This window comes from Melospiza georgiana, chromosome 5, assembly GCF_028018845.1.
Source record: "Melospiza georgiana isolate bMelGeo1 chromosome 5, bMelGeo1.pri, whole genome shotgun sequence".
In the NCBI taxonomy this organism is placed as follows: domain Eukaryota; kingdom Metazoa; phylum Chordata; class Aves; order Passeriformes; family Passerellidae; genus Melospiza; species Melospiza georgiana.
This window is the reverse complement of record NC_080434.1, coordinates 50,306,532-50,450,710: the sequence shown is the minus strand read 5'-3', so window position 1 is coordinate 50,450,710 and position 144,179 is coordinate 50,306,532. Positions and strand designations below refer to the sequence as shown.

The 144,179-nt window shown below is 37.4% G+C and overlaps 2 protein-coding genes across 4 annotated transcripts; one reads left to right on the top strand and one right to left on the bottom strand.

Moving 5' to 3' along the window:
- The first annotated feature begins 31,770 nt into the window (after window positions 1–31,770).
- SHISA3 (shisa family member 3) lies at window positions 31,771–37,032 on the top strand. The gene is made up of 2 exons (XM_058024445.1): window positions 31,771–32,065; window positions 32,895–37,032. The coding sequence occupies exons 1-2, from the start codon at window positions 31,771–31,773 to the stop codon at window positions 33,344–33,346; spliced, it is 747 nt and encodes a 248-aa protein (XP_057880428.1). The 3' UTR covers window positions 33,347–37,032.
- Window positions 37,033–38,137: 1,105 nt separating this feature from the next.
- On the bottom strand, window positions 38,138–138,869 carry ATP8A1 (ATPase phospholipid transporting 8A1). 3 transcript variants are annotated; one of them, XM_058024035.1, is made up of 37 exons: window positions 138,759–138,869; window positions 130,904–131,018; window positions 129,631–129,730; window positions 128,839–128,937; window positions 125,782–125,827; window positions 121,912–121,952; window positions 120,939–121,012; window positions 116,788–116,857; window positions 116,058–116,185; window positions 112,775–112,886; window positions 111,775–111,940; window positions 109,393–109,520; window positions 106,742–106,819; window positions 104,280–104,368; window positions 103,698–103,742; window positions 101,034–101,106; window positions 100,332–100,437; window positions 99,043–99,125; window positions 98,815–98,864; window positions 94,125–94,194; window positions 93,060–93,144; window positions 89,373–89,512; window positions 87,325–87,463; window positions 86,097–86,161; window positions 82,532–82,704; window positions 79,797–79,980; window positions 79,570–79,680; window positions 72,910–72,984; window positions 72,670–72,792; window positions 70,128–70,206; window positions 66,257–66,318; window positions 63,667–63,723; window positions 63,115–63,222; window positions 51,209–51,297; window positions 50,722–50,814; window positions 42,957–43,048; window positions 38,138–42,619 (listed from the first exon to the last, which is right to left on the bottom strand). In XM_058024035.1, exons 1-37 carry the CDS (start codon window positions 138,805–138,807, stop codon window positions 42,522–42,524), a joined length of 3,495 nt encoding a protein of 1,164 aa, XP_057880018.1. In that variant the 5' UTR covers window positions 138,808–138,869; the 3' UTR covers window positions 38,138–42,521. The 3 variants fall into 3 exon arrangements, with proteins under 3 accessions (XP_057880018.1, XP_057880017.1, XP_057880019.1); XM_058024034.1 differs by lacking the exon at window positions 120,939–121,012 and adding an exon at window positions 118,300–118,373; XM_058024036.1 differs by lacking the exon at window positions 103,698–103,742.
- Window positions 138,870–144,179: the final 5,310 nt, after the last annotated feature.

Here is a 144,179-nt window from a genome sequence, read left to right as displayed (position 1 = left end):
CTGCAGATCTCTGTATGTGCATCTTGGTTGGATTTTCCTCCATTGATCTGTGTTTTGCAATTCCTGCTCTGCCACACACTCTTCCTCCCCTGAGTAGAGAACCAAAGCAGTGAAATGTGTTGAGTACGAGTTCTGTGCAGCCTCATGGGCTTTGGGAGTGAGCACTGCTAAGGCAACTCTATTCCACATTTGAACCGTGTCTCCCTTCAGCTCAAGGAGTAGGAGCCCTTCTTGCCTGGTGGCTCATGAACAAATGGGTCCATCCTGCTCTGGGAATGACTGATATCAGAGACACCAGGCTGGGAAGAGAGCACCTGCATTTGGTCCACTGTTTGCTCTCTGAAAGTACCAGCAATGGAAGCCCAAGGAACACAAATAACAGTGCGCATGTACCACGAGCTTTCCTCTTGGATCCTGAAGGATTTTCTAAGCCAGAGATTGCCTCTGAACCCATGTTTAGTAGGCAGCAGTAGCACCACTGTCCATGAAAGTGTCTGATCTCTTCTGAGCTCATTTTTACTTGGCCTTTGTAACATCCTCTGGCATTATATAGCACAATTTAATTAGACTTTCTTTTGTAGATCTGGGCCTCTTGGTTGTAAATGAGCTTAGATGGCAATTAAGAAGGCTTTTAACATGGAGAAGGGAAGTCATGAAGCTGCTCAGACAGATTGGATGTGTGAGGGTGAGCACTGAAATGTGCAATGCCAAAGGCCTGAGCAACTGAAGGTTATGACTGCCAAAATGGAATAGCAGTAATTTCCCAGTTCTTTCAGGATTTGCACTTACAAGAAATAAAGAGATTAATTATGTGACAATATGAGAATGTCAGAACAATGATTTATTGCATGACGTACATTATCAATGAAGTTTTGGGTCATCATGCAGGTAACTGTTATTATGATTGCCTGTAAATGAAGATGGTTTTACCATATTACCTTTCCATTTATCTCCTTACTAAGGCTTGAACTGAATAGTCTTCCAAATTTGTGTGTATCATGGGTTTGTACCACTGTACTGTGGTTTCTGGTTATTCTCAGCCCTTTGTTTATTTCTATATACTACATTCCTAAGACAACTACAGAGCCTTTTTTTTTTGAAGAGTGACAATCTAAACCTATGGCAGCTTTTAATTAATGTATTGATAGAGAAATGCACAGATTTAACCACAATGACTTAGAGTGGTTTTCAGGCATAGGTTTAGGTTTTTCAGCTGTGGAGCCGTAGGCACACCAAGACAGCTCATCAAGGGGATCACAGTGGACAGAACTGGTGATCCTTATTGTAACCTGGTGAGCAAGGTATGCTGGCACATCCCTGCAGGAGAGCAGCAATGCTGCTAACCTTCCCTGAGCAAGTGCCAAGGGGGGGCCTGCTTGGGTCTGGCACTTCTCTTGTCAGCTTGCTTGATTCTTAACACTGTTTTGTTAAAGCAAAATGTTAGTGTCTAAAAACTCTTCATTTCCTTGACTCCCTTTCTCCAGGCTTAGTGTCTTGTGGGGGTGACATCAGTCTCACAGAGGGAGGGTCTGCACTGGGTGACAGAGGCTGGGGAGGACCCAGGGGCTGGGGTCCCTCACTCTGCCTCTGGCTGTGCCATGGTTCCCAGCTCTCTGAGCACTTGTACTTGGAGCACTTTAGAAAGGCAGATTCCACCTCCCAGCACTCATGTGGAGAGAAACTGGAGAGAGGTGAATGGGCCCACAGCAGCTAATCTGAATTATGTGCAAAAGCCTTATTTTCAGTGTTCTGTTTTGGGAAAGAGCTCATGGATCTCAATCCAAAGGAGAGGCAGGGCACCCTTCTGACAGGCTTCTGGCCTGGTCTAAATGCTCCCTGCTCTCCATCCTCACTGGCTCAGCTGGAATGGACTCCAGAGCCCTCCTCCATTTGCTCAGGGGCTCTGCCTGGCTGAGCTGATGGGCTCAGCTGGGCTGGCATCCCAAAATATCTTCTTTCAGGTGTCTCTATGTGGAGGGCTGGAGCCAACCCTGTCCTGAAACTCTGAAACCTGGAAACTTAATGATAAACTGCTGCCCTAAATTCAAATTCATCTTGGAGACATCACATCTTCATTAATGCTGCTACTGAAGGGAGCAGAGAGGTGATGCTAAGGAACTTGGGACAGCAAATTCCCACAGAGTTGACAGTAGGACTGCTGTTTTAATGAGAACTGTGCACAGAGTTCTGCTTCTGTGGGAAATTCTAGGGGCAGTTCCACTAGAATTCCACATTTCTTCTGTGGAAGACACAGAAAAAAATCCCGTGGAGAAAGATAGCTGAATATTCTGATTGGCAAGAATTATATTTTTAATTTTATTTTTGATTTAAAATTTCTGAACTAAATAACTTGAGGATGAAATCAAGTTACTCTGGATCTAATGTGTTAGAACAGATGTTATAATTTTTGAAAATGTTTTACTAACTGAAGCAAAATGTTATAGAAAATCTTCCTGCAAGACATTTCAGTATTGAGTAGGGGAATCTTTCTAGTTGAAACATATTCTGACAGAATGCTTTAAGCACACTTTGTGTTTGTTTTGAATGCTCTCTTTAAGGGGTTTTAATGCACTTTTATAATTTCAAAGGAAATTAAAAAAGAATAATAAAGATAAAACAAAATCTTTCTGGGATTGGGAATATTTGGCAATAATGAGCAACACAAACCCAGAAAGCATTTTTAAAATGGCCTGTATGCTCTTACTGTTTCACTCTGAAAAGTAATTGCTTCTGAAAACTACCACCCTTCTTTTATATAATGCTCAGATGTTACAGTGCTTTCATTAATTTATACTGGCAACATTTTAAGACACCCCTCCAGAAGCACACAGAAGGGGGAAATTTCCTGGGAATGTTCCACATCTCATGGACCACTGGTACCATTTGCTTGCAGCCATAGAAGAGTTTCCTGTTTTCATATATTTCTCTTTAGGAGTAGAGTGGGTTGGTGACAAAAAAAGGCTCTCAAAATACATCAGTGTTGCCAAGGCAGAAATATAAAGCAGCAATTTGAGGATCTTGAGGGCACTATGCAGACTGTTAAACTAATGGAACAGCTGTTGCTGACAGAGGGGCAAGGTTTTCAGGGCTTTGAGAAACTCTTGTTAAGCTTGGTAGATTTGTTGCAGATGTTGGAAATTCAGACACTAACTGTTCAGCAACTAAAGAGAATATTTTTTTAAAAAAACCTGAATATTCAGGGGAGATGTATTGACCAACAGATTATTCCAAATGCCATTTAATGGTCACTCAAAAAGTGATGCTCCCTCCTGCCAGATCGCCAGCTCATCCATTCAGGGCTGTTGGTTATTACTTCTATATCAGAGTCTTTCCTTCTGCTAAGAATTTGTACCAGTTCCCTGAAAAGGTAGAGCAGAGACCATTGTTTCTCATTGTGAATTTCATGTCCCCCAGAGCATGAAATGCTACTGTGTTTGTAGGGAATGCCCCAATGAAGGCAGGAATGATGCATCTGACTCCATGTTCTCAGAATAATTTATTACTTAATGATACTATATTGTATTAAAGAATACTATATTGTACTAAAGAATACAGAAAAGATATTTACTGATTGCTAAAAAGATAATAATAAAAACTCTTGACTCTTTCCAGAGTCCCAACACAGCTTGGCCCCAATTGGCCAATGAGTTAAAACAACTTCCACCAGAATCCAATCAGGCAATCACCTTTGGGTAAACAGTCTCCAAGAACATTCTACACATGAGCACAGCACAGGAGAAGAAAATGAGATAAGAATTGTTTTCCTTTTTCTCTGAGGCCTCTCAGCTTCCCAGGAGAAAAATCCTGGGCAAAGGAATTTTTTCAGAGAATGTGAATGCCACAAAATGCAGTCAGAGGCTTGCTGCTGAGAAATCCTCTGAGGCTAGGGAGGGCAGCATGAGAGGTGGGTCAAGAGCCCCATTCAGCTTAAACCAGCCCAGCAAGAGTGAGGCCACAGGGTATGAGCTGCTCTGCCTCTGGCCATGGTACACAACAGCCTCAATGGGCTGAACTGAGCTGCTGCTTCTCGTGGTGTGGTTTAGGCAGGCTCAGAGGCTCAGGGCAGGAGACCTTTGGGTTGTAGAGAGGAGAGAGAACACTTTTTGGTTGTTCATTGTTCTTGCAGAGAGGCCAATGTGTGCCAAGCTGGAGGCTCATCAGAGCTCCCCCAAGAAAGAGGTTGCACCAGGCTAGCTGGATGCTGGGTGGGTGTCTTTGGATTTTAGGAGACTCATGGTATTTAAGAACATATATTGTAAAAATGACAGATTTGGATCAGTTTGGGAAAACTAAGACCAAGACCTCAAACCAAGACCTCTTTTAGATCATCAGTGTTCCAAGGCAAGTGCAAAATTGAATAAAGTAATGTGAAGAAGTTGGTGACTTGAGTTCATAGTATCTTCCATAATCTTCCTCTGAGAGTGGTCCATCTTTTCTTGTCCTGAGGACTTTCCTGTGCTTTGACCTGACAGTGGTAACACAGTGCCCGGTGCTGGGAGTTATTTTAAAGTTTTCTAATTTCGACAGAGACGACCATGACAACAGAACCCACATAAAATTTTCAATTATTTCTACATAGGTTTCTAATGAAAGATCCTTCTGCTATGAGATAATTGTTTTTTAAGTACTTCCTGGATGACTGCTGGGTTAGAATCCCATCAGTTTGGATCTATTTTCACAAATCCATAGAATAAGCAGCAGTCTGTTATTTGCAGAGCTTCCTGGGAAGGAAGCTCCTGAAACACAAGCCTGATTTTCACTGTAAATGCCTAGTACCCCCCCTACTGAACTTAAAAGAAATTTCTGGAATAATAGAATTGGACTTTTTTTCCTTTTTTTCTTTTAATGATAATAGAGCATTTTAAAAAATTGCATACAAATCCAAGTGAAATGAGTGGAGATAACTCAGAAAATTAAGAACTGAAAGGCTGTATTTATATTGATTCTGTTTTTTTCCTAATAATTACATGGTAACAAAATGCTAAACTAATGGTACCAAATACAAAAGGAAGAGGAAAAAAAAATCAATACTTATTATATTCAGACTCAGAATGGTCAAACAGCTATGACCACTTTTTGACACATTTGCCAATATTTCTTTCTGGCCTCCTGTTAGCAGCTGTCTGGTGAAACCTGATGAAAGGACACAAAAGGATAAATCCATCCAGGGTATAACTTGAGAGGAATGACTCTGGGGACATGTTCAGTCCATTATGGAGCAGGGAATGCCAGCTGATTGGCATGACTCCAACAATAAAATATTGTATCCAAAGATGGAGAAAATACATTAAGCACATATTGTTTTTTCCTCCAAGTATATGCAGAGCAATGAATATTATATTTTCAAGAATATTATTATCTTTAAAAGATAATTGTCTTGGATATGTTTTTTTATTCTTCTTGGTTTTGGATTTGTAGTTGAGGGAGACTCCCCTTGGTGGAGGAATTTTTATTTTGTTTGTCTGTTCTAGGAAACCTTTCTTGTTTATGATGAGAAGGATGGAGTCTTTAGGTGTTCAATTAGCATAAAGTAAAATGTAAAATCTGGTCACTACAAAGAATCAAGACAATTTCCTCAGGCTTCAACTTGGCTAGAGAAACAATTTAGAAATTCCAGTAGAAATGTTTGTGACAGGGCTAAGATCAAACCTAGAAGATATCCTCTTACTCAAATACACTTGTTTACAAGTGAACCCCCCAAGGCTTCTGAACTTTAATTATTTTGAAATTCTCTCTCTGGAAGGTCAATGAGCCAGAGTAGGAGCCACCCTATTGCTCTGTGGCTTGTTCAGAGGGGTCCAGGTTATGACCAAGCCACTGAAACCACTGAAGTGCTAAAGAGATGCGAAGAAATGCCATGTTCCTTGCTCAAACTTGTGCTTTGTTCTACAAAAAAAAAAAACAAAAAACCAAAAACAAACAAACAAAAACCCAACCCAAAAACACAAACAAAAAAACTCCAACAACAACAAAAAATTAGTCCTTCCAAATTACAGCTATGGGCTTAGAGGGACTGACATACCAAAACTTGCCAAAAGTGAGATGGAATTGCCATGAAGGGAAAGTTTGCTATGTGTGGGATGATGTGACTTCACACCTTTGGAAGAAACTCTGAGGAATACGAAGTCAGGATGTGTAGACAGACACTTGTTCTGATTTTTGGGCATGTTTTGAGACCCTGCTTTGCACAGAATGATGTCCTGTATCCTACACTTGAGAATGACAGAGAAATAGGAATGTTACAAATGGACACAATGCCACCACCTTCGTTTTCACACAGTTTTCCTCAAGAGGTATCTGGTACATAGTATTACTGATAATGTAGCCAGCTGTCCAAGATTCAGCTGTACCAAGGTACTGTGTTGTTTTATTTCTCTGAGAGCTGGGAATGTCACAGGAAAATGTCTTTGGCAAGCAGAATCCAGGTTTATTTTAAATCCTGCTTCTACAACTTCCATAATCATTACCCCTTGTCCTATTGGAACAGACCCTGCTGAGAAGTTTGTCCCCATCATTTGTGTAAGTCCCCTGAAAGGCTGCAGTGAGGCCTCTCTGAAGCCGCCTTTTCTCCATGCTTAACAGCACATTGCCAGGTCACGTCCAGCCTCTCATCCACCGGCATTCCCAGGTAGTTCTCGCAGGGCTCTCTCCATCCATCCCTCCATCCCTCCGCCTGTGTCCATACTGGGGGATGTCCCCACCCAGGCCAGGGGCCCGGCATTTGGCTTTGTTGAACCTCCTGAGGTTCCCATATGCCCCTTGTTGAGCTCGTCCAGGTCCCTCTGGATGGCATCCTGTGTCTCGGGCGTAACCTGTGAATTGCTGGGGGTGCCCGGACACAGCGCACCCGACTGCCCAGGCAGCGAGCGAACGGGTGAGCATCCGCCAGGGGATGTCGACGCGGGGGACACGATGGGACAAACCGGAGTGTGCGGACGAGCGGGGCTGGGTTCAGGACGAGCAGGGCTGGGTTCAGGACGGGCAGGGCTGGGCTCAGGACGAGCAGGGTTGGGTTTAGGACGGGCAGGGCTGGGCTCAGGACGAGCAGGGCTGGGCTCAGGACGAGCAGGGCTGGGTTCGGGACGGGCAGGGCTGGGTTCAGGACGAGCAGGGCTGGGCTCAGGACGGGCAGGGTTGGGTTCAGGACGGGCAGGGCTGGGCTCAGGACGCGACACTGGCCGCGGTGCCGCCGGGCCAGGCCGGGCCTCCCGGGCCGGGGGCACCCGCCCGCTCCGGCAGCGCCTGCAGAGGGCGCTCCCGGCCCCCGTTTGGAGGCGCTCCCGCGGGAATAACGAGCGAGAGGCACCGCAGCTCCAGCGGGCTGGCCCGGGAAAAACATTAACACCGGCAACAGGCCTTCCAGGGAAAACAGCCCCGTGTGTACAAAAGGTGGTTTGATTTTTTTATTTTTCCTTTCCCCCCACTTTTTAAAAAATTTATTTTTTCTTTTTTTTTTCTTTTTTTCCCCATTTTTTCCCTTTTCTTTCATTTTTCTTTTTTCTTTTCTTTTTCTTTTTCTTTTTCTTTTTCTTTTTCTTTTTCTTTTTCTTTTTCTTTTTCTTTTTCTTTTTCTTTTTCTTTTTCTTTATTTTTCTTTTTTTCTTTCCTTTTTATTTTTCTTTTTTTTTTCCTCCTCCCCCTTCCTTCTTCTTCTTTTTTTTTTTTTTTTTTTTTTTTTTTTTTTTTTTTTTTTCCTTCATTGCATTCCATTGTTTTTGAGAAATTGTGCTGGTTTTGACTGGGGTAGAGTGAATTTTCTTCATAGTGGTTAGTAGGGGGATTTTACCCTTCCAATTTCCTTTATCCCACCAAAGAGAGTGAGTGAGAGGCTGCGTGGGGCTGAGCTGACGGCCGGGGTTAAACCATGACATGAACACTCAAACCGTTTGAAATAGTTGCAGGGTCACTACGGCAAATACGGTGCCCAGGGAAAAGAGGCTTGTGCATTTTTCCATGAACTCTTCATTTTAAGAAGTAACTAACAACAAGGGAAGAAGAGGTGGTCTGAGTCTCTTGTGGGATGCCTGTGGGTGGGAGTCAGGATGGATTTCCTCCTGTTCTCCTCTCTCCCCTGGTGCTTTAACCATAACTAACTGAAAGGAATTTCCTATACTTGGAAGACTTTTTATGGTGGCTGAAAATGCAGATGCGAAATGTGCTCACCTTTACTCCAAATAAAAGAAGCTCTGGATGAAATAAAGCCTCAAAGAAGATTCAGCACTTCATGAAATCTTGAAAACTACAATGTTTTGAATTCGTACATGGAATAAGAACATATACTTCAGATAGGATTTTTATTTCATGATTCTCATTATCATGCCAGATAATTTGGGGTCTTGGATATATAGGTAGGGTATGCTGTACTTTCCAAGTCCAATACTTTTTAATCGCATCAATACCTTTGGGTTGGTCTTACTGAAAAGTTGCCTGTCTTTTAGCTAGTAGAATATAAAGTTTGTTTCAAATAAATACGGATGCTCCTGTCCTAATGGTGAAGTCAAACCTGCCAAAGTACTAATCTGGCTGTCTGAAACGAAAATAATACCAAGAAAAACTCAGTGGTTTTAATTTTTTCAGACTAAAAACAATGTGATAAACTCCTGTAAACATTTGGGATGCATTAATGTTTTCCTGATTCTTCTAGTTGTGGTTTTTCAGGGCACAATTCATATTTGTTTGCAGACACTGGCAGGGTGGACGGTGTGCTCTGAAAAGCTGCAGGCACACGCTGCTTCAGCAGATTCCAGGGATTTGTTCTCACTGTTTATTCCAAAAATAAGAACATCTCCTCCTAATAAATGTTGTATGCAAATGTGGTTCAGTCATTTCTACATGAGATTCTAATTCATTCATTTAGAGATGTTCATTTTGTAGTGTATGCAAATTTGCATATGTAATTCAGCAAAGGCAGAAGCAATCTTTTATTCTTATCACTTCTGACATTTTAATCAATGATTTATGTCTTATTCTTACATTTTTTAGCCCTACCTCGGAATGCTAAGGCAGATTATTATGCATTGATATTTCTATACATATATAAAGCTCATTAAGGCTCTTTGACAGAAAAATGGACAAAGTGCAGGAACAGGGAGCAGGCATTTGGGGGCTTATGCTTTACCTTCTCTACAGGATGGTTTGGCTCATTTGATAAACAGCTTCCCCATGTTAATGTTGCTCCATCTGTGCAATAGAGATAGTACTGCCCAAACTCAGAGGTGAGACTAATTGTAGTTTTTAAAGATTCTTGAGCTCCCTGGCTGAAACTGCCATATAAATATTCTTCTGGTCACAAAGAAAATGAATGAGCTACAGTCCTAGGTAATGGAGATATCATCCATTATTTCTAGGTTTTGTCTGTGTCAAAGGTGTCTGCAGAATGGTAACTTCTTTTTCTAGAGACTACCCCTTGTAGGTATTCACAGTCACACACTCACTAACTTTTTGACAAAACACAGCTTTTATTGCTATTTCCTTCTTCTGACTTCATTGGCTTTCCAGATCTGAGGGACTCAAGTGAATTTTATTACCTCCTAGGCACCATCAACAGAATAATTTATCCAGTCTCAATGCCAGTCAGTAATTCCTGTGTGAATCCTTGGAGGGCAGTTGAGTTACAAAGATGATTGGGAAAGGCCGAATTGTAAGACACGGCATTACAGAGGAGTAATTTTAAAGGCCTGATTTAACCAACAGACCTTTACAGCTGGGATGAATAAGTGAATAGAAAAAAATCAGCTGGGATCCCAGATTGCCTTTTGAGGCTGTACCTGGGTCTCCATATTTAGAAGAGTGAGGAAAGAAAACAACAAGGAATTTTTCAAAAGTGTAACATCAACTTAAAGGGTGAAACTATAGTCTGCAATTCTTTCAGAGTTAGAGCTTTGATTATGTGATTTTTGGAAATACATTTGTATTCTTATATGCAATAAAATCAGACTTGCACCCTGAAGGAATCCAGTTGCAATTTTCACAAGTGTAAATCCATCAATAGTACTTGTCAAAAGCAAAATCTCAATCATGTTTACACTTCGAAATGGGAACTATAAACTTATACTTTGTGCTTAGAGCTGTGTGTTTGGTAAATGCCACACTATATTTCTGGAGAACACAGGTATATATCATAATTCTATTCTTTATTCTGTAAGACTGCTGCAGCTGAAGTTCACAGTGTCCCTCTAAAAGGAGAATTTCAGGAGGATACCCAAAGTCACAGTCCAAACACTTTTCATCAGAGTAATTTCTGAATTACTCCTGCTGTACACTCTGGTCTGCATCCCTTATTTGAGTAAATCCCTGTGACTGCAGTTGCTCAATAGTTGGCCCAAAGCAAGGATGGCAGTCACAAGAGTCCCAGAAGATAAAACTGGGTATTTTCATTATAAGAAAATGCAGCCTGACATCTAATTCTACACAGGTATTGGTAAGAGTCCTCTGAGGCACAAATACACCCAGATAATCTTGATGTCATGCTGTCAAGCCCAGGGTAATGAGAATAAACAAGATAAACAACTAGCACTATGAGTTTCTTTCTAGTAAGTGTAGTAACAAAAGTAAACATTTTTGACATTTGTGTAAAGCTAAACAACCTTAAGAGAGATGAGTGCACACCTCTCTGATCTTGGACATGTAGCTTAAAATATGTAGGTTTGTCACTGTTGCTACTAGTGAAGAAAAGTATAAATTCTCAGGAGGTGCTCAGGAGTCAAAGAAAGATGGGTAAAATAAGCACTGGAGTATCTTATCTGTGTCACTTCTTCTAAAATAATTACTCAGACTGTTTTTTTTTTCCCTAAGCAAACTATTTTAAGAGTTGCCTAGTTCCACAGGATAGGCAACTATCTTGAAAATAAAATAAAATATGTTATTTTCAAAATGCTATGATTCCAGGGGCTGGAGCTCTAAAAAAGTCATTGTCCATACTCTTTCTCCTTGTCCTTCTCCTGACAGGTGGGAAAAAAAGCTCAAGTGTTCATATTGTCAGGAAATGCATTTTATTCTTATATTGCCTAAACATTTCCTATGTTATACAGACATTCCAAACATTTTTTATTTTATTTCTCTTTATTTTAGTCTAGTTTATATAAAATGTGAAAAATAACAGCAGGGATTGATGTTCTTGTGTTTTCTGTTGTTACTGAGACCAGACCTCAGAACCACAGAGTTGGTAATGTGGAGTAAAGGAAATAAACTCAATTGTAACTGCAACGGTTTATTATTTCTTAACCTTTATCCTACAACATCCTCCAACCTTCCACTTTCTGAGGGGCAGAAGAATACCAACTCCTGTAAATGAGAAAACAGGAAAAGGAAGGAGATTTGGACTGTGTAAAGTGCAAAGTGATTTCTGCTTCTGTATCAGAGACAAACAAAACAGACACATTTTCAGTTACGTACATATATTTTGTGTTTTTAATCCCAGGATATGTGGTGTAACAGGAAAGTCAGCCCAGAGCAGCACATTCTGTTCTGCTGCTCCCTCCACTGCTCCTAGGGAGCAGATCTGCTCAGCCAGTACCCCAACCTCTCAAGTCATTTGAACATTTCATAAAAAGCTGCACTTCTGGAAGGTTTGATATTTTTTCCAGTATCCACACAGGCCCTAGCAATTTATTTTTTGGTAGTACATACCCATTAATTGAATTTCAGGGTTTTCCTGTGTGGTTTTAAAGGTAATTTGGCTGGAGGTAAGACTACAGACCCCAAGGGCTGGAGCCAGCATTTGTTTCACATAAGTCACAGCTTGCTTTAGGTTACATTTTCTTTGGAATGAAAAGCTAATTTGTTTAGTTATGTTGGTCTGAGGGCATCAAATTGGACCATACTGTCACTGGTAACAAAAACAAGCTCACAGACTGCTCAGGACATCAGTAAAAGTAATTGGTCAAATTACCTCAGCCAGCCATAACTCTAAAGGTAGACATCTGATAAGTAAGTCTTCACCTTTCAGGAGCTATTAGTCCATAGATCACTCTTGACATGAAATGGGCTTCATTTCCACAGCTTTAGCACCAGAAGGGTTTTTTCTCCTTAAAAATAACAGCTGTGCACAAGATAGCCCTGAAAATTTTATACCAGTAACTATTATCTTACTGAATCATACCTTAAGAACACTTCTCATTGGATATTTGAGTGTATTTTGTAATTGTACTACTCATCCACTGAAGCAACACCTTTCAAACCAGACCTTAATACCAACTCCAAGCAAAAGAAGCTATCATGCTTCCATCTGCTAACAGTAAGATGAAATAAGTTTAATTATTTAGTAAAATTGTTTGTGCACAAGTGGCTTCTCTTTCATCATCATGACTCAGACTAACAGAACAATTTTCTTAAACTAAAAGAGTATTTTTAAAGTTATGAGTTATATGGCCTCTCTTCTTAAAATTTTTATGCTGCACTTCACAGCAATGTGAAATTATTATAAGGAAAGATGGCAGAGTTTTTTGAATAACAAGAGGATGCTCTCTCTGTTGCTGGAGCAGGCACCACCCAAACCCCTCTGGTGAACAGTGCAGGTGGGCTCCCAGGTCTGGAGTCCCTGGGGCTTTCCTCCTTTGCTTTAAGATGGAAGGAGCCCTCTCACAAAGGGCTATCTCTAACAGATAAAATCTGAATATAGATCCACATACTGTGCTTCTCTTCTCATATTGACTTTGGTGAAGAATTAAAATTTAGGAAGAGTAAAGACATCTCTGCCTTTGAAGTTTAGTTCTCTTCACAACTGAAAGAGTTGCACCACCATGTTACAACGCATTTACCTCCTGGTTTGGTAATTTTTTTGTCAAGATTTAATAGGTCTGGCTGCATTGGTTTTGACAGAATGAATTACTCTAGAGGATCAAAGGTGTTAGTATGACCCTGGCTTTTTACAGCATTAAAGGATAACCAACATACAAGGTTTCAGATGCAAGAACTTCAGCCTCCTTACTCTGATGATCTTTTAGTGTTGTCGGGAAGGAAACATTATATAAGGCATCTGAAATGTGACTCATTAAAACTTTTTGTTCTAACATCATTTCCTATAAATGGTTTTTACAACTGAGGAGACATAAGTAAATTCTGTTTCACATTATCTTGTCATCTCTTCTTTGATAGGAAGGAGGAGGAAAAAAGGAAGATCATCCTGGGTCATGCATACCAACTAAAATTCCTGCTTTGGCAAACTGTGTAAAGAAGCAACTGCTCATAGGCATATCACTGGTGAAACAAAGAGCAGCTCAAGTTATGGGACAGACAGAATCTGTGACCACCAAAGCCTGAATAAGCCTCTATGGATACCTGGAGCTTGGACTGTAAGCTGAGGCACCACAGAGGGAACCTGAGGAAAAATAAAGGCAGTACTCTTGTCCTGGTGTTGCCTCAGACCAAAGGGCAGGTAAACAAAGCTGGGGAGAAGAATGTATCACTGATAATGGACAAGGAAAGCCAACACAGCAACTGTAATGAAATCAGCTAATTTTCTAGCTATTTATATGTCTGCACCACATAGTTTACAATCAAACTAATTTTGTTTGTATCAATTAGCAGAAGTTCTGCCTCCTTACACATAGTCTAGTATTAAAAGAATGATACTTCTGCAGTATCTAGCTAATACATAAATGTCCTGATGATAGTCAGAAATGGACAAACCAGCAACCACATCCCAAATGGATGTCAGCATGCAAATCTTGATCACGCAGAGTTTGATATATATATAGGTACATGAGAAATCAGGGTGCTGCTTCTTGAAAATCTATGATGTAATGCTGAATTCCAGCCACTACACAAAGAACATGTGCAGACAGGGGACATAAGCTTTGTTACTCTCTTGGTTCAAACTTTGGTACAAGCTATTGAAAAAACCAAACAAAATACTATGCTTTTAGTTCTTCCCATTAATGGCTTGTTTCACTTTGTACCTGTTTTCACATTTCAACAAGTCATTCTTATATGTGACAGAAAAAGAAAAGGGAGGCATTACAATACCAAAAAACTGCTCATCTGAGTTTAATTTTTATTTTTATAATTATGAAAATAATTATAATTATTTTAATTTTATAATTATTGATTGAAAATTACTGTCTCTGTAAGCTGTTGAAAGATGTTTTCATGATATATTTTTCATCAAAAATGCCAATCTTCCTTCTCAATAGTTCTGCCTTTAGTTTGCCTAGTCCTTCATCTGCTAAAAGGAGTCTCCTTTGAGTGACACTCCTTTGTGTGACACTCCCTCGTGCAGCACATAAACACACCTCGTTCAGCCATTATTTGTAGTAGGACTGTCTCAGAGGGTCACTGGGATGAGGCAGGTTAGAAGAAATGTTCACTTAAAGTCAGCAACAAGTGATCCAAGGGGGTGCATGAGTACCAGCCACTTGATAATCACTGCAGGATAAGTCAGGCTTGACTGCATGTCAGAGCTGTATGGTGCTGCCTGGTGCATCCTGAAAGGCACCAAGAATTATCTGATGTGGAGATCTGTGGGTTGAATCAATGCATAGTTTGTCTTTAGGATTATCCAAGTACCAAACGCAACAGTAATCCTTTGCCCGAGCCTGATAACCTGGGAATTGACAATTCCTCATCGTCTTGGAAGCCAAGGTTCTGCCTTGCTTTAGTGCAAGAAAGAGGGGCTGAGGGACCCTTTGCTATCCAGGGCCTTGAACTGCTCACTATTGCCTTCCTCAGTGTCAGCAGCCTCCAACCTGGGGAGTGGAACTATAAACATTCCAGTGAAATATTAAGTGTGAGAGCAGATCTGACAGAGACAGGCACTGTCAGCACTGATGCAGGTGCTGGTGAGACAGCAAGAGAGCAAACGCAGGGAATTATGAGGAAGCACCATTCCCAGGGTCACACTGCAGTCTGGCTGACAAAGAAGTGTCAGTTTCTGGCAGAGATGTGGCTTTGTGCTGCCTCCCAAGAAGGGAGCAGAGAGAGCACTACCCTCCAGCTGCTAGTGGGCTAAAATTTTTCCACTGAGATGTTTTGTCCTGGGATTGCTGTTTCTTCTTTTATATTTGCAGGCATCTTTCCCATTACTATTATGTGTATCAGGTTGTCCTGAGGGCTGTCAGGGTTTCAGAGCTAAATCCATGTAGCCACAAACCCAGTGAGTCTTAAAAGGTATCTTGCAGTTTATGATTGTCAGGCATTTGTAAATTATGTGGTCACCAGGAGTTTCAGTACACAGCAGAAATCTTTTTTTGTATGCAACCTGAAAAGTGTTGCTCCCAAAGGATGTTGATTAAAAATTTTAATAGGGGTTTTAACAGCCAAGCTACATGAAAATGCTCAGCCTTTAAGTACTGTCTCCAGCATTAATAAAATTACTGGGAATACACTCTGCATTTGTGTTACAATTATCCCTCAGTTTCTATTTTGTTCCTCTAGATCATCTTGCTTCTTTCAAGTATCCTGTCTCCATGATTTATTGCTAGATCTGCTTTGTCACCATCTGCTCTGCTATTGCTCAAGAAAGAACAAATCCCCAGAAAATATTACTGTCCAGACTAAGCACCATATATGCATCCTTTGCACATTCAGCCAAACATTGACGAATGGCAAACTAGACTATAATCACAAATTCCCTCCTTTCCTGTTCACTACAGTTCAAATTCATATAAAAAACTTGGTGGAATTCAGCTATCCTCCTTGGGGATATAGGTTACCATCTGTCTGGTTTCCAGTGGTACATTTAAAAAACATTTGTCCCCTTTTCATAAAACATCCTGCTGTACAGAAACCATTTTAATATCTAATTACACAACATTATGTATCACATATGTCACAACCAGTATAATTTGGTCTAAGTTTCTCTTATCTAGTTTAGTCTGTTTTGCTTTTTTAAATTGAGTTATGCAAACACCTATAAATCCAATAGCATGCCTCTAGCTAGAGTAATTAAAAAATAAAATAAGTAAATACTGAACTGCCTGAGGAATATTTTGGATTTAATTTGGTAATTTATATAAGATCTTCATTTCAAAAAGAAGAAACATTTTAAACTAAAGGTTAGTGTACTTATCATTGCATTTAAAAACCCCAAATTGGTAAAAGCAGACAAGAGAATGGTAAAAGTTATCAATTATTATGGTGCCCAAACATATGCCAAAAATATAGCAAAATAAATTATTCTTTCCCACTTCTCAAATCTTTCTGGTGGTCACCAGAGGACAGTCACTCTGTAGTCAGTCAGGGGACAGTCTCTTCCCAAGCCACATCTACTCTGGGTATGTGATGTGAAGCCTGCTCAAGCCTGTGGGAGGCTTCCCAAGCCATGGTGCTGTCAGGGACCTTGGGAGAGGGTCTGGGAGAGGCAGCCAGGCTGGATCTCAGCTGGGCTGTGGTCACACCCCTGGCCAGCCCATGGGCCATCAGTGACTGCCCCTGAGCACCTGTACAAGGCAGTTTAAATGCTCTGGTGCAAAGATGCTCTGGGAGCATTGTGATTTCAAGTGATGATGAAACTTCTTCATACCAAAATCCCAGGAAGTGGCAGCATTCCTTGTCCTAGGCCTTGCACCTTCCCTGGCTGGGCTGTATTTCTGCCCTGCTCATGCAGGGATGATGCTCCAGCAGTGGAGGCATGATGCCCAGAGCACCCTGGTTCCCCATGCCCTGGCCAGGATCTTTCTTCTTCTCCCCCAGAAATGAGGGCATTCCTCTTGGAGAGCCCCAGCCTGAGTGGGATGAGACTCTCAAGAGCTGGACCTGAATGAGAAGAGACACAAATTTAAGTAAGAAAAAAAATCTTCCCTTCTTCTACTTAGAAATTCAAGTAGACTCCTTGGCCAAAAGTGATGGTATCCAGCACCAAGTTGTGTCATGATACTTTTTTGTGTTATCAGGTTCTGGAAGACTCAAATAGCATTTCCCACAGCTACCCCAAGGAGAACACTTGCAGCAGACCACTCTTGAGATGAGATACAGATGATGGATAGCAGCAATTATTTTTTTGAGAACAAATTTTTTCCTGTCTGTATCTAGTCAGAAAGCAGCTATCTAGTTCACAGCTATTTGTCTAAGAGGAGCTATAAATTTAACTAAAGTTTGCAGGGAACATACACTCTGAAGGGTGGTGGAATACTTCCCTGTAATCACATTGGTTCTGTCATGCTGAAACTGAGCCAAATTACTCAGAAGTCTCCCTCAATTTCTCTGAGTGTTCCAGATAGATATGACAGAGTTGGTCCAAAGAACATTGTTAATGATGGAGTGTGTAGTATATGATTTCCCCCCAAAACTCAGAATCACCTTAGAAGAACATGCAGAACCAAGAAGCTCATCTCAAAAGCAGCCAGGCTTGGTTAACCAGCCTGTCCCCACTGAGATGCCTTGTGCTCTTCCATGTGGGAAGGACTCTGGTGGCTGTTTGCAAAGAAAAGGTCTGTTCTGACGAAGTGTCTTGGTGGAGCAAGGGAGAGAGGGGGTGGTTAAATACACAGAGATATTTTGAGAGACTTAACTCATTCCTAGAGGGTGAATGGACTTCACCCAAGGTGTGTGACTGGGAAAAGGAGAATGACATCCCCCAGGTCTGGTCATTGTTTGGTTGCACATTAGCAAACATCAGTTGCGTGATGTCCTGAGCACACTGTGGGCACCTGACCAGGCTGCTCATGACACAGAGGGAGAGGCAGGACTGTCAGCAGTGCAGCACCAGAGGCACACATGTGTCAAAGCTAGCCATCTTTTGCAAACGATGATTATTTTCATGTTGTTATTGGTGGTAAATTGAATTCGTAGTGGTAAATATCAGACAGAGAGTGATGTAATTAAAAAATGGACATGGAATCCTCAGGAAGAATGGCAGAAAAGAAGGGAAAGTTTGCAAACCACACAGATTTTAGAGAACTTGTTCTGTTCTAAAGACATCCCAGTAGGACAGAAAAAGCTCTTTGTAGGAAAAACTTCATAGGCATCAGATATTTCATTATACTGCTGAGCTAGTCAATGGGATTTAGAAAGTATTCAGCTATCAATACCAAAGCCTATTTGATAACTAACCCCAGTGGTATTATTATAGTCTCAGGTGCAGCTAGCCAGGAGAAAAACAATCTGATAGCCATGAAAATTTATCAACTCTTTCAGGACAGATTATCTGACCAAGAACAGTATGACTCTGAAGTTATCTTAGAGGAGACCTCCTGAGTTCTATAATATTCAAACTGACATATGAATGAGTAAAAAAGAACACAGATAAGTATAATAACTTACATTTCATTACAAGTCTATTACTTATGTCTCTTACCTCTTCAACTATCCAATAAAAATATAAATAAATACAGAAGGAAAATTATTTCCAAATTCACCTTGCTGTAACTTTGCACTTTTTTGCTGAGTGACAAAATTTTTAGCTTCTTGCCCAGAAGAAGCTACACATCTGCTCCTGAGCACATTCACTCACACAAAAACTGTGATTGCCAGAGCAATCATGCTTACAGCCTGTGTACAAAATAATCCTCCATTTATGACTTGCCTATGCACAGAGGTCTAAGCACTCCAATAAAGGCAGGATTTAACAGGCATCGCACTTCTCATCATGGAATTAATCAGGACAAATGATGGTAAGGCAGGCATTTAATGGGCAGATAACAGTCATGATTTTTGCACACATAAAGATGTAGTATCTGATGTCCCTGACCTGTACAGTGGGACAGAAGCCAAAGGTTTGTATAAACTGATTAGAGATGAGAATGGAATAAAACAAGTAAATTATCTGTGTGATTAAGGTGCCTTGTGAAGGAGAGTGGTCACATTGCTTTAAGGAAATCTTGGCTCAATCACAGTGAGGAAGCTGCTACTCTGGTCACCTATATGTTTTCCATAGAGTTTCTGGTGTCACCAGTTCCCTGCTGCTCATGTGCTATTAATTGACCAGAGGGATGCACAGCTTTGATCTCATGGATGTTTCCATTTTATTTAACTCTATTATAACTCTAATAACTGTATAACTCTAAATAAATCTCAGCATATTTACAATTCCTTTTTTTGTGCTGAGTGTCCACATGGCTATGCAAGGAACTAATGTATCTAATCTTTCATCTCTAAGTGATGGGAATACTTGGCAGGATTCTTTGCATAAATCTGGAGGATGCACTAGGACAATATGTTAATTCCATTTTATGATTGCTGGCAAATGCAAGACAGGGATACACACATATTGATACTAGAACATACATTAATAAACTTAATGAGAATTTTAAGAATCTCAGATTACTCAAAACAAAACAATATAAAGTGCTTTCTAATGATTTTCAAGAATGATAATTGTTTTAGTGTCTCTGTCTCAGTTCAGCTTCTCTAACTAAATAAAAAGCCCTAGCTGGTATAATAAACTTCAGAATATAAAAGGTATATTCAATTTCAAACATATCCCCTGTTTACCAAAAGTTGACTTAATTATCTTCCAGGAAAAAATTGTTTAAATCTGCTTGGTTAGTTTATAAGAAGGTACTAAAGTAAGTCTACAAAATACAGATGCAACTTTGATTACAAACCAGTATGACAAGATGAGTTTCATATTAGTAACAGTGAACCTGAGCATTTTTGTTCTTACTGTGCTGAAGACTGTGATTTCCTGTAGAGTGTTTTTAATTCCTAAGGGCTATTTGATGTAGGGTGTGGGAATAAGCTGTTACAAAATCTGTGACTGGTCTAGCATCCACAGCTGAGAATGCCGGAGGACTGGGTATTCACAGCAGAACTACCTGTGTTTAATGTGAACACATGAGTTTTTATCCTGTGTTAAGTTTTGGTGGTAAAGATCTGTAATCTGCTAGCAGAGACTTTTGCAGAATAATTTGCTGATAGTTAAGTTCAACTCTGAAGTGCTTGTGTAATAGAGTGAAGTTTAACCATACAGCATGTGATCTGCAGAACAAAAGTTTTGGCTAAGAAAAAGATAAATAGGTGACTGCAGAGAAGTGCAATTATTCATAATTGCAGAATTATGAAAATTTTACAGGAGAGTGCATTAGCTTATGAACACTTAAAAAAAACTTCTCATGGAAGTGTGAGATTAGGCCTTAACTAGGTTAATCTACATGGCATTTGTTTGTTTCACTCCTTGGTACTCTAAATCATAGGGTTTGTAACAGGTCTATTAATCAAAGTGATGGAAGAATAAAATATTCCCACTTAGCCAGGAAGGCATCAAGTCAGTATCAAAATCACAACATTTTAATTTAAAGCTGTCTATCTGGACTTTGGAAATGTTTAGACTATGCAACCAAAAGTTAGAAACCAAACATTTGAACTAAGCTGATAAAAAGTGATCATTAATTGAGGCTGAAGTCAACAATCTGGCACTGAAGAAATTTCTAGGCTCCTGAGCCAAAAGTCTGAAGTAAGATTAAGTTTGTAATAATTCATCATCAATTCAGGATGAGATAAGGTCTTTGAAGGAAGCCAAACATGGGTAATACAGGGGACTACAGGCAGTCTGAATAATAAACATTAACTTTTCTTCTGAGAGGGAGGCTAATGGTTCACTAATTTAAGGCTGGTTCTTAGAACATTATTAACAGTGATTTAGGGCTGAGGCTACTGACTATTATTGTTGTCAAAGATTTATACAGGCATGCCAGCTATCAAACCCAGCTGTTGGCCCAGTTGTGATAGGCAGTGTACTTGCACATATTAGTGCCAGCACTTGCTCCACTGACCTCAGTCTAAACCCCAGTGGTTTATTACTACAGGAGATACAAACAGCCTCAGTTACACAGTGATAAACACAAGCAGGATGCTCTAGTTCACAGCCACCCAGAAGCAAAGGGCTCAAACCCAGGCTATGAGCAAAGCATGCTCTGTTGAGCACTGTGGATTTTCAAGGGACAACCTGTGGCTGCTGGAGGTCTGCAAGGCCCACAGAAGTGGGTGGTAAAAGCAAAGTGGTTCTTTCTCTATGGCTGCTTTTGCCTTATGCAATGGTTCCCACTTTCTTTTATCCCCCTAGTGTCCTTCAAAAGCTCCTTGAAAAGGACAGTTGTGCATAGGATAGAAGATGTAGGAGGGAGGCTGAAGGAGGACTCTTCAGTGAGGTATTTTCCCTTGGGTTTTTTCACTTGCAAAAAGGAGCCCTTGAGAGAGAGCAAAACGTTGCAGGTGTGTTACTGATATAATCTCTGTGTGTGGTACACTGGTACACACCCTCCTTCTTCTCTCTTCCAGACTGTGGGGAGAACTCCTGGGCCTGAGCAGGTGCTTCTTGCAGCCTTGCTGGGGGATGAATAGAACTGGAGAATGGGATCAAGATTGTCCTGTGCTCCTTACCGATCCTTGCAGCTCTTGTAATACCAAGGCTGCATTCAGAACAGTCAGGTGAGACCATGCAAGCACTGGGCAGTAACAGCAGCTGGCACGGAGCAGAGGTGAGAGGCAGCTGGAGAGAGACAGGTACAGCTCAGGAGTGGTGAGGGAGAGACTGCTGGATGAAACGTCCACTTTTGCCAGGGATCTGACACGGTGCTCTTGCAACACACTGCCCAAACTGGGCTGCAGTGATGTCTGCAGCCTGGCATCCCCACTGGAGCTCTCCCATCGGGAATGGGAAGTGCATTCCTCCTGCCCTCTTTCACCTGACTGTTCTGAATGCAGCTTTCAGAGAAATAACATCATTCAGAGAAATAATTACTCACCACACTCTTGCATGGTTTCACCTGACTGTTCTGAATGCAGCTTTGGTGTTACAAAAAACATCATTCAGGAAATAATTCCTCACCACACTCTGTGCCATTTCTCATTCCTCACACAAGTCGTGCACAGTCTGTATCACGATGCCTCTTTTGCAACACATGCTCTGCGCTAACAGAAACTGCTGCCAGAAGAGGAAAAGCCGTGACATTTTGGGTATGAATACCCTCTCTCATGTCTCCTGGCGATCAACTGCTCCTGCCATGTCCCTGGCCTGCTCTGTAGATGGCAGTGTGCCGTTACTTTCTATGGTATATTTACATACTAGCTGCTTTCTTGACATTTGCTGGAAAACTACTTCACTCAGTAAACACTGAAAATGATAACATCGAAGACTATATTTAAACACTGTAAATTTCATATCTGAAATAGGAGTATTTGTTAAGTGTTTGCTGTAAACTTTAGAGTATCATAAATCCAGTTGTTTTTATACGTCAGATCCCAGAAGAAATCTAAGCAAAGAGACTGCAAAGTAGATAAGCAAAACAAAATTTCCTCAGGCTGTTGTAAATAAGAATAATAAGTAATACTTAGAAATAAAGTTATTAATTCACCAAACACATGACTACATTCAGTCTACATGAATACTTGAAGTCAAATTCAAAAGCTAAATATTTTAAGTCAATGTTACTAGTCTCCAAACTAACTAATGTGTTCACCAAAACATTTTATGAATCTCCTCATAGTCCTTTAAAGTTTTGATCTTTTTTTAGTGTCCTACATGACAGAGTATAGCCTGTACATGTTTTCTTACATAATTTTTCCTTGAGTAACAATCAAGGAAAATTGCATTGATTCCTATGTGGTGGTAATGCTCTAAACTGCAAAGGGTGAAATGGGTTTGTGCAGACCCTGCTGTTTATGTCAGAGAATAATATAATCATAAAATGGGTTGGGTTGGAAAGGACTTAAAAGGTCATTTCATTCCAAACCCCCTGCCATAGGCAGGGACATTTTTCATTAGGCCAGGTTGCTTAAAACCCTGTCCAACCTGGCCTTGAACTCTTCCAGGAATGGGGCATCCCCAGCTTCTCTTGGCAACCTGTTCCAATGCCTCATCATCCTTACAGTGAAGAATTTCTTCCAAATTGCTAATCTACACCTCTCCTTGTTTATGTTAAAACTTTTGCCCCTTGTCCTGTCATTATTTGCTTGCGAAAAAGTGCCTCTCCAGCTTTCTGAAGGCCCCCTTTAGGTACTGGAAGATGCTGTAAGTAAGAAGATACTCTTCTCCAGGCTGAACAATCCCAGCTCTCTCAGCCTGCCCTCATGGAGCTCCATGCCTCCGATCATCTTTGTGGTTCTCCTCTTGACTTGTGCCAACAGGTCCATGTTTTTCTTATGCTGGGGGCCCAGAGCTGGACACAGCACTGCAGGTGGGGTCTCACAAGAGCAGATCAGAGGGGCAGAATCACCTCCCTGTCCCTGCTGGCCATGCTGCTTTTGAGGCAGCCCAGGATGGTTTTGGCCTTTTGGGCTACAAGAACACATTACCATCACATATCCACTTTTTTCCAAATGTCACTGAAGTACAATTGATGCCAGCCAGGAGGGTTTGAGCTGAATTTTGTTCATAAAAGCTGGGCTTCAGGATTGGCACCTGATAACTAAAACTAAGCATATAGGTGAGCATGAGATACAGCTTTGTTCCTTCCGAAACGTTTTATCTCCCAAGGTGGAAAATTGGTGTGGAGAGCAAGATAGGAAATTATAAAATGTGCATGAAGCTATCTGACTTGAGCAGAAGTCACTCCCAGGCTCATCCAGGAGCCCCTAACAAGGCACTAGGTCCAGTGTTGCTGTGCAAGTGCTTTGCTCTTCATTGCAGCAGAGATAAGAAGAGTGGATATCAGATGGAATGGATGTACATCCCAATAGTGGCTGCCTGCTAATAATTCTCCAGTTAAAATCTTCTCTGGTTGGTTAACCACTGCAAACCAACTTAATCCTTCTCAAGCTGAGTCCTGAGCAGCAGCAGGTTTGTGTTAGTGACCCTGAGTTACCATCCACTCATAGTTACTGCATTTGCTTACAAAGATGGAGGTGCAAGAGGTCCAGAGCCCACAGGGAGCAGACAGGGCTTGAAAGCCACTACTCACTAAACAGTAGTGACAGGAGAATTGCTCACAGACATTGTGCCAGGGGACACTGGGAGGCAGCCCATCTTTGCAGGCACCTTCAGCAGGGCAAGGGCTCATGCCTGGCACATGTTTGTGTGAAGGAAGGTACCATGGGAAGCACACACAGGAGCCTGTTGTGTCATCTCTCCAGCTAAGGCAAGGGGAGTGAAGAGGTGGCTGACTGAAGAGGTTGGTCCGTGTAGAACTGGGGTGAGACACAAATGCAGACTCTGCCTGGCACCACTGTGTCATGGCTGTGGTGGTGGCAGCAGCCAGTTCATAAGTCACCAGCTTGTGTGTCTGTCTCATGGGATCCTTCATCTTCAAACAGAGAGGCCGTGTTTGGAGACTCGTGACGAGACCTGAGTGAATCAGGTGAGTGGGTAACCATGCTGTTTTGGCTGGGGTACAGTTAATTTCTGCAGAGTATCCAGTAAAGGGCAGTGTTTTGGATTTGGGCTGAGAACAGTGTGAGGGACTGGCTGCAAGGGGCTGAACTGCAGCTGGGGTTGAACCATCACAGCAACACAAAGGCAAGTGAAATGCTGTGCCTGCAAATGCAGGGTAATACCATTTAGAGAGGCACATTCAGACTTCTATTTAGACGCTCAACAGGAATTTCAGTCCACAGTATTATTCCAGAGAAAAGGACAGCCCAATGAAGACATCTGCTTAATGTTCAGCTGCCATCAAAAAATTACCAGCAAAATGTTTTCAAAAGTGTATCAGTGTGCCTGCTCTAGGCTTTGAGTTAAAACCAATCTCCAGTTATTACTGATCCAAAGTTTAAAATGACTTTGCTAGATAAGACCTCTTTCTGGCACACAAATCTTGGTTGGATAAAATTTAGGACAGTGCACTTCAGCACAGGATCCCCAAATATTTCCTCCGAGCACATCCTGCTCAGCCAGACAGCCTGTGCCTAAGAGCCTGCTCACTGCATGGAGAGATGGAGGTGGCACTGCTGCAGGGCTCCTGGATGGCCCCAGAGACGAGACTGGATGAGGTGAGTGGTGGGACCCATCTTGCTCCATCTTGCATGTGGAAATGCAGCATATCAGGAGCAGCAAGCACTTGAGCACAGCAACTCCGCAGCCACTAAAAACAGTGCCAAGGTGACGCAGTCCCTGACCTGCCCTAGGTGTGGGAGATGAGGTAGAGCTCTTCCTTAAATCCTGCCCATCTGCATTCAGAAAAACGGTCTCAGTCTTTAATCTCACCTAACCTGTCATTCACTGATTAGATTATCATAAATATAGAACTAATTTATATCACCAAATGCTGATTTCTTCAGACCTGAAATGTCTGAAATTCTTGGGAAGTCTGCTGTTTGTAGGAAGTGTTAAGAGGCCATTCTGCAGACAGGATAAATTCAATGGATGGAAAGCCCCACAATAATCTGGTATAAACATGCAATGATATCAACACAAACATGGATGGGTGGTCTTCAGCTGGGTGAAATGTAGCTTGAGCAAGATGCTGTTGAGGACCTGGTGCAGAGGAACTGAGGGATATGCTCCCATGGCCAAAGATGCAGAATTTCGCTGTGTTTTCAGCATTGGAGAGCTGATTTTCAAGATCCAATATAAATTTTTAGCAGCAGTAATATAAGAATTTTTAAAAATTCCTGTTTGCATTATTAAAATATTTAATAAAATTATCTCTTTGGTTGCTGATTCAAGTTAAAGGGACCAGCTTAGTTTACCAGGTTTAGTGATTCAAAGGAATTACTCTTTTAAATCCAGAGGCTCCATTGCCTGTGAGTTACTTGTATGCAACTTTCATATGTAATAAGCAAACAACTAGTGCTAGATATTAATATTTCCTACAAAACAAGCTCTTCCTTAGTTCTTTAAAGGATGTATCCCACTTAAGGCTAAAGGTGCTCCTAATATGTTCATTTGGAGATTTCTTTGTGCATTTTTTGTCAGTTATTCTCATGCTTTAATTTCATAATAACAAAAAAAAGGAAAACGCCTATTTTTAAACTTAGGCATATATTTATTAGGCACTCAGTTAAGGATTGAAACAGTGCCCTCATATGCAGCACTATTTATTTTGGAGAAAAAGAAAAAAACATTGGTGTGTATTAATTTATTCTTTTTGAATGTTTCTTGTTTTTTCCTGGTGTGAGTGAAAAAAAATGAAAAATACAACCCAGTTGTCTTCATTCCCTGGTAAACACATTTTCTTTCTACACTTTTCTACACTCAAATGTCATGTTCTCTCACATCCCTTCAACTTTTTTTGGTCATTAATTCTGTTTCAAGGAAAAAGAAATGCACACTCTGCTAGAGAGCAAAGCAGGTCCGATGCTATCTTTCTCCTCTGACCTTTCTGTTGCAATATTCATTAATATGACTGTTCGGGGGATTAGGGAATTGCCTGGCAATGGGATACTGAGCCTTCCACCTCTAGCTGGGAAGCTTGGTACTGCTTAAAAATGGCTGCAGCAGTTAAGATTATTGGGAAGTATGGTTATTTACTTGCAATAATTCCTTTCTTCTCAGCGAGTTACAGAGAAGGAGCTCTGCCAAGTCATGATTGAGTAACAGTTTTCAGGTGAAACAGTGATGAAAATGTGGCCATTTTTCAATCTTTTTTTGGCTGTCAAAACATTTCCCCACGTCCAGGGCTTTGAAAACAGCTGTTAGAAATACAAAAAGCCAGTAATTTTTATACTTTCTTTTTTACTTTTTATTTTGGCTTTATTATCTTGCTCTACTAGTGGTTGGTGTAACTACATACTGAACTTTTTTTTTAGAATCAAGAATTGTTGCTTGGAGAATTTTTTTTTGAATTCCAAAGCACAGGAACTTCTGGTTTAAAAGTAAAATTAAACATTTCTTCAGAAAACCTTGCTTGGTTGCCATAAGACAGGAGTGAAGAAAGGATAATTGCACATCATGTAAGATCAGAAATTCCTATCTATTCTAGACATCTGTCCCCGCTTTTCTACTTCTTGCAGCTCTGTGCCCTCCTGGATGAGGAGATGGAGAGCATGCTGTGGTTGTAGAGAGGAGATACATTCAGCACACGTGAGTTACTGAATGCAACCACAACCAAATCATCTTTCAGGATGTGGTGTCTGTGGAGCTCAAAAGAATGGCAAGAGTGATCTTCTAAAGGGTAGCTGGGGACGGCTAGGATAAAATGTTCCTTAAATAGGGATGGCTGCATTGCTGGCTTAAAAATATCTTCCCCTCTTGCTGCCTTAGGAGGAGAATGATGACTCCTGAGGTTTGATCCTAACTCCTCTACCCAGCAGGGCTACAGACTCCAGATAAGGAGCCATTATGGTGACATGTGTGCACATGGATCAAGATACCAGTAATCAAACCTTCTGCTTCTTGAGTGAGCCCAAGGCACTTATGATTAATCTCACTTACTTTGACAGTCATGAGGCTGAGATAACCTGACTTCTAAGTTTTTCTCCACAGACTAACCAGCTTTCTCAATGGTTACCTGTGGGAAAGAGTAAGTGGTGCTGCCTTTAACAGCTGGCTTATGTAACCTTACCCCTCAAATGTTTCTGAGAGACTTCAGAAAACATGGTGATATTCCTGACTGGGGTGGAAAACCATGCAGTGCTGGTCAAATCCCAGGAATAAATCATAAAAAGTTGACTGTCAGAGCTGCAGCCTCCAACTCAGACCAGAAAAGTACAAAAGAATACTGAAAAACAAGCAAGGGAAAAGAAAGAAGAAAAGCAGCACATTTCCCCTTGATTCAGTCAACCAAAGTGCACTTTATGGGCTTCATGGGCCTGTTTTAATTTGCTGATGTAGGCAATGGGATGAGGCTCTGCAGCCAGAGGAGGAGCAGAGATGCAGCTGGAGCCTCCCTGGGCCATGGGGCAGATTCTGGGGCGTCTTGCAGCTCTCCTGCCAGCCCTTCCTGGCTGGGACACGTGTGTGGCCTGGCAGGTGACAGGGATGCTCATGGCCTGGCAGGTGGCTCCCCCAGCAAGAGAGCTGCAGGAGGGGCATTCTCACAAGCAGCCAATGCTAAGGATATGACTTGGGAAATCAGCATACAGGATTTTATTCAACACAATCTTTATATGCACAATGAAGCAAATCACGTAGCTCAAGGGCTTGCAATTTAGGTGGCAAAATCTTTTGGTTTTATTTCTAAGGGGAACTGTGCTTGCACCAGGCTGGTTTTAGAAGCTGGTACCTCAATTTGGCCTTTTTTACTCTTTGAAATCCAAGACAAAATTTAATGAAGAGCTGGGGTGAAGTGACCGATCCTGCAAGATTTGACTATCAGAAAAGATATGAGCTGAGCCTATCTGTAATTGCCCTAGTCAGGACAGAGCTCTGACATTATTTAGGAATTTCTGGGATATTTTGTCTCTGCTTGGACTCTAGTAGCTAATACAAAGTTCTGTGACTTTACCTTGCATTGGTAGTAACTGCCTGAAGTGATAGTAGGATTTGCACTCATGCTAGAACTTCATGGGTCACTGGCTTGCTTTATAGTCTGAAAGGATGCAAAAATATAGTAGTGAAATCAGGGGAAAAAAAGAAAAAAAGCCCAAATCCAGAAAATGGAATATAGCAAAATAATTATTAGGAAATATGAATATGTTTAAGAAGATTTTATTATCTGTTTTTAAAATTGATCTATTTGGCAGTAGTGAGGTAATTACTGTGTGCAGGGAGTGAATGATTTCAGAAGTCATTTAAGAACAATTGTTCGATCTTGCACAGAAGCAGATGAGGAGTGCTATAATGTGTTCTTCCTGTAGGTTTGCTGGAGAGACAGTAAAAAAAGCCTGGTAGATAACAACACCTTAAATACAATTAAGTATCTTTTCTCCCTACTGTATGACTGATCTCACCTTCATTAATTTTCATACTAAGCTTTATAAAAACAACAATCAGAACTATATGAGTTTTTGTTTTTAAAAACAATGTTTCTCATTCAAAATGAACGTGATGTAATTAAGTTTGTGACACATCACCTGGAAGCTGGAAGGTTTTGGATGGGGATAAATAATAAGCAAAGTCAGCATTGGTACTTTGCAGGAACATCACCCAACAAAAACCAGTCCAAAAGTGAGCTACTCTGAGCCATCCAATGTCCTCAAACTGCAGATGTAGGACGCTCAGCAACAGTCAACATTATAGTTTTTGCCTGTATTCTTAATTATTTGTGGATTTAGTTTAAAGCAAATGGCAAAAATCAATTCAAATGAGTCTTCCAGCATGCCAGACTGTACCTTTACAGACAAGGGAGCAGAACAAAGGTTTTTACTGTCTAGGTCAGAACAATCCAGTTCACCTCCACTACAGTCGCATCACATTCTGCAGGCTATATCAATATTTCAGAGAAAGGAAAAAGACCAAAGAAGTAGTTTATAGGAAAAGTCACGTATCTTCAAGGCTTTCCAGGTTGGCAGTGTTTGCAGGATCAGTCCTGAAATCTGCTGCTGACTTATTTGGCAAAAGGGAGATAAATCCACTTGTGTGATTGAAATGCCATTTAGCCACACCAAATCAACCACACACACTCGCAAACCTGTACTTATGAAACTCTTAAAAGAATTTTCTTGCAGGACAGAGAAATTTGGGATTCAAATAAAGAGAAGGTTAATTTTGCCCATTTGCAGGAGACCCTGTTCAGGTGCCATCACCAGAGGGGAGCATTGAATAGTCTCTGCTTAGAGGAACACAAACACTTTTATTAACAATCCAAGCACCAGAGATGGCACAAACAAGGTCCCGGTCAAAGTGTTCCCAATGTCTGTGAGCTGGGAGCCTCCTCAGCGCCCCACCCAGAACTCTCACTGCAGTTCCTATGGTAGTTTAGGATCTGAAATATCTCTGTATCTCAGAAGGCTTTTTTCAGACCACGGTTTTTTTTAATTTTTTTGGAAGCCGATGAATTAATTAACAAAATCATCATATGAGCTGTGAGATATTTACTCACTGACTCCTACTAAATGAGGCTTTCCTGCAAACTTGAGAGGACGGCTCTGTTGTCCCTCTTTCCTCTGCACCTGAGACAGCTAAATGCACCATGAAGACCTCACTGAGTTCCTGCTCCAAGCCTCATCCTGGTCAACACAGAGATTCCTTTTGACCTTCCTGGAAGTTGGATTAGGCCTTTAAAAGTCATACATTTTAAAACATTCCATGAAGGTTATGTTTGCTTTAAAACCACGGTGAAGTAAATGCAAAACTGTATTAATATTTAACATTGGCTTATAAAAACTAGGAACTTGTAGTCAGGACACCTGGTAAAAGTTTAATCCACATCATCATTTCAAAATGAAAATGCAGAGGAGGACAAAATAGCACATTTTCACTTTCAGAATCTATATGTTTTTCTTTTGTATCCAGTTTTGTTATTGCTATAGCCATATCTGTTAAACAGCCATGAAAAATATTTTTCATTTATGCAATTTTTTAAATTTGCTTTTCTGATTTGGTAGTACTGATTATACATACAGAAATCAAAACAGGAAAAAAGAGTCAGAGAGGAAAAAAAATAGAATAGATTAGTTAAAAGGAAAAAACCCCACAAATATAGTGTTTGTGGAATGTATTTAGGAGTTGGCCAGAAGTCCTATGTCTTGATAGATGGTTCTGAGTGCACAGTATTATTGCTGGTACACAGCACACTTTGTTCCTTTTGTTTGACTAAACTTGCCAACTTTGGAAATTAGTGACATGGGCATTCAAAATGTTGGACAAGTGGTCAGACTCTGATATACATATTTATACCCCAGCAGTAAATGATGTCAGGAAGTTTTAGATGCAGGAAAAATGCATTCTTTCGTTCAGCACAGCTTTAATATAAGTTTCATAAGTACTTTCACCATTCGAGCTAGAGTGCCTCTTTGATAGCACACACGGGAGACATCATTTACAGAAATGTTTCTTTGCTTGAACCAGAAGTCCAAATCTGCTCAGTTCATTTAAAATGTTTTTTTCCTCTAGAATAAATGAATAAGCAGTTTCTTTTGTGGTTTTTGCTTGGTGATTTGCTATTATTCTTCTAGCAGAAAAAGGATTGGATTCTCATATGAACAGATGTGTTCCTCCTCCCTAGCCCCACACCCATTCTTGGAAAACAGAGGTGACGGGCCTGGTGTTTGACTAAGAGGGGCTATAAATCTTCTGGGGATATGCTGTTATATCTTTGCACATAAAAAGTATTGAGGAGGGGAAACAGGTTAAAAAGCAAAAAGTCTTTGTAATAAATCATACGCTGTACTTGCTTTTTAACCCTTAGAAGCACAGGGCTGCTTTAATAAATTGCCAGCGCAGAGACCCTTCTGCTTGTGGCGGCCGGGCGTGAGGGCCGCGATGGGGTGTGTGGGACGGGAGCTGCCCGCGCTCCGCTCCGCGCGTTTGTGGCTGAGGCCGGGCACAGCCAGCCCAGAACAACCGGCCCTCGGAGACCAAACGCTGATCTGGCCGCAGCCTCCCTCCCTGCCTCCCTCCGCGCCGGGCCCGTCCGACCGACAGGTACCGAGCGGGACCGGCCGAGCCGCAGGGGCCGGCCCAGAGAGCGGCGGGGCGATGCTGGGGGGCGCGGGAGGCGGCGGGGCCGGGGCGGCAGGGGAGCGGCGGGGGCGAGCCGTGTGTGTGAGTGTGTGAGTGTGTGTGTGAGAGTGTGAGAGTGTGTGTGTGTGAGTGAGAGTGTGAGAGTGTGTGTGTGAGAGTGTGAGTGTGAGAGTGTGTATGTGTGTGTGAGTGAGAGTGTGAGTGTGTGTGTGTGAAGGGGTGTGTGTGTGTGTGTGTGTGGGTTGTGTGGGGGTATGTGGGGGTGTGAAAGCGGGGGTGTGTGGGGGTGTCTGAGGGTGGGTGTGTGAGTGCGAGGGTTGTGTGAGAGTGTGTAAGGATTGTGTGAGGGTGTGTGTGTTGTGGGAGCTGCCTCCCAGCCCCCGGACGCGGCGCAGGAGGCCCCGCACGGCACCCGGGGCCGCCCCCTGCGCGCCCCGTCGGGCGGTGGCGGGGAGATGGCGGGGCGGCGGCGGGCGCTGCCGCGGCTGCTGCTGCGCTGCCTCCTGCTGGGGCTGCTGGGCGGCGGCGGCGGGGGCCAGCCCGGCGGCGGCGAGTACTGCCACGGCTGGGTGGACGGGCAGGGGGGCTACCACGAGGGCTTCCAGTGCCCCGAGGGCTTCGACACGGCGGCCGCCACCATCTGCTGCGGCTCCTGCGCCCTGCGCTACTGCTGCGCCGCCGCCGAGGCTCGCCTGGAGCAGGGCGGCTGCACCAACGACCGGGAGCCCTCGGAGCCGGGAGTCACCGCCCGTGAGTGCCCGGCCGCGGGTCCCGGGGCGGGCGGGAGACGGTCCCGCGGAGCATCCCCCGGGCCGCTGCGGGGTGGGCTGGCGGCGGGGCGGCTCCAGGTGCGCTCAGAGCGGCTGCGGGGCGGCCCCGCGCCGGGACGGACCGCGAGTCCGGGAGCCCGGGGGGCGCAGCTCCGCGCTCCCGAGGGCACCGGCAGCAGGACCCCTACTGACCGCATGGTGCACTTGTATTTCAAGTTCACATCGGCAAATTCTGCTCTGGCTGTCTAACTTTATTGCTGCCGGAGGTGTGAGTGCGCCCCGGTGCTCTGCACGCACAGCCCACCGTGCTAGTGGCCGTCAGTTTCCCAAACAAAAGAAATCCGGCTGCGCATACGGAGACTGGTTTCCCAAGTCACACGCTCTGCACTTATCTTCCACCTTAGGAAAGGAAGCGATTTAACAGCATCTGCAGCATTTGCGCTTCACCTGCAGATTCAAGCTGTTACACTGCACAGTCCCGGCGATTTGGGGGATGAGGGAGGGGGAGAGGAGTGAGATTCTTGAGCTATACCTACCAAGAACCAATGAAGGGGACACGATGTAGACGGCTTCTACCTTTGGTAACTATTAAAACTGTAATAGAAATAAATTTTTACTGGAACCTGCAGGGTTTAAACTATGATTTTGTTTCAATGCTAATGGTGCTCTGTTTTCTAAGCAGATTGGTATGTTATTGGGACTGAAATATTGTGGGGTTTCATAAATACTGTGGAGTTTATTTCTACACAGAAAACCTGTTACTTAAGTGGGCTAATTTGCATGGCTTTTCTTCTTCTCTCTTCTGCCAGAACCAATCTACGTTCCATTCCTCATTGTTGGATCAATATTTATTGCCTTCATTATCCTGGGCTCGCTGGTAGCAGTTTATTGTTGCACATGTTTAAGACCTAAACAGCCGTCACAGCCAATCCGATTTTCCCTGCGGAGCTATCAGACCGAGACCCTTCCCATGATCTTGGCCTCCACGAGCTTCAGGACCCCATCCCGGCAGTCCAGCACCGCCACCAGTTCCAGTTCCACCAGCAGCTCTGTCCGCAGGTTCTCCTTCCCCCGGGCAGAGCCAGGCTGCCTTGTGCCGTCCTCACCTCCACCCTACACGTCTGGCTGCTTCCAGACAGCCCACACAGTCCACCTGACCCAGCCATCAGGATTTCTGGTGTCTCCGCCATACTTTGGGTATCCTCTCCAGCCAGAGCCTGCCCTGGCTGGGAAGAGCTGCTCTGATTTTACTCAGAGCTGAAGGAACTCGTGAAGAAGTAATGCAACCTTTGCAACCACAGGGGCGGCTGCTGTTGGGTGTCACACTGATGTGCTCTGTGGCTACAGAAGTCAGAACTGTTCCTGTGGGTGAGTTGCCCTTGAAAAGTGAGGGGTCTCACTTGAGATTGCATTTCCCAAACTTGGATCACACTTACAAAGGAATTGTAAAACACTCCAAACAGTTGCTCTAAAACAGGACTGCTCTGCCTAATTTGTGCAGAATGTGTTCAGAGACAAGTAAAAGAACCATGTTGGGATGAAGGTACTCAGTGTTACAAATGACATTATACCCTAATGCAGTTAACTTAGTTAACAAACAGTGGCTGCTTCCCACTGATAATAATCAGACTAGTTCTATAAAGCAGCAATAAGCCTGAGAAGTAAGAACTTACTAATGAGGATCCTTGGAAACATCTGCTTACCACTTCCATGAGCAATGAAAGTAAGGGGAAGAATTTTTATTAGATATTAAAATGCAGAGTTTTTTTAAAAATACACGTAATCTACCTGAACTTACACTGCATATTTGTATTAGTAAATTTTAACGATGGTAGATAAAACTAGCAGTAATTAGGCTAGTGGAAGATCAGGACAGTCTCACACAGCCAAATTATCTATGAGGAAAGCAGAATGTATTCAGCAATATAACCAATAACTTCTCCGCATAAAACTCTAAAAATAGCGGTCTACTAAAGCATTCTTCAGAAGGAAGTATTTATTGTCAGCTTTTTGCTCAGCAAGTGTAAGTTGGACAAACTGATCATGAAGTTCTGTTTGTAAAATTAGCCATGTATAAAATGTAAAGACGAGTTTGTAATTTAAAATGTATTTACACCATTGACATCACTAATTATTTAGTAGTAACACGCAAAAAAAAAAAAAAAACCAACCCAATAAACTGTGTGGTTGAAATGCTCTGTCATCAGTATGACTCTGTACAGGTAGTGTTTGTTGAATTTGGTTGGTGTAACTCTTTTTGTACTTTTTTCCTGTTAAAATAGTTTATTCTGCTTTTTAAAATGATTTACAACTTTACCTGCACCTGTTGTGCAGATTTAATATAATACAAAATTCTGACCATATAGCAAACTACTAGATTCATTTATGTGTTTTACATGCAGCTGGAGTGAAAAAGTGTTGAAAACGACACTGATTAGTTGGGTATTTTGGATTAAACATCCTGCACTAGGAATAAATTCTGTTTGCCCTTCTACATTCCTTCACCTAAGTAAACCAACAAACCAAATGGAAGAAGAAAAAAAAGCATCTAAACCAAATACATGCAGTAAGCAAATGGAAAATACACAAGTAAAAAATGCAGTCATTAAAGGGCTTCTCTGTATACTTGTTTTTTGTGAAAAACTGAAGTCATTCTGTGGGTCAGAATCTACAATATCAGAGGCTGAGCTTTCCTGTTTTATCAGCCTCAAACTCCCTGTGTGCAGGATCTGTTGAAGTACATTATAGCTGACCTATTTAACAAGTAGTTTAGAAAAGCTTCATTGGTTCTTTCTCAAGAGTTGAATACTTTTTTCATAGCAAATATCTAGTGATCAGTAGTTATGACAAAAATTTTTCAAAATAACTATTTTAATAAGTTTTTAACTGCACAATTAACATTATAATCCAGCAAACATTACTGCTAGAAATGCAAAAAGACAAGTTGTATACAATGATGTTTTAAGTAATAGGTTCTAGCTTGAATGCTGTAATCATTAATTACAACCCAAATGATACACAGATGTGTATATGTTTTGCAAGACACTAAAAATTAGATTTCAAGTATTCAGGAAATGAATCGAAAGTTAAATTCTGGCCTGTAATTTTATTGTAGAAACAATCTTCAAGAAAGAAAAAATTTGCTTGCCTTTGCTAAGATTGCACAGGACTCTCCACTGCATGTTTTGAATGGCTATGGATGGGACTGTTTGTCAAGTAACTTTTTTGAAAAATCATTGAATATTTTAAGATGTAGCAGCTGTCTTGTTCAGAAGCATACTGTGAGATGTATTGATCACTCCTGTATACAGCAGAAACAGCAAACCAACTCAACTGTATTTTTTTACAAATTATAGTTAATCTCCAATTAGAAGAAATCTTTATCTAGTAAACCAAGGCAACACAGACCCATTCTGGAAGCAGAAACTTGATCACTTTTAACTAAGAAGGGGCAATTTATGTACCTTTAAAGAGCAATTAGTCATCAGAGCCACTGACACAGGTGGTGAGTGGCTGAAATTGAGTGTTTTCCTGAAAGAAAGACTGTACACAGCAAAGCTGAGAGTTTGGCTCAGTCACTGCCCATTACCATTTGGTGCTGTACAGGCCAGGCTGCTTCAGTGTGATGGTCTCAGAGGGCTCTGCAGTCAGTTATTAATGTTTTAACACAGGGACAGATTTTTGCTACACTTGCATGTAGCTTTAAATGTTAATGACTATTCAGCCTAAAGAGAGCTGTGCTGTTTGCTATGTAGAAAAAACTCAGCCTAGCAGGGAAGACGCCTCTGAGCCTCTTCCTTTCTTCCTCTGATACTGCATAATGGGTTTGTCCTCATAGAATGGTTGAAGAACTTGACATACAGGAATAATTTCATTGAACTAGACTTAGATAAGTCTGTAAGTTTACAGAGTGCTAAGTATTTCACAGATCAGTAGCCAGACTGCAACAAATCCTGCAAATGTGACTCTTAGGATGGGAAAGATCAGTTGTAGTGAAAATAGCTGTGCTGTGCTACCTACAAAATAGTTGAGGTGGGGATTATGCACCATCTGCAGATAGACACACAAAGAAGAAACTATAAATTAAAAAAATATATATTATTGTTCATGTAGTTAGAGTAGCAGTGACCCACATAGCTGAAGGGAGAGGAAAGGAGGTGGCCAGAATAAAGCCCATGGACAGAAACAATGCTGCCTGTGCCAGTAGTTTCCGACCCAGATGGATTTGGTGTGCCAGTAAGAATGCTGAATTTCCTTCCTAATGGAAAGAGCCTTTTGGCATTAGATACTCCTATGATTTATAGGAACAGGAAATTTTCCTGAAACTTGCAGACAGAACAGAAATGACATTGTGATAGCACTTTAATGACTAATGAAATGGTTTGAAGGGCTGGATGTATGCTTGAACTGAAGGCAATTGCTTACTATCAGAAGTAACATTTACAGGCAGTACTTGCTTTACTGCCATGTTAACAAAGTAGATTTAACTATTTCTTTTGGAATTCTGAATTTAGTTCGTACTCCTTTTTACTAGCACTACAACAATCTAAAATCAAAATGAAAGAATATTCACACTCATTAAATTGATTACTGTCATTCACACACAATGCCACAAATGCTTTGATTGCCATTAACTGGTAATGACTTAGATGAAACCCAAGCCTTCTGTGGATAATGAGCAACAGTGGCATGCCATTTGTTTTGTGTTTCCACAATTTGGGATTCTGAAGTGTGTACCTCCAAAATGCATCAAGACTTTCCAGTGCTAGGAAAAACATTACAAGTACTTGCAAGAATGTCTGAAGGATTCTGTTTGAAACTAGGTAAGCAGTACAGTATGTGGCTATAAACTCACGGATTATTTGTAATACTAATCCCACTGGAATAAAAAACCCTGACAATTTCATAAGTATTTTGTCATTACTGCTCAGTTGCATCTTGACATAAGGATATTAAGGAACATTAAGGAGTTGAAGTTGGTTTTCAGTGCTGTTTTGCTGCCTATTGCAATGTACTGTCTGAACTTGAACTCCTCTGAACAGTGAGTCTGCTTTTGAGGGAGCCACTCATAGCACCTAAAGTTTTTGACTCACAGTGACACCAAGGCTATAATTCCATGCTATCCTCTTTTCATTAGCAAAGGCAGAAAAGGAAATGCCTTTCTGTTCTTCTATTCTTTCCATCTATGGCTTGTGCAAAAATTCAGGAGGCTGTAGTGTGAATCAGGTTAGTGAAATTATTTTAGTTTAAAAATAATGTTTGCTGTAAGAAAGAAGGGAAAGGATTTGAGAGGAAGCCTGGATCATTATAAACTGGATTAGAAAATGAATAATTTCAATGGCCTCATGACTGCCAGTATAAGAGAGATGTAAAATATTATCAGGTGGAATATCCTTAAACCAGCTCTGCTACTAGAGACTGGATCTTGTGAAACTAGCACTATCTAAGATGCATGTATTATCAAACCTGCTTGGACAGAATGCAAAATAAATTCATTGTCTAGTGTACATATAAAAATCAGTCACCCAGCTACTACCAAAACTCAGTTAAGGTAGTAAAATATTGATTTTTTTCAGTGGTGGGCTCTGTTAGAGGGAAGAAACACCAGCTACTATCAAAGCCAAAGGATACAGTATTTACCACTGTTGTCTGAAAAGGGAGGTGACGTTTCCTTATTCCTGCTCTTACCATTCTTGTACTACATACTTCTCTTTCAAAATAGGGTATCACCACCAGAGTATGTTAAGGCTTGGCTGGCAGTCACTAAATTGCAGACTCCTGTGCTCCTTAAATTTTTTGAACTTTTCTAGACTTCACATGAGAACTGAAAAAGACATCTCCAAAAAGGTGTTCAAAAAAAAACCCCAACCCCAACAAACCTTAAACCAATTTACTACTTTTCCAGTATACCTTAAAAAATGCAAGAACTTGATAATATTTGTGAAATAATATTTCTAGTATGTCTCATTTTAAAGTATTCAAACCCAAGAATGAGATATGTTTTCCTCTGAAAGTAATCCCTAACATTTCCAATCAATAAAGTCAACAAAGCTTCTTAATTTAATGGCAAAGTTTATTCATTTTTTAACAATTAAATGACAAAACATTTAAAATTTGCAGTTCAAAACATGCACATTCACCAAATGCCAAATGACATTTAACACTGCATAGAACTGAATGTGTTACTAAAAGAACTATTTAAAAAACACAGTGCATTTAACATCCAGTTAAAACTAAACCTGAGAAACTACCATAAACACCGAGTCAAAAAATCTTCATTCATGCAGCTTCATAATTTCCACAACAGTTTCAGCAGTAATGGCTTAGTGGAGCTGTAAAACCTTACTTCATCTTGAATGCAAATTTTGCTGTTTCAGACTGACCGCTTTCTGCAGCGGTTAATACATATCAAACACTGAAAATCGTTATGAAAAATTATGTTGAAGTAGAAAAACAATATTAACGCATTTATGGCTTCTATGCTACATTAAAAAAACACCATAAAATATGACTTAAAAAAACCCCAACAAAACAAACTTGTTCTGGTCACAGCTTTGCAATTACAAATCATACTCTACATGGAAATACTTTTATTTCAGTATCGACCCTCAAAAGTGCCCAACTTTGCACATCATTGCTCAGATGAGCAGTCCTTATACTCACAAGCAGTCTGGTTGAACCCTATAAGAGTAGTGGTTTGCATAAGCAGGAACCAGGTTTGGAATGCTAAAATATTCCTTTGTTTAATAAAGATCTATTGGTTAACAGCGAGGAAACTGGGGAGCGAGGGCAGAGAGGGGGAAGGAGAAACTCATTTGTGGAGTTTTGTAACCAGTGAAAACATCCAGTACCAAGGAAGCTGAACTGACAAACTCATTTGCTTACAGCACTAGCTTCTCAATATATTATGAGCAGACTTTTAACGAAGGCATTAAAAAACAGGGATCAACAACCACCATGCATCGCCTCAGAACACTGAGAAATAGTGCCTCATGCAGACAGAATGATAAATTTATCAGAACTACACCTGCTTTTACACAATACACAAGAAAAAAAGGGAAAAACTTTTCTCCTTAAATTTAATACATATTCCAAATTACTCATCCTTCAAGATGGGTTCAAATGTCATGATACACATCTTAAGACACTTAATGCTCATCTTTGTAACAAGGTGAATTTTATGGATGCATGTGGACATATAAGAATCTTCAGCTATCTCTTAGCGTTTCAAAATATTTTATTTATCATTTTATACAAATAGAATGATGACTAAGTATAAATCTGTTGAAACTGCTTTGCAAAAATATGTGTAAAATTAGGAAATGGCAAGAAAAAATTCCAGATACAAATTGTCAATAGGTTTGTTAAAATTTTTTTTCCAGTTACTCTTTTGAATAATTTCTATATATATGTATGTATATATTTAAAAATAATCAAGCAAAAGTATTTATATAAGATACCCGATTTTTTAGTGGCACAGGTTCATCTTTTAGATGGAAATTTTTAATATTAACTTGCAGTGCCCATGAAAGAGATGGGAAAGTCCATGTGAACTCTCTATTTAATACACTTTTGAATTTTGGAACAGTAAGAACAGAGGCATTATTATGAGCATTTCCGCCTCAACTCTTTTTTTTTCCTTTAAACAAACATCAGCAGAATCCCCTTATTTTAACAAAGGTATGACATACTAACAGGATGGAACTAGATTATATTACTGTGTACCTAAAGTGAAAATAAAGTGCATATTGTATACTTGGCCTGATTTAAAAATGGGCACACATATATAAGATAATCTTGTATTTTAAAATGGAATTGTATGAGCAATCAAAACCCACTGTTTTTGCCTCATTTGTCTTTTTTGCTATTTTTAAGAAGTGGTATCTTTCAACCACTAATTATCAGAAAAAGTACAAGATGGGAAAAATACATCAGAAGTAGTAAAAAAATGCACTTTGTGAAATACTCCTTCAAATTCTGAAAAAAATGTAAGCATGAAATGCTGTGATAAGATTATCTTACAAACCTTTAAATTAGTCTGAATTGAGGACCTTAGAGTTGTTTCAGTCATTTTCTTGCTTTTTAAGGTAGTTAATTTGGGATCTACTGTGTGTTTTTTTCTTCAAACTGTATGACAATGGTAAAACAGAATTTTATTTCATAGGAAGAATAAGAGATCATGTAAATATCTCACTGCATGTATTTCACAGTCTATTCTAATCCGTATCGGCATAATTAGCAATTCAACCAATTAGAACAGAAAAAAATTTGCCCATTACGAGACTATGTATAGATTAATTTTATGTGAATTAAGTACACAGAAAGATTAAAAAGGAGCAACAGTGTCATGGTTAACTTCAGAAATGTTTTGAAGGTGGTCATTGTCCCTTGGATGACAGCAAATAGGGATCCCTGTTTTAGGAAAGGGGCATGCCCCCGAATTTTTTCTTGCCTTAGGTCAAGTGATTTGGCCCTCCCATATTGATCCATCTATTTATCCATGCCTGCAATGGCTTTTCTGAAGGCAGTTCTTGTCTGCATGACTGACTGGCAGTACTGTTTCTAGCTCCCTTTCTCCTTGTGCCTGCTGTTTAGAGATCACTCCGGGCTAGTGAGAGGAAGACACTGCATAGCAGGCACATGAAAGGCAGACTGCCTTGCCACTGATACACCTTCCTAAATAGGTACTTTCATATAGTGCCTTCTGTTGGGCTTTCTCTGTGTATTTTTAAGTTTCTCTCAGAATGGAAGATAAGAAACTTGTATAGTGAGATTAATTACATGTTAAGCATTTAGCTAGATGAAAGGCAAGGAGGTAAAGTCACCTTTCGTAAAGACAAATGAAGGAGGGCAGAGAAAAGATGGGATTGGATGACTTGTTATGATTTGGAGAGCAAAGAGTAAAATACTTAATTTAACAGATCACTGGGGATATTGTTGTTCTGCTTTTCCATCTGGTTGATCTCCATTGAAAGGAAAAAGAGATAATTCCTATGCAATTCACAAAAATTTACTTAACAGCATAATCAACTGCTACTATAGAAAATTGTATTTTTAATGTAATTGTGGTGGCCTTTAAACCCAGAATTAAACATGGACTAAAGAGAGGCAAGAATTAGCTAAATTTTAAAGTTCAAGTAGCCTTTCTTAGTTTGAAACCTGACGGTTGTTGGATGGTAAGTTGAGAAATACCAAGTATAACTAGTTAAAGCATGTATCACAATGTTCTCATTTAATACTGCCCTCTTTTTTTTCCCCTCATACCAGGTGTGTATCTTTTCCTGCAGTCACTTCCTCTCCATTTTAATTAAAGGTGAGAGTATATAAGTATTCTGCATGACCAAAAAGTTGTAAAGAGACTGCTGCAATGTACTTCACACCTTTACAGGAAGTGACTTTAGTGCAAATAAACCAGTACATACCACAGACTAGCGAAGGGCATGCTTTGCTCTGTATTTCAATGTATGCATTTCAAATAATTCTAGTATAAAAATGTTGAAAATTTGATTAATTTTAAAAAATAAGTTTAAACAAACTTTCTTTTGAACCTACAGTATAAGCAGATACAACTAAGCATCACAAAAATAATTAAGTTTGCTAAAGGGAAGTAAGGCAGAGCAATTCTTAAAAATTGGATAAAGTATTACGTGTACTCCATTATACAAGTTGGCAGCCATATTCAACATACACAATACTAAATGAAAATAAGGGGAAAGCTTGTATAAGGCCAAAGGTGCAAAGACTTGCAGATTTGAAAGCAAATGCCAAAAAGGCCACTCAAATTAGACTCACTATACCTTCTCCTCAAGTGTGGAGACTCAAGCATGCAGTTCTGAGATCAGGACTGGAGATAGTTTCCTTTCAAATTGTTTCTAACAGAAAACATTTATGGAACTTCTTTGGCAAATGTTTTTAGATTAGTTTGACACAAACATCTATGAGCATCTTGACTCAAAATCTTTCTTAAAGAAGGTGAATTAACACCATTAAGATACTGGGTTTTTTTCAGCACTTGTTGAAATCAAAGGCTTGTTATCAAATATATTTAAATATATTAACACTTAAAATCTTTCACAGATGCTAGTTGATCTGTCAATGTAAAGTACATTTAGCAATCTGACCACTGCCTTTCTAGTGTATGACCAGTATTGATCCAAATTCATTGTAAAATAAGCAAGCTGGCAAGATACAAGGTAAATTCCAATCTGTTTACAAAGGCTAAGCAAATACTCGTTAAAAATTTAGAGATGGTGTGTTACAGTATAGTTGCACAGTGCTTATGTCTACTGAATACACAAATCCAAACTTTATGGAACAAGGCCATCATAGATCTTTCAGTGTCTGATAACTGGACCATGGTCACAGCTCCCAGCAAAGATCTAGTAGCCTGTCTCACAAAAGTAACAACTAAGGCCTAGATGTCCAGCTGTGTTCCTTCACCACTCCTCAGGCCTTTGCTTTGTGGTATCGTAAGCTCTTATGACTTCAGACTGGGAAACAATCCCATTTTCATCTTGAGAGAAGGCGTAGCCATCTGCAGATACAAAGTGAAATAGAAACAAATTAACTTTGATAATTTTAATTTTTTAAAAACTTTAATAAAAGCAACTTAACAAAGATGAACAGAAGGGAATAAACCACTTTTCAACAGTAAGTAGAATACTGTGCCATTTCTTACAGAATTTTGCAGTTATAAAACAGCAGAAAGAGCTCTGCACAGTACCTTAGGTATGAAGGGCAACTTAAACACAGACAAAGAATATGGTCTTATGGGTTTAGGATACTGCACTTTTGCTATAAATAAATGCAGTGAAAGGCAGAATTTAACTGCTGTTATTAATGTACATTAATTTCTGTCAGTGAACACTTACGAAGCAAGTTTTGTTGCAAAGAGTCAGAGCGATACAAGTTCACGTGGTTCTTCTTAAAAACATTCTTCAGTAGCTGGGCTCTTTCAGTTAAGCTAGAGAGAAAGTAGACACATGAAGAATATTTACTTACTAATTATCCTATCCCTTTATTTTTGAGTCTGCTCAATGGGAATTAATTGTTAAATGAGAAATGTCCACCCTCCTTTTTCTTTCTATATTGTGCCTAATGAATTATTAAGATGATGATTAAAAGCTTGCATGAGGACAGATTATTAAGTTCTGACCCCTGGTAATGATTTTACTTGTTACAGTGCAGGCAAAATATCTTTTTGAAACACTGCTGTGTGCTGACAACACAAATAAATGAAGAATACTGTGAACCTTTGAGTGTGACTCCTTTAGAAACACACAATGTAAACGGAAGGCACTGTCTTCCTTAATGTAGCACAGCTTGAATAGTGCAAGGCTGAATTAGTCCCTTTTATCTTACATAGAAAGCGCTCCCAGCCTCTATTGACACAGTACCCCAAAGGGGTGGGAAATGAGTGGAGGGAAAGTCACATTCATGGTTATCAGCTGTGTGTACAGAAACATTATTTCCATGAAAAGTGTTCTAGAAAGGAGCTTTCCCCAGGAATCTCTAGAAGGTGTTTTTCTGGAGATCATACCCAAAAAACAGACTACTATCGCTGCTAAGGTTGGCCACCTCAGCCCACCTCCTTCCTTCCCAGCACTACTGAGTTTGTTGTGTTGTATGATTACTGTGCTTTAGTGTGACTCAAGGTACTCCCCATTTCAGCCCAAGTGGAAAACAGGAGCATTAAACATTTTTTAAATTGAGACTCAGGAGTCAGCCAAATGCTGCTAACTGTAGTGAAACAAGTAGCAAAGGCATTGGGTTTCCTTTCTGTCTTGCACTAAAGTTCTCTCTAATAGGAACATACATTACTAAATAAATACCAGGTACATGAGCCATAGCTAAGAAAAATTTCAAAATCTGACAGTTTTAATAACATATTAAATATGTGCAAGGGACTATATTTTAAAAAAACCCAAAAAGACCTCTTCAGTGTCCTCTTGATTTGATATGCACTGTGAATTACAGCCTGTGTTTCAAGAAATACCAACCTATCACTTAAACACTTCAAATGCTGAAAAATCCAGCCTACTCTCAATGTAAACTGGTCTAAAATTAGTTCAATTAAAAAAGAGATGCATCTTATGTATAATGTGAGTACACAGTGATTTGATATTGCTACAGTTTTGCTAGATTAGCAAAGTTGTCTCTCGTGCAATGATGTAGTAAGAAAAACAGATTTCACACACCTTATGTTACCAAGTTTTGATTACCCAAATTACTTTTTAATATTATTGTCAATTAGTTCAACAGACTTAACTTCTCAGGCTATCAACCAGACTAAGTGGTGCAAGGAAGGGAACTAGACTGCTTTCCTTACTAGATCACCATTCAAGCCACTAAATTAGAAACGTTCATTCTTCCTTAAGTGACTCTACATTTATATATGAAGAAAAACCACTGTTTAGAGATGGAGAGACTAATGGTTTATCTCATCTTTCTGTTACCCTCTAGTCTGGTAGTTTAAGCATATGGTGAAAGCTTGGCTTTTCTAAGTTGGAAAAGGAAAATAAACCTACTATTTCCACACCCATAGAGGAATGCTAACTGGAAAATCTGCAGGGTAAGGTGATAGGCAGGGGATACTGCTTCTGTGGCCATGTTTTGAATGAAAAGATGGAATGAGACTCCCTTGTAAGAAAAAAAAATTAGGTACCAATTCCAGAAAGGTAGTTGGCATCTGCTGACTGAATCAAGAATGGAGAGGCTGAAGTACTGAAACACATCTTACTCTCAGTGCTTTCCTAAGCTAACTCTCTGGGGATTTTTTTCATCCTGTTTGCTCCTCTATGCTGTGTAGGAGCTTTCTTTTTTAGTTCAGAGCTGTAAACTGTTTAAGTGACAACATTAATAAAAAATTAGGGACTGAAATCTAAACTGTAAGAATACTGAGACTGGATAAATAAATCAGTATTTTCATGTAAAACTGGAAGCCAAGGAGGTGGAAGACTATGGATACACTTAGTTACAGTTATCAGCTGCATCTCCTTTGAAATACATCTGTGAAATCCTTATTAATTTGAGTTGAAATAAGAAAATTTCCATGAAATGTCTGACATGAATAAAAATAATAATAAAATACTTAAATAAAAATATTTTATTTGAAACATTAGCATGTCTATTGTACCATTCCTAGTACCATCATTCCTTGCTTGTATTCCTGAATGGAATGTTCAGATTGAATCACAGAATCACTAGGCTGGAAGAGACCTTCAAGATCATTGAGTCCAACCCATGCCCAAACACCTCAACTAAACCATGGCACCACATGGAGTGCCACATACAGTCTTTGTTCAAACACATCCAGGGATCCACCACCTCCCTGGGCAAACCATTCCAGTACTTGATCACTCTTTCTGTAAAAATCTTTTTCCTATCATCCAACCTATATTTCCCCTTGGTGCAGTTTGAGACTGTGTCCTCTGGTTCTGTCAGTTGTTGCCTGGAGAAAGAGACCAACCCCACCTGACTACAGCCACCTTTCAGGGAGTTGTAGAGAGTGATAAGGTCACTCCTGAGTCTCCTTTTCTCCAGGCTAAACATCCCCAGCTCCCTCAGTCGTTCCTCACAGGGTTTGTGTTCCAAGCCCCTCACCAGCCTCATTGCCTCCTCTGGACACCCTCAAGTGTCTCAAGGTCCTTCCCAAACTGAGGGCCCAGAGCTGGACACAGCACTCAAGGTGCTGCCTCACCAGTGCCGAGTACAGGGGAAGGGTGACCTCCCTGCTCCAGCTGGCCACATTGCTCCTGATCCAGGCCAGGATGCCATTGGCCTTCTTGGCCACCAGGGCTCCCTGCTGGCTCATGTTCTGGCTGTCAACAAGTTCCTCCAGGTCTCCTTCTGCCTGGGCATTGTCCAGCCACACCACCCCAGCCTGTAGTGCTGCAGGGGGTTATTGTGGCCAAAATGCAGGACTGGGCACTTGGACTTATTAAAATTCATCTTATTGGACTCTGTCCACCCATCCGACCATTCCAGGTCTCTCTGCAGAGCCCTCCTACCTTCCAACAGGTCAACACACACTCCCAGCTTAGTGTCGCCTGCAAATTTACAATGAAAGACTCAACACCCTTATCCATGCTGTCAATATAGACATTGAACAGAGTGGCCCCAGCACAGACCCCTGAGGGACACCACTGGTGACTGGCCCCCAGCTGGATGCAGCACCATTCACCACCACTCTCTGGGCCTGGCCATGCAGCCAGTTCCTAACCCAGCACAGAGTGCTCCTGTCCAAGCCACGGCCTGCCAGCTTGTCTAGGAGAATGCTGTGGGAGACAGTGTCAAAGGCCTTGCTGAAGTCCAAATAAACAACATTCACAGCTTTTCCTACATCTACCACCTGGGTCACCTGGTCATAAAAGGAGACCAGGTTGGTCAAACATGACCTATTCCTCCTAAACCCATGCTGGCTGGGTCTGATACCCTGGCGACCCTGTAATTTCTGTGTGATGACACTCAATATAAACTGTTCCATAACCATACCAGGTACTAAGGTCAGGCTAACTGGCCTATAATTACCAGGATCCTCCTTCCCACCCTTTTTGTGAATGGGTGTCACATTGGCCAGCTTCCAGTCCCTTGGAACCTCACCAGTGAGCCAGGACAGCTGCTAAATCTGGAGAGTGGCTTCACAAGCTCATCTGCCAGCTTCCTCATCACCCTGGGATGGATTCCATTCGGTCCCATGGATTTATGAACATCCAAGTTGTTCAGCAGCTCTCTGACTGCCTCCTCCTGGATAACATGAGAACCATTCTGCTCCCTGATACCAACTACCAGCCCAGGACAGTTGTCCTGAGAACAACTTCTTCCCACTAAAGACTGAGGAAAAGAAGGCCTCCTCATCTGCGGAGTTCCCTCCCTCATCCAATAGAGAAAGGCCTCCTCATCTGCGGAGTTCCCTCCCTCATCTAATAGAGAAAAAAGGTTGGTCTTACCCTTCCTTTTGCCATTAATATTTATGAAAACATTTTTTATTCTCCTTTACAAAAGTTACCAAATTAAGTTAGAACTGAACTTTGGCCTGCCTAATTTTTTTCCTACATGCTCTAGCAATCCCCTGAAATACTTCCTGAGGGACCTGACTGACCCTCCTTCCAAAGATGATGATACATCCTCTTTTTATTCTTAACTTCTTTCACAACCTTGTTGCCCATCCAGGCTGGATGTTTGCCTTGTCAACTAATTTTTTGGCAAACAGGGACAGTCTGTTCCTGTGCCCTCAAGGTCTCTGTTTTGAAGCACACTCACCTTTCCTGGACTCCTTTGTTTCTAAGGGCTGCTTCCCAAGGAACTCTCTGAATAAGTCTCCTAAATAGGCCAAAGTCTGCCCTCTGGAAGTCCAGTGCAAAAGTCTTACTGATGTTCCTCCTCATTTCACCAAATTTCATTGCTTAAATGCTAAGCAGTGAAAAGATTACCTTAAACTTTTACAATAACATGAAGTAGGCACATATCTTAGTTAATGCATAATAAAGTTTCCACTGCACAGATCTGATTGCTGGTAAAGAAAATACAAAATACATAGGAAATACACTTGAGAAAAGTGCTTTCAGCTATTCAAGTACTAAATTCTGTTCTTTTTCTATACTTGAAATATTGTGGGCTCTCTATTATAAATCACCCTGTTGCCATTCAAAAGCATATTTAAATATCTACATGTGAAGCCAAAAAAAACATGGTTTCATAATTAACCAATGTTAGATCACAGTAACTAAAATGCTTGTGCTCATTATGTGTAACTATATGGACAAGCAGAATATTAACTATTTTTGAACATGAAATGTATACCTTTACAGGCAATTAGACACAGTTATAGAAAAAAAAACATTATTATTTTATGAATTCCTGCAACCCTCACAGGAAAGAATTTCTTCCGAGTATCTAAACTAAACCTACCCTCTTTCACTCCTATCACTACATGCCCTTATAAAAACTCCTGGCTTTCTTGTAGGTCCCATTCTCAGTAAATATTTAGATACACACTGATTACAACAGCTGTCCAATACAAGAATCCTGACCTGTTATCTCTGGAAGCTGAGACCTCTATTTAGTGTTGTAGTATTTCAAAAATGGGGGTGGACAGAGAGGAAAGGTTTCTGAATTATCTTTCTCACTATTTCTTAGTTATCTTTTAATCATCCATTGATTTATATATTCTTAGGGTTTTTTTGGCATTTAATGAGAACAAACCCTTTTTCTGCTGTAACAGAAAATGGTACTCTCACAGATATGCACACACTAGAATAAGAAAGTATCATGTATATATCTTAAACAGATGTAGAGGATATTCCTCACCCATTTAACTACTTACTCTGTACTGGTAACTAATTAATCTGAGTTTTTGCAATTTAGGAGACTCAAGAGTGTTTAAAAAAGTTGAATCAAATTTTTGTAGATGCAAGTAAGTCAGTTCATCAGACCATTTCCTTAACAATGAATACTTTCTCCATAAAAGTATTCTTTTATGAATACTCCATCACCTGAATTTTAATACATTAAAAAAATAATGGAGGGGATAAAATATTGAGAAATATTGAATTGTGTAACATCCAGTGATTTGCACACAAGGTTGCTTGTATCCTTCAGAAATACTGATTTAAAAGTAACTTTGTGGAGAAGAATTAGATCTAAGAAAGATATTCTGGCAGGTAACTAAACAGCGGTCAGGGAGCCCCCATAACTATTTAACTGTGGGATAAATAGATAATTACAGAAGCAGTGGTGAAAACACCAAGTTCATTTTACCTATATAAAAAGGGCTTTGGAACACGTGTGTAGAATGAGGGAAAAGCATCCTGCCTAGACAACTGCAGTTAAAGCAGCTGAATTGGGAATACAAGGGAAGTTTTGGGAATGCAAGTACGAAATACTAAAAGGTAGATTACCTTACTTTTTTCTACACCCACAAGATGTTCCACTTTTAGCACCATCCTAACACTAATACTTGCTTTCTTTCCTGAAACTCATACTTCTACAGTTTTTGGTCTTTGCAAAAGAGGACAGAGCACACATTGCTTCAAAGCTCAGCACACTGATAGTTGAGTGGGTTAATTTGGAGGAAGATATTTCCCTCAGTCTGCTTGAATGACCACTGCCACTGGAGAAAAGCATCTGAAGCAATCAATTTACATCACCTTTAAAAGCAAGAGAACTTACTCTTGCAAGCAATGGTTAGGTCTTGCAGTGATGAAGGAAAAGTAAGCTTGAAGGAGGAATTGCCACCAGCTAGGGGATTCTACAGTACTTCCACTGTGAAGCTGCTGCTACAAAGAGAAATATAGAGCCCGAGAGGAGACTGCATGCAGGTGTGTCCTCTTCTGTAACCCACCACACCAAACTAGGTGTTCCATGGCTGGCAGGATGAGCTTCCATAACCCCACTTCCTTGTTACCAGGAAAGATGAACCCAGCTAGAGACAAAACATTCTTGTGAAAGTGCTCGTACAAGCTGGATACTGTCCCATTAAAAATGATGGTTATCACCTTGGTACATGATGTAACTTGATCTCAACCTGGTAAATCCTAGTAAACTGATTCCCGCTGAACTGGAACAGGGATACAGTAAGATTGCTAAAGTATCTTTATGAACAAAAGGTACCTTCTGAAAATTGAACCTATAGTAAAAGAAGTGGCTGTGTTTTTTTCTGGTCTCTTTCTGTGCATAGCTTGGTAGGAAAAAAGTCTTCTTGGCTATGCTTTTTGCCATGAAGATACTAAAAGAACAGCAGTCCAAATAAAAGAAAGAACAGGAAAATCAAGTATCAGCAGTTTTGGCTTTTTTTTAGACTTCACAAATCTCATGAAAATGAAAACAAGAAAAGAAGGGTCTAGCTCAGCCAGATGGCACTAATGAATTGGAAGGGGGGGAGAGGGGGATTTTGTCATCTCATACATTCAGCGAGTCCTTGCCACAAGTTCAGCTTGGGGTTAAAAAGTCTGAAATATTTTGGTGAGTGCACACCTTTATGCTGAGTTTACATGTAGAAAATGTTCAATTGTTCAGTTTTACCTTCTCCCTTTTCAAATTATCTGCCTGGTCCATGAAAGAGGACGTTACAAGGGAATTCTTGTAAGTAAAAAATTTTACTTACTTCATATAGGTTAATCAAATTAGTTTGCTCTGGATTGGAATTAAATACAAAACCAGCTTATTATATTCAATTTCAGAAAATACTAGATACATTTTTTGGTTTTTTTCTATGCTACTGAGCAGCTTTTATAGAATTTAATTTTTGTTTTTGTGCTTAGGCCCTGTTTACGGCTATACTAGAAAATGATGCAGATTTAAACTCATTTTGTTCTAACCCATTTTCTTCTTCTTTTGTTTGTGAATTAATTGTTAACACAGGCAAAAGTCACAGAATTAAAACTGCACCTCGAGCTTGTTCTATACATAAGAACCAGAAACCAGTCAGCTACAAAGAAACATATCAGTTAAAGCTTTTGGTAAAACCTCTGTGTAAACCTATGAAAAAACACAGGCTCAGTAGACCTGAAGGTCCTTCACAGATGCTTTTCATTTGTACAGCTTTTGAAAAATAACCTTTTGTCTTTGATACATGTATACAGCTAAAAATATTTAGCTTTGTTTTTTAAGACAATGTTCTACATATTTTTACTGTACCTCTTGCCATGCACAACTGCCCCAGGATCCTCAGACTTCGCTTCCAACTCCTGAACTTCATCTACCAGTGTCTTGTAAGTAGCTCTCTTTACTCTGTAAGTACACACAAAATACTGCCAGACTTACTCTTCTTGAAAGTATAACAACAGATACTTTAAATGCTTTTATAAATATTCAATTTATAAATCCATTTTCCCTGACTTGAAACTAAGGAGAAATATCAAAAAACAAATCTAAAGAACTTATTTTATCATCTGTTATTGCAAATTAGAAACAAAAAATAGTTATTAATAAAACACTACAATTATTTGAACATTTAAAATAGTAATAACTCTTGTATAAAGTTTGTAACAAACAAAGACAGTAAAAAAGAATTTTACAAAATCACCAGAATTGCTCTTAATTTGTTTTTTATTATATTAGTAATTAGAACACACATTTAAAAGTCAGTACTCTCTTCTGTAAACACTGGTATTTCCGTACTCACACTTTGTATACTATATCAAGAAGTAAAGCTGTCATAGGAATACACAGAAGTCCCATCCAGAACACTCCAGAGCTGAACATCATAGCTGCCTGAAGAAAAAATGCACAAAACAGGATGTCATGACAAGAACTAGCAAAAAAAAAATCTTAGAAATATCAAGTAGTTTGTGGAGGCTATCAAAAGCAAATTTAAATGAATCATTCTTGTCTGACTAATGTGAAATAGAACTTGAACTCCTTTCTAAAATCCCCTGAGTTGCAACATAAATCCAGTAAATAGTAAGCACTATTTCAGGTCAAGAAGCTGGTAGAAAGATACAGTGCTTAGCTCTTTGCATGGCAGAATCAACCCTCCACAATGCTGCTCTATACAACTGTGATGATTACAGGCTTTTCCATTAAAATCAGATTTATCAAAAATCCACCCTTTCCCAACTTTCTCAATACATTACGAGCATAGTTTTTCAACTTGCAATCTACTCTAACAGGCTATAAGAGTTTCTGACTCTCATTTGGATACTGGACACTGTTACAATTACCCTGCAATATAACTTGGATCAAAGTTTTCTCCCACAGAACTCGCTGTACCACAGTTCCCACACTGACACAGACTCCTGTTAAACAGATTGATTAAAAATGAGAAATAAGGAAACAACTATTTATGTAATTACGAAAATATGCAACATATTGTTAAATGAAGATTTCACCATTAATACATGGTGAAATATTTGAAAACCACGTAATTGTTTTTATCTGTGTATCTGTTTTTTCTGTACACCACTATATGTAATACATAGGAATTTCTTCTGTTCACAACTTGGTCTGTAGAAATACTAAAAACTAAAATCATAATGAATGGCCAAAACAAACATCACAATATATGGACATCAAAGAAAAAATGTCTTTACCCTTCTAATTCACACTGAAATGTCTACATTGATAATATTATGGATGCAAAGAGTATGATAAATACTTACTGAAGCATGTTACTGCAGGTTTGAATCGCAGTCAGTATTAGAAATACTTTTATAATGTAATTCAATTGTAGAGAGGCTGAAAGTAACACCACTACATATCAGTAGTGTAGTGTAGTTTCAAATCCTTTATTTAATTACTTGGAGACTAATTACTTTCACAGGTTAAGCCTTGGTAAGTAAAATAAATAAGCCGAAATTTTACTAGTTTTAATTAACAGACAAATAGTAGGTAGTTTGCAGTAGCTGAATTCTAATTTCTCAACATGCATACATGAACATTTAGGAATTATACTCAAACATGTTAATATACAAAAATAGAAGCTAATTATTTTCAGGAAAAACCTAATTCTCATATAAGGAAAAAATTCAATTTACCTTGTTTTGTATCCAAATTCCTAATGACATTGATTCTTTGGAAAGCATTAGAATGTACTTAAAAAATGTGGTAACCTTCTCATGACTATGTTAAAAGGACATAGATATTGCCCTGAGATTCTACTAAGTACTTCTGTCAACAGCTGCCAGCAAAGGTGTAAACACTGAGCAATAACAGGTTCAGAATAAAACAACTCATATTTTCAAAAGGGAAAAAAAAGGAGAAAATTTTTTATCAGGAGGAAATGTATTAGAGTAAAAAATCTATTAGCAGTCACTTTATAGGCAAAACCCGACTTTTGACATATTTGATGAAATACTCATTTTCTAGAACAGGAGCTAATAGGAAATGTCTGTCATAAATGCATTTTGCAAGACATTTTATAATTACCTAGTAATTAGATAGACAGTTCCCTTAAAAACAAGAAAAAAAGCATAATAATGCAATTTGAACTAATTATGATGGTTACTTCCTATTATTAACAACATTTTTTAATTTATAAGAACATAGCAAAGAGCTGTCCTTGTGTTAGCCACCCGGTATTAAATGTTTGCTGGTGAAACAGCAAAAGTGATAATGTAGGTCTTAGGATGTTAATTCTGACCATTGTAATGCTAACTATGAATGAAGGAACAACTGGCGCCTACTATTCACTCCATCCAGCCTTTGGCTTTACAAATGAACAACATGAATTGAGGTAAAAAAAAAAGTTTTTCTGCGTCATATTTGAAAGCCTGTCAGATTTTTTTCTTTTACAGAGTTAATCCAAACCTAAAAGATTTAAAGCCGACATTCGCATTAAAGACAGAGGCCCTCTTTGTATTTTTTGGATGAAGAGGGGAAAAAATAAAATCCCACAGAGGTATTTCCTTCCTTTCTGTACAAGAAAGCTCCCCCCTCACTCTGTAGAAAACATTTTTGTCTCTAACTTTTCACATCTCTCTACACATAGGCAGGTCATCTGGGAAATGGCAAACCAATCCCTTTCAGACAATGGCACTAACAGGAGCAGCCTGTTCTGGGGACGGACTCTGGCTGCCTCTGTTTGTGGTTTACAAATTGTTCCTAATGTGAGAGATTTGTGCTCTATGCCAAGTCTTCCCCCTTTAGGCCTTGTGAAACCAAATGGAATCTGCCACAAAAGTGGCTCCCAGGGGAATTCAGAAGTAATCCAAAATGAGAGCTGGGAAGCCCAGTTTATTGAAGGACTTACAAATCCTGCAGGGAAGATAAATAATTTGTTGTGTGTGTAGCTCATGCTCAATATTAAGACTTTCTAAAATAAATTAACATTTTTTTTTAGTTTTGATTTTTATATAGGTTCTCATTTTTCAAAAAAGAAAAAATTTCTGAGGAATGTTCCTTTTCATGATTTAGTGGCAGACAAGAAATCCTGGCTGCAAAACATTTTTAAAGAACTGCTGAAGATGTAGTGCTAGGAAATTACATGTCAGAATGAACAGAGAATATTTGCTTTTTCCTCATTATGAAATGATCTGCCAAAACAGCTGGCTCAGATTTTAAAAAGCCTTTCAAAATAAGAAGAGAAAGATGAAAACAGTGGTAAAATTCTTGCTGCAGAAAAGTTCACCCTTTTCAGTTTATCTATTTGAAATATCATCGAGGGTACGTCTCCTTCCTATAAACTAAAAAGCTATAAAATGCCTCAACATCATCAAACCAGCAAAAGTTTCTCTTTTCAACCTACTGAAAAACTTCATTAGTAGTAGTTATGTGCATGTGTTTGCCTTCATATATGCCAAAGTACTTACTGTTATAGTAATAAAACAGATCTGCATTAACTTCCAGTGCAATGAAGTTCCTACAAGTAAGTTTGTGTATTGCCTCTAGTCTTTGCTAAGTAGTTTAAAAAACATCTTTTAGCTCCTTCTAATTAGGAACTGCGTTACTTAGAATTGCAAAGAATTAAGTTCCTCTCTGTTAGGATCTCTGGTTATTAGGTACATTAACCAAGACAGACCACGGGAAGCAGAGAAGATAAATTGGGCAGTTCAAAGATCAGCTCTGCTATTCCTGTTTGAGTGAATGAGAATGTAACTACTGAATATGGAGAAGGATCTTTGAAGTATATCTGGGAATAGCAGATTCTGGCTCACGAATAAATGTCTGCTACTAGACCAAGTACAATTAAACATGAAGGTTTGAGGAGTAAAAATGGAAGCTACCTATTGGGAATTAAATGGAAAAATAAAAACCCTTTAGACAACTCCTGAAGTGAAAGACAAAAAGAAAACTTTAAATATAAATTACTAATTCGTTAAAATATGTTAGTATCAGAATGGTAACATAATTTGAGGCTCCCAGGTGAGGACAGATGACTAAAATGGATATGTTCTATGTGATGAAGTCTGATTAACTTAAAAAAATCATCAATAAATCAATTTTTTTTAAAATTAATAATATTCTCCACAAATGTACACTGAAACTTTTTTTCCCCCTAAACAAGATGTTCACATAGATATAGAAAGGAAGACATATAGATTACTGATTTTTGTTTTGTAAAGACTCACAGGTCTTAAAAGACAAGCTGGAAAAACTTGGAAGGGGGATGAAAATGTGCTAAAACTCTAGGATAATGCCTCTAAGGGCCTTCTGCTGAGGATGGGAAATATTTTGGACTACGAAGGAAAAGCCTAGCTTTTATTGTTGAATTATTTCAATGTTCTTGCAAATTTAGTACACCAGTTATTCCCTCTGAAATGAAGAAATGAAGACAAAGAAGGATAATATTTTAATCCAGACTGGTAAAAAAGCAGTGCAACAGCAAAAAAAAAAAAAAAAAAAAAAAAAAAAAGACCAAATACCCTAGATATTAGCAATTGAAGAACGACTATATTCCACAAGTTTTGTGACAATGAAGTGAGAATTGATAGACTTTGGTATTTGCTTACCATACAGAGCTCAAAGCACTTTTTTGAAATACAGATTGTCAACTCAGTTATTTGTCAGGTTCCCTTCAATGCATGGCACAGTAATTCTCTTGTTTGGAGGAATATAGAGAAATCATTACTTCCCAAATTTTAGGGGCCTTATTTATAAATCTCCCTGGCTAACACTGAGGAAAAGCACCATAGCACCATAGCAATTTTTCTTAAATATACAACCATTTAAATTTATTTATTATGCTGTATTCTGGAAAAGTTATTAAAAATATTCATCTGTTTTTTAAAAGTGCAAGGGACAAGTATCCATTAATAGCATCTTTTACAGCTGGAGGGACAACACAGCAGGGTGCAAAAACACCAAGATCCTCACAGAGAAGCTGCTGATGTATGGGCTGGATGGACTGTGAGATACATTGAAAATGGGCTGAATGGCAGCTGGTGATCAGTGTCAGGCTGGCTGGAGGCCAGTAACTGAAAGTATACCCCAGGGATCAATAGTGGGTCCAGTTTCATTTAACATCTTCATTAAAGATCTGGATGAGAGGCAAAGCGTACCCTCAGGAAGTTTGCTACTGACACAAAATGGGGGGAGGAGTGGCAAATGCAGTAGAGGATTGTGTTGCCATCCAGGGAAACCTCAAAGGGTTGAAGAAATGGGCTGACAGGAATCTCATGCAGTTGAACAAGGAGGAATGCAAAATCCTGCACATGGGAAGGATCAACTCCAGGCAGCAGTATATCCTGGGGGCCACCCAGCTGGAAAGCAGCTGGGCAGAAAAGGACTTGGTCCCAATGGACACCAAGTTGAAAATGAGCCAGAAATGGGTCCTTGTGACAAAGGAAGTGAATGGTATATTTTGGTTTCATTAGACAAAATATTGCCAGCAGAGGGGAAGGCAGGTCCCCTCTACTCAGCAATGAAGAAGTCACACGTAGGGAAGTCTCCAGTTCTGGGCTCCCCAGCACAAGAAACACAGATACACTGAAATTAGTCCAATGTCCTGAAGTGTCTCTCATGCAGGAGAGAAACCTGAGATAGCTGGGACTACAGCCTAAGAGAAGGCTTTGGAGGATCTCTCACCCCAAGTGGAGGGTGCAGAGACAGAGCCAGGCTACTTCCAGTGAAGCCCTGTCATGGCACAAGAGGCAAGGAGAGCAAACTAAAACTTGAATCTGAACATCAAGCGAACCTTTCACTGTGAGGGTGGCTGAACAGGGACACAGGTTGTTCAGAAATGTTGTAGTGTCTCCATCCTTGGTAACACTCAAAAGCTGCCTGGACACAGTCTGGGACAACTCAGTGCAGTGTCTGAAGCTTTAGACCAGATAACTGCAGAGACCTGTTCAGCTGTTCTATGATTGCATTCTATCCTAAATACTTTGCTTTGTAGGCTTTGCTCTACATTAGACTAAAACCAATTCCCACTTTTGGATCAAACTTTAGACAAACATCTTACTAGAGAAGACTTTTCATTAGAGACCAAAGTATCTACAGTTTATTTTTTAATGTGTTTTTGTGTAAAAAACACCAATGTAGTAAAGGCATTAAAGGATGCATATCTAATATTTTAATAAGCATGATTTCATATAAGCAGGATACTTGGCATAGTATAGAGAGAAGCAATACTTAAGAAACCAATGCTGTCAGTACAGTATATTCTAAAACACCTTTTCTACACAGTGCAGCTAAATCTTCCCAAAAGAAATATTACTGTTTTTCACAAGACTTCTGAAAACCTCAATCAAATGATCTTAAATTCTGTAAAATACATGCTTGGACCTTAACTCCAATTTCCGCCAGTAGTTTTATAAATCCCCTGGGTCAGGCAGAGCAGAAACAGATGGTGCTCTGGAGAACTTTACAGTGCATTGTCTACAGTACAACCATAAATTAAACAGTTCTGTGGATACTGAACTTTTGCTTTAGTATCCATGTCATAATTCTTATTCAAGTAAAGTATTATAATTCTAAGCTATCTTATTAATCATATAGGTGTAAAAAAAAGAGGCCTAACAATTCAGAGCACAAAACAGTAACTAGGAGCATTACAGACTGATTTATTTTTCACCCCTCCTCAATTACAGGTTTGCAACTCAGACCATAACCAGATTTTTTTAAGAAAGAGATAATCATATTAGTTTAGAAAAGTATCTATTTTTATAATTTAAAAAAATAGTCTGCTTTTTTAAGAGGACTTAAAGGAAAAGCAGACCTATTAACTGCAAGGATGGAAGCACTAATGGAAGGTTCTTGCAGCTTTACAGCCTACTGACAGATGAATGGAGGTTATTAGGTGATGTAAGTTACAGAAATTTCATTAGTTAAAGCAATTATTGCAAAAGGACTACACAGATATAAAAACATCCAAAATTTTAATCACAGCTTCATTAATTTATGCAGTCATTATACAGATATGACAAAATATGGACAGCAGGAAACTTCTGGCAATTCCCTGAAGATAAAAAATCCATTTTGTTTAGTATCACAGAATAGTTTTCTCTGTATTGAAGAGTTTAAAAGAAAAAAGAAAATACACCTGCAAAGCATTTATCAAATATGAACAGACTTGGCATTTACTTTAAAAAACTTATGCAAACTTCATCTGGCTTAAACAGAAAATACCATAAGTTGTTTAAAATATTTTGAAAGTATATTTAAATTATCTATTTGTTAATATTATATACAGAAGTATCAACCTAATTTATATCAATGTAGTAAAGACAGATCCAGGCAGTTGATTTTTTTCAAGTACACAATAAAAATTTTCTTCTATTCTGAAGTGACACCTTTATTTTGAAATTAAATGCAACTTTTTAATGCAAAGGGTCAAAATATACTGTGTTAAATGTAGCCAAAAAAAGCCTAAAAATAATTTAATGTTGTTTTATCCCCTTTCTTTCCTGTGCATCTGTATTTAAGAGAACAGTCTTTACTAGTAAAATATTAAGAAAATAACCCACAAAGTTCCTTGTTCACATGCTTCCATACTAGACAGTACTGACAGAAAGCAAATGCATGAATAAACATTCCTGCAGATGTAATGCAAATTTTAATATAATAAAAATATCCTCTGTATGCTATTATAATATTTTAATATAATAAAAATATCCTCTGTATGTTACAGAAGATGCAAAGTTGTTATAAACTCAATGACAGCTTTTGAAATGTTTTCAGTATTTCTCTCTCATAAGCTGTGCATCCCCATTTTTTCTCACAGAAATAGTGTTTTGCTTCTACCAAAATCCTCCTTTCAGAAAAGGTATTTTAATATTTTCTTATAAGTAGATAGAAGTTAAATTCCCAGTTTCTTAGGATCTGTGTCTCAGACTAGAAGAATATAGTCCCAGAATAAACTCAAAGAAAGTAATTTTTGAACGGGTGATTTTAAAGTTCAAGCAAAATAATAAGAAAGTAAACTCTAAGTTCTACTTAATTAATGATAAAACATTTATGTCTTTTTTCTACTAAAAGACTCATGAAGTTGATTTGCTACAGTACCTGAACTAGCTACACATACTATACAACATAATTAATTACTCAGGTTATCACCCCTTTTTATCACATTTCCTTCTTCAGTTTTATGGCCTATTTTTCCATTTTCTTCAGCTTCATAAAGCCTATTGCTTCTCTCAGTTTTCATCTATTTTTCCTTCTAGCCTGTGTCTGCCAAAAGACAATGGTGAACTGACAGTTTTCATCTGAACATCATCAGTCAGGGAAAATGAATGAAGTTTTCTCCACTTGGAACTTTATTTCTTTAAGAAAAAAAACCCACAACTGGAATAGAAACTGTTTTAAGGTTGGCAAGATATAACTGGTTTCAGAATATGGAAAGCTACTATAACCCAGACATCTACTATCATCTCTAACAGATAATCAGCTACAGAACTACCAGTTACTCATATCAGAAACCTGTGCCAGGGTACCTTACTTATGTGAGTAAGAAGTCAAACTGCAGTTCTTTTGGTGCACTACCTGTTTGACAACAAGTTATCACTACTTACAGGGCTTAGGACTACTGCACCATGGAGAGGCATGCAGTTCCCACACTGTGAGAAATAGTACTGTATAGGTGGATGAGTGTTTGCCCAGTGCAGATCTACCAGCCTTGAAAAACCAGAAAACAAAGGTCTCGATGCCAGAATTGTCTCAGCATGCTAGATGAACTGGACATTTTGGATCAAGGGGGGCCCTGTGTGTTCTTGTTCTGGGAAAACTCAGAGCAGAAGAGAGAGACAGAAAAATACACTTGATTATACTATTAGGAACATGTCAAGGAAAGGGGTCTAGTGACCTAGACAACAGAGAAAAAAATGCTGTAACTTTCATACTTTTTCACTTTACTGTATTTTCTTTTAGACCATGGCATTCTGCAATCTTTCCTTCTGTGAAACCAACATACAGCAACCTATATGTAAAGTCAACTTTAATTATCTTCTGTATAATTGGAACAATACAGTAAAAGCCAACTTTAATTATCTTCTGTATAATTGGAAAAATACACAAAATGATGGAAACAATTAGTGTAAAAAGTCAGAAAAACTTGCAAAAAAATTTGATATATTTGTTTCTTTGTTCATCCAGTAAGTGAGTGGATGATGCTTGGATAGTAAAAAATGAACACAAAAAAACAACTCTTATGCTTTAACTTTGGGCCACTAGCTTTAGTGCTCAAATGTAAGAGTATTAGCAGCATGAACTGACTTCTGTTACAACTCAATTTTTTCTCAAGTCAATACCTTGCAGTGTTCTCCATAGAAATAAATTTATCAGAGTTGAATATTTTATAAGAGTGGATATAAAAAAAGAGTTTCAAAATATTTAGATAAAAACCTTCCTCTGCATCCAATGAATGAATTTTCCATCACCTCCATATGCTTTTTCTCTCCCCCTCAAGAGCACTAGAATTTTATTTTCTTGGAACAGAACCAGAAATAAGCAGGAAGAATCTTACGATTTTCATGACATTAATATGAAGAAGAACCAAATCCTTACCAGAATGTTTCATTAAGTGCTTTTCTATCTCAAAGAAGACATGAAAAATATGTTTGCAGAAGACACCATCTAGATGGAACTTAATTGTTGGATGAATATTATGTTAAGAGTACAGACTGGAAAGACTATAAACCTACTATGACAGAATTGTTACCAGCTCTAAGAAGAAGAAAGAGAATACTTTTAAACATTCTAGGGACTATAGTTATGTAATCTGCAACAATATTTCCTTATAAATCTGAAGTTTATTAAAAAGGGGGAATTTTTAATGAACATGTTTGGGGAAAAAACTGCATGAAAGTCCCCTTCAGCATAATTTCTCATATCATACCAGCTAAAATGGACAAAAAGCTAAAAGCAGACATCAGCTTTTGACACACTTTAACTTTTGCCAATAGGCTGATGAAGTTTTCAAGTCTGACTCACACATTTGAAGAAATCAGGCAAGCAGTATTTGCACAGGCAAGCAGAATTGCTTATATGGATTTGTTTCTGTCACATCACATTTTTCTTGCACAGATAAATCCATGAATCTTTTAGTTTCAGTACTTTTGGAAGGCCTGATTTGCTACAGAGAAACTCAGTGAATTCTGCCCTGCCAGAGACCACTCAGTCAGTAGAGGAGCTTCCAGGAAAGCTTACGGAAATCCTGCTTCCAGTCTGAGCTGCAGGATGCATCAACAGGACTTACAGCCACACAGAGTGCAGCACAAAAAACTAGACCAGAGTTTAGAACATAGCTTTACTGGCCTATGATACTTTCAGAAGACTTTATTCTGACATCACAGACATTGAAATATATTCCTAGAAAGGAAACAAAACCAATCTCAGTCAACACCAGCCCCCTTTGAACAACTTCATGCACATACACACATCAAAACTACCATATACACATAAATGCACAAGCAAACACGCTAACAAATTAAGACTACCCATTTCAAGTACACATAAAGTTTTATCACAACAAATAAATGATTTTAGGTTCATAAGTCAGACTACTTTGGCACAATGTTGAATTCAAAGCCTAAGAGTATTATTTTTGTTGACAGCTAGATCTCTTTAATGAAGAACTGTTTCTAGGAGATCACAGGAATTACATTCCCTCAACACCAGGTGTTTGCACAGTAATTCAGGCTCTGAAAATGTACCAACTATAACATTGTTATTTCAATAGTGAAGTATCCACCCTTATGCCATACAAGCTATAACACACCATTTTGTTTCCCCTGCACTTATCACCATGAAAGTTCTGGTGTCTTAAAAGCTGTAAAGTTTTTACAAAATCTCTAAAACCACCAAATTCCAAAAACATTGCTTCTTCTATAAAATACAGTATATATGAAGAAAAATGCTGAAGTACGATAGCTTAGATTAATTTAAAATAATATACAGAATCAGTTTTAAGTACTGGAGGCAATGTGGTAATTTACAAAATCTACATATATACATATGTTAGACACAATGATACAGAGGAAAACCACCTAGAAATTGTGTAATTTCAAATTCTTTTCCTTAGGTGTCCAAGTATTTAAGGTAACACCTTATGCTTTCCATTAAAACATAATAGTTACAGAAATGCCTATAAACTATTTTTTCCTTTAACTGTTTAAATAAGAGGTTAACTGTTTAAATAAGAGTTTGGATTTATGAGTCTTAATTACTTTCAAGAGAGGGAGAGATATGCATCGACATTTCCCACATCCTACATAAATTTTTAAATTGCTGAATTATATCACAGTGGTGGTGGAGTTAAAGGGACTCACTCTTTTACTGGTGTAAGGCTTGATTTAGTTGATATGCTTTGAGAACCATTAAAATAATATCTTTCTGACTCAAGCAAGTATTCTCAGTTTCTGATTCCCACTGAGAATGCACATCAAAATTCTCAGCTCAGGAAATACTGGTCCTGCCCAGAAGCAGACATTAGTGTTTGGGAAATTAATTCTTCAGATGTTTCTGGAACTGAATGGTACTGAGAATTTGGGACTGCAGTTCCAATTAAATCAGATATGGTAGCAAATAAGCATCTTTTACAGATTCAATCCAATCTGGAATATTCAGATCAGGTTTAAACAAATGCAATTAAAAATGAATGAGAAACCACTAATTACTGTCAAAAGGTTAAGGATACATTACAATGATGCATTCCAAGCAGCACATTAATCAAAAAGGAAGTGCTCATGACAAGCAGTTAATGCAATGTTATGGCACCTCAAATTTTTGAGGCATTTTACAGAAGTATTTGGAAAATTTGTAAAATTCAAGATTAAAAACAGCCTTAACCAGGCTACTATTGGTTACTTTATTATAAAAGAATGCTCCAGAAAAATAAGCACTATAATTCTGAGAACTGCATTTGGTAAGACTTTTCTTCAGAAAATTAAAGCGTACCTAAGAACTGCAAAACAGCTTACCTGTCTATTCTTTCTCATTAGACAATATACTCACAGCCTGTTAGCTGAGCTCCATTTTCACAAGAGTAAAAATTTATTCTATTTTTAATAAACATGGTTGTCATATTGCAGGTATAAAAGACAGAATGACATATGCACCTCTAGTTAGCAGAAGGATCCAATAAAGATTAGGTCTGTATTACAGACTGAAACAATATTTTTTTCACACATTTGGATGGTAGTTAAAATATATTTTTACCTCTCCGGACATATCCGGTGCCATAGGAATGACCGGCCACAAAGAAGAGTAGATTCCAAAAAACACCACCCAAAGTACAATGCTTCCCCAGATTGCTATATGGCTGAACTGTTGAAACAAACCAAAAAAGAACAACTATCATTGATGCATTATAACATAAGATCTTTGCTATCTAGTATTTACAATGCTATTTTGATATATTGGGTTAAATTTTCATGCCTTGTATTAATTTAACTCTACTACTACAGTTAGCCAATTCTTAAAGGAAAATGATACTATCAGCAGCAATATTACTGCATTTTAAGCCAATTTAAATTCAGTTACAGTAAGTCCAGAGTAATTTGATTTTTCTAGTTTATGTATTACATCTGTTGTAATTTTCAATATTGAGCATTATTTTTTGTATGTGGATATTCTGTCCTTCCACACAGTAACCACAGTTTTCTACTGACAAACTCTTAAAGGATGCAATATAACAAGTAAGAAGAACACAATTATTCATCCATCATATTTCACAGAACATATGAGAATATGGTAAAGACATTTGCTTACCAAAGTCCAATATGAGGTCTCTAATCCAGCCTTCAAACACACAGTCAGAACCACAAACTTCAGGAGAGAAGACAGAGAGAGTATTCTTAATATGGGAATCTTAACATACAGAAATTATTAGTTTGTTAAACTTTCAGGAGAAGACAAGAAGAAGTAAATTGCTACTAGAAGATTTAAGGATATAACCCAGTAATAAGCTAATAATAGAACATTAGGAATTACTAGATTCCATTAATAATGGCCACTCCCTTGATTTGGAAAACTCCTCTTTTGCATTAGAAATCTTATCCTTGCTTCTTAGAACTGTGTAAGTCTGGCTCTTACAAAGGTGTTGGCATCTTTATTGATGGTATTTAGGTTACACAGAAAGGTCTGTGAAAATTGTAGTAGTCTTCAGTAGAGACTGAAGGCACTCTAGTTACAGACAGGATGATTACAACTTTGTACACCAAGACAGATTTAGAAGAGACAGATGCTGGACTGAAGGAAGCTTGAAATTGTTCAAGTTTACATTAATCTAAACTTAAAAAACAGCCAAAAGTTTTATTCACTTCATCAGTAAATGAGTCATCTGCACCAAACCCTGAAAAGCCCGGGTTAAATGTTGGTAATATAAGACTTATGTTCTGCATACAAATAACACGTTGAGTAAGTTTGTTATGTCATTTTCATTATTTCATTATCTAAAATATATGTGAAATCTAATTAGAAGAAAATTGAGGACGATTATGAGTATTATAATTTGCTTGGTCTATCCAGTTTGGGTTCTGGATTTGGATGCATGAAAAAAGTTATGGAAAAATAACCCAAACAAACTCCTTTGGTACACTTGTTCACTACTTGGGTCAGTCGTAAGAGAAGTAAACATCCTTTAGGATAAGATCAAACATTGCTGCTGCATGGACAAAATGTATACACAAAACAAACACTGCAGATCTCTATAAAAGGAAATACACATTGTGAGTATAGAGCCTTTACTGACCTGTGATGGGATCAGATCTGATATCCCTAACAAAATCACCAACTGCACACAGCCACTCCCTCAAGAATATGGGGTTTATTGCTCCCTCCTCTGTTCCAATAGTGCTCTAAATCCTACCCAGGGAGCAAGAACTCAAACTGGTATTCTGTATAAAGACTGAGATTCTGAGATTTTTTTAAACAAGACTCTCCAAAATGGTCATACAGATATTTTCACAGCACTCGATTCCTATTTGAAATTTATGTTTAAAAAAATAATTCCAGGACATACTATGAATCATTGCATATTTCTGAATTTTATTTGTGGATCCAAAGAAACGAAACTATATCACCTCCTGAATTCCTTTCTTATTGACTTTTGCAGAATTGATGACTACAGACGTCTGAAAACCACATTGTAAACAGTATGAGAAATGAGAATTACCTTAGTCTCAGAATTTTGATATGACTGACAACTGTTACTACTCATATACCTCAGAAAAACAAGTTTTAAAAAAATTAACTCGCCACCCTAATTTTGAAAATCTCTCCAAAAATCATGTTTGTTCCACATTTCCTTGAATTCCTGTGCAAGAGCAGGAAATCATCAATTGCAACTTCTATATTTCCCCAGACTTTTAACCTGAAGTGAAGGAAAATAGGTTTTTTTGGGAAATTCTTGAGCACTTTGCAGGTTAGTAGCAAGAAATTAACTACCTTGCAAGATGGTCAAGTTTCAGCTCTCCTAGTTGAGAAGCAGTTGCAGAATGTGACATATGAGCAGCATTGTGACCTCTGTTTTAGCATGTGTCTAGAGTATTTTCCTTTTATTTCCTTATTCCCCAAAAAAGTGATTTTGATGTGAATTCATATTACAGCCCCTTACTTTAATGGAAGAATTAATTTCTTTTTTGTACCTGCCAACAGTGAGGAACTTGAAAAATTAATTAAACTTTTAACATTGAAGAACAGAGGAGCATAAATCTAATTTTGCTTCTAAGACAGATGTTGGAAAACCCACTATTGAGTAACATTGGCATCTAGTAAGTGAAAAGCACGTATTTAGCTCTACTAATTTATTCTAGGAGATAAAAGATTAAAAGGAAAAAAACCAATTATGACTACTATCTATGAGAGCAACAGACGTTTACTGTTAGGTATGGATCAGGTGTATTTCTGGTGGTTTGAATGCCTCCGAAAAGGGAGGCACAATCTTTATTCAACATGGCTCATTACCTCTTTTAAGGCCTCATGATAAATTAAGAGAGAACAGGATTGTATCATCAGAAGCCCACAGACCACTTCTATAATCAACAACCTGAGATTTCTCCAATGCAAATGCTTAAACTAAATTAATAAGCATGCTAATTAGGGAATATGAATTCCCATTATTAAAAAAACCAGACAGTTAACAGTAAAGAACAAATTTATCTTCTGCATCTTTATGGAACTGCTTTGTTTTAAAAATTGGAATTAGAACACAAAGTGCACTCCAAACCTTCTTGAAGAGTCATTCAAGAGCCATTTCTTAAGGCACTTTTTAAGGCACTGCACTAAGTCTTCTATGAATAGAATTAATAGTAATAGTAGCAGGATATCTTTAAGATAGTTAGAGCCAATGTAGACTTACAGTGTATACAGTGTTACCCAGGAGCAGGTAATCAGAAGTTTTGCCATTGCCAAATACAGTACCTGGAAAAGGAAACAGGGATAAAAATAAACATTTAAACATCCACAACAGGACTATATATGATCTTAATTTTGATACAAAATAGATGGCAGCACTTTCTACAGGGTACTGAGATATTTCATTTTGAACTGCACTGAACACTAGAGAACTATGACTTGTATCATGTTTAGTGCTCTAAAACTTTCAGTGACTTCAGAGATTATGCAGGAAACAGGAACTTTTTGTGACATCATATACCAATAAAACCAATTTTGTATTCAGTAGAGTGCAATTAGAGTTTTATCAGATATAAAATCTTATAATCAGAAAGATGTGAAATATAATGGTTAGAGTATATACTGCTTATAACACATAAGTAGGCAGAAAGCTTAGAGTCAGACTTTCATAAATTCCGTTATTTTTGGTATGGAAACTTATCTTTGCTCTTATGCATATTTCTGAATTCAACTTAAATAAAAATACAAAATATACTCAGTTTAAATTCTTGAGATGCTTGTCATTCATAAAATTTTCAAAATTTACCCAACTCAAATATGTGGATTCATATAAGTACATACACATTTGGCACATATGGAAACACATACACATCAGTTATGCAGAGTCAGAGCTCTCAAGAGAGGCATTTTCATAAAAAAATCATATTTTTATAAAAACCACGTTTCCTAAGCTGAAGACTCTAAAGTAGTGAATTTTCCATTATTTACCAGAAGTTCATGAGTATTTTTACAGCATAGGCTTTTCTGATCCCAGTTCTGTCAAATTTATTTTTAGACATGGGATGATCAACAACTGAATTATTATGAGGAAATTCCTCATTCTCAATTAAAAGTGCTGAGGTGGCTGCATTTTCCCATGTTCAGTTTTGAAATGCTTCTAGCATTCAAGGCTGTTCAAATACTGCAACTAAACCAATAAAATTATAATGCTCTGCTGTAGAGGTTCTAACCACTGGGATATTGCTTTTCACTGCATTATACAGAGTGTTAAATGCTGTGTATGTAGTAAGTAAGGACAAAAGACAATAAAAAAATAAAAGAATAATAAAGAAGTATTTTTAAAAAAGTTGTATTGTGGAAAGAGAAAAATAAAGGTATTTCTCTGTGGGGGGAATTAAGGGATAGATTTCTAACTCCTCTGATTAGGCTGGACAGAAGAAGGTGACAAAAATGGTGATAAATGCTGATAAAAACAGGCTGTAGTTGGAAACACTTATTTTCTACTATCTCAGCTGGCACATGGTATATTAAACACTGCTAATTAAGTATGTTTTCATATTTGTGTTGAGTGTTTTTCCAGCCTTCATATCATCTTTATATATGCTTGAAATTAAATCCATTTTGGTTGTGGATGAAGAATGCTCCTCTCTAAAAAAGCTTTTCAGGACTTGTGAAGATAGTTTAACAAAGAAAAAAAATGATGTATTTACTGATATTCTGGAAGAGACAGTAGGGGACAACTTCACAAAAAAATACTAGGATAGAAGTCTTCCTTAACCTAGCTGACTCCCATTCCATGATGAGGAGCTCACAATGGCTGCATCCTTAGCTCTAGTGATAGTGGTTGCATTTCTGACACTTCCCCTATTTAACTTTCTCCCTGGGCAGACTAGCACACCAAGAAGGACTATAGGAGCTGAAGCCTGAAAAAAACCCAACAAACTGAGACTGTAGCTTATTTTAAAGATTATACAAAAGAGGGAGCACCTAGTGAACTTACTAGTACATGCAAATTTGGCTTCTCCCATTTATGTTGACAAAGTTGCATCTGAAGAAGCTTCTGTGAAGACTGATGTGTCACTTTTTGTATCCACAGGACAGTACACTGAGTGTAAATTTTGTGTACTGTACAATGGTAAGGTCCCATGGAGCCAATTCTGACAAACAATTCTTACAAATCCATACTTATTTCTGATCATGTATTTCTTGATAGACTCTACTATGACATGCAGTTTGAAATTTTGAAATCTTACAAATAAGAAATAGGTGGACAAGCAAGAATATGACTAAACAGTAGAATTTGACCAAGAGAAGGATGCCAAGAGATTTTAATCATCTTCAAGATTTGGTTTTCAACATTCTAAAAAATGCCTTCTCATATACCACTGCACTGCTTTACAATATATACCTAGCAGTAAAGAGCAAAGTGAGAATAAGGCAGAGGAATAGGCAGGCAGCTAAGCCTATTTCCTCCAGTGAGAGTGCTGGGACTCAGCACTCTGATGCACAAAGCTAAGCTATAACTTTCATACGTCAGGATCTACCTGCACTACTTCTTTGTTAAGAGAAGGTGGAAGCAGGGACTTGTTCTCAGAAGTTCCTGTCTCTGGTATTCCTTAGGAAACTACTAGTATTATTTCCCTTTCCTCACTATACATCCAGACACCAGTGATTTAGTTAATAGCATATCTCTTTTTTGCACTTGTATGTCCCTCATGTAAAACTCTGAGCACCACCAGACCCACCCTAGATACTGATTATATCACCTCACAATGTACCCAATTCCCCCAAATCCCAGTTCTGCTCCCTTACCCATCCTTTCTTTAGCAATGAAAGGGAAGGGCAGCAGGCAATTTGTTCAGACTCACAGAGGCCACTGGCCAGCAAGGCAGTTCTAGCCCAGGGTTTGTGGGCTGAGCTCTGCCAAGTGTTTGTACAGCTATCTCTGTCATTCACTAATGAACTCTGCATCACCACAGACACTCATTGAACACTTATCCATGATGTAATGCAAAAATCTCTCATGTGGATTGGCTACAGCTTTGAATGGGGATTTCAGTTTGAATTTGAGATTATGGTTTTAGAGTATGCACTGACATTTTGGGAATCTCATTCCTCCTGGGCTATCTAAACCTCTCCAATGCAAACTATTGCCACTGAACTTACATTCAATGTGATGTGAGTGGCCTTTCAGAGAAAATAAGCTGCCACATCCCTCCCTTTACCCATTAGGAGTCACAGAGTATTTTTCCCTTAAGCTTTTAGGGCATGAGCAGCTGTTACTCAGCTGACCTGAGCTGCTAGTCTAAGCACTTTCAAAAGTCCATGAGAACATTTCTGCCCCCTATGCCAGGGCAGACTGCTTGGCTACATCACCAAAACTGAAAAGGGACTAATTTTCAGAAAAGCTGCAAAGTACACAATTGTTTTTTTCCTCCTCACAAACTGGAAACAAAACCTCACCTTTATGAGAACTCTTTCAGCCCCGAACATTCCCACAAAATGGAAACAGTGCTTTCAAGTCTCCTTTAATTAGCACCACTTTCCTCTCAACCACCCCACTTCCTTCTGCAGCTCAAGCATATACAACAGTTGAACTAGAAGATGGACAGGAGTGAGCAGTCCAAGATGTCACTGTTCCTCTGCCACAATCCCACTCTTAGAAATATAAACTAGCAGATTAGTATGGCCTTGAACTAACAGGACAGAATGTACACACAGTAAAACTAAATGTTGACAAAAAGTAAGAGACAATACAAGGGATCATAGCATTTTAGAATCGTGTAGGTATTTATCGTGGTGGTGTATTTCATAAAAAATTACCATAATTAAATAGCAATCTCTTTTTCTCCATCTTGTTTCAGTTTACATCAACACTATTGAAATAGCTAAATGTACATGTACATATTATTATTCCTGCTTTTACACAGATCTTAAATAAAACATTTTATGTTTATGGCATCTGGTTTAGCTCTAGAAATGGTATCTTGAAATTTAACCACACTGAACTGTTATTATTTATAAAGCTTCCCTTAGAAATAAGATGATATGTAGAACTTTTCAACATTTATATTTTTATTTTTCATAATACTTACCATGCTGAAGGGCTTTTAGTGGAAACCAAAACAGAATGAATGAATGGAAGAGGCCATTTAAACAATGAACCCAGAAAACCTAAGAGAAAACAGAAAATCCATGAGAACCATTTGCAATAAACTAGCTCTGTGAACCCTGACCTTTCTTTTTATCCATGTGTTAGATTCACAAAATGTGTTTTTGTTAGGCCACCACTGTGAAGTAATATAACTGACAGGCACTTTCTGCCTCTTAGCTCTTCATGGGTCATTTGTTTATTTTTATGCTTTGAAAAAATGTGTGTATTATCTCCTCCTTTTAATTTCAATTCAGAAGGGAAATTAAAACATAAAAATATGGGAATATCATCAGAAAAATGAGACTAAACTAGACAGCTGGAACAATTCCTACATTCCAAGTGGGGAATTAAAAAGGACTCTAGCTTTTATAATTTGCATTTAGCATAAGAATAAATTTAGATAATAGAAAAATTAAAACCTGAGTTACACATATTCCCACGCACAAAGGAATTAAAAAAGGACAAATATCAGTTTCTTCTTTAATTTCTCCTTACATAGTCCATTCTTGAGGAGCACAATTTGATCATATTAAAATTCCTTTAGTGTATTTGCCGAACAATTGAAGCTTTACTTTCAAACTTATTTCCATTTGTAAAAGATGCCTTCTGCAAAGGATTGTATTAAGTTTAAGAAAAAACACTCTATTAACATTTTTCATAATATATTGCATAATGACATAAAAAGACTTAATAAAAAATACGTAGCCCATTTCCTTCAGTATGGCAATATTGTTTTTTTCACTAACAATGCTTTTGACTGTTATGCCTTTTATTGTAACTGAATGATGTGTATCTTGAGTGTTAAGGTGTTCAAACAATTGAAATTAAGTTGCCTGTCTCACATTTTCCACAATGTCTCAACATCTTTTGTTAGATTATTCAGCTACACTGGGTTGCATGGTCCAATTTACACTCAAATACTTTGCACATTTAAACTTGTGCTACTCATTAACCTTTGTCTCTCCTTCTTGCTATGTCATTACCAGAAGTTTTTATTTGACAGAAAGCACAGGTGGGTGCAAGAAAAATTAGTTCTACTTTTCCATTTTCCTGACCAAGTCTTTTTGTCCCATGCTAATCCTTTAACCTCTGTCATGACCTCATAACCTTTGATCCCTTTTACCATAACAAATATCTGCATCAATATTCAAGGCAGTAATGTTTCCAAATCTTTAACATCAACTATTCAACTTATATAGGTGGGAATTTTGTAGCTGGTGAGTTTGTAGACATTTACTCATAGCAAATGTTGGATGGGAACAGTCACAGAATTTCCAATTAAGTCAACAATACATCTGTGCAATAAAAAAAAAACCAACTAAAGCTTATTTTAAAACAGAAACACAACTATTATAACTCATACTTACACTGTTTATTAAAACTATCACAACACAAAAAAGTGTCTGTATTTATGGGACCATGAAAAGCCTCATATTTGGAAAGCATTCACAGGGACACAAGAGACTCTGTTACAGTGTCCTTAAAAACTTTCAGGGTGGATTTTGAAAGGATGAAATGAGGAAGAAGGAGAAAAATCTCATCTGTTTCAGTGAACAAAGATAGTTTAGACAAATAATTATGTATATATTGGGGTAACTTGAGTTACATTGCACAAGTGGTGCAGATACAAGAATTAAGTATGCTGTATCAGCTCTGCATATTTACTACAGACCATCACATGTAAGCATTGTTAATTCCAGGATATATTGAAAATATCCCCAAGTTCAACATAAAATGACATTACTTGAAATGTCACAATTATATTTACGAGAAATAAAATCAGAAGAATCTTTTACAAAAGTCAAATACTCATGAAATCACAGATTCAGGCACAAGTTAGTTTTTTTCAAAAGATATTTTATGGGCAATGCTGTAGAAATTTTCTTTATTTTATGTATTAAAGAGTCCTACATTCTTTTACCATTACTTATGCTAGTCTCTCTAAGATGAACATCACCCAATTCCCACCAAAAGTAGCTTCAGATTCCTTTTGATCCACCCTGACGCATTCTTGACTCCCAAGTATTTTTTCCCAAAACTCAAAATTAAACCATAAACCCACAACTCCAAATTGACAAAGAATAGTACCATGTCCCTCCCTCTACAAATCTAGTGACAGTTCTCATTGTCCACTGCAACACTTCTCCACAGGCTTCAGTAATCCATTTCCATATAACAGTACCAATACATACAGCCCAGCAACAGTGAGGTCTAATCACTTCTGCCTACAGAAGACAGCTTTATTACCAGCAGGGAAAAAAAAAAGGGTTGAAAAATGAAATCCTGGTTGTCCATTTCCGTACTTGGTAAAAATGAATATATATATATATGATTTGTACCATTCACTGACAAGTGTACACCTGGAAATAATAGCAATAAAAATCCCCTCCATTTTTAATTATGAGCAGCATAGAATAAAAAGGGTAACTATACCGAATTCCTATGAATTTTTACTTTATGTTTTGATTTTTACAAAGATCTACCTTAGTATTAAAGTCCAGTGCATTTTGGGAAGTCTTGTATAACTCAGGGTATTTCAGCATGTTTTCTTTTCGGCAGGATCTCTCAAATATTCCAAGAGTTAGAGGAGGCATTGCTGTAAACATCTAGGTGGTTTAAAAAGAAAAAATTGCAACATTTTAGAGGTGAGGATTTGCTTAAAGATTGCTTACTCAAGAACCATTCATGGTTAAATGTACTTAAAGGCACACAAATTATCTTACCACATTGTAAAGACCTATACACCATCTTTCAAAAAGAATTTGTCCAGAAAAGCCATTGACAAATGCAAACCAGACCTGCAAAAGATTAGAACCGTGTATTACCCAAATGTCTTGCAAGGTACAATAAACAGATTTTTCCTCAGCCTCTCAAAAAGGGATACCCCTACAACACATTTACAACACAATTGAAAATGTTGTGATTTAAATCCATATAAAAATTAATGATAAACCCAACTTTCAATCAAGAACAGACCACAGGCAATCTAGTCAGATACATGAGCAATTCCATGTAAATAGGAAAACATTCAAAGGAGGTAGCTATTTTCAGAAGAAATGTCAGGTTCTTTAAGGTTTTAAGAGCGATTTAAGCTCACTTAATTCTTAATTAAATAAAAATTCTGACAAATATGGGCTGCTGGAGGGGGAACCTACAGATCAGTAGTCATTGTCTTCCCATTGCTACCAACTTGACTAACAGAATTCATTGATTAACCTGCTGTTTAAAACTACCAATAATCCTTACTCATAAAAGGATTAGGCTCTACCAGAGCATTAAAATAGAGCTACTTAGTTAAGAAGCACTAACTCAGCTACATAGGTACTGTAGAGAGGGAAGCGGACATCTCTTTAATTGCATAATTTTTATCATTTTTTGCTAAAAGCAAATTTAATTTGAAACATGTGATAGCATATTTTTCAGCACAGCATTCTGCATATCTACTTTCTCCTATTATTCTCATCCTTGAATTAGTTCAATGACAAAGTGGAGAAGCAAATTATCTGATGAATCTTTATGACCAAGTTACACTGAAACTATATGGTCTAGGAAAAACATAAGCTCTTAAGTAAGACAAGTCAAAATAATTTGAACAATCTACTCCATTTAACACTCAAGTTTTTCAAGTGAATTTTTAGATGCTGCTTTCTTACAGTTTACATTTCATTAAACTTTATAAAGGAAGCATGAATTACTACAATCAATATGGATGTTTATTAGTATGAACCCAAGCTGGCCTCCAGCTGACTGGACTCTATGACCAAACCCAGATTTTTTTTTAATCATATGGTGCAATGTCTGAACATGTCTGTGACTACTTTGAGATGGAAAACCTCCTGAATTTGTCAACTACTAACACTAAAAATGGGAGGTAAAATCCAGCCAAAATTGTTATGTTTTTCAACAGATAAGAGTAAATTTTTTTTGGTGGCCACTTATTAAAACAAGATGGCATAAAAAGTCATGACTGTTCAAGGCTGCAAAACAGAAAGAGGAAGAATGCTCTGAATTTTCCAAAATCTTGAAATGCAAAATTTGTTTACTTTGGTAGTTTTAAGTGCAACAAGCTCAATTTTCTAACCTTGCAGACTACAAACTGAAAAGACAATGGAATTACTTTATTTTAACTGAATCAGATTTTTAGCAGCTCTTTTTTATTTTGATTTTTGAATTTCAAAATATGAATTATGATTTAATTGTGATGAATTTGTTGGCAGCAGTTTCTCAGTAGCTGACTGTAAAGGTTCAAGATGAGTACCTAATCAATTGTGCATTACAGAATTATTAATTATGCAGTCAACATCAGTAAGATTGATGCTTTTTTTTCCCCTGGTTTGTATCAAATACTGGAGTAAATTTTAGAAATATTGATTTGAAAGGGTTAGGGTGGTGGAAGATACAGGATTCAGTAGCTGGTCATAAATATGTGTACATCTCATTGCTGGTAATTGCAAATAGAGTAAAGAAAAGTATCCCTCTCTAGGAAGAAAATAGAAGACCACAAATACACATAGGCTTTACCCTTCATAACCAAGGAGCATACTGAAAAGACATTAAATTTCCACTATGATTTAACTAGCAGGCAAAGTGTTATAAAACACTAATTTAAAATGGAAGGCCTAAATATATACACTGAATCTATTCCACATGTTGACTGCTCTTACAGGTAAATGATGTTAAGCAACACTTGGAAATGTTTTGGAGTGACTTTTAAAAAGCAAGGCAAGTATTCAGAATAAAATTTTAATTTGCAATGGAATGTTGCTTTCAGCTTATTTTGTACAGAATTTAAGTTAGAATTTTCAAGGTGTTTAAACTGAAAGTGGTTTTAGTATAAAATTGTAAAGAAATCCTTTAAGGCATAGTATTGACTTCCTGAAATATTAGCATTTACTTTTTCTAAAGAAAGCATGCAAGTTTTAGGCATTTTAGTTCATTTTAGTGCAATAAAGGACTGGCCTTGGTCAGAGGCCTAGATGCAAACTAAAGAGAGATGAAATCTGGTAGCATCTCTAAGTCCTGAAGTTCTTATGGAATATATCAATAAAAGTCCATGAAGAAGAAATCTTTCAATGTGGCTAAAAGCAGTGGTCTCAAGCAGAAACACTACTGTTTAGTGGAATACCACATATTTAACTTCAAGAGACAAAACATCTCTAGTATCTACGCAGAAACATTAGTTTTATATTAGTTACAAGATTAAGAACAACTGGCTTATGCCATAATGGCTCAAAATGAAAAGAGCTAAAAGGTGGAAAAAGAAAAGACAAAGGACAAATACAGCCCTTACCTCAAACGATAAGAGAAGAAGAAAATAACCTACCTATTTGCCTTAACTTCTGAATCTTGGGCCCTAGAAAATTACACGCTTAACCCTATATGAAAAAAGTAATACGGAGCTTACTACATTATTAATAGTGACAAGAAACATTTGCTCTGCACTGGGCAATTTATTCGGAGACAAGTGTGTTCCATCCTAGTTATGATGGACCATGAAGGAAGCTGTACCTGCAAAATAAATTCTTAGGATGCTGGACATGACACTAAGGAGCAGACTCAAACACTTCTCTCTTAGGGTATAGGTCCTACTCTAACAAATCAAATTATGAATCCAGCTCCCTTTTACAGAAGAACAGGTGATTGGTGCTTTTAAAAATAGTATTTTAGTCTATATATATGAACAGGCAGTGAAAATTAGACTATTCTGTAGTTCAACACCTACAAAATTTTCTACTGAAAAGGAAAGAATTAGGTCCCCAGCCTGTCTAAAATGAGATGGACCTCAACAAAAATCCTTGTATTTCTAATTTTTCCAGCCAAGTAATGCAAAAATGTGGGCATGAGCACAATCACCTTCTGCTGTGTGTGTTTCGAACTGAACTCGGTGCAGTTTGCACCCCTCAAGTAAGCCATGGCACAGTGAACCACAGCAGCTGAACTGTGCAGCTCAGACCCAGTGTGAGTATGCCCAGAAGCCTGTTCATGTTTGGGGTTATGCATTACATGGGTTTTGCATTATATGATCATGGCTATTCATCTGATATGTCAGGCAAAGGAAATAGGAACACAATGGTCAATTCCAGTTATGGACATGAACTGCTTGGGGGAAGGGGGAAAATAACCTCCCGATCATCCAAAGTTTATGGAATAAAAAAAGTCATTATAGCTTGAATTACTTCATAAAATTAATTATTTTCATGGTATCACTTAAATTGTTATAAATGTTTAAACATCTGTAACTGAAACTTAAATCTCAACTCCACACAACTGTTTCTTCTGCTTGTCTTGGTCCTTTATCACTGTTACGCTGATTCTTACTCTTATTCTTACTCTTTCATTTGATGTTTCATGTTGGGTAAAAATCAAATATTCTTATTTTTTAAAACTGTAAATCCCTTTTATTTAATATGAACCAGTTATTTTACATTATTGCTAGTTGTTACTAGATAGCAAAATGAGAAGTAGGAATAGGAAAATTCTTTTCCTCTGATGTCAAAGGGTGATTTTTATAGCTTCATAAAATTAGTAGTTTAATGACAGAGTGCATACAGTAATGGTAATTATAAAAATAAAACCAATCCACAAAGGAGTTCTCAGTCATGAGATCAATCTCAACATCAACCACCTTTTTAAAATAAAGTCAGCTCCTCCAGAATAAATATGAGACTTTGCATAGGCTTATCCTACATGAGTGTGATGATCTGTACAGGCTCAATAGAGCACATTAATGGTCTATTAGAGATTAAAAGTTTTCACATGCAATTTAGACTGATACATCAGAATATAGCCTCTCAAGTCATTGTGACTAGTCCTATACAAAAGATGAGGCCCATATTTAAATAGCTATTGCATCAAGACATAGAGTAGAAAAACATTATTACAGACCTCTTCTAGTTTCTTATGAATAGGAGTTTAAATGTCAATAAGCACTGATCACTGTGCTTCAGTATTACTATAGACCTTTACCATTTTTTGAATTAAGAAACCAATTGACATCAATTTCATTGATGTCATGCCCAGGAGATGCCCAGGATAAAGGCTATATTTTAGATTAAATGGAATATTTTCCATTATTTTCTTGATTAGGACTGAGCAGACATTTAAAACCAGGATACAGATCTATTAAGTAAGGGTAGGTATTTTTATTATTGTCAGAATAAAAGAAAACTTGTTTAAAGTAACTTCCAGACATGCCTTTCACAGTACTATTTCCTAAACTCCAAGGCAGAGGAGGCGTGGCCACAAAAGCCTCACTGAAGTTTTCCTGATGTAGCATTTCTGCATATTAAGCAGCAGCTTACAAATACTCATTGAGCTCCCTGCTCCCACGCCTGATCTGTACAAAAAAACTGAAAAGAGAGACTCAAGACTGGCAGTTGTCCTTTCTGGAGACATTCAATGATGAATTTCTGCCCATTCACTCACAGTATTGACATGAGCTATTAACATCTCTGAAAAGTTTTCTGAGCTGACAAATGTGGGCTATACAGGAATTCAAGTAGAATTTATTTTGTCTTCCAGAGAAGGTGTATATGGCAAAATGATTGCATGTATTATATATAAAGGGTCATAACAACCCATATCAAAATTATCTCTTTGCCCTTCAATTTGCTCAGGAAGATGAGACTATCTGTTCATAAAATCAAAGTTTTGATCTTTAGACTATGAGCTCTGTATCCTGCATTTAACGTTCTTTCTCAAAAAATACAAATAGTGGGATACTTATATCTGATTTGTTAAAAATTCACAATATGTTTGCAGGTGACAATGACAGAAATTTAAGACAAATAAATTTATATGTTCTAAAGTCAACCTTTATATGCTTTCTATAAGCAAAGTATACATTATTACTGTTTTTTTTCAAATACTTCTAGAGCTACTGCTAATCAGTACTTCTGGAAGTCTGATCATGTAAGTAGATACACAGCCTTTGAAATACAGGCTCCTAAGTCTGCCACTTCTAGACAATAAAGGATCTTTAGTGGACTTGCTTTTTCTATAGCTTCCTACTTTATATTTTTCTTAAGAGGCTACAAACTTGCGGCTACTTACACAGAAATCTATTTGCAGTTATAACACAATAAGGAGAGAAAAAAGAGGAAATTTAGAAAATGTAAAAATATGGCAAGAAAAGTACACTCCTTTGGCTACAACATTGTACATAAAAAATGTAAAGTATTTTCTAATATTACAACAATTAAGGTCACATAAGTAAGTATCCAAATCGAAATATTAATCTAATGTTTACATCAGGTTTAACAGAAATAAAGCGTTTTTTCTTCCAGTAAAGCTGAACACTTACTTTGCAAGTTTAAGATACTCATTTGAAAACATATTTAAAGAAACAACGAAAATTTAAAGAATATCTGTTAACCCCATTAACATACAAAATACATAAGACTTTCAATAAAATTTATTTTATGGCCAAGATTTTCAAAAATTAAAAATTTTTTCCACATTTTTAACCCAAAGTTTCACTGTGAATATAGAGTTTGAATCAATTATAAATGCTATATATATATATATTCATATATGTGTGTGTGTGTGTGTGTGTGTGTGTGTGTGTGTGTGTGTGTGTGTGTATTTTTGATGATAAAAGATGCAGCAGCTGTCAGAAGAAAAGGATGGGAAGAACGAGAGGAGCTTTAAAAAATTATTTAAAAATATGTTTAAAACATTTTATGGTTGCTGTGTGGTGATGAAGGGAGTGAAAACTACAATTTTACATTCTCTTCTAACCATACCTACCAATAAATGTAGATTAATTACAACACAATCCTCTCATACCACTGTATTTTTTTGCAAGATTTCACTCCTTAAAATCCCAGGTGGAAAAACGAGGTTGGCTACTTTCAGGAAAGTATCCCTGCTCTTGAACAGGAGCCTGAGGATGCAGATCACCCCATTCAGCAAGTGAAAGGTGCCCAAGAGGGGAACTGAGCCTGTCTGTAGCAGCCCTGGGCACTGCTCTGAGCAGCAACAGCCCAGCAGTGCAACAGAGACCTCTGAAAGGGCGGCAGACTCTGAACCCACAGGCCCTGACACCAGCACAAGGAGATGAAGCACACACATCTCTGGGTAAACTTAAGGCAAACTTGTAACTGGACTCCTTAATTACTGCAATGATGTTACATGTACAGCATTTCAATAAGCTAGCAGTATTAGAAACACATTTAGTACTAATATTTACCATGCATTTTTAAACAACTGCGGTTTTTTAAAGTAAAAAAAAAATCAGATTAATCAGATTATTAAAAATTTCAAGATTCAGTACTAGTAGGTATTTAGTTACAGTTAAAATATTAAAAAAAAATATCATAGCCAAAAGCTCAAAATTAAGGTTTTACTTTCAAGATGTAACATTTAATGTGCTGTAAAATTACCTCGATAATATAAAGGACTATATTCTTGTAGAAACAATATAAGATGCATTTAGCTACTCTGTTATAATTCCAGGCTCCATGAACCAACAGCAAGTTCTTCAAATACTTGAACTGCAAAAAAAAAAAAAAAAGAAAAATGAACAAACGTACAATTAAAACATACATACACTAATATTAATAAAATTTTAAAATATTTTATTGTAGTATTTTGCAGTGGAATGACTTACCTGAGCAATTGAGTAGTCTGAAGAATTAGCAGCCTGTAGACCTTCATTCCCACTGATACCAACACCAACATGTGCTGTTTGTATCATACTAACATCATTTGCTCCATCACCAATTGCTAGAGTTACTACCTTAACTTGTTTTTTAACCATTTCTACAACTTCAGATTTTTGAAGTGGTGATACCCTAAGGGATAAAAAAACCAAACAGGTTTATTAATACAAGACTTTCAAATGAATGTAATTTCAAAATGCACTTTATATTCTGTGGAAAGCTAATAAACCCAGGCCAATTAACATTCTAGTCAGCGATGTCGTCTTGTTATTGCCCTTCAAGGGTATATGTTAAAAGCACATTCACAGCAAAATTAATAAAAACCAGCATTTATGAACTTTGGACTACTTAAAAGCTAAAAGAGGATTCTATGTTGAGGAAGTCACCTTACCAAGTGAGTTAGAGAGAACTGTTTGAAAGTGCATTTTAAAAAATAAAGGAATGAAAAATAATGCAGCCTTCAAATTGAAGGTGGCTATGTAATCCCATTATTCAGTGGCCAGCACAACACATACACAACTACTAGACTTCTAAAAAAGCTGTGTTAGATGAGTCCACAGCCTTGTGGAAAACTTGGCTTGAAAGGTTCTGGGCAGCAGCCCTTCTGAAACATTCTGTGGTCCACCTATATGAAAAAAAAAATCTTTCTATGATCTTTTGGTATGTGTTTTATTTGAACTCTGCTTTTGAGAACTGTACCAAGACTTGCTACAGCCAGCTTCTACTGAAGATTCCTGTCCCAAGTACTTCTTTTTCATCTTTCTAACTTCTCAGGAACAGTGCCTTAATTCCTTTTTAGACAATGTTATAAGGGCAGCTGGAAGATGGCACTATCACTGCCTCAAGTTCATGGTGAAACCAGTAAAAAATATTTTTCATTCATTTTGCTCACTCTTAGCTGTACATTTTTACTCCAGAATAACCCATTTAACATTCTTCTTGCATATATTACTCTGAAGCCAATATAGAGTTGGAATTCAGCTTGCTGAAGTCTTTAAGCCAAACATCTGCTTAGAATTAATAACATATACAGATTTTTTTTTTAAGAGAAATGTCTACTGAATATTTGTCAGCATCATCTGTGCTACAGCTAGTCTTAGGAAGAATCCATTGGTAATAAATGCTTCTGCACAAGTCAATGCAGCCTGCAAACTTAAAAGAAAATGGTATAATTTGTACTTTTAGAACAAATGAGAATTTCTGATGTTTACTGTCATTATATGGATGAAGAAGGAGCTTACATTCTTGTTAAGTCTGGATTATATTTTTTACCTTAATTGAAAACTACCACTTAAAACTTTTTATTTTTAAGCTCATAAACAAGGAAATGAAGTTTTTTGGTACTAAAGACAAAGCATTTAACAGAAACAAATATTTTGGCAGAATTTTGACTTTTGGGAAACATGGGATATTAAATAGGTTCTCATTAAAACAGTGAGTGTTACAAGCAAGTATTTTAGTTTAAACCTGTAGCCGATTTTTAAGCAACTACAAAATATGTCAGACATATATCTAGATATGCATTGAAACCAACTGACCTAGGTAAATTATGGAAGTGTAAAATGAATAAATTACAGGGAGAATACTACTAGAACAGAAACTTTCATTTTGCCCTTTGCTGTTTCTTTACAAGAATGCCAACAATAAAAGACAGATTTCTGTACAGAATACCCCTCAATGGTTCCCCAGTTCAACAAAATCAGAAAAATTGTCTCTTCAAATGGCATAAAATATATTTTGTAATCAGGGAAAGAGAAGAAAAAGAAATATAGCTTTAAAAGATCAGTTCTACATGCATCTCCTGCTTGTTACTGTATTGAGCAAACTCAACCTAGTAGGACAAGCACAATATTCCAACTTATCTGTCAGAAAGACTACTGCCATTAGGAAGGTGTTTATGCACAGTATAAACTGTTCAGAGTAACTTCTCAGTTTAGAAGACAGTAAAACCTTAGTTTGAAATTCAAATTGTTTCAGGCTGAAGCATGGCTACAAAGCTTGATCACAAAAACATTAATTAAAAAAATCCCTTGGCAGCATGACATTGCTTTTCAGAAGGTATGGAAAGACTAGAAACACGGTGATTATTTGGATATTGTAATATTACTTCTTTTTCTGTGTCCTTTTGCAAAGTAGAAAAATAGTTCCATTTTGAACAGATTTTTCAGATGAATCTGACTTATTTTAATGGAACAATGGAAGTTTCTAGCTGTAATAGTTGATATTTACCAGAAAGGATGAAAGGGTCCATAGTATAAACAAAGCCTATAATAATCAGGCATAATAATGCTTAAAAAGGCATTTCCACCAGCTTCAGGTAACAAAAATCACCCTGAGTAGTACCTTTAACATTTTTGAGCACTTCTTATACAGTGTAATCCACATCTTACAGAAAAGCAGTGGAGAAAGATCTATAGGTGACTCTAGATATGCTAAAACCTGTGGTTAACTGTAATACCAATTCAAGGTCAAGGTTAGTGTCTCAACCTTATTGAGGCTACCCTCAATGGACTATAAATCATGTTCCTGGAAATAGGCAATCTGAGTGACTCTGACAATTACACTTTGTTGCAGACTGCTCTACAGTGATATTTCACTTGAATGACTGTATTTCAGAACTCCAGTTTCTTTATTTTTATATGTTAACAAAAATAGCATGGAGAGAGAATAACGTAAACCTTACCTGCAACAAATAACAGCTTTACATGACAAAGCCAAATCCAGGAAATACTGTCTTACTCCAAATGTCAAAGCATACTTCAGAGATTTACCATCAATGATGAGAGCAAAATCATTTTCCTTCCTTAAAGCATCACCAAGAGTACTGCAATGATGGCTAAGTGTCTCTCTTGTTCCCTGTTGCACAAAAAAAATTGGGATCCATTATTTTTGCTTCTTAATATTCTTAAATCCAAATTTTCAGTGATAATAAACACTAGCACTTTGCTTTTTGAGGAAGTTGCCTTTTGATTCTGCTACCAAATATTATAAAGCAAAAAGTATATTTGCAATATTGCACTATGATGTTGTGTAGGATTGCTCTTTCACTCTGCCAAAAAAGAAGTGTATAAGTTGAGGTGGAACCTTCAATGCTCTTTGAACAATAACAGTAGTTGCATAAATATTTGCCAGACGACACAGGTATACAGAAAACTGATATAATAATACAAAAGATGAGCCACATATATAGAGATACTAGAATTTGCTATTATACAAAATGTTCCTAAATGTTTAGAAAAAAGGAAACATAGATAATTAATGATATAAATACAGGCATTATAATTGATAGTTCTATTACATTAAATTCTATTACATTAAATATTTTAACATAATTTAACAATTATAACACAAAGTACCTGTTATATAAAGGAACATATTTTGTATTTTTCAATTGCTAATGACAGTTTGAATCATACCTAGAAAAGTCACTATTTTGTGATCTAGTACTGGGAGCTTCAGATTACATTCAGTAGACAATACATTCATATAGATTTATTCATACAGTAGTCTGCTTTGGGAAGGTCAGTGACATCTAGTTAGCTACAGTGCAGTTCTACCATGGAGTGTCATAAGGGACAAAAAATATTGCTTGTTGCCCTTCTTTCCTTTTGAAAGATCTTTACAGAGCTACAACACACTTTTCTCCTGTTTACTGCTTCACAGCCCAAAAGTAAAAAGTATTTTAGAGGAGAAAGGAAGATGAAAAAAAACTCTTCTGCTTGTAAAATATTAACTTCGGAAGCTAGTGACATCCCATGACAACATCTTCCCATTTTTTTTACAAGTTTACCAACCAAATAATTGTGTTTTCAGTGATGTCAGGCATACATAAACCAAATTTGGTGTAACCACCTAAAAACAGAACAGTGAACTAACTAAAAATCTCAAACTCCTCTGAAATGAAATTAAAAGATACTGCTTTGCCTTTTCAACCCAACTTACTCCTTCCAGTTCCACACATTGTTGTTAATGGTTTTTGACTATTTTGCTTCTACTGGCCTTCTAAAGATTCATTGGTTTATCTAAAATGAGATTAGCCTGTTGGGGAATTCTGCACTTGTTTCCTGGCTCTCACCTGCTAGAAACTGTGACAGAAATGAAGTTCCATTGTTTAAAATTACATGCTAGAAAATCTTTAAAATGACAATAGTTTCTGTAACTATTTTCTAGAGCATCTTCTCTAATTAAGAAATATTGCAACATAAAGGAAGTATCAATTTGTCTCATCTCTGTGGATTATTTAATTTCTATCAAAGTTTAAACAACACATGAAAAGTCATATTCCTCCCATCTAGTGTTTCTTCTATGTAGTGAAATCCCCATAATCCAGGAGTAAATGATCTCTGCCATTTAGATTTCGCCCCAACACAAATAACATTCTAAAGAGTTGAGATACCTAAATACTTTCAGTTCTATACCAGCTAATGTCTACTGCGAACTGGGGAGGTGCATGGGGTTGAGATATTTTCTTATTATTTCATGAACAAGAGTATCTGTTCAAATTAGAGGATCTTTTATTTTAGCATATTCTTTGTATGTTCACAGAGCTGGGATATAGTCTGAACAAATACATTTAATTCTAACTTCCTCTGTCCTGCATGCTTAAGTCGAAACAATGACCAAATTGATGAGGTATTTGTTTTGTTATATCTTTTTTTTTCCATGTCTTTAAGACAGGGGACTCTGCATGTCCATAAAGGGGTTAGATTTGAGCAAGCTGTGTTTTAGCAAAAGCCACTGGTATGCAATGGACATACACTACTATTTTAACAGCAAGGAAAGAAACATTCACTTAATGCCACTGTTCTCAGTGCAAGGTTTCAGCATTTTTCAGAAGAGTACGCAGATCAAGAAAAGCCAACCTCCCTGACTCCACTGAACCTATCAACATCGTTTTATAGCCAAGAGGCTGTACTTTACAGACGAGGAGGAGAGGACTGCCACAGAGCAACTCCCATCAAAGATCCCAAATACACAAGTGCCACGACACTGGGATTATCTTCTCCAAGCTTTCCTGGCTGCTCAGTTCCTCTCACAATGAGGAAACTGGATTGTCCAGCCACCCTCATGGGTGCATAGAGTCCCAGTACAAGAGGTGGACCTGGCTCAAAAGCCAAAGTGTCATTCTATGTGATTTCCTTAACAGACAATATTCCAACAAAGTACTACAGTCTTTTGCCAACTGTTATTGGTACGCAGAAAGGAAAGAGGAATTGATCCACCTTTGCAGCTGCACTGACTCAGCATTCTGCAATCACAGCAATCCATCCCTCTCTTCATTTCCTGAGACATGACCCACTCCTCTATTAGAACTTTCAAGGTAATTTACTCAAGGTAACGAGTCACTCTAGAAATAGAGACTGACTTGTCATTCCAACCACAAACAAAGGGTAGGACACAAGATATACATGTGTCAAACAGTAAAATGCACACCATCATGTGAGGCAGAAAACTTCATAAATAGTCTCTTAAAATATTTGCATAGAGCTAGTTTACTCTGTTTCTTGAACTGCCTCTCAGACTACATTCACCTGCTGCTGCAAAAAAAACCATTATGCATGTTATCACCAAAACCAGATTTGCAAGCGACCAGTTTGCATGTACAAATTCAGCTGGCATAAGATATTGCATCTCCATGTACTTTGTACTTTGGCCACGTAAGGAAAGGTTCTCTCAATCTCTATACAATCTAGACATTCCAGTTTGAAATAGAGAGTACACTGCAGTTATCACTGCAGCTACTACCATTTATTCTTATTCTATACTTATATAAATTTACTATAAAAGTAGATTGCTTGATAGATCTTTATTGAACTTTTGAATCACCACACTAGAAGTGGTTAATCTGTAATGCTTGTATAATGTGAAACTCCTGGCTTTGAGCTGCATGGATGAAGTCTACTACATGGAATTTGTTTGCTGATAGTTGTGAAGTTCCTTTGTGTAGTAGCTGCACTGTGATTTCAGAAGGTGTAGACTGTTTTCCAGTTATTCAGTAACATTCTGTCACAAAGATCATACAGTCTTCTAAGCATGGAATACTAAAATTAAGAAAGCAACCCTCCAAGACAAACATAAACAGCATGCCCCCAAACCATGATTTTGACAGAATTTTCTAGATAGTCTGTCTAGATAAATAGCCACTCCAACTTATTTTTTGTTGTTACAGCAACCTCACCATGATGTCTGGATATTTTAAGCAATAAAATAATGTTTCATTAACTGAGAACTTTAAAGATTTTACTTACATCAAGAGAGCCTTCATTTATAACAATTAGTCCCATGTTCTTTCTCAAAAGTTTACAAGAATGACCTGTTAGAAAAGATTTTGTTTTTAAAAATCAGTTTCACAAAATCCGTTATAACAAAGCATTTTTCCTGCAATAAATCTACAGACAGAATTAAAAATAAGATTTTCCTAGCTGAAATAAATGATAAAAAAGAAATTCTACTACATTTTATTTAAGTACATACATATACAAGTCAGAACAGTTAGAATTTCCCTTGCTGCAACTTGCAGCTGTTCTGCCTTATTCAGAGGTGCTTCAAAGAGAGTTACAGAAAACAACAAACAGATCTCTATAAGCCTTGTAAATTTTTAGAATGCAACTTGCCTTTCCTTCAAAACTTGCACATATATACCTTTTCATTCTTTCTTTTATTCTTTGATGCATAAACAGGATGCATTTTCTGTGCTGATGATGTAGGCTGCCTAGTCAAAAATATGTATCACCATTCTTAATAAAGTGGAAATATTGCTATTATGTGTATTGCCTCAAACCTGAAGGTACTAAGAAAAATAACCTTAGATCAATTGCATTGTGTGCATATGGAGAGTTCTTTAAGATTACAAATAATAGCATCCAATAAAAAGGATATATATGACTAAAGTAAGGCTTTATTTTGGACATACATCTACACTACAGCAGTAAGTGCTGATGTGGTCATATGCAAAGTATATTAAATGTTAAAAACAGCTTTCATGTATAACTTTTTAAAGATACAGATTTATCATTGTTGAAATCAGTCTTTTTTACCATCCTTCATAATAAAAAGAAAGAAAAACCCTCCACTGTTAAAACGTTATAGTACTTTAGTTCACCTTTCTTGGAAAGAAGCAAAAATAGAGAAGGGAAACTAAAAATACTCACATTATCTTAATATTATTCCCCCTCATTGTCAAAAGTCAATATATTCTTTTGAATTCATTTCATATTCTATAAAAAAGTACAATTTCCTATTTTTTTGCCTCCTCTCTAACGTAACTTTTTCTTGCTCTTAGAATTTTAACAGAGGCAGAATCCAGCATTTCCTATCCTCCTCCTATCACTGACTAAGTTCACATTCAAATTCTGGAGTGACATATAATATTATTTTTTACAAGACAACTTTCCACTCTGAAAGAAATTTTACTGCATCAACTGCTATTATTTTTAAACCCATAAAAAAGAAATCAAATAAATACAAATATAGTACCAATATTAATGGCAGTCTCTTGTTTGTCCCCAGTAAGTATCCAGATTTTTATGTCTGCTTTCATGAGTGTCTCTATGGTTTCAGGCACTTTGTCTTGTAGTTTATCTTCAATTGCTGTTGCTCCGAGCAGCTGAAGATTCTGTGAACATAAAATATTTCATACATACAGGGTTTTTTGACTTAAATTCAATTTCAATGTTCCATTTATTTTATTTAACTCTCTGTATTTACAACAAGATTAATGCAGTCTAAACCATTAATCAGATTTGGTATCAACAAATAAAGAACTTCCACTTTATTCCATAAGCTTTAACTTAGATATCTGTGTGGCTTGACAAAACTGTACAGTGTGACCACTCAAATTTCAACCAATTACATTCTCAGTAGCTCAGTAGCTTGTGCAGCAACAGCTACCTTTTCCTGAGGAGTATCTCTCTGATTTGAAGGCTTCAGGAATGCTAATACCATGCCTTCTCTCTTTTAATGATTTCTCTTCCCTTTGTAAAAAAAAAATCCAAAACACCTGTACATTTATCTTAGTATTTTATGCTTGATTTCAGTTTCCTATGGAGCAATTCCACACAGTTTTTGTGAATACAGCCATTTTTATATTTCCTATTACTATACCTTTAAAACTAGGTAAATGTTAAAGACATTTAACATTAAATGTTAAAGACCATTATACATCTAATACTGTGCAATCCTGGCAGCAGCATGGCCTGCATACTACATCCTGAGGAAGCACTTGTGCAGCTTACACACACATTTGTAAAGGTAGCAAGGTTGTCATGGCATTAAAAAGTAATATCATTTCAAGAATGTTTTGTCACATCCAGATAAACTGCTCCAGAAATGTTCATTAGTGACTGAAGCTATATACCTTCACCTTTCTTTTTCATGAATTAAACACTACAGATTTGCAAGGCTCTGAATTTTAACCAGTTTTGTCAATCAATCTGTGTTACACTTTCTGAGGAAGAAAACCTAAAAATAACCCCCCCAAAATTTAAGCATCAAAACTTCAAGCACTATTGGTCTCATGCACTTCTTTTTCTTATAAATTTAATAGTCATGGGACCTTTTTATTGTTGGGGTAGGGAAGTCCTAACTTCATGCTTGGCTGCTCCAGAAGGAGTGTTGTCAGAAACTTAAGGCTCTGCTCTTGTGATGCTGTTTCTGTGCTTTTTTTGTGGGTACAAACTTGCTTTACAGGCCTTCAGTAAAACAGAGCCTGACAAAGTAGAACAAGTGCAACAGAGGGACACAAAAATAGCTTAGGGCCCAGAGCACACCATACTAAGAGCACCTGAAGAAGTAGGATGAGTTTAACATGGGAGAAAAGAAGACTAAGGGAGGGATTCCTTCTGCTAACTGAAGCTTGCAGAGCAGCCATTCTTCTCCAAAATGTACACTGCACAGTGAAAGAGCAAGAGGCACCAGACACATTCTGCAGCAATAAAAATTTTAATTCTGAAGAAGGAAAAAAGACTAAGTTGAACATCAAAAAAAATTACCTGCTGCAGCTGGGAAAACTCCCTCCTTGTGGATACTCTAAACTTCATCAAAGTGTTGGGCAAGCAAAACTAGCCCTGCTTTAAACTGGGATTTGTGTCTATATGACTTCCTGAAGTCCCTTCCAATCTTGACCACTCCATTGTTCCAAGATCATTATATAATGAAGCAGATGTTGTTTATCTGTTCTTACAGTTTTTTACACACTAGAAGAACTCTGGAAAAAAAGCTTTCCAGTAGTTCAACCCATAATCCACACTTTCCAGCAAGGTAGCTACTTACAGGAAGAACTTTGTCAGATTAATTGTTCCTTCATTTTGATTGTTTAAACTGCAAGGACTACCTGACACAGCTGTCAGTATATCACTAGATTTTGTTTTTCTACTTAAGTGTTATTCCTCAAAATTGATTCACTTTTCATAGTATAGAAAATAAAAACAATAATTAAGAACTCACTCTTCTGCTCATCCCTCTACCCACTCCAACCTCCCCCCAACCAACCCAAAGCCCAGAAAGCTACAACAAGCTGCACATACTTTTTCAATTAGTTCATAGCTCTCCTCAAGTTTGAGTACTCTGTTTTGTATAGCTGTAGAAGCACGGTGATAGACATCCAACCATTCTTGATAATCACTTTCTGAAATCTCAGCCACAGCAAAACACAGAGTCCTTAAGCCTAGAGAGAAAGCAGATAACAATTCAGTATTTTTTAGTCCCTGCCCTGATATGCCTGCAGTGAGTAGCTTTTGAAAGTTAAAATATTCTCTATTTTATGTATGCTTACGCCTGATTTCAAATTAGATGCTGCACATCTTGAAGAACTTTTTAAATATACATAAAGTAAAAATGAACTATAAATAGAAATTTATTCAACAGAGTAACAGTTTCTAAGAAGCTGAACGTAACAGAGGTGATGTATTTCACTGGAAAAAAAGTAAATTTTTATGCAAGATTTGACTTAGTTTAAATTGTTAAAAAAAATGAAGAAATCCCAACACTAGCTGAACAAGTATGCACACTGAAACATTTAAAGGGTAAAATTAAATCATATTTCTGAGAAAAAGATTTATAAACTTAAAAGTAGCTATGCTATGCTGGAAGGAAGTAAAGTTAAAATATATCAGCACAATGTTACAACTGCCCTTTTCACCCCTCCTCAATATTCTTAGGGAATTCTAGTTCGAAATTTATCATCTAGAAGCCAACTTTGAATCCCCTCATTTAACTTTCCCATCTCACAGATTGTTTCAGCTTTCCAAATTCTTAAAATAAAACCATCATGTACCATTTGGCAATTTTACTTACCAACCTTTGAGCTGGTTGATATTATTAACAGATTTTTTCCTTCAACAAAAATCTGAATAAAGCATTACTGCAAGAATTTGAGACGGCATGATTTTAAGAAATATCTATTTTTTGACAACACATTTAACATTCAATTTAAGTAGTTAGGTGTGAATTTTCTAACAGCTCATTTTCACATATTACCAGATTTCTAGAGAATGAAGTTGACAAAACTCTTTATATACTAGCCACAGTTTGCAGGCCAGTGGATTTAAAAGGGGGCAGGCAGGATTAATTTAGTTACCCTTTGGTCACTTGCCCACTCTGCTCTAGGAGACAAACAGCACCACAACCAGGAATGGTTAAATGTAACCTTTATTTGATCACAGGTTTCTGGAGCATACAGCTCAGCACCAGTGGCAATTTTGAAATTATAAGAGGTTGGGCATGAAATAATACATGTGTCTTAGATGTAAGAGTAATTTAGTATCTTTTTTAGTAATTTTTAGTATCTTATAATTTTATCTTCAGGATAAAAACCACGTGTAATGTGGGTATTCTGACAACTAAACAGCATTAGGAACACAGTGTCCCACCATTTAGACTTAGAAGAATAAACTCAAGGCTGACAACTAAAATGATTTTTTTTCTCTGCATAATAAGGATATGCTTACAAGGTCCAAAGCAATGAATATAGGTGAAGGGGAGGAAAGGAATCTATGTCTGACTAATAGTGATACTATTTCCACAATGCTTTCAACATATATTCTGCAGACAATAAAATGAAAAAGAGAAATCCAAGTGTATGGAATGTCAGCAAATAGTTTTTTCAAGGCATTTGCTTTCTCTTTTTAAATCACTACCTAATTATACTTTTTAAAAAAACTTTTAATATGGTTCTTTTCATTGTGACTTAAAAGAATCTTCCAAATAAAACGTGGAAAACAAAATATCATTAAGCCTGGTTGTTAACAGACTGGAACAACACAGCAAAATTACAGAGGATTTTTCTATTTATCCAAGCAGGCATTAACACTCCAGCTCAATAAATGCTTACATATAAATGCCAGCCATGCTAACCACTTCATTTTTGAACAACACACCAAGAGCAGGCAGCAAATGCCAAGGACATACTGTCCTGCCACATGAAAGGATACTCATGAGAAACTTTGCAACATAGTTGGCTGCAATTTAAATCTGAAGTAAAAATAAATACCGAATTTTTAATCAATTCCAGAGATATGTGATTTTTTTATGCTTTGAATTTTATGCTTTTTAAAAGTTAGAAATTCACTCTTCAATTTTTCAATCTGTTGAAAAGAAGGTTACAAAAAATATCTGAATAAACTTCTTAATCCTATTGTATGTACCGTGGTTCTAAAGACAGATGGAATTTTTCGCTTTTTATGTTGATTTATTTGGTTCAACTTGACTGTTAAGGAGTTGTACTACTGATGTAATGAGAATGGTAATTAAGAACTGGGTTGAAATTTCCACATCAATTCACATAGGATAGAAGACAGTGATATAATTTGGTCTTTTGTGTAACCAAATATATACCTTATGACCCAAACTAACTTCACACCTAAGTAACTTTTTCTAGGCTAACTCTGGTTAAGCCTTTCTAGAACCCCAGAGTGTGTCTGAGGGTTTGGGCTATACCCTCAGTCAAATTTTTTTGAGTATAGTTCTGCTTTCAACTTTATTGTAAAATTTATTCTAACTTTTTTACCTTAAGATTCTTTAAGACCAACCAAATACTTCCTGCAGAGATGTTGATATGAAAAACTAACAATAGAAACAGATCTGTGACTTGTTTCTGCTGTCACTGGTAGAACCAAGAGACTGAAGCTGCTTAATACACTAGCCAAAACTCTGAATTCCATGATAACCCAGAAGAAAAAACCTAGAGAAGTCATATGCATGAAAAAAAAATGACCTTTCGTGATAACATGAGTATCTGGCCAGAGATCAGTTAACAAAACATAAGCACTGCTTTTTAGTTTTCTTCCCAGAGTAAGTTTATTTTTAAGTCATATTAAAGATAATTTTAATGTTCTAGTAGCAGTCTATTAGAAAAAAAAAGAAGTAGAAACTCTGCAGTTCAGATACCCATAACTCTTATGATTCTGCTTCCAACTCCTCTCTACCAACTCACTGATAAATTGTAATACTATGATACTGCACAGTACAACACTATAATCCTCTTGAGATACTAAGGGGGAACGGCATGGAACATCCAGGAGCTATGCAGAAACATTTCTACATTCTGCTTTTCTCATCACATCTGTACTGTGAAATCCAATACAATTAAATAAATAACTGGCTGCTTGTATCATCTTAATTTCACAGTCTTTTAAATTTTACTTACTATTCCTACTTCACAAACCCTCACAGAGAGGTTCCCCACCTCCAGCAACTGTTTTGTAAAAGCGATTATTAAAACTGCAGACACCAAAACAAATCATATGGACACTGGCAATCCCCCTTATTTGGACTGGTGACAGAAACAATACAGCTGAAAGCTACCTTAAAAGCACTACACTCACAATTTCCAACCATCTTTACTTTGGCTACTTCTTCCTGTGTGCCCATCCCTACAGCATCATTGGGTATGGGACATGAAAGCAGCCATGGGAAATGAGATCTTCACAGAAACAATGTGCTATGTGTTTGCTCTCTGGAAAAATATGTTTTGGTTAAAAGATTCTACTGTATACTCTGTGGGTGTGTGGCTTGTTTTTTAGGGTTTTTTAAAGCATGAACTTATTACTAAAATTGCTTGGGAAAAAGAAGACTTTTCTTAAGGAGACATTGCTAAAACAGAAATTTCAAACATAACATGAGTAAAACACTACAGCAAGACAAAATTTAAAAAACGGGAATTTGAGCAGTAACTGAATTTAATATTTATTTTTATACTGAATAATATCACTCACCTTCTGTAGCAAACTGCTCTAGATGTTTTAAGGTAATTTCTTTGTATTTTGAACTTTCAGCAAGACGGTCATAAATTACAGTATCCTACAAAAGAAATAAATATAGCTCAGAACACTTTAATAGAAAAAGGATTTCTGTTTTGGGTAGACAATACAAATCATGTAGGAAAAAGGCTGAAAAATGGAAATGTATTATTTAAGCATCAAAAAGTAATAGACATAATCTTATTTCAAAAGTTAAAGGACTTCTTAATCCTCAAATTTTCTAAATTTACAAAGTCTGCTATAATGCAGTGTTTTTCTTCTACATTTCTGGATGTTACTTCCCCCTGTTTTGAAATGTGCCATAATGCTGCCCACAAAGCAAAATCAGTGCTTCATAACTGTCATTCTCAGATTTTTTGTAGCCAGCTCAATACATGGAATATTAACAACAGGTTTGGGGTTTTTTTCCCCTAGAGATGACCAGAAATGGACATTTATATTTAAAAAACTTCCTTTCCTTAAACCATTCTGGAACTGGATTTCAACTCCTTCCTCCTCAAACTTGACTCAACATACAGCCTGAGAACTAATGAGCAACTTTCCATTCCCGTATGCATTATGATAAGGATACCTTCTACAGGTCCTGCTTTGGGAAAATTTACTTCTGTGTAATATCAATGGCTGGCTAACACTCCCATCTAGCCAGTTCTGCTAGATTACTATCTCTATCTAGTGATCCATGCCCAGCTACTCCAGCAAGTAGTTAATACATGTTCATCCATTTTCTAGGGAGTACAGAAGGAAGCAATTATTATTAGGAAAGATAAAGGTATTAGTCCAGTACAAAGAGTAGGATGAACAGGGCTGTCATACCTTCATAGGCAGTTAGTAAGAAAGGATATTAACCAGTTCATCACATTGAACAGCTACATAGCAAAACAATGTAAATTGAAAGAGGAACATCAACATTACTTGCCCTACATTTTCAATGTTTTGACTCCAGTTATTACAATCTTTTGCTTTTTTATTTTTATTGGTAGGATATATTCTTTGTTACAGTAAAAAAAGAATAAAACTCACAGCTCCTTTGCAGTAGAGTCTTAATTTCCCTGATGGTGTGCGAACTATTACTGACATTCTCTTCCTAGTGCTGAAAGAGAAATAAATTCTCTATATAAGGTGGTTCATAAATATAAGCATTTACCAATATTTTAATTAATAATATCAATATATATCTTACGTTACACAAAGAATAAAAGTCAGTGCTATCAATTCTGAATGATGCTCTCAGCCGACTGGGATGGAAAACAGTTTTAGTGCATATCAATTAAAATGAATGCTATTTTTCTGTGCATATTTCTGTAGGCCTTTTTCCCATTAAAAGGATATTAAGAATTTTCACCTTCATCTAAATCCTGTATGACAAAAAAGCACCTTAAAGCACAAAGCACTTATTGTGAATATCATAAATAGATATTGTATCATGGACTGTTTCAGTTTTTTCTTCCTTCCTTCCTTCCCAGCCAGCCAGAATCACTCATACACTGTACTGTGCTGCAATCCTATTACTGTTATCCCAGAGTTTCATTTATCATGCAAAGTTTTCAGTATGCTAAGAGCTGGAAACGGGCTGGACTAATTTTAAGTACTCTCTGGCTCTCAGTTGTTAATAAAATCCAAGTTATTTTTTCTTTTTGTCCTCATAACTGAGGTAGAAATTGGAAGGAAACATGGAGAAGACTGTCACGGTCTGTTTTCTGTCTTCTTCCCTTTGAAGTTTGCCAACAAGCATTCTTTAGGTGCAAGATCATGTCCTGTCAAGACGTGTATTTATATCATAAGTCTTTCAAACTTCAACTTTATAAATAAATCTACAGAAACTATTTAGGGAGCAAAACACTTCTCATAGAACAATTCACAGTAAAACAGAGATGGAAATAAATGGTCCTTTAACAATTTTGGTTCCAGCTGGAACAGGATCCCATTTATACATCACCAAGGAGCATTATTGTATAAATGGTTCCTGAAGTTCAGACTCCCATGGAAAACATCCTGTAATTGGAATGTGGACATAGGTGAAGGAGAGAAATTTATAATTATAGATGAAGTAACAGGCTGAAGAGTGTCTTCAGGAAAACATTTTCTAATTTCTCCTGGGTGTGCACTCTGTTTCAAGTAAAAATTTCTGAAAGGTAATATTAAATGACATTGTTACTGTGAATACTGCACAAAAGCCCATACAAAGCCATTAACTACTGCAACTTCTTTTCCATTTCACCTCTAAACCTCAGATAAGTAGAATTCCAAAAAGCTTTAGACAGTGTCCAGTTGTGAATCTACTTAGACAACACTGGAGAAATAAGGATCATCTAAACTACAGTTAAGCTGCCTAAAATAAAAGCATGTCTCAGATCCACATTGATTCCAGCCAAGACTATCTAGCATCTGCTACTTGAATTCATTACACTTGCCAGAATGTTCAATTCAGAAATAGTGAAGGAATTACAGTAGGTGAGGGGATGTATGAAACAATAATTTGATCTATTTACCCTTGACAGGTAAAAATTCAGCAGTTTTGTATTTGTCTTGCAATACCAGAAGATTGCAACCTTGAAGTCCTGTATGGAGTTGCATATTATTCTACTGAAGATGTATCAAAGAATAACCAATGACTTCTGTAGCATTCTGAATTTTAGCTATATCGACAGACATTGAATCTTCACTGACATAGACTTTCTGAGTAAAACTGCAATAAAACTAATGACCAAGAGCTACTGGCAAGGACTTCTGACTTCTTAAAAACCTTTTTATGGCACTGACAGTTTTATTTCCTTTTCCTGGTGAACTACAGTAAGCCACTAAATTGCACTACTGCAAATAATGGTAATTGTGAGACCACTGTTTTGTTCTGCTTGTTCTCTATAGAAGCAACGTGAGCAGCCATAAAGATGACCTGGTTACAATGGGAAAAATACTGAACAGAAAGTGTTTGCTTAAATAGTGACAGAGAAAATGCCTGGAAGCCTAGAAATTGGAGGCATCCTGAGATACCATCAATATGCACAAAACTTACCTAGAATTTTTTGTCTGGAAAAGGGAGAAATTAGGAATTGACAAAAATCTGGAAAAATAAAAATTTGTCTTGGAGAAAAGAACCCACCATCATGTACTGGCAGTCCCAAGTGAAATACAGAAATTAGAAGCATCTACTGATTGTTGAATGTGGTTGTGTCCTGCATTTCCTTATGTCTGTGCCCCACACAAATGACTTACCAGAGAGTCAGCCCCAACACAGAGCCTGTCTAAGAGTCAGCCCCAAGCAAATCATCCTCATCCTCACCCCCAAGCACACCCCCAAGGGGGTGTGTTTGTATACATTCCTTTGCTAACAGTAATTTTTAATAATGTGCAATTAAAAAGTAGGTAAAAGAGCCCCCATGTCCTTGTGTGCTATGGAATCCTGCAAACCCACTGTTGGGATCCCTAAGGACCTGCAGGCTGGGTAACCCCTTGGACTGTTACTAAGATGCAGAATAGCTGGTAATTCCCAAGGAGTTGCAGTGGAATTATAAATAGACAGAAGCATCTTAAAGAGACAGAAATACTTCCCTAAGCCAAAAGATTTGCCAAGAAGCTCTTGGTAGGTCCAGTTACTCTACCACCTGACTTCACTTAGGATTAAACAACCACAGAAAACAAACACTGCTACAGAGGTTTTGGTACCTCTTCTGTCAGCCACTCACTCTTTTTTTACTTTTAGAAGTAAAGTCAAAAAATCAGTGTCTTCTGGAGCTTTCTGAATGGATGAGAGGAGGTAAGGCCCCAAATGCTCTAGGATGCCTTCTGTCTGCCCAGCACAACAGCTAAGAAAATGTGGATTACTCATGAAACCAATTACACAGGAGAGACTAATCAAGGCATGAATTACAGGTAAATACTGTAAATACAGGAAAATACTCTCTTTTCACAGGCACAAGTGTAATCACTGAAAAAAGAGAATATCAGAAGTGACAAGTCTACTAAGTATTCCTACAAATTCTACTTCTGTAAGATGCTTCTCTGTAAGACTGTCCTATTAATCTTGATGCTATTGCACTCTACCTGCAGAAGAGTCTTAATCGGTGAGGAATTTATTGGCATTTTTTCTGGGAAAAACTTGGAACACCTGCAAACTCTTAACAGTTTATTCAAAACAGATTACTTCTCTGAAGGTACATGCTCCTACCCACACAAATAGTGTTGTTTTGGAGCCAAAATTTCTCTTGCTGTGGAACACGGGTGACCTCTAGTGCTTCCAACAAGTCAATTCCAAGCACAGCTAAATACTGCAGAATATCAAAAACATCTATAAAAACTGAATACTTAACAAAATTCTGGGATCAGTATCCACCAAAAATCTTATGCCTCCGAAGGCTGAGATTTAAAAGCAATTCTCGCACCTCCATAAAGTATCACAATTTAAATTACAATTTTAGACTTATGCAGAAGTTTTTAAAAAATCGATGAAATCAAGACATAGATCAAAACCAGAAACAAAGTAGCAATCCTGCACTGCTACTCCAGAAACACAGTATGAACTTTCACAGAAGTCAAATTAACAGCAATGCACTTTGCTCTACATACTTGCTACCTTACAAGAAAAATAAATTGCAAGCAATGCCTGAAAAAAAAAATGAAATCATGACACAAATCTAAAAAAATTCACCTATGTCCCCTACAATATAAGAAACCCCATTAATTGCAAACAGACGTAAAAATACATTCAAAACTATAAAAATTACTTTCTTTCACTGTTTCATACTATTATTGCTATTACTATAACTATAGGCAACTAACTCTGATTTCACACAATTTATTTTCAGTCTGTCTTTCATGCGTTGGATTGTTTTATTTTTTCTCCTTTTTTGTTTTTTTTTTGGTTTTGTTTTGTTTTTAGCTAAGCTTAAGGGAAATATAATACGACAGGAAGGAAAACAACAATCACTTCCCACAGGTACAATTATGAGTAATCATTTTAAGAAGAAAAGGAACTTCCTCTACATGCAAATGTCTTCCTTATCCTGTGCCAAAGTAAGCAATAGGCCTACACAAACATTTAGAACACAGGCAGCATGCACAGATACAACATAAACAGCTCTGGATAAGAATCAAAACTGCATCCATATTTCTTATGAGTAAATTTATAACTCCATGAATTTTACCATAAAATTTTTACTGAAAGCAAAAGATGTGATAAATTCATATCCCAAGTAAGCCAACTGGTCAACTACTGCAGCGATGCTGCTCAGAAGATATTGAATCTCAGTCTAGAGTACTTAAGCCGTAATTATACAAGTATATTTAAGGTCAAATGCAAAATTTATTTTAGCAGCAATGATAAATACACTTATTTTTTGATAAATCATATGGTGTCAGGGTTTTCAGAAATACATTTTGAAGTTTGAACACTTTCCTATATTATTTTCCACAGATTTTTTTAAGTTTTGATATCAAAGTTTTTTTTAATCTTTGAGCAAAGGCAAAAGTGAAAAATATAAGTCATAATGTAGACAACAAGAAAAAAAAGAGCCTCCTAAAATTTTTACAGTAAACCAGGCAGTGTAATCTTAATCATGTACTCTGGTCTGTCTATAGTGCCTTTACATATTACAGAGATAGAAGCTACATAACCTGCATACTTTACCTGGAAAAATATAAAAAATGTAAGCATTTTTATCCATGAGAGAAGTGTCTAAGTATTTTCACAAAAAGACACCAAGTACAAATTTACCTTGTAAATTCCAGGACATTTAGCAGTTCATATCTCTCTTCCTGTCCCAACTGAAGAATAAAAAAAACAAACCAGAGGGTAAGAATTCAAAAAAAAAAGTCAAGCAAAAGAACCAAAACCAATCAAACAACATATCAATACTAATGTATCATAATGCAGTTATTCAGATTATTTAAACTAAAACATAAGCAAATGCAGTAAATTATAATGTTATTCCAAAGTACTTACAGACTCAATGATTACTGAGTCAGGTGTCCTTCCAGTGAATACAAAACGAAGGTTCCTGGCTGCTCTGACCAATGCTCCTTCATCTGCAGCAAGTTCAATAGTTATTTTACAGATGTACAAGAAAACTGTTAATCATGATTTAATCAACACAATCTGGGCTTTTCTACTTTTCACTTCCTTTTTCCTTTATGGATTTTAAGATTAAATGTGGTGCTGGAAAGAACTCTTTGTTTCTGCTGTGAAAACTGATGAAATGAGTTAACAGTTTAGAGAAAATAAGCCCTGAAAGGAACACACCTCTCAGCTCAGTAATGAGAGCACCCTCTCCAAAGCACCTAGGTTAGCACCTTCCCCAGGTTACTGGACAATGTTCAATGCTTTTTGTTTAAGTTCTGGTTTGGAAGAGAAGAGTGGTAAGTCATTGCTGTAAATAACAGATAACTTCAATGTGTACACTCAAGAAATCAGCAACCACATCTGCAACAGTCATCAGCTGTCTCCAAGTGGCTCAGGATATCAGAATGGAGTCTGCTTGCAATGCCCAGTGAAACAGTGCCATGACCCAGCAAACTTTATTTATGGCACTACCTCTGCCCTTTTCTTTTAGTTGTTGAAGGCCAGGATTCACAGAGCCAGCCACCTAGAAGCTGGGGAGCCCAGGAAGAACCTCTACACTTGAGGTAATTTTTCCCATCATAAATTGTAATACATTAGCTCAGCAGGGCTGAGCATATTTTAATCATTCTGCCTTGCTTAATCATTTCCTGAATTAAAAAACTGTCTATGAACCACAATAGGCTTGAAATAGACCTTTTGCACAATAATATTTTCTCAGTCTTTAATAGAATTTATCACAACTTCTATCCTATTAGAAATATTTCTGTTTTGATTACACAGTCTCTGTTTGAAATCAGTATCATGGTTACCAAGTACAGAATAGGCTTCTAAAATGAGCAAGGACATCAATTTGTGTCCTGATTTGATTTTATTTACTTCTGAGCACTTCCTTTAGAACTCCACAGCAATCTGACAACACCATAGCAGTGCTGTATAGTTATTGATTCTTTGCCCTTACATAATCCACGTAACATTCAAATGTATTTTCTAATGAAAATTTTAAAAAGTCTTAATCCTTTTTTAAATAACTGATTTTAGCTGATACCAATTAGTTTTTGAGGGATAAGTCTGGGGTTTTTTTAATTTTGGAAGATTCTTCAAAAAAAAATAAACTGAGTAAAATTTGCTTGTTGAGTTGACAGAATATGTTCACTGAATTATTTGAGTCTCACCTGGAGATGCTGCTTGATATATAATTTTATCACCTTCTCTTTCTGGAACTGCTGTATGACACACTGCCATCATTGTCAAGAACTCACATATTATAGGTGCAGTTGGCTAAGAAAAAAATAGGTCACAGTGTGATTCATCATTTAAGCAATAAACAACTAAAATGTAATAAAGATATAGACAAATAATAGCCCAGAAAAATTTAATGAAAGGTACCTCTTTTCTTTAAATACTATCTGTAAGCTAATTTCAGCATGCACATACTTACTTATATACTGCTCTACTTACATACTGGTTATATAAATAAAATTTAGTGGCATTTGCTACCATAACAATCAAAATTAGATAACCAGAAACATGGAACAGTTCAAATAATTTCTTTTTAGGGAAGGTAAGTATGAATGATGTATTGAAAGAATTTTACTTTATTCACAGAAGTCTCTTTGGATGTTGTAATTTTTACTAAAAAATAGTCTCTTCTACTTTTGTCTAGTACTGTATTTGACAACACTTCTTGAGAACTTTTATAAAGATGTAGCAAACAAAAATCACATGGAAAATGTTGCAAGATCAGACTGCTTTAAAGATGACTATATCAGGCACTTCAAAATGTTAAAATTGGAAATGATTTAAAATTATTCAAAAGAGGGGTAAAGAGACATATAAGTAGAATAGTTGATGACAATTGATTCTATTTAACTTACATGATTGTTCTGAAGATTATCCAGTAATGATACGTCACTAAATGTTTTTTCTTCTACATTTTGTGGGCCTTGCCTAGAAATAATTGAATAAAAAAGAGATCACTCTTAGCATGATTTTAACAGTTTATATACAAATCATCCAAACACAAGTTTTGGGCTATAACTGCTACAATAAAGGCTGCAATCATGTATTGTGAGAAAAAGAACTGAAAAGATACTTGTCTCACATTTCCAAAGTTTGTTTAATTTAAAGAAACCTTGGTTTATACAAATACGCTTAAATCCAGCAAAGTTTTTCTGCAGAATTTAGGTAATGAAGGATGAAGTAAAAATATATCCACAATGTAAAACTGAGGCTTCTTGTCTTCTGGTCTCTAGAATGAGATTATAAAAGGGGCACAAAAAATATACAGGCCCAAAGAGATCACAGTTCATCAAGAAATTAGCATTTTTAGGGTAAGTTTCTAAATGTCTGTAGAAAAGCAAGTCTGGAATCTGAAAGAGGTAAACAAATGAGTTCAGACATCAGAAAAGTCTGCATGCAGAGAATTTGCTTTTTATTGCTTATGATCAAAAAGGAACATATGAAATGGAAAGATAAGGAAGACATAACAACAGTGGTGAAGTATGGACTTAAGAGATGCAAGGAGGAGATGGTTCTGGAGAAGTCATACACTAGCATCTCCCAAATTGCACAAATATTCTGGCTGAATGTGAGAGCTCAAATATGTAGATACTTCTATGAACATTTGTTACTGCAGCTGACTACAGCTACAGTCTTAATACTACAGCCTAAGTATTAAGACAATCTAGATGACTTTGAATTTAGTAAAATAAAAACTGCTGAAATGTGAATCCAGTTGAAGGAACTTTTTTCTCATTTACTTTGGATTACATAATCTTACAAAGAATAAATATATTTGGTGATTTAAGTTGAAGAATAACCAAAGACACAAAGGCAGTCTAAAGATTCTCTATGTAAAACCAAAAGTGAGCTGTTTTAGTCCTGCAGTAACTACTGTGGAGGAATACAAAGTGCAGAATCTCCTCTGTACCGCCATGTAAGGAGTACTTTTTCTAACTTTGTAATTATAGCAAAAGATTTGAAGTATGCTTCTTCACCAAGACTTCTTTTCTGAATGTAAAGCAAATAGATCTTGAGGTGCCAAATACTAAGATCTTCAGACACATTGTATTTGTTCAGAGTCTAAGCTTTAAGCTTTGTTTGCTTAAAGCTTTCTGATATAAATTTTCTGGATTCTCAGTGCTAAAATACAGAAAAATATTTGCAGGTGTAAGTTTTAACGAAGTAGAAATCAATTCTTTCTAATACAAAAAAAAGATACAGAAGATTTGGGATTTAGTATATTAGTCATGTTAGGGCTAGAAATGTTACTGGCACAAAGAGATTTTATTAATTGCATTAGATTTACACACCAAGAAATTTCAAATATCATTTTTTAAAGTATTTCTAATATATTCTTTGCCTATAAGGTTTGGATTCATTTTTTTTAAAAACCACTGTTCGAATATCAGTTTATCCATTTCAGATGTTTTCATAAAGATATTTATGTGAATAAATATTTATTCAAAACCAGTCTTTTTTCATTAATGGTTTATAAGCAAGCATGCTTCATTTCATGTAAGCACTGCCTTGTTTTAATGAAATTCCTTGTATGCAGTTAAGTAAACTTATGTATCTTTAGGAAACATTTTCCTTCTACATCAAATGATATTCAGGTCACGTAAGATTCTGGGTTATGCATGTGTACTACATTTCATGTGTTGCAGGAGGAAATTTTCTGGCTTTGTTTTTTTTTTTTTTTTTTCTATCTAAACAAAGAATTATTAATTCTTATTTAGTCATGATTTTTTTCCTTCAAATGTTTTCAACAAAAGATGACAACACATTCCAATTTTGTGTTCCAAGTCTTGTTGTCACTTTCAACAAATAAAATAAAGATAATTTAAAGACTGTAAACAACTTTTTTTTCTGTGATGTATCTGAGTTTATTTTGAATGGTATTGCAAATATTTAGTGTAAGGAAGTATGATGAAGAAGCACAAGGCTCATGTAGATGACAGCAGAAAGGAAGCCAGGACTTTTCTTTCCTGAAGTCCTCATTAAGACATTAATGTTAGTCCCAAGTGTATTCGGGTGCTCTAATCTCAGTTCCAGTTAAGAACTATGCAGTGCTAATATTCTAAAACTATCTGGAGGAAGTAAAATAGCAACAATAACATCACATATTTTTCACTCTCAAATATGGATTTTTCTAAACATAGTATTGATTATTACTAACATATTACTGACTACCAGTAGAAAAGTGTGATTAAAAGTGTGATAGTACCAGATATATAATAAAAGACAAAACTTTCTCTCCAATAAGTAGTTCTGAATTGCACCAAGACTTTCAGTATAGCGACTGCACTATATTTCAGGGATCCACCTAGAGATTCTATTCCAGAGTATGCAACCTAATGCCACAGAATCTGAATGGCATAACTTTGTGTAAGATGGTCAGTCTGTGTGAATTCAATGCTGAATTAACTTCTGAGCAGTAACATATCTCACATTCAGTTCCATCTCTAAATATACTGCTCAGTATTTTTAAACCTGAATCTTCAAGAAACAGCAGAAGCTAAATGATTTTTAGAGCTTACCAATCATCTGAAGGAACACTATAATCCTCAGGCTCAGGGCAATGGCTGCACAAGAAGCAAGGAAAAAACAGAACAGGGACAGGAGAAAGAATCACAAATGCTAAAAAACTGGATCAAGTGTTAAAAAGAAGTAGTTAGTTAATAAAACAAAATTACCAAAAACCCCTGCTTTGCAGCTATTTTGCTAGTGCCTAGATTGCAATGAAAATTGCAAAAATACGGTCTTTCTATTAGACTTCATAAACTCTAACAAACCAAGTTTTTGCAAGTCTCCTTCAGGCTTTTCTTTGTTACAACATTAAACAGGGTAAATGATGGCAAAACCATGCATATTGAAGATATTGAAGCTGCCTTACAGCAGAAAGCCTGTGATATCTCAACTTTATTTTTGTTCCTCTTTGCAAAAAGAGACTTCGTGACAGAAGTGATCCTGTCTCTTATAAGTAATATTTTATAGTCACAAAAAGCTGACTGAGTTGTAGATATTTTCAGATGTAAGTTTATTTTAACTACAGTATTAATGTATGAGTATATATGGACAGGCAGAGGCACACAGATGAATAAATACATAAAAATACCTACCCATATGCAATTCCTGCTACTGTACACTTCTTAAATTGCATGACATTGCACGTCAGGGTACCCGTTTTGTCAGAAAATATATATTTGACCTAAATGAACGATAAAATCCATTATGCATCAACATTCAGCAGTTAGTGACATATCTAGTACAATTCATGACTATCAACATTTGAAATATTTTTACCTGTTCTGCAATTTTAACAGTTTATAGGAAAAAATCCAACAACAAAATCAATACATAAACATGGCAGATACACAGCCTTCATACCCACTTCCAAAGAAATCAATCAACTGAGATGTCAGGAAACTTAAGCTTTCTTCAGTACACATTGGTGTAATTAACCATCCCTCACTCTACATTTTGCTAAAGTGCAAGAAACTTGTGAAGACCATTGAATTTGCCAGTAAAACATTAAACTTTGGACAGAAAGCAATATGCTAAGTAAAGCATCTACATATGCATTTCTGAGCCAATCTTCTTGACATAGAAATATCTTCTTAAAGCCAAAATGTTAGTAAAAGCACAACAGCTCAGAAATGCCAAATTACAGGAAAAGGAGAAATAAATTCCTTTCTACCTACTCTACATCTTCTATTCCCCTGGCATTATAAACCCTTCTGTTCCAGAAACTACTAGGTAAAGCATTTTAAAATTCAAAGCTGAAGTACATAAACCTGTGATATTTTTAAGTTTTGTTTAAACCTAATCTTATGAAAAACGTTAATATATGAAGGAATGAGGTTGTCTGTGACAAATCAAAAGTTCTATGAGTCACAGGTAAACTTCAATTCATTAAATTTTACTTCTAATTTAAAAAAAATCCAAGAATTCTGAATTAGGAATTAACTACATTATACCTGGGACTAATAAAGCTATGTATAGTAAAAATGTTTTTGAGGAACTATGCCTTAGTAAAATCAGCAGTAATAAAGAATCTTTCTGTGTCAGGTTTATGCTGCAAATTGTATATTTTTTTTCTGTGTGGGCACAATGGGAAAGTGGGAATTGCAGCTAAAAAAAGTCAACCTTTTTTCCCAACACAAGTTTTGCCTTTCTTAAACCTGAAGATCTGTTGGGGCAAATCTCTTCATTACATGTGCAACCCTCATGTACTTCAAAGAAGAAACCTGCTCTTTTTAGTAGAGTCCTATGGTCTCCGTACAAAAATCTGCTCAAATTAAGAATCTGCCGAAAAAATGCAAGTGGAGCCTGACTAGCTCTTAATGGTGAAGGAGGATTTGATGAGAATCCTAAGAAATGAAGGCAAAAACTACTTAAGTCAAAAGGAAAGAATGTGTCGGAATGTGAATAACAAACCAGCTGCAGAGATAGAAAAAACAGATTGTGTAAAATGTAACAGAAGGAAAGCTAAGATTCAACAAAGACTCTTCCCTACTAGAGGAGCTTGTACTCCCCTTCAAAGCCAGCAAAAGAACAAAATTTCCTGCACATACATATTAAACCCAACAGGAAAAGGCTCTGTACTCCTCTATGTAGACCAGTAATAGAACATGTTAACTTCAAGCAGTTTTTCCAAATGACACATATCAGTCCCTAGGACTGCCCTCCTATATGGCTAAATCTGACCTATTGGTTTTGGAAAGCTAGAGACAACTTTTACATGTCCATGCAATAAAGTAAAGAATTAGTTATGAGAACTTCTAGATTAGGAAATGCAAGAACATACATACTTGTGTTCATAATACAATTCAATTAAATGAGCATATAATTTATTTCCCACAGCAAGAGCTGCTCACCACCAGTGCTCCAGAAAGCTCAGCACGTTTTAAAGCCAGACTGCAAACACAACTGACTGAAAGAGCAAATACCATGTGTAGTTCTTCTAGAAGCACACCCTCTGCCCCAGGCACACTTGCACTAAGTCATACTTCTCAAATATGAACATATAACAAGTGATGTCTTGTGAAAAGTCAAACTGATTTTACAGTATTAAAAGAGAATCCAAAGCACAAAGAATTAAGCCCAAATTTCCAGGGTTTAATTCAGGCCCCATTCCATTCACAGCTTCCATTCTTTAGTGGCAAGAAAAGAGGACATGTATAGAACTGATTCAACCCTGAGATACTTGCTGTCACTTCTGAGGAATGCAGAGAATGTGAAAAAAACCTGACATACTGAAGACACACTTTATCATGAATGTATATATTGAGACTAAATTTTATGCCACAGACAGCCCTAATGCTCAAAATTCCTTTGATTTTGTAACTTTATTGATACTTTTCAATCTTCTGTGATTACCACATGCACATTGATAAAGAAGAGATTGTTCATTTAATACTGGCTTTAATTCACTGATACTGCAAAGTATTTTTAAAAATATCTGACAAAACAAAGAGAATAGAAATAAGCAAATACCAAGTCAAGAGTATATTTTTTTAAAAATAAATCCTCACAAGAATAATTTCAATACAGAGTTAGAATCAGTAATTCTTTTATCTACCTGTCCAAGTTCTTCATTGAGATTGGAAGTACGAGCCATTGCAGCAGTGTCCGTAGGTTCATAGTGCATATCTATGTCCTAGAGATAAAAAGTACATATATTTAAAAATCTGTCCTTCAGAATTTTCACAAAAAGTCTAGCACATAAACAGAACAGTTAAGTGTAGAAGAAAAGACCACACATGAATGGATCTAAGATTGTTTCAACATGAGAAGCCACAGACACTATCAGATCATTTCCAAGAGACCCCAGTAGAAGAAAGATTTTCTGATGGATGATTTTGCTCAGATTATTTCTAGTGATCAGTATATTGAAAAACAGTTGACCCACACATTTAAAATGACATTGGCAACAAGCAGAAATAACTCATAGGGAGAAGTGAGTATTACCTACTTCTATTGTACGCACAATTGGTCATTTCTAAATAGCAAGATAAATATATCTTGAGATAAAAACATGAAGATAAATTTGAGAGTACACAATAAATGTAAGATACAATTCATATGGTGTGAGTTCTTCTCCTCTTGCTAAATAAACATCAGAGTTTGTTTTCAAATACAGTAAAAGATTAAAACATTGTCAAACATGGTAATGTAGTGCAACAGATTGCAGATGACCAACTTCTCCATACAAATATAATCTACACACAAAGAGAAATATTACTTAACAAAAATGTCCATAGTCCCAGATTAGGATAAATAAAAGGCAACTAATCCCTTATAATGAGAAACTGGGGCAAGAAAGGAAGTTAAAACAGCCTTTCTGATTTCTTGTATAAACAAGAATTACAAGTGGTAATCTACACATTCAAGATGGGTCTTTGTTGAATATTTATTTTCAAATACAGAAAATAAAGGAAGAATTTCACTGCATTCTCCAATTTGCGAACATTTTGTTTTACAGCACAAAAAAACCCTCAAGAAATCGAAACTAGCTGACTGCTCACAAGAGTATTTAACTTTTAAAATAAAGCATATGTTTCACCTGCTACTTCACATGCATTCTTATCTATATCTCCATAATATATCTTACACATACAAATCTATTTCACACATTTGATCAAGGAATCAGATTAAAGTGTTCAGAGTGCTATGATAAATTTACATTCAGAAAAATATGGAAAAATTGAAGGCATGTTTACATGGCTTTAAGGAAAACAGCTCACTCCCACTCAGAGTAAACCCTTCATTTTCCCCACTAATTCATTAAGAAAAAAAAAAAGAATGTCAAAATGATTTTTATATGTTTCATAAGGGATAATACTAGCAGACACTGCCTTTGTACAATGAACCTCATTCCATTAAACTAGGGTTGTGCTCAGAAAAACAAAAAAACAAAACCAAAATGCCAAAGCAAAATGCCAAACTCTCCAGCACTGCAAAACACATTCTTCTGATCATTCTGAATGAAACTGATACCTGAATATCAATAATGAGAAAGTAAAAAGCAGAAAAACAATGTCATGAGACTGAAATGTTATAATTCATGGCTTAAACATTGATGTGAAAAGCTGCATCACCAAAGCCCACCTTGAATGGGCCCTATGAATGAAACCTTGGACTGTGAGTTAGGAAGAGAACTTGAGATAAGATAAAAGGACACTTTTGTTCAATCATCTCAGCTCTGGGAAGAAACAGATAAGGCTGGGAGAGCATCCACTGGAGAGCCAAGCCCAGCAGCTGCCCTGAAAATCATCCCTCCCTAGCTTTGGGCTGGGGAAGGCCACAACTCCCAACCTTATCTCCTGCTGCCAGGTTTGCACACACTCCCTGCCCACCGAGGGTGGAGGAGGAGGAGGGCCTTGGGTGTGGGGTGCAACCTCTGGTCAGAGGTAGCGAACACCCATCCTGCATCCCACAAACTGGCTCAGCTGTGAAACAACCCCCCACCACCCCAGGAAAGCCACATCCACAGGACATTCATGTGAGGAGCAAGCCAGGGGGTGTCACAATCATCAAAGACTCCCAAAGTGCTCCTTAGACTCATCCCTGAAGCCATGCCTCCGAGCACTGCTCGTGATGCAAAATGACGCAACCAATCCAGAGTCCTGCCAGAGCCAGTGTCAAACTTGCCCTGGACATCTCCACATGGCCCAAATCAGGTTGGTTAATTAAATATTGAATTCTATGCCTTTCAGAGGGGGACACTCACCTCCAAGAAGACCAGATGGAGAGGACCAATGACACATCACAGGGATCCACAGAGGGATGATATATTTCTACCTAATCTGATATATTTCTATTTAATCTCTCTCACTCTTACTATCCCCCTACTCTCTTTTTCTATTTCCTTCTTTCTAATTTACTGTTAAATAAAATGTATCAATTCTTTGGTTTCAACATTTAAACTTGTTTGGCTTTAACCATGTTTTGGGGAACATCTGAACCTTAAGTTTCTCTCTGCAATCCACAGAAGGCTCAGTTTGCTCCTCTACAATTACTGAGTGGATCACAACAAACATGCTCCAAAAACCAATCCGGTGCTGCTATAAGTGCACTAAAAGAAATTATCTCCTCAGATTCCACTCATAATAAATAAACAGCATTCAGAAAAAGTCTGAAAAAAAATGTATACATAAAAAAGCAATCCGTCATTTCACTTACTTGTGACCCACTTGATTTTAGAAATCAATATTAAAAAATAATATTTACCCAATTTATGAAATATGCCTGGATAAATTTAACGACTTCAAGTGTAACCAACAAGCTGATTGGAATAAGATTATTGAAGAGAATGATAAAAGTCAAGAAATTCAATCCGAAGTTGCTTGCTCCACCATCTGGCAAAAAACAAAGTAATCAAATAAATATTTGAGACTGTAGTTAGAAGTATATATATGTACTATATTCAAAATATTGTACGAACACCTGATTTTTATTAAAATGTTCTAAGAAGCATCTTTGGAATTAATTACAGTATCACTTGCCTATGGATAAGACCTTCCTCAGAGTTAAGGATCTCAGTTATAATATAAGAGTTCAAATTCAGCAATCTTTGCATTCATCTCCAATTTCTGAAGAGCAAACTTACCAGCCATTCCCTCTTTTTCTACATTTTAAGATCAAAATCTGGGAATATCTATATAAGCAACCAAGTTCTAAACTCAAAATATTATAGTTGAACATTTTGAAAGGGGAATTATATAGTGGAATGAATTTTTTCTCCATCCACCTTAACACAATCATATAGTCTCCCTCAACAGAGCAAAATGCTTTGAAAGAGGTAAATTCACACCCCATGAAAGGGAGATATGAAATCAGAGAGTTTAATGAAAGTTCTAAACAACTGGAAATGTGAATATTAAAATATAAATCAAGTAAGTTTATACTCCTTTTTCCTTTCAAGTTTTAAGTTTTTCTTACAAAGATAACTCTAGCAGTAACGCCTCTGAGATGATGAGAATGGGAAAGTCTGCTGTGCAGTACAGCAAAAGGGTAAAAGATGAAGCCTGCCTAGCTCTATTCAAGGTATCTCAAAGAAAATTGGCCTCTGACAGGTTTCCACTGTCTGTCCAACGTGGATTTGGTTGTTACTATAAGATCCAACAAAGAAGGTTTTGGAGACTTTAATTAATATCAATTCCTGCATCAAATGATGTACTTGCCTAAAAGATCAGGGAGCTACAGAAATAAATAACTAAGGGGAAAGGGGGAAAAAATGCACTTACATATAAATTATAATGCTTCTTACATATCTGGTATCAGAACAACTATATGCTGAATACAGCCTTAAAGGACATACCTTACAAAACCCAAAATGATTTCATTTAATCATGGGACATACATCAGAAAAGAAACTGACATGGATACTCGGTTTAGAACACACAAACCAAAATGTCAATGGCCACTATTTCATGTTTCTTTTTTCAGGAATAACAACAACTCATGTACTGCTTCACTACTGTGTTAACCACATATAAGTCACCATATTCTTAAAACTTTTATATTTCCCAGAAAAAAAAATGCACAGATGAAGCACATCTGATTTCCTTCTTTGATATTACCTAAAATTGTCAATATTCTATGAACTAGTTCACTTTTTCTTACCTCACTAGGAAAACACAAAAGTTAAGTTTCTTAATTAATAAAAAATAAAGTTTCTTGCTCAGTATCAAAAAGAAGGAAAGCAAAATTCATCATAAATGCAGACATAGAAACTTTAGGAGTGCCATTAAATCAATATTTAACTTGATCAATATTATTTTTATATAATTAAATCAATATTAAACAAAAATTAAACTTCAATATTTTTCTTTAAGAACTTACCAAACCCCAAAAGACCCCTCTTTGTTGACTACATTCAAAAGCCTTGTACTCAGGAGCTTTGTTTTAGTTCTGGTTCTGCCTAAGTAAAAAGGGTCCTAAGAAATTCTGAAAACATGAATAATTGACTGCAAAGTATAGTCATGAAAACTTCTTTTAAATCCTTTTTCCTCACAGAGGGTCAGACTCTGTCAGTATGTTCCATGCCGCTGTGAAGGCCTGTGCAACATCACACTGCCCTACATCCACCTTACCTACAGCTGCCCAGTATAATATGCTAAAAGAGACCTGTGGTTGCTCTTTTATCTTCTTTAGGAGGAGTTTATTAAGTTCTGATATTGATTAGTTAAAGCCCTGTAAAAATTATAAAGCCACAGCATCACTTCCTAAGACAAATAAAAAAATTCAGAAAAGTCACTGCACTTTTAAATGTAATCTATTAGTAAGAGCTCAAAGAGGCTTCAGACTGATGTCTAGGAAGCTGACTGTTTATGCCAGTGGAATGGTGACGCAGACCTTGCTGAACTGCAGAGATGGAATGCCTGAAAAAAGTAGAGACAAACAAACCATCTTGCCCTTCCTGAATTTAGCAAGAGCTCAGATGGCACAGCAAGGCAAATTTTATACTTGCTGTGATGTACCTAGCCTAAGGATTTTAGTCAACAAATAAAGAAGAGAGATTGACAAAAACCACACTGAGTAATTATCCTTCTTTCCAAATATGAAAGGCAACCAAATACTAAAATATTAATACAATATTTTGGATCTTACAATTTAGATCAAGATACCAGTCTCTTCCAGTATGCCTTCGGTTCCATATAGCTGAACCAATAGAGCAGATCAAAGACATGGCAATAAGGATACAGAACAAAATCAGAATCTGAATATTTGTAATTCGTTCCACATTAGACATTTTAAGAGGTGGACTTGTTGAATTCTGCAAAAGATAAAAATCAACAGTGGTTATTAAATATTAAATGAGGTAACATGGTTCTTGCTTTTCAAATTACATGTTACTGTATCCTTTTCTAAATATTCTCCCAAATAAATCATCACTAAAAATGCCCTAACTCTTTTACTTCAAAAAAACCCCAAAACCAGCAGCTTATAAAGCTATGAATTGGGGCTTTAGAATTGTGACACAAGAAGTTTAAACAATCACACAGAGCACTGGTAGCACCAATAGTTAACAGTAAACATTAAAAATGAATGTGAATACACCTTGTCAGTGCAATAGAAGACAGCTGCCAATTCAGACACTCTTTTTCCAGTAACTGTTTTACAAATTAGAAAAGCATTAAATAATGCATGAATGACCAATCTGAAATTATTTTTTCTCAACAAGTGCATCTCAATTGTGATACTTCAAAACACATTAGACAAAATAATTTCAATCTCTTGCCTCCTCATTTTGTTTTCTGACAAGAATGATTATCTTTGTACTGGAAAGAAGCCCCACAACAGGAGAGTTTTAGGAGCAGTCAAACATAAAAATGACAAACTGTGATAACAGAACTTGCTAATGAAGAGTTTTCAAAGCACAAGTTACTAGATAAAATCAATGAATATGCTTAGGAGTGGAAAAACTACTTTGGGACTAAGTGACTAAAACAACAAGAAATTGCTTTATTTTTCTTGCTTTTAATTGATATGAAAGATGCTCTATTACTGACATTTTAGTACTGTATTGAACCAAGCCATGCTTCTGTACCATGGAATGATAAATTAAGGTCATAAAACAGACAGGTTGGACAAAATCCAAGGGACAAACCTGCATAAGTTTTGTGTCATGTCCAGTGTAGACAACTATCCCATGAACCCACTGAGTATTTCTCAACTGAGCTCCTCGTAGCAGAATCTGATCGGATCCCAATGGAACAGTACTAGAAGTAAGAAGTTTTACATTTTAACGCTAAACCAGTCAATGTCAATGTTTAAATGTAATCAACATTTGTTAAAACTAATTTCTCAAAATTTACATGATTACTGTTAATAGTTTAGGAATCTAATTTTCAGTTAACTTTTTGGGAGTTTTGACAGAGAAAACTTGAGAGATAAAAACAAGGCTAAAAATCAAAGGTTTCTAAAATATTACTTACTGCCTAATTTTTATTATGGACTACTAATTTTGATATGGTACTACTAACCAAGCATACTGCAAGTAAAAATATCTAATTCTCCTTTGATTTATGATTATCAATTTTTTTCCTAAATGATCTCTTAAAAACTGATTTTCAAAGCAATTTTCAAATGAAATAATTTTGTGAACTCTTAACTTAGTCTATTCTTCCAATGTAATAACCATCCTTTATGAACACAGTTATTTAACATTCACAATAATATTTCATGCGCCTTCTTTTAACTGCAAAATCAGGTATATTTTGTTCTGTTATTCTTTTAAAACTATGTATAGCTAAGGAGCAACACACTCTCAAAAGACAGGAAACATTTAGTTGTCTTAAACATTTAGTTGTCTTAAATTCAGACAGTGTCTTTATATATATAATGTATGTCAAATTTTTCTTAATATAGAAACATTTTAGATAATTATTACTCTTTTCCATGGATAAACATGCCCTGTTCTGGTACTTTTCTTTCTATAAATAACAGCTGGCAGTTCACACTTGTCAAAAGCGCCCTAGTGTTTGGAATTCTTACCTGAAACAGTTACTATCTCTACTTGTTTGAAAGTAATGCGTTATTAAGATCACAAATTAACTGATTAAGGACAGCAGCTGTATCTCTGATATACGAAATATAAAGCATCTGAAAAAGTCATTATATTAGTAACATTTTGGGTAGCTCAAAGAGTACAGTCAGGGTATGGAAAGCCCAGATCTGTCAGGTGTCATGTGACAAATACTCAACATTGATGACAAATACATCACACTCTGCTCTAATAAAGTGATGGCTTGACAGAGATCTCAAGTGTCTTATTTCCCAGACTCAGCCTTCTTAAAACTGGTTCAATACATCTCATTCCTCTTGCATTTTACATAACTACTGACTGTCACCAACATGCCTACATTGGATTCAGTAAAGCTTGTTTTCAGTGGGGGAAGGTGATTTTAGAATGCTTTTGTGGCAGAGGGAATATTAAGACTAGTAATTTCTGAGACACACGTGAAAACTTACAAAAAAAAATGTTTTTGTTAACAAGTATACTTCACTCTTACCCAAAATTTTGAGAATGTATTCAGGAAAGCATATACTTTAGGCCTGGATAACCAGAATTTGACCTTGTTTTGCACAATCCCCTCACCACTTGCCAAGTCACTGTCTAATCATAGGTTCATATAAACCAGGCTACAGAACTTTTCTCCTTTCTCTACCTAATTGTCTTCATGGACTAAAACCAAGCTGACATGCATCTGTAGACTTATAATAAAGAGCTGCACACTTTGGTGATAAGGGTTAGTTCACCCTACTCAAAGGCTGAGGATAGCCAGAAAACTTTTGCCTCTCCTAGTTCACAGATTTAGCCAGAAGGCAAAATACCTGTAATGGTCTTCTGTCTCCTTGACTACTGGATATTCAAAAGAAAAGAAAGAAAACCTTTTTTTTTTTTTTTTTGAGTTCCTCTCCCATGAAGGGCAAAAGAAAAGACTGAAAAGGTCAACAAGATAAAACATTTATGGCACTCCAGTGATTTATATTATATGAAAGAAGAGGGAGACATATTTTCAGTATCCTCTACCTCTACTGTTTTTGCCAATATGTTAAGATGGTAAATAAAGTGTAAATCACAACTGCTGGACCTACATAATGTACTGTATGTACATAACGTACTGTACATAATGTACTATAACAGGCAGAAAAAGAACAGATCCCTGACTTTTCAGGTTGAAGTAAGGCCAAGATCCAAAAAGAGTCACTTACCTGTAATTCTTTTTCACTGAAGGTAAATATTATATTAGAACCACACTTTTGGAACTATCCTACTGCACAGGAACTACAGGCAAAATATTCCAAAATATAATTTCTCAAATGAAAAAATTCTTCACCAGCAGATGGCGGCCTCTTACAAATTCTTGAGGCATAACAGCCATCAGCACAGTCAATATTGATTTTTTAAATCAAATTTTTAAAATTAAATTATTAGATTAAAAAAGAAAGTATTACTTCTAGCCAGAGAGAAAGAATTAATGTGTGGATCTGTTATAACTATTACCTTCAGAGAAGAATTACAGGTAAATGTTTTTCTCTTCTTAATGACAAGTACAGTGGAATTATAATAGATCCACACTCTTGCGACTGAAAATCCCTGAATGCATCTGTAAGAAATCAGTAAATAAAAATTGGAATATTAAGGGGAAAAAAAGAGATATTTAGTAACTAGTACTATATATATCAGTCTAAAACTACAAACATGTACAATGCTGGATATGGAAAAATAAATACCTACCAAATAAATAAGAAATACTGTAAATCTTTGGGAATGAAGGATTCAGCAATTTTGGATCTAGCAATAGATCTGTGAATTCACAGAGGACCCTGACTATCAGTATTTGGTCAGCATTTCAGTATTTTAAGAATTTTTTAAGCAGTTGTACAATCATGTGTGTTTTAAGTGCATATTTTCTATTTTTAAAGGAACATACTTCCAGTAAACTAAGGTATTAAACATTTTTCAGCTACTAAATTAGAAGAATTTCAGGTGTATAGCAATGAGCTCTGTTCCACTCCACACTTAGACAAACAGAAGAAAGAACAATTAAAAAATAAAAAAGACAAATTATTTCTGTTCAGCTTCTGTAACAAATGACATGCCTAAGAAGTGAGTTTCTAGGCACATATTCCAGAACTGCCAGAATCTGATTAGCAGTCTCTCCTATTATTAATACTTAATGCTTTCTGAAGGACAACTAGTAAAACAACTCAAGTTGTAGACATTAGAAGGTTTTATGCTTCTAGTTTTTCAAAAGAGTAAACTTTAGCAGACAATACATAAACGAAGATCTACTATTCATATTTTTACTTCACAAGTTTAAGAACACACAGCTGTCTACTGTTAGACTGAATCTCCCAAGGTCTTCTCCCTTGTATTTACGTACCCATGCCCATCCAGTCTGATGTTTCCAACAAAGTCATAGAGATGTCGGTTTGGGCTCTCACACTCAATTCTGCCAGAGAGTTGCATCAAGCTTTCTGTGTCCTTGATGTCTGATGTTAGTGGCAAACCCTGTAAACAAAATTCATTTGTCATTACATTAAAAAAACACTACCCAATATCAAATCTATATATTATAAATCTAACAGCAAGACCAGAAAACAATCATCCCTATGGGAGCAAATGGACCAGCTACACTTCACTGTCGCAATTGGGTGCTACAGTGAAAAAGTCACCCTGGCATCTGAAAAAAACTACGACCAAGACAGGGTCATAATCCATCAGAGAGCTCAGCAAGAATGTCCCTGCACAGCGACAGCCACTCAATCAAAATCTGCTATTCACTACCAGTCCCTGAAGGACCAAACCGGCCCCACCAGCTGCTTTCTGCAGGGCTTCTGCCCCGTCATCTGCTCTCTAGAAACAAAGCCAATGCCCAAACCACTTCTGTTTCTACCTATTCTCCCCAAGAAAAACCCTAAAACAAAACACAAAGAATGACTTAGAAGTAACCACTCATTCCTCCACTTTTATGATGCCAATAATCTATAGTTTTTTATTCAAACCACTAAAACTTCAGTCTTCTAGAACATCTATCAATGTAATAAAATGTTTTTATAAGCATTAATAGACAGAAATAATATTAGCAATATTCCCAGAAATGAAATTCCTACCTGTCGAATTTTTAAGTTAGTCTCACCATCTAAGTTAGATGTTTCAATGTAGCACATGGCTTGTGGTTCACTATTAAGAGAAAAAAAGTCCTGAATTCAAAATTATAATGGGGGCAGAATCCATTAACTTCCTGTAATCTTGTAATACTTATTTATTGTAATACAGGTTTGTCTTATCAAATCTTCAAAACCAGAGAAACTTACAGCCAAAGCTATAAAAACTAACAGTACTTTACATTTTCAGAGAAGTTTGCCAAAGCCCATTTTCTTAAAGGAAACAAATCACTGTACACAGCAAAAGTGTTCTATCTTTTCACATGAGATTATGATATGGCACAGTGCAGTGCATTTGTAGTGCTTACTAGAGCAGGCAGCAGGAGTTTTAGACAGAAACAAGACAGAAAGAGAGCTTTGATTCTGAAAAGGATCAAATAAATCATAAAACCACTGCAATACTTAAAAGAAAAAAGGTTTAGTCTCTACACCACTTTAATGCTTCTAGAGTTTTCCTTCATTCTAGCATGAAATTCGAGCATCAATTTTTTAAAAAATTTCTTTTATTAATGGAAAAGTGGCTACACATAAGTGACTTAATTTTAAATTATTTGGATATGTTAAAGATAATGTTAAGTAGGTTATTTTAACACAATTTTGTAAAGTACAAGCATTAAAATGTCAAGAATTATAATAAGGTACATTCAGGCTAATGTTTTATTCTTGGCAAACTTCTGTAAAAATATAAACAACTTTTATTTAGCCTGCTTGGATGGAACCACCTGTGTAAGACATTTTCACAATTCTAATATTTTTACTAGTTAACAATAAAAACCAAACAGTATTTTTGTAAAGCACTTTTAAAACAAACTAAGGCAGCAAAGACATTTCAAGTGAAACACATGCTTAATTGCAAGAAGTGCAGCAGATTACAGTGACCTCCAAAGTAAGTTACTCTTAGATCAAGGCAGGCCCATTGATTGGTTAGGGAAAAAACAAAGTGTGGTAAGAGTGCAGACAATAGCATAAAGCTGACATGTCTAAGAAACATGCATTTGTCACAGTACACAAGAACAATGCTGCTTTTGCCACCACATGCAGCAGAGATTGTGCAACATCCAAGTTTGTGCAGAGGGTCCTCTACCAGTCCTACCAATGTTAAACTATATTCATTGCTGAAAACAGCAAGTTGGTAGCAACAAGTATATTCCTCTTAAACATATATTTAACCTGGTGTTTAACTGTGTTTATTCAATGACAACTTGTTTGATAAAATTCCACGGGGGTAGTGTAAAAACCAAGAGGAGTGAAACAATTTTAACTTCTTAATGTGTTATTGCATGTTTTCACTTTAATTATCTATATTTGAAAAAAGTACCCTTTCTAATTTTATTAATACGTAGATTTTATTGGAGAAAGGTGAATATAAAAGCAAAGATTATCAACATGGCAGTGTTATTCATACTTGGTATATGAGGACCCACATACACATATCCTGTGCAACTACTTTATTCTAACCTTGATGACAGACTGATGAGATCAGCTGGGAGATGTTCCCCATTGGTCACTTTCACTACTTCCCCTACTGCCACCTACACATCCCAGTTTGAAATGATTAGAACAGAAAAATAAGTGACAGGGGAAAAAAACCAACAAAACAAAACAAATGAACAAAGACAAAAAGACAGAGTTTGAAATTATTATTCAAACAATACATGTTAATTAAAATGTCTGATGACAATTTTTTCAAAATCTATTTTAATCAGGTCAGAAGGAAAAGAGCTACACTTTCATTTTTACTCAAGTGGTTTATTTTACTGTAAGGCACAAACTTTAAGCTGCAGAACACACTGACATTGTATGTAAACATAAAAAAGTGTTATGCTTATTTCTCAACTCACCAAGTTTCCAGCCACTCCATACATCAATTAAGAAAATAAAAGCCACAACAACCAATTTTTCACCAGCTTTTCTGAAGAGCCAGGTAACAACTACCTTTTCTATGCAGATATGCTGAAAATTATTTTGTATTTTTTCCAGTTTTGCATGTTTCAGTGTACACTGAACTAGCAAGAAACATACAGATTTAAATCTCAGAGGTTTATGTCCTTCACTGTAAGAGATTATAGTTTCCTAAAATAATTAAGATCTTCTTTTTATCCAGACACTGCTATTGCTGGTAAAAAAAAAATCCAGTATTATTAGTGTGAATTAGAACCAGGCCCACAGACTCACATTGCTTTTGGAACCTAAAATGTAGCTAGGCATCAATAAAGACCTGAAAGCAAAATTGATGAGAGTCTTCCAGAAGAAACATGGCCACATGGAGATAAGAGATGGAGGAGAGCATGTGCCAGTATGCAGGGAGAATTAGAGGTCATGTAGTAGTACAGGGCTCTCTCCTGGAAACAAGGCTGGAACAGGATCCTAGTAATGTAACTAGGGAAGATGTTTTAGCTGGAAGAAATGCCTGCACTGGGCCTAGAAAAGCAATTGTGATTCAAAGAGTCCCCACTGCAAACTGGATCCTGGAAGAAAAGCTGACAGGAAAATTCAATGTGAGTAATAGTTGGACACACATAGTTGGACAAACATAGTGTGCTCTAATAAGGGCACTAAAGAGGGGTTTAACAAAGTGGAAACAGTTCTGAACAAGTCCTGTAGCAGCTAACTATTATTTTCACTGTCAACTCATGATACAGGATTTCTTCAGGGGTACAAGGATTGCAAAGTAGGCTTTTCAGGCAGTTGGTATTTTCCTGTGTAAACCACAACTGTGATGCAATGTCCTCCAAATCTGAAAGGGCAAAACCATGAAGACATCTAGGAACAGACTAAAATTTAAGGGATTACTCAGAAAGATTATGAAGAAGCTGCTCTGAGAGGATGTAATTTCTTCCACCTGCAAGACACTATGGTTAGCATGACAGAAGCTATTATCAGGCCGGTAGAAAAAGTGTCCTTGCTGCTTGGTGTATTGCCTGCAAAGTTCTTGCTGGAGAAGGAAAGATCTTGGTGGAGAATTTGTAAATGCTTCTCTCAATGTACAGAAGTAAAAGGTTTACAGAGGACACTCAACACAAGCTAAGTTATGAATAACACTTGCACTGAAGACAGACTATGAGGGAAATTTACAGTATTTTCTGGGATCTACTTTACACTTGATTATAATTTATTAGAAGTGTTTCAGAAACAGCTGCACTTAATTTTGAGATATAATGGAAGACAGAGAAACAATGTACTACTCTACATCACAGTCTGTCAACAGAAATGCATAAGATCCTAACTTCATTAATTGTAGGCATAAGTAGATTAATTAACTTCAGTGGGGTCACAGAGGGTTCATACCTAAATCATAGTCATACACATAACACTTCTGCTTGTGCCAGAAAAAAAAATAAATTAAAATACATTCACATTTAGGTAAAATCCATTAAAAAGGATTCTTAGAATATGTTGTCTGTTGACCTGATCAAATAGATGTTGAAAAACGTGCATCTCCCACTTAAGATGTGGATTTCTTAAATAAAACTGTCCAAGGAAATGATGATAAACAATCTGTGATTGTCCATGTAAAAAGGGTCACAGCATGACATACTAAAAATTAAGTCTTGCTTCCAACTGATGAAATTATTCATAATATATATATTAGATAATAAAGTGAGTGTTCAGATAAGTACTAATTTGATGACTCACATATCATGTTCACTTTTTTCCATGATTCAATTATCAAACTGAAGACTATATAATTTAGAAACCATTTCTGTTCCCTGCAATACATCAATTTCAATTTACTTATGGGATGAAATTTGTTGGGTACATATGAAAAAGCCAACATGGCCAAACATGGCAGTTGAGGTCCAATTTTTACACAGAGAACCAGCCTTTTTTGTATTATATTCAGCAACAAAATTAACATACTACATTTTTCTTAGGAGTAAATTGAATGCCTGTGTAATTTCAAAACTGCAATTTTCACAGTTGAAAAAAAACCCCATTGCTTTAAATGACAAATGACCAAATGAACACAAGACTACACTTCAGAACAGCAGCTCTTTTGTTTATTCTTTATTTCCTTGGAGCAATCACAAATAAATAAATAAATGCAGGGTAGAGAAACCAGCCTCTACACTATAAGTATCAGTGGGCATCTCTACCTTGATGAGAGCAGTACAGTGTCAGCAGGTATATACTCTTTGCCTTTTATTATAACTATATCTCCAACATCTACCTGAAAGAAAACTGGGAATTGGTTAATGGTCTCAAACAAAATGTATTATACCCTTGTTTTAAGCACAGTAAATATTTACCTGCTGAATTTGCTAGCAAGACTGTTAGAAATTCACACACTTAGAAAAGTTAGATTGTACAGCTGGAGTTCTACCAAAAGTTACTGCAACTGTTTGGAAATCTAATCTTTAGTAAGCCTAATTAGCTAAATAAGCCTAATCTTTAATAGCCTTCTCTATGCATGACATTAATTTTGCCTGTTTTGTAAAATACTTTACTGAAAGACTGAATTTGAATTAAAGAAGAAATTATTCTGACCCAAGACCACAGCTTTGTTGCATCACACTATATCCTTGCTTCTTCAAAGGTATAAGCCAATTTCATCTGAACCTTGCCTCCAAATTATGGTGGATCAAATTTTCTTCAAGTTTTCACATATGGAAACCATTAAAACGAAGTGACTAGATGATAGCATAACATTTAGTTCTTGAAAGATACCTTTAGGAGTCCCTTGCTTGTGGCACCACTGCGCATACGCCTTTAAAGTTCTCGTGATTTAAGGCGATGAAGTTCAACAAATACAGGAAGTAACTAGTTTCCATAGAGAAGTTTCTGCCTTGGCAAACCACATTATACTAAGGAAGTGAGTGATTTTGCCTCAGCCATCATATTATTCAGCTTATTCCCACTGACCTTGACCAGCTTGAACTCATGCCATCAAAACTGACTTGACTTCAAAGTACGTTTTGAGAGCCAAACATCAAAAAGAAAAAATAAAATGCAGGAGATTATACATTTCCCATAATATCAGTTATTTTTTATCATTAAAAATTACATGGAGAAATAAAACAAATATTTAATACACATTATGCTCTAAAAGTGACCAACACAGACACACACCTTTTCCCAGTGGACAATCTCCCATGCACCATTTCGTAGTACTAAAAGAGAAGGAAAAAAAGAAGAATTTTCCAGTTGTACAATCTAACTGCAGTCTACAGGTATATGCTCTATTCCTTATGAAAAGCCATACAGACACATCTGATTTACATAATATTTTAGAGCATGCCTTGTTTCTATGAATTCAGATCAAGCATTTCAAATATATAGCACATACTCTTGATAATAGTTTTTGTGCCATTGAATCTTATTACAAAGTCAATGAGAAGATTTTACAGGACTTGAGAATCAAATAAATCTGATATAGATTTTATGATAATGTGTTTTCCAAAATAAATCAGTAATTGGAATAAAAAGTTCTGAAGTTAGAAAGTTTTGAAATTATGGGGGGGGGGGGGGGGGGTGAGAGGAATATATTCAGTTTTCATTAGAAGTGCCAGGAGGCTCACTACAGTTTATCTCCTCTGTTGTTTTTGGGATATCAAAGAACTTAAGGATCCCTACAGTCACCTCCTCCACAAATATCCTGAAAATACCCCATGCTATTTAGAGTAGTATTTAGTATAGTTTTTCCCTGGTAGTAACAATTAATATTTTAACCACATTCCACTATTCTAGTTTCACGTGTTACTATTATGATACGAAACCCATGCCTTGTTGCCAGTTAATTGCCAAGATAGTATTTTCAGAGAATAACAAAGATAATGGTATTTTAGCCCCAGTTACTGAAAATGGACGTGCAAAAAGAAAAAGAAACATTGCTATGTATCAATACTCAGATAACTTTAAGGGATCGCACCCTTTCACTGTGTTTTCCGGCTTTCAAACCATCAGGAAGCTTCAGTTCCCAGTCAGGATCAAATTCTTACACAAGAGTATGCTGACTTCAAAAAAGTGGATCAAAATCTGGGACTACACATGGCCTTTACATTTAAGTCTTCTTGGAGGTTCTGTCCAGACTGACTCCTCTTCTTGTGAATCTCAATGATATCTGCAATCATTACTTAACCTGCTTAGTAAGTCTTCCCCTTCCTTCCCCAAATTTATTAGTGTTGATATGCTCAGGGCAATGGTAGATGGGGCAGTCTCCCTTTCTGACAGCAAGTAAGACATTTTAAAGACTGCCTCACCAACCAGCTGATCATTATACAAAATCTATTTTGACAAACCATTTCCCTCCGCTGGTAAAACTATAGATCCAGCATGATGACTGGTTGTAACACTGTCCTAAGGAACCCAACACCTTTGGGTTCTTTGTGCTGCCAATTACCTATTTGCATCCCCTTGTGTCAGCAATACAGCTACAATACAGCAATACTGATGGGGCCATGGCACCAATCAGATGAAAGAATTGACAAGAATTAAAAATATACCTTGCAGCAGTCCAGACAACTACTTTTCACAAACAGTTGCAGTTTAATAACTGCCACTGGAGCTCTGCAGGTCTGAAATATAAGTATGTCACCAGATGTGGCCAGGGGCTTTGTAAGAGGGGGATTCTGCCTGCAGAGGGAAGGTCCTGTCCTGCCATCACCCCAGGCCAAGGTGCTTGCTCTCACTGCTTTGTGCATGCTGCCTCCAGGGTTTGCTGGGCCCTTTGATGAGCCAGTTTAATCCACGCCATGGAAGGACACTATCATTTTTTCTTTCTGGATTTGTTTCTTGCTGGTTTAACTGGTTAAAATCAGCTCAAAAACAGGTGAGTCAGACTCATGAAAACATGCTGAGCCACCTGAAATCTCAAGAGTACTCCAACCCTAACCTTTGATCGGGTAAGCTTTTAAGGACAATTAACACACACTAACATTCAGTTAAATCCATTTTCTTATGAGAACAAAAAGAGAAGTGATGCTGTTATGCACCTTTTATATAATCGTTAGAGAACTAGCACCATAAAGTCTTCTGCAGCCTTTTTCATTTGTATCTCCCACTTTTCAGCTTTATCAAACAACTAATTTTCAAAAGCATTTTCCATCTGCCCTACAGAAGGCTGCTTCACCAAACTACAGAAATGCAGATTTCATCCTGTCAGAATATCTGATGGTGTCCTCCTGTATCACACATGTATGAAGCCTGAGGCAACAAAAGATTATCCCCAATGCCGCCTAATACATCCAAATCTTTTGCAAAAGGTTTTTTTATAGTAAACTTTTAGAAAGTTAATTACTAATAGCTGACTGAGATACAGATCATTATTAAGGAACAGAAAGCTGAATGGGGACCCATATCCAGAATCTACACGTGCTCATGTCATTTCACTAACAATTCTCTGTGTTTAAAAGGCAACCAAAGGTGGAGCTGCACATACAATGTACTATGCACATCGCTGCTTTCCAGGGGCACAGTACTGCTGAATACACGAAAACAAAGTAAGAGAGTACCATACTGATTAACTTTTTAATTATTGCTATGACAATAGATTGTACTTGACAATATATTTAAAAATTGATTTGTCAGGATGCGTGAATCCTGCATGAGCTTAAGAAATGCGTTTCTCAGTGTGAGCAGTATTTTATTTATCCTTATCACACATTTAACTTCCCAGATACTCTTCTGCACACATGAAACACTCAGGAATTCTAGGAACAGTTACCAAAGACCCTGATGAGAGGTAACCAAGAAGAGTCAGAAAATAGAGTAAAACAAGCCTTTTATTAAAACTTTGTATACTGTGGACAAAAAGAAAAATTGAAAAGGCATTTTAAGACTTCACTGCAACCAAAACTGTTTGTAATCTCAAAAGCTATGAGTGGTTGATGAAAGAATGTTGGATGTCAATATTAAGTCTTTCTTTGCTTTTATGTATTGCTTATAGATTATCTGTTTCTCCAGGCCTCTGCAGATTTCTGTTTCTGTGATTTCAGTCAACAGTTTTGCTTCCTCACCCTAATCTCTCCATACCTGCTATTGAGCTCAGTAGTTTCTACATGCTCAGTAATTTCCTAAGCTATCCTGCCATCCAAGCCTCCCTAAATTTTACATACAATTTAGGTAGGCTTTAAGATTTTTGTTTCCAGTATTAAGCAGTGCTACACAAATTTTTAAGTGATGACTACATTTCTCCCTAAAAAAATAATTGTTATTTTTATTAGATATTTAAAAGGATTCCATGTAAGATTTTTCTCTTTGTGGTTTTTTTCGTATTCTCTGGAATCAAATTCACATGACACTCATTCCTCCTCCTGTTTATAAAAACAGGATTGATTCCATCAAGAGAGGTCTACCTCAGAACAAGTAACATGAAAAGTTGAAGAGCTGCAAAGCAGGAACCTAAATTTTGACATACTACCTGACAAACATGTTTAGGATATACTAATATCTCCCTCACTTTCTGAGCTAAAATAATCCCAGCTTTATATTTTATCAAAATCTATTAAAAAATCTACATGCCAATATTTTGGTTAGGGATTGATTTAATAAAAAACCCCAACAAATCAAATCCAAAATAACTCCATTAGTGTTTTTTATCCACAGTTTTGAAGCAGCATAGAAAGACAGTTCTATTCTTTTGATGCTTCCTTCCTATTGCTGGCTGAAAAAAAATTATAATTAAAAGTCTGCATTTCTGAGTACAAATATAATGTAGGTCCATTAAATATACAGGTGATTACAATCTTCTAATAGTGATATCACCTGTGCTAAATGAATAAATGCTCAAGTTTCTTAGGAACCTCACAACCTTAACCTAGAACATATTCTATTTTGTAGGGATAACATCACTGCAAATTATTAGTTCAACTGTTTACCTTAGAAATTTTGAAGTAATCTGCACATGTGATTTCCCACTCAATTATGTCAGCAGTTTGAGCTGTATTACTACCATGTGAAAAAATTCAACAACCCCCCTAAAAAGATTTAAAAATTTCTTACCTTGAGTTTGTTTCTTGTTCACTGCATTATCAGCTTTATGTCTTTTCTAAATTAAAAAATGCAGAGTGGTTAAAGACTTTTGTTGATAAGATAAAGCTTTCATACTTCTAACAAAAAACCCATCTATTAGCCCCTCCTACTCATCTATTCACTACACCACACAAGTATTTAAACAGGACTATTAATTACTTGCATAGTTATGCAGGAAAGTCACATCCAGTTCCAGGCTAATTGTACTGTACTAAAATATCCTTTCATGTGGGCAATCTCTATCTGGACAAGTTCCTTACATAAGGAACTGGTGCATTTCAATGCTGTAACTTTGTCCTTTCCTGGAACTGGGAGATGACTCCACCATAGCAAAGATCATGGAACAATTCTTCATCTGAGGGTCTCATACAGACACCTGAAGTCAGGCAATGACTGTGTAAAGATAATGACTCCACTTCTACAAAGCTGCCTGCAGACTTCAACAACAGTAACAGACAAACAAATAAAAAATCAACAGCACACCCCCCCACAAAGAGGCTCCTCAGTTTTAATATAGCTATGAGACATATTTTGACAGTAATCTTTTGATACAGCTACTAACAGCCAGCATTTTCAAGGTATGACCAAACTCAGAAACAAAAAGCTTAGGAGAGTACTAGTTTAAACACACTATTTAGGATTCACGAACTCAGTTTTTCCTGAGCAGGAATACATTTTATAAAATTAATTTAAGTAGAATTAACTGGTTTAGGTACACTTTTTAAACAGATGTTCAGAATTCATGCCTTTGTGATACAAACAAAATCAGAAGCAATCTTGTAAAATGGAAGAAAAATAGCTCAAGATACTTGAGTGATTTATTGCCAATAAAATGTTGATTTGACTCTGAGCTAGCAGCTCTTAAAAGGTCACCTCGTAACTTTGCAAAATTGAAATATTATTTTTCCTAGATTTTCATAGATAACCAGCAGGTTCTCCTTTCAAAAAGATGTCTGTCTGTACCGATAAATAACCTTCAATCAAAGGGAAAGCCTAACTTGACCATAGCAGATGTCTATTTGCCCACAGGGTGAATCTCCTCCATTTTGAAAAAGTGTTTTCTGAGGTGTGACAGGTGAAAATTATTGGAACCAGTTGACAATCTAACACTGCATGTCACAAATCCTGCTAGCACCTTTGAACCATATATGGAAAACACATGCTGTGTATGAATAGTATCTTCTGCTAACATCTTTTTCTTCTTGGTATTTCATTCCAGAAAGAGAAATATTTGGTTCTTGAGCTAAAAGTATTATTTTGACAAGTGTATTTGTTATTATCAGTATACAAGGTTCCCATCCAAAAGCTTTAATATTAGATGAATTCATGGATATCCTAGATATTTCACTGTGTAAAAAAACTGAGACATAATGAAAATTATAGGTTAAGGGAAAACACTGTGAATATTTTACTATGCAGAAAGTGGTCAGCTTTCTCAGCAAGCAAATGGTCCAGCTGTGTTGGTTTTGGGTATCTCTGTAGCATTTGGTAATGAGAACTTTATTTAGCTGGTATATGCAAAACCCACTATACCTGATCCCTGTCTTTCTCCCTGCCACACAAAACTGTACACTTCAAGTTACAAAGAGCAAATGGTAGAAATAAATAACAAAAGAAAAGCAACTGGATGAGATCATTTTAAAAAGAACTCATTTTAAAAAGAACACTTTGTACAGTAGCAGCAGCTTCAGTTTTATATTTGCCTAGACACTGACAGATGGTGTAAGTCTGTAAGCATTAACAGCAGAATGGTTAAAAATATCTAGAAGAACACGAATTGATTTTATGGCTTTTTTTTAAAGGGGGTTTTGTTTATGTAAAGAGAAAGCAACAAAGGCATTTAAGGAGAACCTGACTGTAAGGCAGAAAAAACTAGAAATTCCAAATAGAAGAAAAATATTTAACGTAAACCTCATTGTGTCTTGCAGGACCCCTTAACTCTGTGATCCAGGAGCTTCATACAACCTAGGGAGTCAATATCTTGCCTACCATCCATTCACAGAGGTAACTGAGGAGAAAACCAATCAATAAAGGCCACATGGGACGAAGCACTCTCCATCCCAAACCTCCTTTGCAGCTCAACACTCTTCCCCTTGGTCATGTTTCTGCATATGCATTGTAATTCTGCTCAAACACAATAAATCTGGAGCTCCCAGGCAGCTTACTATTTGTGTGCAAGGAAAGACTACACAACCTGCAACCCTTTCCAAAACTCAAAGAGAAGAGCCCACAAACAGAAACACTACTCCTCTACTGGACAAGACACTGCTGTATCATGACATATCTAATGTCTTGTCCTCCTAACATACCTGCAGAACTAAAATAAAACAAAAGCAGATAAAGAAATTCTTAGTATATAGAGTTATTTGGTAAATATTAAGATTAATTTTTTAGATATAAAAGACATCAATTAAAAGACTAAATTATTTTAGGCAAGTTAGAGAGACAGGTTTCTATCATATAGTTTTAGTGAAGAGAGGGCAAGAAGGTACTCAGAAAACCCCAACATCTTTTGTATGAAGTGAAACATAGACTGAAATTCCTTTCTTTCCCTCAAAATAAAATAAATCTGAATGGATGCTTCTGTGTTGACAATGTCTCACCTCTTTTAAAGTTTTCTTTCCATGCAAGAAGAAAGCAAAACAACCACTACCACAGACAGTGACTAGAAAGAGCCTAGGAAAGCCTAGCATAGGTGCCTAACAAGGACCTATGTCTGTTTCTGGCCATCAGGAGTCGTCAAATCACACTCAGCACCAGGAAAATTATAACATTTAGGAAATGCAAACAGTTAATTGCACTGGACTGGAGCAACAGGAAAAAAACTGAAATGGTCTATTCCCCATTTGTTTAAAAAAACCACAAAAAGTCACAACAGTGAAACTAAAGATTTTATGCACGGGACTTTAGAAACAAAGAGGCGCATCAAATGCTTGGATCTGGATTTGATAACCAGGAAACATTTTTGTAATATTATAAATGAAAAATATGATAGCTATTTACAAACTATTGCTATTAAATACTTACAATATCCTCTATTATCTCCTTCACTGCAGCTACAGCTAAAATAAATAAGAGAGGAACCAATGTTGTGTAGCGTCCTGTTGGTGATACATCAGGTATTTGCTATTAAAAAAAGGAAAAAAAAAATATTTTTCATTGCTGGTTGAAAACATTTTTAATACAAGAAACAGTACTTTCTGTGCAAATAAAGACACGTGAATTCACTTCTTAGACTCAGTGTTTATTATTTCCAAGAGAGCTTTATAGTCTTCAATTCAGAAGCAGCTGATACAATAAAAGAACATCTGCACTTTAAGCAGTACAGTGTTCAATGGTACTATTTCCAAAGGTTTCAGTGTTTGCAGAATATTCACCTTCCTTTTCTGTTTCAAACTGAATTAAAATTGGCATTTATAAAATATAACTAAACTTTCCAATTTAGATTTTTGTTAACATAGCTCCGTATGTTTTTAGACTTACCCTCTAGAAGAAATGCACTACAAGTAACAGTTTTCTGTACATGCCAGATATTTTTAAATGGAATTTTCTTCTCGCAAGTCTTTTTGACAGCATTTCAGCTATACTTTACCTGTTTTACAGAAAAATATTTCTGTGCATTTTGTTATCTTCAGGGAGCAAGAAAGCCACAAACACAAGCATTTTATTAAAGATATGTCTACATGGTACAGCTGTTCTGATAGGCCAGCTAGCTTGGAAAGAACAGTAGAGCAATCTCAAGTATCTCAGTATCTCTGTCTATAATATAAATGGTCTCTTAACAAGTTTAAAACATTAGAATCCTATTGTTGATCTTACCTGAAGCAATGCAATAAAAAGAAAAAATGCATTAGCAGCTCTTCTGAACTGGGAATAAAGGAACCTTGGCAGGAATGTGATTATGTTGTACTTTGCAGTGCTGAGAGGAAGAGACAAAAACACATGCTATTATTACAGAACAAAAACTTCTTCAAATGTATTCTTTCCCTTTTAGTTATAGAAGCTTTCAAAGAAAACAATTTGCTTTTTGATTCTAAACTGATAAATACTGGATATTAAGTGTGCTTTTGCTAGCCTGGAAGAAGATAATCAAATTTATCCTAGCAATCCTAGCAAAACAATCTCTGCTAAGCTGTCCTCATAAAATGTTTGAGCTCCCATCTCTCTGTCAGCCTTTTACATCTATTTAAGAACAGACCACCACCCTCTATGGTTCTAAAACAATATATGTAAAAACAATCATGGTAAAAACTTTTAAGCAAAAGGCCTGTAAGAATATTTTAACTTATTTTGAAGTCAGTCATATTTACTTTGACCTTGCATAAAACTGTCAAGGGGGGAATGCATGTATCCTGCAAAAGCCCTCTACTCTGTAACCAAGCACAAGACAGAAGGAGAAGTTCTATACACCAAGAAACAGCATCTAAAGTTTCTCAAGGCCATGGAAATCCCCCCCCCCCCATTATTCTCAATGTCTACAAAATTTCTGCACATTTTCAAAGCTACCTTCAGAAAATACATCTACTTGGGACAGAGGTATCTTTGCTGTTCATTTCCTTTGAATTTTAACAACAGAAGTGAGGATGTTATCAGATCTAAACACACATTACTTATGAGTATTTACTGTATGACTTAAAATTCATCAAAAGCAAACAAAAAAACATCAACAAAGTCCCTAAAGCCTGAAACTGAAAACTAGTCTCTCAGGCAACCACAGCATCTTTGTAACTAGCTGACTGAAAAAGCCAAGTGTTTCCAAAGCACAAACAATGCTGTGCTCAAGTACAGCATTCAGCTGCCAGGAATGGGTTCAAAGATGAACTCAAGTGAAAGCTGAAGAACAAATTCATCCTCTAGGGATACATTGATGGTACAGCTGTAAACCAGCTGTATCTTCCTCATTCCATTCTTAAAAATTTAGGAGGTCAAGTTTGTAACTGAAACAGTTTACTTGTCTCCTCATCTCACTTCATTCCTCCCTCCAGTGTCTAAGACTGTCATTGGTGGCCAGGAGAAATGACAGAAGTAGAATTAATGAAACCTTTTCAATTTTGCTATTCAGCATGCAATGCTCTGGTGTTTTTGTTAATACCTGACATGATTATTGCAGAATTTGGTTAGCTGGGGCTGATTGATGAATATAGTTCTCACTTCCTCTTGATCAGCTAGGGAAGTTTTCTCTGAAATATCCTCTGTCTTCTCATAGCCTGTAAAAACACAGCATGATTTTCCATATAAATAGATTTACTTACACAAGATTCAAAGCACTTCATGAGACAAAAAGGGACATTTATAGTGGATGTGAGCTCAATGTATTTGTATTTCTCACAGGTAATGACCCCTGAAAAAACAAAAAAGTTGTTTTTATATATTCAAGATGCTCATTAAAACCCTACGCTCCCCATAGACCATCCTTACCTTGTAAAGATCACTGAGAGTGGCATAACTGTGAGACCTGCCAGCTCCCTCTGCATTCATGATTGCATCTTATTAGGTTCATGGACTCTTGTATTGCCAGTTTGTTCCACTGTTCCCTAAACTGATCATTCTCCACCAAGGTAAGTCTTTTTTGTTTTGGACTTTCTAACTGGCATCAGGAACCTGGGGTTCCTGAAAGCTGATCTTATCAGTAGAGACCAAAGGGGAGAAGACACTGTTTACTGCATCCTATTCTGTCTTTTGTTTCCAGGTTTGCTGTGGCATGTAGCCTAGAGGCATCACCCTTCTCAGTCATCATCTTCCTGCTGTTACATCTCAAGGAGAACAAGAATGGCATCTATAAGGCACTCACCAGGTTGAACCCCAGGTAGGCCGTGACTTTGCCACCTAAATCTCTCTCTCTACTCCTCTACAGCCACCTGCTGCTGCTTTGACCTCTTGTAGGTTCACCTTTTTAAATGTGAGCTTTGTCAGGGACTCCTTGCTAATTCACAAAATGGTTTGGTTTGGAAGGAACCTTAGAGATCATGTAGTTCCAACCCTCCTGTCACAGGCAGAGAACCTTCCAGTCAATCAGGTTCCTCAGAACACCACCCAGACTGGTCTTGAACACTTCCACGGATAGGGAGTCTGCAACCTCTCCAGGCAACTTGTTCAATGCCTTACCATGCTTATAGTAAAGATCTTCTTCCTAATATGTAATCTAAACCTACCCTCCTTAAGGTCATTCCTCCTTGCCCTATCAATAAATGCCCTTGTTAAAAGTTCCTCTATAACCTTCTTGCAGGCCTCCTTTAGACACTGCAAGGCTGCTAGAAGGTGTCCTCTGAGTCTTCTCTCCTTCAGGCTGAACTCCCTCAGCCTGTCTCCATACACGTGTTCCAGCCCTGTGATTAACTTAGTGGCCCTCCTCTGGACTTGCTTCAATAGGTCCATGTCTTTCTTATGCTGGGGGCCCCAGAACTGGATTCAGTACTCCAGGTGGGGTCTCACAAGAGCAGAGAAGATGGGCAGAAGCACCCATCTGCCCACTGAGGTGCTGACACCTGCACCTGCTGGTCATGCCTCTTCTGATGCAGCCCAGGATGTGGCTGGCTGTCAGGGTTCCAAATGCACATTGTCAAATCCTGTGAAGCCTCTTGTTCACCAATACCATCAAGTCCTTCTCCTCAGGGCTGCTGTCAGTCAACTGCCCACAGAGCCTGTATTTGTGCTTGGGATTGACCTGACCCAGGTGCAGGACCTTGCACTTGGCCTTGTTGAACTTCATGAGGTTCACACAGGCCACCTCTAAAGACTGTCAAGGTCCCTCTGGATGACATCCCTTCCTCCTGCATGTCAGCCACGTTACACAGCCTGGCACTGTTAGCAGACTTGCTGAGGGGTCACTCAATCTCACTGTTAAATCACTGACAAAATGTGAAAAAAGTCAGCTCCCATACTGACTCCTAAGGAATGCCAATTGTCACTGCTTTCCACTGGGCTGTTAACTGCAATTCTTGGAATGCAACCATTCAGCCATTTCTTTATCCACTGGGTGGTCCATTCATCAAATCCATGTGTCTCTAGAGACAAGGATATTGTGTGGGACAGCAAAGCAAATGCTTTGCTTCACCCAGTCCTTCTGTCACCTTGGCTTGATTTTGTGCTCATTGTGATGGACCAATCTTTAGCTGGAAGGATGTGATCATTGGAAACCAAGGCCATTAAGCTGGTTAATCTTAATTGGTTGGTCTCACTGGTTAATGAGATTCCTTCACTTAGTCCAGATTTTCTTGGTGACACTAGCCAGAGAAGTGGCATCAGTGTATTCTTCATTTTGTGTGTGCTTAGCTTGAAATAGTTTTATTAGACTCATTGACATCCTAGCACCTGCCTCCACTAGCCAGTGGAAGCTGAGCTTTCTGTATATTCTTCTGTGAAGAATCTTGTGCCAGCCTGCATCCCAACTTTCATCTGTAAAAGGGGACACCACTGTATTCTTCCCTCCAAAGGCTTTTCACCAATGTTTTGTCAACCAGTCAGCCAATACACTGCTGACAACAGGCCCAAGCAGTCTTCAGGCTGGAGCTTGTAAAGTACCAACAGGTACAGCATAAATCAATCACCATGAAGTCTTAATGGTGATTGCTACCAATACTGTGTGTATACAGTTTCTTGTTAAATATACACTGTTCATTCTGTATGAGAACAAGAAAATGACACTTAAAATATATTATAATGCAACTGAATACATCAGAACGTATAGCATGTCAAGGATAATTAGGGCTGTATATGAAAACTTAATGCTTATTTCTAGCACGTTTCATAAATGCTTGCAAAGGTGTTAGGCAAAACCCAAGCCATTATCCAGTCCACTGGCCCAGTACACTGCTTCTTACCTATTCAAAATATATTTCAGACACTACTTTGCAAGGTCACGTCTCCACACATTAAGAAAAGGCTCAGCAGAAACTTTTTATTTCATCCCACTTCCCATTCATAATTCACAGACTCTATTATGACACAGGAAATCCCCACTACTACATTCACCTCTGCAATTTTTCTGTTTCCTTCCTTACCCAATGAAAGGCACACACATTCAAACATCAGTATTTGTCTCAAGAAGTCTCTTCAGAGGAAGGACAGCCAGCCTAACAGACTTTACAGGTGCCAACAAAACACTCCAGGAACCACACAAGCTCATTTGGCAGCCTAACCCAGCAAAAAACCCATAACATCTGCAATAACAACAAATTGCTAATAAATAAGTAACCAATGAAACAAACAAACAGCCCTCAAACCAATTAGAGCTTCTTTCAACAAGAGCACCCATTGAAGTCCATATTTTGATTCCAATAATAAATTTGGAAGAAGCCTCTCTCTTGAAACACTCAATATTTGTAGGGACTCCTCCTAATCCAGTCTTGATTAAAAAGTTTCTATATTTGTAAAACAACAACAGTAAATTCCATACCCCTAATTTTTCCTTTAGGCAGGGTAGTTTAAGACTTTCAGCTTTCATTCCTTCAAACAGTCTCATTTTCACTACAAGTTTGTAATGTTACATACACATATACTACAATACGGAAATAAAGGGAAGGAAAGAAAACCCTCAACCAAATTGCCAAAAGGATTTTAATACACCCTTCTTTATTGTAAAAAAAATCTTTTTTATTCTCTAAGTAGAGCTTTCAAAACCTTTGAAAGCTGATGCTGTAGCCAAGAACCTCTTATACAACTAAGTGCTGTGGTTTAACCTGGGAGCCAGGTAAACACCACACAGTCACTCACTCGCCTACCCCAAGTGCTGAGGCAGAGAATCAGAAAAAAAGGTAAAACTCACGAGCTGCAATAAAAACAGCTTAATAAGACAGAAAAAGAAGGGAAAATCATGATAAAAGAACATACAAAACAAGTAATGCACAAATGCTCACCAACCACTGACCAATGCCCATCCAGCCCCTGAGCAGCAGGCTGCCAGCCCCCAGCCAACTCTCCCTGGTTTTGCTGTTGCCATAATACCAAAAGGTCTGGGATATCCCTTTGGTCATGGCACGCAGCTGCTCTGGCTGTGTCCCCTCCTTTGCCTTCTGAACTCCCAGCCTCCTCCCTAGCCAGGCAGAATGAGATGATGACAAATCCTTGATTTAGTCTAAGTGCTGCTCAGAAACAGTTGAAACATCAGTGTGTTATCAACATTATTCTCAGCCTAAATCCAAAACACAGCATTGTATCTGCTGCTAGGAGGAAAACTAAGCCTATCCCAGCCAATGCCAGAATAGTGTGTTTGCTAGCTTGTATTTCTGAAGCACATGGTATAGTTCAAAGATGGAATCTCTATGAAAAAGAAAGTGCCTTCAGAATTACTTGTTGCAAAGCCATGACAGGGTTTCAGTGACAGGATAGGCACTGGGAACCTGACCCATCAGTCCGTTCACCTGAGGATTCAGAGCACAGAAGGAAATTTAAATGACCTGCTCGAACCTGCTGGTACCACTGAGATGGCCAAGCCTGTCTCGAACTAAACCAAGATTTTTCCCTGTTGTGAAACACTGGGATCAAAACACACTTGGCACAAATAACCCCCAGACACAAGTGACTATAACGATCACTACATCTGGTAAAATGTTATATAGCCCTAAAGACCATAAGCAGAAATACCTAAGCATACATCAGGCACTACAAAAACTGACAGTCTGCTGAAGACAATCTGATGACCACTACAGAATTTCAAAATATATTCTTCATGTGAAAGAGGTCTCATTTTACCCCAGTTCACCTTCACCTAGATTTTGTACAAGAACACCAACAAGAACTAGTTATTACCTACTAGTTTTAGTAGGCAGCATCATGGCATCTCAACTCTCTGTCCTTTCTCAATGACCTAATACAGTTCACTGAACTCCACCAACACAGAGAAGGATTAATGCTTCAATCTTCAGAGAACCCTAATAAGACTTGAGAAGAACAATTCCACTTTCCCAGAACCTCTCAAAAGAAACAGAATTACTTGAATGATCCAATTTCATATTATTTAATGGATGCATATATTAACTGTGAAGCTATATATAGCTAAAATAACCACAGTTAGTTACTGTATTTAATAAAACTTTATGTAGGCCACACTACTAAAAAATTCCCCTTGTGTTTTGCAATTGCAGAATACATGACACCAATTTCCAACATTTGTTTAAGAGGGCCAGATCTTCTGTGCCTTGAGAGAGACTTAATTGATACACATACCACTTCAAAGTGGTAAGCAGCACCTATTTCTTGCAAGAGGATAACAGATGCAAAAACCTATTAAAACATGGTTAAACCTGTTAAACCTATTAAAACATGCTTGGTTATCCTTCACCAGCCATGAAGAAATTTGGAAGAATGGCACAAAATCAGTAGTTCCTTTTTGCTCAAATTCTTTTCTCTACGCAGGTAGCATATTGGCTTACAGACCTTAAAACACCTATAATTTTTATTTTGCAATCATTTACAGACTGTAGTGTCAATTCTTCTGTGCAACTGTGGACCAGTTTTTGGGAATGCTACATGTGCACATCGTTCTGACAGTTCTGATTTAGTTTGTTTCATCTGAGCAAAACATTTGATTTTTTCTAATAACATTATCACTATCACTTCATGTGAGAGAGAGCTTAGTTCTTTCTGAGATGGTGTTCAAGGCAGTCCAGCCTGGTAAGGTAGTTCATGATCCATGGAAAAGGTCTCTGAAGCAGGAATTAGTTGCTGCAGTGACAGGAGAGAAAAGTCAGATTTTAAGCCCAAAGATACAATACAAAAATTCTAGACTAAGGCAAGTAGCCCTGTCTGTCAGACCCCCACCAGTCTTAGGCTAAGGAATGGTCCACACTATGACAGAAGTCATGGAAGCTGTTGTTTGTGATTACAGCATTTCCAGAGTTCCAAGAACACAGAGGGACCCTGCCAGTAACAACTCTGCACTGGGGTAAGACTTTGCCAGAGTTCTCTGAAAGAAGCTTTATCATCACTTGGCACAGTGCTTATCTAAGAGACTTGGGCTGTTGCCAGAACTAGGGTTTGACAGTTCCTTTATGTCCCTGTCAAATACACAGCAGTGTTTTAGAAAACACTCTGTTTTAGAAAAAAAAAAAAAGAAAAAAGTTCTCTGTTTTAGAAAACAGTAGCATTTATAAAGAGCTGTTTAGAAATGGCAAGTATGTAGTCTAAATGTATGGTGTAACTGGACTTGGAATCACTCATCTCACAAAGAAAAAAAAGAGACTAATTGATGTTGGTTTCACTGTGAATTATATCTAAGCAAAGACTAACTATAGATCAAATTAATTACTAAATGTCACATTAATATAAGAATAAGAAAACAGATTTCAAATTTTTTTTAGTAGTACTATATATATGGTAAAGTACAGTATGAGTCATATAGAATCAATTCAACTTGTGTAATAAAAAACTATCATGGCATTTTGCAAAAGTTAAGTTTCTTAAAAGATGGTTTATACCTACTGTCAGTCCTAAAGGAAGTAGTTTTGGTAAGCTTCTTAAACCTAGTATTTAACTGCTTCACAGTCATTCAACCTTGAAAAATAAACCAGACTTCTTCTTTTTTTCCTTTTATTGCATTTGTAAATCTTAGATAGCCAGTTACCTTTAGGAAACACCACATTTATTCCATTAACAACCATTAAGAGTTCTGGAATTAGATAATTTTAAAGAGAGCATCCATCTTCCCAATTTATTTATGCAATGCTCAGCTTGCAGTGAAAACCAATTGTCTGGAACAAGGGTAAGTGAGAAGGAATTGAAATTAAGCACTGAAAAATTGGACGTTTAACTAGTCTCATTATGTGCATCTACTAATCACTGTGAGTATACAGGACTGCTGCTCTGGTTGTAAACACATTTCAGAAGTGTTCCTGAAAGGATGCACTTTCTCCCTTTCTTCTTAGAAAGATGCATCCTTCCATTTCTTTGCCACTAACATTTCCTAGGCAGAGGCAGAGCCAGACCTCCTACAAACCTACTTTTGATGGAGGAAGGCATGAACATGGTAAAACTGCAAAAGAACATCCATCTAACAGCCCACTTCTAATCTATGATTCTTTGTGCTTTTCCTTGCACAAAAGTGAAATAAAATATTCTTTGTTTGGAAGAAGGAAGAAAGAGACAGGGAGGAAGTTTCTGCCTACCTATACCAAACAAAGCACAACAAAACAAACAAACAAACAAACAAATCAACTGGATATATGGTTTAAGCAAGGAAGCTTTCAGACAAGGGGATAAATCCAGCAGAACTGCCTCAATACTTCTTATGCCATTACCGGGACATTGTTATTGTTACCTACAGCAACCAAAAATCACAGGCAGCCCCAACACACCGCTGCTTCGGGGTCCACGATTTCAAATGTTACTTTTGCATAAAATACACCTTATAGTAATGTAATTCCACAGGAACGATTCTTTTCACAAAGCAGCTGCTGACACGTTACCTGGGGTTAAATAAATCCACTTAGGCACGAGACTTCAGCGCTGTCCGAAGCCTCCTGGCACAAGCCGTGTATCAGAAACGCTTGTTTCTGATGGTCAGCGCACACGTACATGTCACACACAAAAGAGGGATTCCGGATTATTCCTGGGCCGAGGACCCCAGGCCCTGTGCCCCCGCTGCCGCCTGGGGCCGGCGGGCCGAGCAGCCACACACCCCGGGGAAAACGAAACCACCGCTGCCATCGCTGAGGGGCAAAACGCTGCGCGGGGCTCGCCGGATGTAGACAACCATAAATACGAGGCCTCCCCGACAGCACCGGCAGCGCTCCTGCCCCAGGCTGGGGTCGCTGCCGCCGCAGCCCCACCGGGGGCGCACGGCACGACCGGAGACGGGGCTGAGGAGCGCGGCGGCGGCGCGACACCGGCTCCCACCGCCCCCTCCCGGCCAGGCGGCGCAGCCCCCGCCGCGGCTCTGCGCCGGAACGCCGGAACGTCGGCCGGGCTCCCCCGTCGCTCCCTGCCGGCGCGAAGAGGCGGGCGGCTCTTACCCTCTGCGCGGGAGCGGATCTCGGACACCGTTTTCTGCACCGTCGGCATCGCCGGGGCGGTGGCGCGGTCGCCTCCCTCCAGCGGCGCGCCCTGCACCTGCCGCCCGCCGGAGCGCGCCCTGCGCCGCTGCGAGGCCCGGGGTGAGGGCGGCGGGTCCCGACGGCGGCGGCTCCTCCAGCAGCCCGAGGCGGCGGCTCCGGCAACCCCAGGCAGCGCCTCCCTCCGGCTGCGCCCGTCCCCGCTGGCGCCGCCGCTGCTCACTGACAGCCGCGGCGCCCGCGCTCCGCACTCGCCGGCCCCCTCCGGAACCTACCAACTCCGCCCTCCCCCCCCGCCTCCCTGTCCCGAGGCGTCCCGCCGCTATCTCCCTGTCCCCCAGGCTCGGGCTCGTCGGGTCACCGCGCCTAACTGGGCAGCGGCACTACGGCGGTGTGTGTCCCGCCTCTGGAGCGAGCAAAGGGCTTCCGATGCGCCCCCCACCCCGTGACGCGGGGGGAATGGAACGCGCCGAGCCCTGGGCCGCTGCCCGGCGCTGGGGGCGGGCGGGGGAAGCCCCGGGCAAGGTCGCCCGGTGTCTCCGGCAGCCGCGGCGGGCGGGACCCGTGACGGGGCGGGGAGGGCCGGGGCCGGGCGGGGTGAGCGGGGCCCTGCCAGGAGTGCGCAGCCCGGTGGCCTTGCTGGGGGGCAGAGATGGGGGGCAGCGGGCCCGGCGGCGAGCCGGCAGAGCTGCTCAGGCGTGATTGTGTGCGGAGCGACTCCCCGACTCCCGCCCTCTCTCTCGTACGGTGCTGAGCGAGGTGGATGTGGAGCGAGGGGCGCGGCGGGGGCTGGGAGGCGTTCATCCGGAGAGGGAATTGAAACCCTGTTCCATAGCCCTCATTCAGGCGAGGAGAGTGTTTGTGCCACGCTCTGTTTGACAGGCAGCCTTCAAACTCTCGCCCGACTTTTTATTTTTAGTCTCAGTCAGGGTGCCGCAGCTTGACAGCCGTGAGTCAGTGTGACTCCGAGCGCTGCTCCCGAGCGGGCTGTTGGAAGGAGGTCCCCGCCGCAGATGCCTCGGGCGGAAGCAGCAGCAGCAGCAGCGGCGGCACTTTCACTTCGGCACTCGCTGTGAGCGGGACTCTGGGGTGACGGCAACAGGCTGAGCAGTGCGCCTGCCGCATGCTGCCCCCCTGCCTCCCGAAAAACTGCCACAGCCAAAACAGCATGCGGGAGAAAATAGGAAATGGGATGGTGGAGGCAGGTCTGCTTGGCATAGTCATGCCTTGCATCTGTTTCAGTCGGGCATAAAGCATACTGGCTGGCTAGAGGATGATGGAATGGAATAAAGCTGCTGTTGTCTCGTGTATCTTGAGAGGATTTGAGGCTGACGTGTCCCCTAAAGGCCACCATTGTGTCCTCAAGAAAGTACATAACACAGATTACAGATGTAGAATTGCTGCTGTTTTCACTATAGAGGATATACAGCCACTATAAGAAAATTATATATATATATATATATATATATATATATATAGTCTTTCTTGACAGCAACAGAGTGAACATTTGATAAAATTGTATTAAATTTAATCTTGGTAAATGGATCAAGCAAAACATGTAGATGTTGTTGGTGTTTAGGGTTTAGTGATGGACCTGGCAGTATTATGTTAATGGTTGGACTCAGTGGTCTAGAGGTCTTTCTCAGCATTAATGATTTTATGATTCTATGAAGCAGTGCTTCATTCATGGAGGAAAGTGAACCAAGAATTTGTTTTTCTTCAATGCTGAGCTCAGATATCAAGGAAGAGGAATAATTTGCTTCAGAGAAGACTGCATTAGGGAATAAATACTGTGGGTTTCTTTCAAGTCACAGGTCAGAAAACCTGCTCAAGAGTGTCCTTCAAAAGACAGTGCTCTTCTGCATCATCCTGTGCAGCAATCTGTGTGGGTTGTCTGTGTTTTTGTGGGTTTTGAGGTTTTTTTCTTTCTTTTCTGAACCAGAAACAAGGATTGTAGAAAGATGCCTCTTCATGCATTCTTCTGGTAAAACAAAATGCCGGGAAGCAACATGCATTGCTCATCCAGTTTTAAGAAATGCTCAGTGTGGGTCAGTCAGCCGTGGGCAGTCTTGGCTGGTGCAAATTACTTTCAGCAAGAAACAGCTTCTAGTTTTCTGTGACATTCCATTGAAGCCTGACTGAAGCAGTAATTTAGGGGACTCATATATATATATATATATAAAAAAACCTCCCAGCATCAATAGGGCCTTTTTGTGAAAGAGAATCTTGAGGGGGGTGGGAGTGGTGGTTTGCAATTTCTAGCAGCTTCACTATTGTTAAAAGGCTGCAACCAAATTGTGAAATTCGCTATAAATCAATATACATGCCAGTCAACATGCATTCCCCCCAAATTACTGCAGTGCTGGTGACAAATAGGATTGTCACTTAAATCCACATTTGGATGCTGTTTTATGTCTAAACTGGGTTTTTTGGCTGCAATATCCCTGGCAAGGGGTGCTTATTACTGATACCTTTGGGCAGCTGGAAGTGTACCCTCTTGAGAACAGAAGATACTATAACAATGCTGCCAAGTGTAATTTAAAATTGTGAATAGTTATTTTACAAATAAGGCCACTATCCACCTCACAAAACAGCACAACAAAAATATTGCTAGCCTTAATCTTGATATACTTTTGTGTACTCTGAGTTACTGTGAAACCTTAGTCGTCTTTAAAAAAAACAACAACCAAACCTTTTTTGAAGTTATAGCATGAGTAATATTTGAAAGAATGAGTAAGGTTTTTTAAATCTTATCAGTTAAGAAATTCTCAAATTTTTCAGGTTTTATTGTACAAAATCTCAATGGTAAGATAAACACGTTTAACCATTTAGTTACACAACAGACAGTTAAACCAGATGTCATCCAAATGAATGAAACTCAGCTCCTATATTTCCTAACAGTCCCCATCCACTTGCAACATTACTCCAGGAGAAGCACAGTAGTGTCTGTTTCTTCTGCATTTCCCCTAAGTGATCTGCCAGCAAAACCAGCTGGCCCTTGTGTTTATTTCTTTCCTTTGCAAGACAACTGTATGAACTCCATCCTTTCACCTCTTCTATGTAAATGGAACCTGTGTCACTCAAATTTCCAACTCCACATTGCACCCTTCCTGTTTTGATACAAACAGGTCAGAAAAGCCTTCTGCAGCTTTTTAAGCTGAGAGTATGCTTAGTTTATGCACTTGAAAAATGTGCTCTATACTTAAGGAATCCAATATTTAGCTTTGGATCATCACTTGTTTGGAATGTACATGACAGGGTTGAAAAACAGAAGCAAGTCAGTCTGCTTTCCAACACAGCTATAAATTAAACAATATGCCTATATTCTGCTTTAAAGATTAGATGACACTCTTAATTGGGTTTTCTCTTCAATTTCAATGTGTATTTTGAAATATGTGGAAGCTCTGGTGAAGCAGATAGAAATTTATTAGCATTAATTTATTAGCACACCCTACCTTTTGGAACAAAAGATGACAGAAACCTCGTTTTTAAAATATATGCAGAAAAATTGCATATTCATTGGGAAGAATAAGTTATTTCAGACATAAAATGTCTTGCAATGACAGCTGAAATGTTGAGCTAGTAAAAGAAAATTGTGAAAGGATACACGTTTATACATATGTCAAAAATATCACCTCCACTACTCCATAGTTTGATGATTTGACTGAGCTGTGATGATCCAGTCTTACATCACCATTTCATCTGTAATGGCTTTCAGGGGTGACTACTACACCCAAATCAGATCTGTTCTTGAAAATGGTATAAACACTTACTTTATTAGAAAATATAGGCATTTCCATTCTTTCTGATTTACTAACTGTGCACTGTAGTAGCCTACCAGAGTAGGAAATACTCCATATAAAATAACTGCGTATATAAAGCAGGATAAATTAGTTCTGCAGGCTTGAAGTTTTCACAAATTTGACACACATAAAATTTTAGTCTAGATTTTCCCAGTAATGCTAATAATTCATATGAATTTTCAGGGTGCAGTTTCCTTTTGTGATATATTGATAAGTGGCCAGGTTTCATACAGTAGTGGAAGGGAAAATTAATACTGTAACTTTTTAACTTTTGCTGCTTTTCCAGAGCTTTGTGGAAAGGATTTCTGGTATATGTCTTTTTCTGCTTCATAGTGCAGGAACCGATGGCTGTGCTATTAATCTCAAACTCTCGTAATTCTGAACCATTACTTTTGTAATTGAATATACAGGATACTCCCATAGAATAGAAAATGTCTAATGAAATTTTATAAATAACTACATCTAAAATTCAAAAAGGTATGGGGAAGCAACCATTTTAGATCAGATGAGTCTGTAATTTACTAGAAGGCTATGGATGATATTGCTGAAGGCAACTAGTTCTGTGCTCAATGGAGCAGTAGCTTTTTTTTTTTTTTTTCTTTGACCCTCTGAAAGGTTAATGATTACAGATTTTGTGTACTGATTTTTAAATCCATTCTGCATATGTTTGAGCATAAGCTTCTGCTAACTATATATAAGAGAGATCAGATTAAGTGCTTTAAAATTCTTCTTGAAACCATTAAAATGTTAATTAGTTTATTTACAAAATGACATGTTAGCTCATTATTTTCTAAACTTTGGAATTTCTCATGTTATGTTTTATCTTCTCAGGTAAAAATATCTCCAAATTTTTAAAAAATATTTGACTTTGCAGATATTTCAAATATTTCTAGTGAAATTCTTGACAGTTATTTTGGTGGTTTAACAGGAAACATCAAATCTTCTGTTTGCCCACATGTTACATCTGTGAAATTTTCATTATAGAATGTGCTTTTTTCATACAAGCCAGTGTAAATTTATGTTGATCGTATCCTTTATGATTATGAAGTACAAAACTTCTCCTTTTCTGAGGCAAAGCATGTTAATAAAAGAAACATCAACCCCCTGAAGTGGATATTTAGACATAGAACATGCCACAAATCACATTAAATAATTCAATCTCTAGGCTGATTTATAGAAACCTGTGAAGGCATTCCTGTTAGTTTCTCCCTCAGCTGCTGTAGCAGTACCTGACTGCATAAACAAATCATAGGAAAGCAAGAAAACCCCAGACAAACAGAAACAAAGCAGATCCAGATGTAGCAGATAGAGATGCTACATCTGTATATCCTGTTCTTTGTAGATCAACTTCCATACCTCAGACTAAAGATCCTTTACTCAAATTTTCTTTATAGTCCTATACATTCATGTTCGTGGCACTGAAGGAAAAAAATACTTACTCATATATAATTCCATGGGATAAAACCAAACTCATGGTTGCTTGTAATGGAAGTGTGCAAGAACATCTTCTCTGGTGTGCATCCTGTAACACTGTGTGGCAGCATCATTTGCTGCAAGCACATCAGACTTGCAAGTTCCT

Excerpts from the sequence above, each read along its gene's own strand:
- SHISA3 (XM_058024445.1), top strand. The coding sequence starts at position 31,771 with ATGGCGGGGCGGCGGCGGGCGCTGCCGCGGCTGCTGCTGCGCTGCCTC. Across the intron at positions 32,066-32,894 it reads GGAGCCGGGAGTCACCGCCC|AACCAATCTACGTTCCATTC; the intron begins GTGAGTGCCCGG and ends CTCTTCTGCCAG.
- ATP8A1 (XM_058024035.1), bottom strand. The coding sequence starts at position 138,807 with ATGCCGACGGTGCAGAAAACGGTGTCCGAGATCCGCTCCCGCGCAGAG. Across the intron at positions 116,858-120,938 it reads ACTGTACTGCTCTCATCAAG|TGAACCACAAGCCATGTGCT; the intron begins GTAGAGATGCCC and ends TTCTCTTAATAG. Across the intron at positions 112,887-116,057 it reads ATCAGACTGGATGGGCATGG|TACTGTTCCATTGGGATCCG; the intron begins GTACGTAAATAC and ends TCTTACTTCTAG.